Below are 144,179 nucleotides of genomic sequence, written 5' to 3' on the forward strand. Positions count from 1 at the left end.
GGTTTTTTTTAAGTATATATTTTTTGTTATTTTCCATATTAATGTTAGAAAAGGCTTTGGGTTCTTTGTTTATGGTTTTGGATTGAACAAATGGTTGTGAAGTTATATGAATGTTTGGTTTGTAGTTAAACTTCAATTACTTGGTGGAACTATGGGAGAATTTTATTTATTTCATTTTAATTTTACTGTTTCTGAACTAAATTGTTGGGAACCATGTAGTATTACTTGCATTTATTGTGAATTGGAGGAGGAATTTGAGTAGGAAGTGGGGAAACTCAAATGCTGATTGTTTTATGGGTCGGTGTTGTCTTTGGGATTTTGATGTTAGTTGTTAATGTAAAAGTATAGTTCAATTCCACAACTCATTGGAATGCCCGGTTGCTTTTCAAGTTTTCCTATATGTTTTGTGCTTCCTTTGTATACTTGGAATGCAGGAAGAAATTGATATACTGTCTGATTATTCTTTTGCTGCCTGTGATGTTGGAATTGATAACATTGCAGACCACAGGCTTATGCGGCCCAGGCTGATGTTGGGATTTCAGGTAATCCGACAATCCCTTTCAACCCAGTTCACTATAATCCCGAAAGAAAATCCAACGATAATAGAAAAGCCTGGAAACACGAGGCTTGGGCATTGAGAAAGGAAAAGGTGAAGGAAAATCCTTATGGAAGTAACATATCCTGTAGAGTAAATATTGAAACATATACGCCAGAAAGGAATGAGGGTTCCCTACATTTGGATGATAAGTTGGATGTAAAGTCTGAAGCCTCATTTTACAAAACATCGGCAATTGATGATCAAATCAGTGAAAGTTTTGCAAACATACATGAGGCTGAGGCTTCTCCTGAGGTACAATCGGGTAAAGCACATGGTGAAGGAAATAATGTTGACAAGGTGAGTGGTTATGGAGGGATTGACAAGATTAAAGTGGACAAGGTGAATGGTTACAGACGGGGCAGTCAGAATGTGTCGGCTTATGGAGCGATTGACAAGATTAAGGTGAACAAGGTGAATGGTCATGGACGGGACCATCAGAATGTGTCCGCTTATGGAGGAGTTGATAAGATAAAAGTGGACAAGGTGAATGGTTATGGACAGGACCGTCAGAATGTGTCAGCTTCTGGAGGGATTGACAATATTAAAGTGAAGAAGGTGAATGGTCATGCAGATGCTGCTCATGTGATTCAAAGGGACAAGTCAGCTAAAAAACCTTCTGAAACTAAAGCTGCTACAGCAATAAATGAGGGAGATCTTCTTGAGAAGCTTAGTACCATATATGACAAGGTTCTTGTTGTCAACAGTGTCCCTGATGCGAAAAAAGTTGTTAGGATGCTTACAGATCAATACAGGCATCTTGTCCATGCCTGTGACACAGAGGTATATATGCTTCAAGTTTATCTTAGCTTTGATTGATACAAGTTCTGTCTGCATGTAATTTTTCACTTGCCCTTTCTTTTAAAATAAATGCGTGATTGGGTATTGGGTGTTTAAGATTTCTTATTTACAAGCTACTGTCCAATTGCTAATGGTAGAATTTTTACAGGTGGCGAATATAGAGGTGAAGCTAGAAACACCTGTTGATCATGGAGAAATAATATGTTTTAGCATCTATTCTGGACCAGATGTGGATTTTGGAAATGGGAAGTCTTGTATTTGGGTGGATGTTCTTGATGGTGGTGGCAAGGAACTTTTAATGGAGTTTGCTCCTTTTTTCGAAGACCCCTCCATCAAAAAGGTTGCTTTTTCTTTCCTTTAAGATAGTCTTGACTCACAGCATCTTGCAAACAACTTAATCATCGTTAGATAGTGGCACTTTCGGGAAATGACTACTGTATTTTGTTTTTCGACAATGAAACCACAAGGATTTTGACAGATTTGATTCATATTGAGGGTCTGGAGCTTGGAACTCAAAATTTTACTGTATATGTTTACAGACAACTGGGCTGTGAGCCTGTGATTGAGGGTGGGAGTAGCTTTTTTTAAAAGGCCCACCTTTTTATTTCTGAAAAACTTAGTCACATTAATCAGATGTTTACCATTACCTGTTGCTTTGCACAATGCTATTGTTGGTAAATGATTTTCTATTTTTGCGAGCATTTTCTTTATGCATTTTGATCATTGCTGTTTTCAATTGATAGAACTATCAGTTTGTTCCAAACTCATCCACAGGACATGTTTCAATACCCTAGTGACTTCAGGCTAAATGAACTTTTTGTTTTTCAGAACTGCTTCTGTTTCTGACTGATAAAGGATCAATGCCTTGTGTCAAAATTTTTCCCAATAATCATATATATAAATACTACTCACCTCTATTTTCTTAATTCTCTGTTTTATTTTCCTCTTAATAAGACTGGTTTTATATCCTTTTTTCTTATTGACTACTGTTGGCTGTTTTAATTGGTATGTGCTTTTCTCTTTTAGCCTGGAAAATTACTTGGCTGGTGTTTCACCATACATGGAATATGCATTTTGAGAAATAAACTCAACAATGACAGTCCCCCATCTTTTGTAGGTTTGGCACAATTATAGCTTTGATAACCATGTAATAGAGAACTATGGGATTAAGCTTTCTGGTTTCCATGCCGACACGATGCACATGGCTCGCTTGTGGGATTCATCAAGGCGGTTAAAAGGTGGTTATTCTCTTGAAGCACTTTCACATGACCCAAAGGTCATGTCTGGGGCCCAACTGAGTGATGAGAAGGATTTGATTGGTAAAATATCTATGAAAACAATATTTGGCAGGAAGAAAGTGAAGAAAGATGGAAGTGACGGGAAAGTGACCATTATTGACCCTGTTGAAGTGCTACAAAGAGAAAAGAGAAAACCATGGATTTGTTATTCTGCCTTAGATTCAATAAGCACACTGAAGCTTTATGAGAGTATGAAAAACCAACTAAGCAAAAAGGAGTGGAAAATTGATGGAAAACCAGAACCTGGAACCATGTTTAATTTCTATGAAAAATATTGGAGACCATTTGGTGAGCTTTTAGTTAAGATGGAAACTGAGGGAATGTTGGTTAATCGGGATTATTTAGCTGAGATTGAGAAGTTGGCCAAAGCAGAACAAGAGATTGCTGCAAACAGATTTCGTAGGTGGGCGTCTAGGTACTGCCCTGATGCCAACTACATGAATGTGGGAAGTGATGTGCAACTACGCCAGCTCCTCTTTGGTGGGATCGCAAATAGGTACACATTTCAATTAATAAATTTATTCTGTTTAGTTATAATTATCTTGCTGTAGGTAATTATTTTGGTAGACTCCAAATTACAGGGTGCAAGATACTAAATGCATGCTATTTTGATGTTTTGGTTATATCAGCTTTAGTTGGTGACTGTGGAATGGAAGTCAACAAACTATGTTTACTTGCTTCTAAATACAGAAACTGTAATATCTACTTGACTTTTTGATTTCAACATCGTATTCGCTTTAGTAATTCTAGTGCTACAGTGATGTTGACATGGTGAGTTTATCATCCATTGCTATTTGTCTGGGCTTTTGAAAGTTTTACCTGTTACAGAAGCTTTCTGAGCTGAATACTTTCTTTTATCCTATGATATGGTTGTAGATATGCTTAGTTCTCATAAGTTGTGTCCTTTTGCTTTTCTATTCTTCTGGATAAAAGGAAGTATCAAGGGTTAAAAGTTTACAATCTTATGTCAGAACCGTTCACCATTATGCTTTGCTGGTCTTAATAGTTAAGGGCAGCATATGCTTAGCATGACTACATGTACAGGAAGCAGAAATAGTTACAAAATTTTATTAGACTTTGATTCATGTGAGAAGAAAATACTCTCAGTCTCCTTTATTTAATCATCAAGTTAAAATTTAAAACTTAGGCTAGAAAGGAAAGATTTTAGGTAAGTGGTTTTGTATGATTGAAAATGAACCTCAACTGTCCCGATGAGGAATACTAATACAATGAGGTCTCCTAGTAAAAACAAAGCTATCCATTGGAACTATTTGTATTGTAACCAAAAGAAAATTCAATCACTCACTCTAGAGACTTCTTTTGGAACCTGAATTATCCCCCATTTGAATAGAATCTTTAATTTTTACACTATTCAAATGCAGGGATAATAGCAAAAAAGAATCTTACTTCTATTCCCCCTAGCCTGATGGAGACAAGAAAGCTGTACAAATTTGACCTGATTGTTTCCTGTTACAGAAAGGACTCCAACCAGTTTCTTCCAACGGAGAAGACTTTCAGAGTTCCAAACATTGATGGAGTGATTGAAGAAGGGAAGAATACAGCCTCAAAATTTCGCAATATTACTCTGCATAATATTGTTTCCAATCTTCCAGCTGAGATTTACACAGCAAGTGGTTGGCCCTCAGTTGGTGGAGATGCTTTGAAAATTTTATCTGGGAAGGTCTCTTCAGAATTTCATTTTGTGGATGACGACCAGGAAGGTGTTGGAGATGCTTGTGAGACAGTGGATGCTGAATATTTGGGAGCACAAGAGGATAGGTCTGAGGTTGACACATCTGCTTATGGAACAGCTTTTAAAGCATTTGAGAAAGAGGAGAAGGGGAAAGGGAAGGAAGCTTGCCACGCCATTGCTGCTTTATGCCAAGTTTGCTCTATTGATTCCTTGATATCCAACTTCATCCTTCCTTTGCAGGTCATTTCGGCCATTATTTCATACTTTTTATGCTTATTAAACCTCCACTATTGGCAAGCTAACTCCTCATTCTTGAGTTTTTGAACTGAAAATTTATGTGGATGTTTACAATGATATTGGTTTATTTCTACTACAGAGCAGTAATATATCAGGCAAGAATAAGCGAATTCATTGTTCTCTAAATATCAACACAGAAACGGGGCGTCTGTCCGCGAGGAGGCCTAATTTACAGGTATTATTAGTTCTGTCAACTTTTTATTGTGATCTATTTAAATGAAGACATCAATGCTTTATCCAAGACATCCACCATTCAATAAGGATGAAATCTGGATGGCCAGCTTCCCTTGGTTTCCTGATCACTTAATAACACATCAATGATTTTCACTTAAATATCTTGCTTGTAACCAGTGTCTCCAACTGTAGTGGAAACTTGGGAGGTATGCATGTTCATCCTTTTTTTTTTTTGGTTCTCCTGACTCAGAACCAACCTGCTTTGGAGAAAGACCGGTATAAGATCCGCCAGGCTTTTGTAGCTGCACCCGGGAATTCTCTTATTGTTGCTGATTATGGACAGGTGTGTTGTCTGTATTATCTGCTTACTTATTTCATGATTTTAAATATTTAATTGATGTGTTCGTATGACAGCTCGAACTCAGGATTCTTGCTCATCTGTCCAACTGTACAAGTATGTTGGATGCCTTCAAAGCTGGTGGAGATTTTCATTCAAGGACTGCAATGAACATGTACCAGCATATTCGTGATGCCGTTGAGAGTGAAGAAGTGCTACTTGAGTGGGATCCTCAACCTGGTGAAGAGAAACCCCCAGTTCCATTATTGAAGGTAAAACAGTATAATCTTTTTTCCTAGTGTAGTAGTGAGGATTTATTTGAGATGATAGTTGGAAAATGAGTTTTGTGAGAAGAAAATTTCTTCGCCTTAGGAAGCAAAAAGAAAGATTTCTTTGCCAAAAGAAGCAAAAAATATGAGCATTGATCATTATAATTTAACCTTGGAGAAGAAAATGCTGTATAATTCTTTCTGTTGCTCCCTCTTTATTTCATGAAGTTGGCAATGTTTTGTTTGAGACAGTGAAAGTCTCAAAAGGATATAAACTTGTTTAAATGGTGAGGGCTTGGGGTGAGGTTGAGAGTGTTATACCATTGGAAAACAATGAAGCAAGTAAAAGGCACAATTCAGTAGTATTATTGCCCTTGCCTTAGTCTTAATCGGGAAGGGTTTTCTTCTCCTAAAATGAAACTGCTGTGCCATGAACGGACCTGGACAAACTAAAAGATGAAACTTTGTTTTAGAATGAATTAAATACTGCTTCCTACAATGATGGGGCTTGGGGTAGACATTGTATGAAAATACAACACATTTGTTTCTGTTCTTTTTTCATTAGCAACTACGAAGCTTATATATTTGAGTTTTCTAGTCTTTTTTGTTAAATTTTGTGCTCAGACCCCCTTGGTGAGAGCCTCATGCAGTGGGCACCCTTTAAAATTGATTCGTTATTTTATAGAAATTTATCTTGCCTAATTTCATGCTGCATATTTTCCAATTTGGACAGCTGATACATTGATTTTGTAATTTAATACAGATACCATCTATTAGCATGTAACATTTTGATATTTGGGGTTGGTTTTTTTGCCAGTCTAATGTGGTTTGTTGCATGCGGTTACTGTTATAGATTTTACTCTGACCACTATCTTCTGGTACAATAATATTCCATATTCAGGATAACTTTGCTTCTGAAAGAAGGAAAGCTAAAATGCTTAACTTTTCCATTGCATATGGGAAAACTCCAGTTGGGCTTTCCCGGGATTGGAAGGTAATCTTGCAACACTAATGGCATGTTTACTTGCTTCGTATAGGTATGGGAATGAATCCGTTCATTCCATTTCCATTCCTTGCAAGTAAACATGCCCTAAGCTTGAAGCGTAATAAGATATTTATATTGTTTCTTTATCAATTTGAATGATCTGCTATGGTATGGTGGTTCCAGGTATCGGTTCAGGAAGCAGAAAACACAGTTAAACTGTGGTACAAAGAAAGACAAGAAGTGCTTATTTGGCAAGAAGAACGTAAAAAAGAAGCTATAGAAAATAGATGTGTTCACACATTACTTGGACGGGCTCGCCAGTTCCCAGCAGTATCTCGTGATAAACGTGCTCTAAGAGGTCATATTGAAAGGGCTGCTATCAATACACCAGTGCAGGTTCTTCCAGAGCATTTCCTGTCTTTTCTCCCCACCACTCACCTCTTGTTCCCTCGCTTCCCCTCTTCCTTCCTCTCCTCCCTCTGTAGTCATGTGAGATTTTGGTTGTGTGACTGTAACAGGGCAGTGCTGCTGATGTTGCCATGTGTGCTATGTTAGAAATATCCAAGAATGCACGTTTGAATGAACTTGGGTGGAGGCTGCTTTTACAGGTGAACTCCTGATTCCCCTAGATATTAAACTAGATTTAAGACTGTCAACGCATGAGCAAAAATATTAAATTAGATTTGTATTTTTAGATTCTGTGTTTGCTTACTTTTCTCTCCCATAATGTCCTACGTTGATCTCGCATTATGTCCTTCGTTGAAATTAAGTGGAAGTACTATCTTCTTGTGCCCTTTCAAGCCACATTATCTGGCTCTGTCTTTGTTGATTTCTCAGTAAATTTTTATAATGTCTAGAAATGTGTGCAAAAACAATTTTCATCTTAGTTGACCATGTGAGCGCAGTTCCTTGTCCTTGAATGTATGTAATTTGGTTGTTTTAAAAGATTTAGATATTATGTTTTGATGGGTAGTTTTATTTGCACCGTGTATCCCTCTAAATATTATCCATTTTACTCTTATTTACCCTTTTCTTTATGGAATAAAAGAATTTTATTGGCTTCCTTCTCCCCTGCTTTCTCCTTCACCCCTTTCCCGGTTTTTCCTTGTCTTCCCTTGTTGAGAGGTTGGTCATGCCGGCCCATTAAATTGTTTTTCCAGGTTTTAAAAAGTTTCTATAATTTAAATTTAGATGCGAGAGTAATGGAAAAATTTAAGAAATTTGCAAGGAGGGAGGGTGTTATAAGCAGTATAGTGTGGAAATAAATGCATAATTTCTTAAGTTAATCAGACAGCAGAACATGTTGCCATTTCTTTTCCAGCTTTATTCTGAAAGCATCCTTCTAAATCATGTTTTCCTCGCTTAATTTCTTCTGTTACAAATCTTCATTCTTAATCTTGGACTCTCATTGAATAGTTTCAAGTTTCTTTTACTAGCGCAACATTTATACAATCCTTAAATTACTGTGAGAATTTGAATGAGTTTGCGTGCGTCCCGGTTGACTGTTGAATATTTAATCAAAGGGTTAAACAAAACAAATAGTAGCTTTGACAAGAATTGTGGAAATAACCTTTATCTGGAAAGCAGGTTCACGATGAAGTGATCCTGGAAGGGCCATCAGAGTCTGCTGAGGAAGCAAAGAAATTAGTTGTTGAGTGCATGTCGTTTCCCTTCAACGGAAAGAATAATCTTAAAGTAGACCTTGCCGTTGATGCCAAGTGTGCACAAAACTGGTATGCCGGCAAGTAGATGCGGTGGCTAATCACAAAATTGGGCTTTTGGTTTGAGACCCTCGACAGTCGGTGTGTTATGCATCCAGAGGGGCAGCTATTTGCAGTGTTTGCTTTAAGTGCTTTCACTCGTAAGAGGTTTTTTTTGCCCGAGGAATCGGTTGTTTTAGTCTGTTGATGTGAAATTTTCCGGTCATCAAAGAGTTGATGTGTCACATTTCGGCCAAGGATTACTAGAAGAGGGTTCGGTCTGCTGCCTTGATGTGCACTGTCAGGTTTAGACCTTTGGGGAAGAAGGCTCATGGAAGAGCAGGCCTTGTATATATAGAAATAGTCTACTACCTGTTGAATTTAACACTCTTCTGATGCCTTCGTACTTTCTTTGGTGAAACTGAATATGTATATTTTGAACAAGAGCATGAAGATGCAATACTTATTATCTCCTGTCTTCTACAGCCTCTCCCTTTTTATCATTTGGTATAATAATTTTCCTTTTCTGGATGGATCACGTCACCTGTATCCCTACGCATGACCAAACGGACCTCCTTGAATTGGATCCACCATGGGACTGATTTTTCATGAACCCCAACACAAGGGGTTTCCGTGGTTGTGTGTATGCGTAATGTGGTCCTCCCAGTGGGACACAAGAATTTCTTGTGGAAATGGCCACCAGAGGGAACTTTGGGAGTTGGGGCACTGTAAGAATCTCTGGACTTTGTTACCGTTGCAAGGATTTTCCTAGTTGCTTACTGCGTTAATGAAATATGACCATTGTTTTGTGAGCCCCACATGCATTAACGGTTAAAAATCACCCAAACTTTGTTGACAACTGACAGTAGCATACCTTATCTTAGGTTATGATCTCGGGTATCACGGAGTTTGTGTATTTCCAACTTGAATAAGAAACCAATCGGCTACAATTTCTACCTTAAGCTGCGCAGACACAGATGCTGGAAACTTATCTGTCAAATGGCAATTATATTCAACTCATGCGAACTGTAGGACTTCAAAATCATTCACTCCACTCAAAACGCAAGCTCGAATTCAATACAAGTTGGCAATACATACAACTAGAAACTATTTGTCATGCTGCTGAGGATTGATTCCCCAGGATGATGCCAACTGCACCAAAAGTTGATCCGGTGTTGCACCTTCCCAGTCCTCGGGCAGATTCAGTGTTACAGAAGCTTCATGCAGATTCAAAACGAGTTCTTTCTTTACGTCAGTGGGAAGACCGAAAACATCAGAACCATTTTCGAGCACTATTTCAACCAACTGCGAAACGGAAAAAAGGGGACCAAATGGTCAAACTGAGGCATCTCCATGACCAGACAGCAAAAGCAATAAAATTGAAAAGACGGGGACATTTTCAATACTATCGAATTCTATGAAGCAGAGAAACGCAGAGAACGCGTATGCTTCCCATTAGTATTTGGAAATTATCAGAGCAAATAGACTCAACCAAAAAACTTATTACGGACATGAAACACTTAATATGAAGTCTAACCATTAAGAAGGAAACTAATGAAACACATCCTTAAAAATAGTGAACTCACACATCCGTTACGAAGGAAAATACCTGCTGAATCCAAGCCAAACAGATGTCAAACAAGTTTGGCTCTGGTAAGAATTGCCCAACAGCATGCAAGACCTCGGTTGCTGTCTCATTTGAAAGTTGGTCAATCACAGGACCTGATCTGTCCATCAACTTTACAAGCAAGATATCATCTCCTGTAGACAACACTTCCAAAAAGGCCGTATCCAGATCACCCACTTGAAGAGCATCTATTGCATTAGTCCAAGAATTCCAGATTGGATTCCGCTCCTGGCCCACATTATCATCTTCCATAGCCTCTGCAGTCAATTCAGGTATAGCTACTCTTCCAGATCTAGATGTTCCATTGTCCTCTCCAGCCACACGAATTGCTTCCAAGGTAGCTTCATCTTTGGAAGCTTGCCAAACACTTCTTGCGGAAGGCCCCTCACCAAACCTAACAGGTCCAGCCCCTTTATCCCATGCTCGCCTGCTGTTACCTTGATCACTCCCATTCTCTGATTTGGGTGACCTACCATCCCCAGGACCACCTCCTACAGCCTTCCTCGAACCAATATGTCCACCTCTGGAACCACCATATGTTGGAAAATCCCACACCTCAGACATGTCAGATTTCCAAGTAGGGCCCCGTCCCCTCATGCCGGAAACATGTCCATCATTTTGGGCAAATCGTTCGCCATATGGAATTCGTCCATCTCCACCTCTTCCAAACTTGTTACCAGTGTAATCAGGAAAGCCGTTATACTTGCCTAAAGGCCTATTAGAAGACCCCTCATACCCCATCGAAAAATTACCGCCTCTTCTACCTGATGATATTGATAAATCTCGTGCCAAGTCTTCAACAACTCTCTCAAGACCCCTTACTCTGTTCTCCAAAGTTATCATGCTGTCATGAGACCCGCCCATGAAATCCTGCAACATGCTCATAAGATGACCTTGTTGTCTCTCCAGCTGCAACAATTGCCTTTGGATAGCCAACCAATTTCCTTTGTTATTGACAAAGGATCCTTCAGGTTGACCATCGGGTTTAGAGAAACCTGCACGACTACTGGACGACTCCCTTTGATTTATATCAATCCTGTCATCAATATCAACTGCTCTCGTTCTGGAGTCTTTTCCATTCGCCCTTTCTTCTGGCCATTTATCCCTCGCAAGGTCATCATGATCTCGTTGTTTAGTATACAGACCAGCTATTCCTCTCTCTGTGTTACGGTATTTACTACTGAAAGATCCATGAATATCATTAAATTGGCTGTTTGCAATCCGGTTTTGAGTTTCTTTGGAATTTGTATCATTTGCCTCTGGTTCTACCTCATTATTTGAGTTTGAAGAATTGACATGTCTACGAGGAACAACTACCTCAACGGGCAAATCATCAGAAACCCTCTTTTCAAGTTTCTGGAAGAATTCTGGGTTTAGCTCTTTGTCAGTTAAGATGGGCAGTTTCTTCTTCAAAGCTACACCCGCTTTATCTCCACTGGCTTTGGATTTAGAAACAGAATCTGAAGTAGGAGATGAACCATTAGATGAAACCTTTGCTCCTTGATCTGTTTTCTCACTAGGCTTTGAATTTTTTGGCTCATTCTTCTCTGACAACTCAGCTGATTCAGAATTTTCTTTATTAAAATGCGACAACAACAGAATGATCCGGTGAGAGCCAAAAGGAATTGAAGCATTTTAATAAAGGTCGTATTATTGATAAGCTTACCATGAGACGAGACTTTCTTGTCATTTGGAGCTTCATCTTCTCCTTTCCCAGCTATCTTTTTCCAGAACTGCAATGCCTCTGTCATGCTATCTCTGACAGGTTTAATCTGTAAACCAAACCGAACAATATTTTAGAGACTAGTCCAACAGAAATACATAGCCACCCTTCTATCTCATTACATATTTCATGTACGAACGTTGGCCAAATCCAAAATTCAATATTTCAAGCAGACTGCTTTTTCCTAGCCAGTAAAGTGAAAATTTGAGAAATTATATTAGGTGCCTATCCGATGTGTGAAACACATATTCAGTATCCAAGTGAGGAAATACTATAGCAAAGTAGTCCAACATTTTACTTGATTTTTCACCTACCCCCATCTCTTGCAGTAAACACCAAAAAAATTCCTAAACTAGAAGTTCCATGTAATAAATAACATTATACTGAAAAGAATTTTCTTGTGCAAAAATAATCCATTAACATACTGTTCCGTGTTAAATTGCCAATGTGTAATGGTGTGCCGGATATGAATACAAAGCCACGAGTTATTGAAAAAATGTAAATTGAACGATCAAACAAGAAAATGTTATACTTAAGTACTCGCCAAAACAGTTTTGCTGTAAGATGAAAAGTAACACACTTCAGGAATATGCAACAAAAGACTACCTTGTCAAAACGGCAAGACTCGAGGACAGTCAGGGTGGAAGCGGTTCTATCTGTAATCAAGTTGTTCGAATGCAATGCTAATGCAACCAGCACATCAGCTGCTGCTTTACGTGTTGCCCAATCTGTGCTCCCAAGGCATTCATGAATACTTTGCAGTAGATTATCCAAGCTTTGGGGCGCAATCGCTCCAACCTACAACAAGTAGGTACCTCTTCGATCAGTAAAAGTCCAATTAAATCATCCAAAGTATAGATCGAAGTGATTGTTCTATCCACCTGCATTCTATTGGCAATAAGACTATGTATAAGTTCACACTACACCAAACACAAGACATTTCAAGTCAACACTCCAAACCAAATTACCACTCTTTTCTATCTTCTGTGTCCTACATCTTTTTAGCAATCAAACAACCACATAAGTATCGACTTTACTACAAAATCTACAACAATGTACATGACTATATCGAGTCGAGACCACAATGTACATGCCCACAAAATCATTTGAGTGCGAAAAAGCAAATGTAGATATTCTACTGAGCAAACCTGAGACAGGCTCGAAACAACCGGCAAGAGCGATGCCTTAGCCAAGAAGTTAGGATTGTTAAGCAACTTGCAGATCCTTGGAAACAGCCTTTGAAAAGACGAAACAGGCGGGTCTAAAGCGCAGTCTACAATCTTAGCCATACACAGTGCCGCACCAGATTGCACCCCTTTGTTCTGCTCGGCCATAGCCTCAAACAAAGGCTTCGTAAACAAACCCACAACCGACCCATTGTCGCTCACACTCTCTGCCTTCAAGTACTGCGCCGACAGCGCGCCAATGGCGTCGCGGCACGCGTCCCGGACGCCGGAATCGGCATCCTTGAGCCTCTTGACGATGTGGGCAATGATTTTGGTCAAATGGGTGGAGGTGAAATCGGGGTGGGAAGCAGAGACCAATGCGAGCAGGCGCAAAGACTCTTTCTTGACGGCGGGTTTCGGATCGGCGGAGGCGTCGTAGAGGCAGTTGAGGAGCATAGGGAGGCCCTCCGGCGGGAGGGTTTGGATGATTTTCTCGAGATCTTCAACGGCAATTTGGTACGTGTCTCGGTCGGAGAGTTTGGAGAGGGAGGTGAGGATTCTCTGCTTGAGCTCCACCATGGCCAGGTGGGTCGAGAGGGAAGAAGAAGCGGAAGAAGCAGAGGACTTTGAAGAGGAGTTTGGTGGTTGCTGCGGCTGCGGCGGCGTTGTGGGTGATGGGTTTGGGGGCTTAGCCGGTTTGGAAATTCTGGGTCCGGCAAAACTCATGGTTTCGAGTTGATGTGGTATAGTTTCGGGGATGGATGTAAAATGGAAATGGGTTCTCTCTGATTCGGAGATTTAAGCTTTCAGACTTCGACAGTGAGAGAGGTACAGCCAATGTTGTTGCAGTTGCAGATGGGGGAGAGAGAGAGAGAGGGAGAGAGAGAGGGGTGAGGGGTGGAGTGAGAGAGAAGGCTTGTGAAGCAAAGCAAGCAAGATGGAAGCTGCAGATATTGAAAAGGAGAGATCTGGGTGGGAGGGGACTGTGACTATTAAAATGAACCAATGGGAATGTGAGTATTAGAGCTCACTAATCCATGTTTTTACTCTTTTCCCAGAAAATAAAATAAATTTATTAGACGTTTTACCAGTTTCCATATTACATTATTGAGATTATTATTTTTTAAATGTGTGTGAAAGTTATTTTCTAAAAGAAATTTCAAATTGCAATTTGAAATTTTTGCAATGTTTGTTATTTCTGAGCAAAATTTAGGACATGTTTAGAAATGGAAAAGGGGATCGTATCAACTAGCACCCGTAAACCCTAGTTCATCTGATTTCTGATTATTAATTTGATTCCAAATTTTGAAAAAGTAGCTAATACTTTTCCGATTTCTTACGAATTAGTACATATAAGAGATCGGGCTCTTCAACAGAAGGAGTCTTTGAAAATAAGGATTAGTTGTGAAATCTGTTACACATTGAACTTCAAATATCCGAACCGTCTATTTTGTAAGTCTCGATTCATAGATCCTCTATGAAAATTTCAATTCAAATCCGAAACCATTTGCCTATTTAATTGTTATAATGAAATTTTAATGTTTCTTAAAACATTGCGTTTGTCAATTTCTTTGAATTCAATTAGATGACTCAAATATTTCCGAATTAGCTAATATTATGCAAGAATGATATATGAGGTATAACTTGAAATAAACCGTTCGGAACTTCGGATCGTTAAAAAAAGTGTACAAGTTCTCATAACATTTCAAAAAAATTTCAATATTTTATGAGTTGTGGAAGAGCAGTAATCAAAAGAGGACCATCGGCAACGTGAGGGCCACCTATAAGACAATCATGGATATAATATAAAGACAGCAACATGGTGATTGCAATTTTCCACGCTTAAATTTGAAAAAAATAAGCATGTTGCGTATGTATATGTTACTTCTATACTTTTTTTTTTTTAATGTAATTTTTGGGTGGGATATATTTTTGTTAGGAGAGTTTCATCATGGGAATCATCCTCCTGGTAAATGGACAAGTAACGCCTCGCTTCCAGCCTTGGGTTGCCCTTCCAAATTGGTTGGTGCAGTGCACGAGTTACTCGTTTTGAAAGCAGGGAGCTTAAACAATTTGCTGCCCATTCAAGTTACCTGTGTTAGGACTGTCGCATTTGTTATCTTTGTAACAGTTTTATTTGGGACTTTTGTTTGTGGTGGTCTATTGTGGTAACTGTATAAGGATTTAAATTTTTTTGCATCTTGTGCAAATTGTTTGTTCTTAGCAATGAAAAACTTTATCGATTCTATCAAGAAAAAGTAAATAAATAAAATTTAAGTGCTGGTGAAGGTTGATGCCTCTTCTTGTATATCCCCTCCGTACATAATTGACATGTGACTCGTTAAATTCCCTTCATCATCCTTGAACTTGTTGAACATTTCTGCTTCACAAATTCGTACATTTCTCACTAGATCCTAAGTTACAAGAGCATCTCCAGTGATTGGCTATATATGAAGTTGGAAAAGTGGTGGATATAGCTTATTTTAGAGTTCTGATGAATCTTTGGGGCTTTATAAAAGAATCTTTAGAGCTTTATAAAAGAATCTTTCCCAATGAGAGGCTATTTCTTTCGGGCTCTATATGGGGCTATATATATATTTATGTAGTGATTTGATTATGTGATAATTTTTTTATGTTGACTTTTCTTAAGTTGATTTTTGGACATGCTATCTTAATTTTTTATGAACCTTTCAACCTAAAATGTTCAAATTGTGACAAAGTGAGATTTCATCACTTATAAATAGTTCGTTGAATTAGATTCTCTTATTTCAATCAGTGTTCTAAAAAACGCCCTAGGCAGCCGCCTAGGCGCTGGGCGCCTAGCAACCGAGGCGTTTTTTGGCAAATCGGGCGGAAAAATCGGGTTGGGGCTAGGCGGGCTGGGCGGCTAGGCGGGCTAGGCGGTCCTAGGAGGTTTTTTTTATTAATTGCGTGCTTTTTTCTTTTTTGGTTTCATGGTGGTATACTTATGGAAATGGTGTATCTAATTTGCAAATGATGGATTTACTACAAGTTCATCCAATACTTATGGAAATAGTGTACCTAATTTGCATTTTATCATTATTTTATTATCCATACAAGTATGGTTTTTTTAGATGTCAATATACACTTATTTACAAGATATACAATAAATTTACCTAAATCTTCCTAGGCCGCCTAAGCGCTAGCCCGCCGCCTGACTAGCGCCTAGAGTTTTTTAGAACCTTGATTTCAATCTCACCCGTTGAAAGAAACTGTTGATGCACAAAATCCGGAGGATCTTGGACCAACGTAAATCCGACCGTGAATCACTCAAATGCTCAAGAACACAAAGATGTATCGTGGTTCACCCCCAATGTTTGGGCTACGTCCACACTAATGTTGATTATGTATGTATGGATTACAATAGATTGACAATGAAGCTCTCTGTGGATGCAGCTCTTACCCTTTTGCTTTCTGTTTGACTTAGAGGGTATTGCCCTCTATATTGTTATGAGGGTTGAGTGTGAGACTCTCTTTTAATGAAGGTGAGACCTTCCTTCATGAGGGTGGGGGAGAGTCCCTTTTATAGAATAAGGGCTCCCTCCCCTTTTACATTTGTCATGGGTTTAAAGACGAGGCCCAATATATAGTACCAACAGGAGTCCCCCAAGTCTTTAGTCAAGAGAGTCTTTTGGTTGGAGACTTCAAATCTAATCCATGTACGAGCCGAAGTAGCTAGATGTCTTGAACCAGTACTCAACATAAGGCAATGCTCAACATAAAGCAATACTCAGCTAGATGTATCACACGTTATGAGACTGCTCGGCTGGAGGCGATGCTCGTTGCGAGGCTGCTCGACTAGAGGCCATGCTCGCGGTGAGGCGGTTGCTCGGCTGGAGGCGATGCTCGTTGCGAGGTTGCTCGGCCAGAGGCTATGCTTGCTGCGAGGCAGCTCGGCTCATGGTATTCCTCATTGCAAGTATCTACTTTATATCGACATGCACTCAGTATAAGTTGATTATAGACATGACTCGGGTCCGCTTGTCGAGTTAGACAAGAGATCATTGTTCAGACTAAATATTTGTCACCATAAGCATGTGGCTCAGTGATCCATGGGCTGATCAATAGTGTTGGTAGGCTTCTTTAATCAGCAATAATGTCGATCAATGAATCTAGTTGCTCAATAATTCCTGACAATAAATGACAGTATAAGTATGACCGTATAATGAATAAATCAAATTGACAAAGTTTGTCAAGGCAAAATATTGTACTATGTGCCTTCTATAAATAAATAATTTATTCAGGCGTGTGGTAAATCACATGTTGTATGAGGACATAGTTTAATGGCAGTCAAAATACTCTAGGCCAATAAATATTGTATGATAAAGTTTTACCCTACCACTTTAAATAATGAAGTCAGGAATGATTAAAGATGCAATAATAAAATATTAATTGATAAAATAATTGTAAGGAAGATTGCAGACAAGCGTTTGTAAGGCATATGCACATTGTAAAGCAAATCAAATCGGGAACACACTATATAGGTGTGATAGAAATGATGTGGTCTCCTTAAAGAATATGCATATTGTAAAGTATCCACCAACACAAAATAATAATAAACTATTAAATAAACAAATGATAATTTTAAACAAATTAGCCCAAAGATAAAGTGCTTATCTTTTTTCATGTTGGTGGTCGTTAGTTGCAGGTTGTTGATGCGCATTGCGCCTACTTGAGAGTTTTACTTTTTCTTTTCTCTTTTGGCAGATGGTAGACAGCACAAAGGGGAATAATAATGGAATTATTGTAAGAAAGCTTATATTCTTCCTGGTTTTCCACTGGTGGTCGTGGTATTCGCAGGAGGTGAGATCCCTGTATTTGGAACCCAAAAGCTCTTTTCCCCTCATCTCAAGTAGCTGGCCAACATTTGTTAGTCCTGCCGTCTCTGGGTCAGGCATCCAGGCCGGCGGGTCGGGTTTGAGTCCTTGTAGCAGCCGTAGTACAACATCCGGTGGAACGAGAAGGGAAGTTCGGGCTGAGGACGTGCGCAGTGATATTGTGCCACGTCTCCAGAGTAGCAGCTCCGTTATTAGCGATGATATTAGTCAAACTTCCATGGAGTCTTTTCGCAGAACCCAATTCAATCCCCAAATCTTCGATGTCGGAGATTGTAACGCCGTCTAGGCTCTTATCCACCATCATCTTCCGACCATTGTCAAACTGATCCCTGTTGTCATGAAAGAAACCCAGAAGAGTTGATGCACGGAAACGATGTCAATGATTGAAGGAGGTCACCGTCCCTGTTGTCATTGACCTTTTTCCCTTCCCGGTCTCTATGGCTATTGACTTCGGGCGAAGAGATGGAGAAGGAGGAGGAGATGAGAGAGTTGATAATGTGATTGTGCAGGTGTCGGTTAGAACGGGGACTGAAAACCCTAAGCTGAGTCAGCTAGCCAAGCGTGTTGGGCGGGACGGACTCGACGAGGCCAACACCCGGGAGGCGGAGGGAGTAGATGTAGGAATGGTTGTCGTCGCATTTGATTTCGACCTAGGTGCAGGCCGAAATCGACGAGTTCCATTGGACCCAGTTCGCATGTGGAGTCTGGGACAGAAACGCAAGGAAGGCTTGCTTGTCCTAAATCGGCTCCGAGTTGACTCGCTCGCCACTCAGTGACAGAAGCGTAATCAAAACCCGGAAGAAATGCAGGTGCGGCTGATATGCTTGAAAACTGTGTTTTTGGTTGAGTCAGAAGCTATGAAAAGTATGAAGATTGCCAAGAATGGTGACCAAAATGAAAGTTCACAAGAGTAGTATGGAGCTTCAATAAATGTGTGTTTTGGGGGATGAGAGAGAGAAAGAGAGAGAAAGGTCTGCGAAGGTTCTCTGGAAAAGCTTTGGGTTCTTGAGTTTCTGCAGATTCACGGTGGAGGTTGTGGTGAGGTTTCACGGTGGTGAGATGAAAAAATGAAAGAGAAACCGACATAGCTTTTCATGTCGTTTCTGACAGACGGCGCCAAATGTTGATGCACAAAATCCGGAGGATCTTGTGTTGGAAGTATGCCCACAAAGCCAATCATTTGATGTAATAGTTTTTGGAATACTTATTGTATTAAACTTTTATATGTTTAATGAAGGGCAAAACTTATTGTTAATCACTATTTATTGTATCATATGTTTAGGCAATAAAGGAATCCAAGGAATGTATTTGATCTAAGAGACAAGTGATTTAAGTAAGTTAGATTAACGAGACCTTTCTCTTATGTTCATTCCTAAAACGTTACTAGCCATAGGATTGCCAATTGGGCATTGACAATCCGCTAAGGTTGGTATGTGTTATGTCGACTCAAGCGTGAGTATGACTAGTCTCAAGTCATTTGGTGTTGGACACTAAGACAAACACATAAATGCTCGAAAGAGTAATCGAGTACACTGAACTACGATCAAAAGAAAGTTCGAACATACATGTCATGTAAGAACTCGATAGTTGCAATATGCAAAGTAGTCCTTTGACCTGAGGCATTATAGATGTCTAATGGTTAAGTCCTTGACCTTTGATCATGTCAAAGGCATTCCATTGGAGTGTCCACGGCATTGTTGGGGTCCAGCTATCTAGTTATGTAGGCATATGAATGCACAACAAGGGATCTCTAACCTTCCATGGTGGAAGGAGAATACTCTAAGATATGATTCGAGAGTCTTTGGCCAAAGCATATGAATATGACTTAGGAAGTTTGTTCCAAATCTTATTCAATAGAATCATATGGAGACGTATCACATTGGATAGTAGACATGAAACAAACTATCACTTAAACAATGTGATTAAGAGTATTGTATTAGAGAAGGACCGTATTGCATTGTAGTTGTAACTGGATAGGTTCTCCAACCAATTCTACTTAGCTTGGGTAACCATGACATGCTGCTAGGTGTCACTCATGGTTTGTGGAAGCCCTAATGATTAGCAAACACTAATTTTAAGGGAGAATTGAAATGTGGTTTCAATTCACAATCGATCGTTAAGAGTAACAATCGCCCACTACCTCGCTAAATGGAACCTAATGGATCGTACACCGAGTAAGGATGAAAGTGAAGAAATTAAATGAAATGGATATGCAATTAAATGGTTTAATTGAAGAATGGTCAAAGTTAATTAATTATACGAAATGTTCGTATTGGGCTTTTAAGTTGGTTTTGGGCTTCGGGGCCCAAAAGCGTTTTGGTCCACCATGCCCATTATGTTTAAGTTGTATGACAACTAAAACAAAATGGGCAATTAGCCCAATAACATCAACATGGCCGGCCATAGGGTGAGTGGATGCAAACTTGGATTAATTACAAGTTTGCCACTCACATGTGATGAAGTATAAATTCAACTTTATAGCTTTATTTTCATTTAGGGTTTTCTTGATGAAAAGAGGTGAAACATTTTCTCTCTTTTTCTCTATAGAGGCCGGCCACTTAGAGAAGTTTTAGCTAGCAATCTATTCTTCTCTAAGTCATCCATTTCTTCTTCACAATATATCCTTGGTGAAGAGACTTAGAGACATCAAGCTTTTGGTGTTTTGGAGAACATATCCTCAAATCCTCAAAGAAGCAAAGGAGCACTAAAAGGAAGAAAATCACAAGGAAGATCCAAGGAGCAAGGAGGTGACTTGAAGGCCCTCCACTTGGGTGAATCCCTTGTGTAATCAAGGATAAGCTTCAAGGGTAAAGAATCTCTAAATCCTTTATTCTCTTTAATGTTGTTAAAGAGTTTATTGGTTCACCATTCACTAGGCTTTGAAAGTCATGGGTTTTATGAATCGTTTTTGAATGCATGCCTACTTTAATGTGTTAATAGTTTGCATATGTATTCAAATATTCTCACATGTTCTTAGCTAGGACAAAATTTTTCCTTCATCTTGTACCAACGTAAATCCGGCCGTGAATCACACAAACGCTCAAAAACACAAATATGTATCATGGTTCACCCCAATGTTTGGGCTACGTCCACACTGATGTTGATTATGTATGTATGTATGGATTACAATAGATCGGCAAGGGAGCTCTCTGTGGATGCAGCCCTTGCCCTTTTGCTCTCTATATTGTTGTAAGGGTTGAGTGTGAGACTCTCTCTTAATGAAGGTGAAACCTTCCTTCATGAGGGTGAGGGAAAATCCATTTTATAGAATAAATGCTCTCTCCCCTTTTACATTTGTCATGGGCTTAGGGATGAGGCCCAAAGACGAGGCCCAATATATGGTACCAACAGAAACAAACCTCCATTTTGCCCTATGAAATAATTGATTTTCACGTACAACACAACAATTTACCTAGCACCAATTTGTAAATTAGTTCCATAAAATTTTGAAAAAAAATATTTGAAAATTTCACCCACCAATAACCAGGAACGTTAAATCAATTTGAAATTTTAATTCTTATGGAATTTAAAACAATCGTTAATTAGCCAAATTGTAAGAAAAATAAGTAGGAAAAATAATTAAAAAAAGAATAAAATGAGAGTGTAAGTGTATTCGCAAGCGGAAACAGAGTGAAAGAATTTTGCTCATTTTAGAATTCTTTTTGTAGGATCCACTGTTTTTTTGGGTTAGATGTAGCCCAATTTTATGCTACCCAATAAAGGAAATTATTAGCCCTAGTGGTGGATTTAGCCTCGTTTTTCAGCTCATCAGGGATGAAATTTCTCGCTATGACTTGAAATATAGTAGCTTCATTGAGGATAAAGCCCTCATTGGAGATGCTCTAAAGACATCATTATCCGAAGCCCTCACTCGCTTCTACATCTTTGCCGGTGAATTCATGTACATTTCCTGTATGTTGAAGCCAGGGGGCTTTATTTGTTGAAGCCGAAGTCGATTGTCCCATATCAGATCTTGGACCAGCCAGATATTGGGCTGCAAACTGCAAAATAAATTGCTTCCAAATGGAATATTCCACAATTGGTATCAGCAATTTCACGTAAGGACGCTGATGGATCCACACTCGGTAAATTCATTCGTCGCTGGGCTGCTATTGCCCTTGGCTCCATGGTCGTCACTGTCGACATAGGTGCTACAGCGTCACGTTTCCCACCTCTTGATTTCCTCAACTCACTGGTTGATCGAGCTCCAATAAATTTTGTCTTTGTTAATGTTGTAAAATGGAGATTAGTGTTTGATAGCCCCAAAGATTGCTTCTCTCAAGTTTCTAAGCTGCCAGTACCGCGGTGCTAAATCCTACTAGAGCTGAAGTTGTGTCAGCGCTTGTTTAGAAATGCGCAATGCAAGCATCGAGATCAAACAAGGGTTCCGAAAGGCCATCCGCGTGGAATCAAGCTATAAACCTGCGGAGAATATTGCTTCCGCCCATGGGAGACAACGTTTTGGGAAATCTTACTTCCTTCTTTATAGCAAGGAATGAAGAAGGTGAAGTTGTACATCTTGAAAGCTTGGTTGCTAAACTGAGAGAGGGCTTTGAAAAGTTCAAGTTAAGGTGAGCTAATGGAATTACAGCGGAGAAGTATTTCAACTATTTAGAGAGTATGGCGAGCAAGTTGGAAAGGATGACAAGGACAACTATTGTTCCTCCAGTACTGGAGAACAATTCAGAAAGAAAAAAAAAAAACAGAAATTCTAATATTTTATTTAATCAAAATATACTTGCTATGCAAAACGAAAATTACACAATAATACAGAAATAAATACAATGGTACTAACGTGAGTACAAGAAATGGTGGAAGGTCATGATAAGGTTTATAGGATAATTAGCGGATGAAAAACTTTATCGCTTCTATTGTGGTGGTCTATTTGTTGCTTCCGTCAAAACTTTATTAAACTTTCTATTAGTGTGAAGTGTGGCACAAGAATAGATTCTCCCAACCAACTCATATCACACCACGTGAATTAACCCTAAAAAGCAAATTTTTTTTTTCAAAAATTTAAAACTACTCGTAGAACTAATAATTAAAAAAATAAAAAATTATAAGAGCATCTTCAATGGAGATGACAAATGTTAATTTGATGGCTGATGTAGCAATGTCAAATTTTTGCTTTCTCCAACTCACATGTTTTTTTGTTATAAATGAAATTTGTATGACCCATTTTTAGTCTAAATGTTTTTTCAAGATTTATAATTGGTGCATTAATATGACTCACACAATAAAATATTTAAAGAATTGACATATCTGCTGGAATTTTAATATGTCAAATTTGACAGCAAATGGCTCGTATGTCAATCCATGTAAGATTGACATATATGTTGAAGTTTTTTTTTTATTTTCAAATTTGATTGCATGACATTCCACTTAAGATTTGACATATTATTTAGAGATGGTCTAACTCGTAAAAAAAGTTTTTGAGTAATCACTCAGATTAAGACAATGAAGTCTTTCCCTTTTCAATTAAGTGGTGTCACCGTCATTAGTACTTTAAAATTTTATTATGTACTCATCGTAAAATATGAAAATATAGAGTGCAGAATGGGTTTCGATGATAGCAACCTATTAGTTTTTGTTTTAATTTTGTGAGTTTTTGTTTTAGTTTAATTGTTTTTTTTTTTTTTGTTAGAAAAATAGTTTGTGGTGTAAATTCATAAATGATTTACGATAAAAAGAAAACCTAAGAAAAAAGAGAGTAAACATAACTATTCACCATTGAAAGAATTAAAAATTAAGGAAAAGGCCGTATTCATACCAATTATTTGTGTGGGATCTACTGGTTTGGATTTGCGTTGACTGTCTGGCTCGTTCAAATAAGAACGGAAAAATGCGTTGAAGTGGGATTCAGTACCTTTCTTAAAGATTGAGTTATGATCCATGTGTTCAACATAACTTCATAAAACTCTTTGATTTCTCGCTTTCAGAAGGTTCTTTCACATGGGTATAACCGATAACCTCAATTGATTGATTCTTCGCTGGGTCCGGATTCACTGTCAGCTCAATTTCCACTCGCTTAATTCTGGGTAAGTTTTTAACCTAATTGCTATTAATTTCTTATCTGGTAATTGTTTTCACTTTGGGTACTTGATTGTGGATCTTGATTTTTGATCATTACTCAATGCCTTTTTGATTAGTTTGTGAGATTTGACTGTTTATGCTTAATCTTTGCATTAAATTGAATTAATGGGGGTTTTGATGGATCTTAGTATCACGTTGTTGATGCTAATTAAGGACTTAATTGATCTTTTAGGATGTGTTGGATTTCTTGATTGCAATTGGAGCAAATAAATGAAAATGAGGGAAGTGAGATTTACTGCATAATCTGTAATTTGGGTTTTGTGACTTAAAAAATTGCAATTTCGAAGATCTTCAGATTTTGCCAAAACTTGGTTGATTTCCTTCTGTATGAGATCAACTAACGGCGAGATTTTAACTACTTTTCGGGTTGGAATTACTCGAAAATGCATAGGTAGTGATCTCACTCGTACCACTCAATACCCTGCCTTATCCACTCATGCTTCTGAAAATGAGGTTTATGTACCCTGCCTTATCCACTTATGCTACTGAAATTGAGGTTTATGTATTGTCATTTTGCAGTTGAATGAGTTTCTAAAATATCACAGATTTCGACTTCTAAAAATTGACCGTAAATTTGTTGGGAAACTCTACTTACAATCTGATTTAGAGCTACATTACTGTTCAAATACACCATTCATATCCAGAACCGCATTGGCTGATGCTGTTGCAGGAACGGCTCTTGAACTGAGTTGGTTGTAACATCTCCCTCTACAAGAATCTGTTCGCTGAGAAATTCCCTGTCACAAGGTGTCTGCTCAAACCTTTGATTAAGACGAGAAGAAACATGGTTCAGACGCTGGAAGCTATAAAGGGTGGTGGAGGCTCCATCAGAATCGGGACCACTGGGACAGTCAGTTCCCTAATGACAAGAGAATTAGAGTCCAGCAAAGTTGCATCTCCGACGCCTGCATCTTCCAGAAATAAACATCAAACAGCTTCTGTTTCTGTTCTCTGTGGTGCTACTACTCCAAAAAGGCTACAACCAAGAAAGTCATGCGATGAAGCTAGCAGCAGTGGAAGCAGCAATGACATTAATGTGAGACACCCTGAAGTTTCCCAGAAAACAAAAACTCATACTAAAAATACTAGTCAAATCCCGATGCTGAGCTCTGATCATCCTGGTCTGGATAAAACTCCTAGTAGGCAGAAAACTAGTAAAAAAGGAACTAACATTGTTGAAGTTGTGGACATAAAATGTGGGAGCTCGGATAGAGCATGGGCTGGCCCTATAACAAACCGACTGAAGAAGCTGGGTTTCTCAAAGCTATCTGAGAGCATTGTCTAACCTGGCAATTTCTTCCCATCGGATCTTAGATTCCTGTAACTATATGCAGAAATACCAGTTGGTCGATTGTTCTCCGAGACTTCCACCATAGAACATATGCTTGGTAGGAGCCCGTTGCATCTCTTTTTCTTCTTTTGTGTTTTTATAACTGATTCAAAAGTCCGGCCCAAATGACTAGTAGAGGAAGCCATGTCTTTGAGTTGGGGATGAGCCTTTTTCGAGCTACATCGGTTGCTTAGTTCGAGTTGGCTGAAGTGCTCGATTTCTCTCATTATGAGGGATCCAACGGTGCCTCTGGTGCCTATTTCTGCAGGAGCACATGCCGCCATCTTTGCAGCGTCTCTGGTGGCAACAGTGCCGGATTTAGACATGTTCGGTTCTGTTGGAGTTGAAGGGGTGGCTTGCAGATGACGAGAGGTGGTTTTGGATTCTGTACTGGTGAGGAAATTGCTTTGCTTTTGGAACATCTGGTGTTTTGCCTTTGGTATTTAACAAGGATTCTTTACCTTATGTCCTTTATCTAAAGTGAACAGCATTTGTTGGTTGGTTGGTGATATGGTCACCTCATTCATGTGCTTGCAGATAAAAAATTAGATTCATTTACTTGTGCCCTCTCCTTTCTAACCATTTGGATTATGTCATGGATTTATTATGACCGGATGATCCTGTGGACGATGTTGGTTACTCGATTTTCTCCTTAAGCAAGTTGTGAAATTCCCACATGACCGGTCTAGCAGCATGCAGTCTCCGCCTTGCAGGAGGCTCTGAGTTCAAATCTCACGGACAATAGTTGCCGATTGAAAAAAAGTAAGTTGTTGATTTCTTTTCATGTCTTGAATGGCAAGGGAAAATAAAAGGATGGTGTTAGTTTTGGTGAAGCAACTTGAGTGCTTGGTAGATGTGGCATATGGGGGATGCCGGTGAAGTCCCGCTTTTTCTTTTGTCTATTTACATCACATTTGAAGAGGTCATGGGAAAGGCGTGATAGAATTTCTCAACACACACCATGTGAATTTTCCCTTTCTCCTAATTTGAGAAGGGGGATTCATTCTCTCCATTTCTTTTTAAATCTGATTGGTCAGAATAAATGAAAATAAATTAGTATCAGAATATGGTTTGGTTTCTGGTATGTAGAGAACATATAATTAAGGGGGGCAGGTGGAGAAATTGAAGTTTTGAAATTGAAGAGAAAGGCTGGAAGGCAAGACTTTCAGCCATTTTTCTGCAGAAGAGTTAAGAATCTGTCATGAGCAGAGGGGTATGGGTCACTATGAGTTGGCTGCGACAATTTCTCTTTCTGTTTCTTTCTTTTTCTTCGTTTTCAGTTTTCGGTTTTGAGTCTTTTTCACACGAATTATTTTCACATTTCTTCTACCATCGTTGCTTCCCCCCCTTCTTTATTCATCTTCTCTCACATACTATTCCTCTATCTACAGCAAAAAAATGAAACTGAAAAAGAAATAGTTATTAGAACGATTCATCTTTTTATAACTTATAAATCTTATACATAAACTATAAACAAATTATATCACTTTATTGGTTATTAAAACGATTCAGATTATTTATTTGTTACACAAAAAAAAAACAAAAAACTTTTAGAACTCTTGGTAGAAAGAGATTTCGCTAACGAAAAAGCTTTCAATGCTATGCTACCCTATATCCCTTCCATTTCCAAATATTTTTACAAATACGTTTTTTTTTTAAATAGAGGTGCGTTTTTTTTTTTGGAACTGCCATTAAAAAGTTATAATAGGATTTTTGGTTGGATGTGAAAGACATCTGTTGTTCAAAATCAATTGTTCCTTACTATTCTCTATCTATTTTTTCTCTAAATTAGACTCCAAAAGAGAAGAGGAGGGAAGGGGGCGGGGGTGTTAAAAATCACATAAAATATTAATAAGAACAATAAGGTTCACTATGCCGAATAGATTGAAGTTGATAAAATAAAATAAAAAATCAGTCAATTAAATCTTTTTAATGATTTCTTATGAGTTCTTGGTACTCTAAGAAGTGTGAAATTGTTGTATTTATCCTATCACGTTACTTGAAGATAGAGATTCAAAATGACTTGTTTATTTGTGTTTATTTATTCATGTTATGTTAGTTATAATTTTTAAAAAAAATTTATAAACAATGGGGTTAAATTGATTGAATTCTTGTTGACACTTCGTCATACATTATCCATTCTTCATATAGAAGAAAAAAGTATAAATTATTATGTACCGACCGAACCGATGATTATTCACGATTCCATAATTGAATCAATTACATACTGCAATTCATGTTAGGAATCCCTTTGAATGTGGAGTGGTTGAGGAACTCGTCAAATAACCTTATTTGAGGGGCGGGAAATGAAAACACACTCATGTGAGGGCGACGTCAGCCACAATATAAAATTAATAAAAAATTTAAAAAATTAATAAACAATGTAAAAAATTAATAAAAAAAAAGTAAAAAAATGTAAAACCCAGTAGGCTTCGAACTCAACGACTCTCGTCGGAGTTCGTTGCCGAGGCTGATGATACACCCACATACATATGGGAGAGATCCAGTCCCTCCTCTGCCGCAGCTGCCGCCACACCCCACACCTCCTTCGCCCCCACGCACTCGCGATCCCCCTTATTCCACTCGCGCGCCCAGATCGCACGATTTGGGATTTGCTTTTGGGGGGAAAGAGGAGAGAGAAAAAGAGATAGAGAGTTTGGTTAGGGAGTGGGGAAGATCGAGACCGTTGATGGAGGCTGAGCTGGGTGGGAGAGTGAAGATGGAGGAAGAGAGGCGGCAATTGGGTGGTGAAGGAAGGTTTGGGTGTGTTGGGGCGGAGGGAGTGGACATGGGTTGATGGGAAGTTTCTGCCGGGGGGGGGAGGGATCTGGGTGTGGGTGGTTTTTTTTGGTTTTTTGTTTTTTTTTAATATTTAATTAATTAATTTTTTAATAGAAAGTGGTACAACCCGAAATGTCCATTAGGATTCCGAATCGAGCTGTGCTGGCCGACACCTGGAAGGTGATGATGCCATAAAGTATAGTGATGAGAAAAATATGAATAAATTTACACCTTAAGTACCTAAAGACAGGAGTGCACTATGAGCAGGAATGAACCAATTTCACACGCGACATCAGAGCATAAGTAAAGTACGGTAGTGTGGGTAAGAATCATAACCTTAGAGGTAGCCACATATACTGAGATTTGCCAAGAATCCTCGTTGATACGAACTTTCAGCAGCTAAAACCTAGAGGGGCACAAAAACAAGGGTGAGTGGGCCTGAAAATAAAGTTTTTAATAAACACTCGTATAATTTCTCAAAAAATAATAATACATACGTATATATAAATCATGCTCGAGAGTAGTGAAAACCGAGTATATACCATGTCATGTACCTCAGCAATAAAATAAGTAAGCCATGTGAAATAAATCAATGTAAAATGATATGCTAGCCAGAGTCACCTAACGTGACCTGTACAGCTGAACCTATAGCTCATTAACCAATTCCTGTACATGAGTCGAAGCCACCTAATGTGGTATGTACGACAAGCTGAGTGTAAAACGCGCTACGATCACGTGAAGGTTGTGCGAAGTATCGCAAGTCACCTACAAGTCGGAACCACCTAATGTGGTCTGTATGACAGGCTAGCATCTGCCTTGGAGTCAAGGTGAGTGTACAGTGTGGGAGGTGAACGATCACGTGAAGGCTGACCTTGGCCTCGGGCGGAGCACTAACACCGGGGTGCAGGATAATGAGCACTAAATGCATCTAAACATAACCATACTGAGTGTGATCACTATCATCAATATGTACTTACCTGAAGCTTACCTGGGTGTCGGCAGCATCATGAAATAATATGTATATCTATACTAATGCATATACTAAAATGTAATGCAATTGACATAGCATTTACAAACGCAAATCCATTTAAAACAATTTCTGGGAAAATAGAAAACATATATACATATATATAGAAAACCAAAAGCCCACTCATTGGAGTTTGCACTACAACTCCCTAGCACAAACATCAAGGCATGACGAACGATCAGTGCCTATAACAATTATCAAATCATGTTACATATCCTATCAGGAAGATCCGTGCGTCGGATTCCTGATCCGTAAGTTTCTAATATCCTTAAATATTATGTACTATAATGTATCAAAGTTTAGTGACGATCCAACGGTTGGATCATCGATTGCTACAATAATCAAGCGAACCTTAATGGAACTACATCAAACGATGGAAATTCGTCAATCGGATTTCACCAATAGAATCAGGGTATTCAATTTTAGCCTAGGTAGGTTAGGGGACGTCTCGGCCCACGCGCCCCTGCAGGCGTTGCCGCAGGTGGCGGTTGGCATCCCGGACTCGCCAGAAAAATCAACTATTTCTAAAAATTTACCAAATGCTACATAAAAGTAGATCTCAGTAAGGGGAACAATTTTCATACCTGTGGCCAAGTTTAATTTGGGCAAAAAACACCTGAAATCCACCTCGATCCGCCGGAAACCCTTGAAATGGGTGTTCTTGATTCAACTCCAAACAAACTCCGACGCCTCCAATGTTGATTGGGCTTTGTTTCTGGGTTCATGGAGAGTCTACTTTGTGGTGTTAATTGAATGAAAACGTTTCAGGTTTAGTGGATCTCGGCCAAGGGTCCTCACGGCACCCATGGTTCCCCTCGGGATGTTTTCCCCAAAATACAACCAAATTCATTATAATTTTAGGTGGAAAAAGGAAGAGGAGGGTAATGGAATGTTTTCCAGGTGATGGATGGCAGCGATTCGTTGGAAAAATCGCCTGAAAAAGTGTCAGAATGTGTGGAGGAGCCGAGTTGGGTATGGGTCAAGAGGAACCTGGCCAGTTCCTCTCCTTCTCCCCTTCTCTCCTTTCTCTCCTTTCTATCCTCACCCATTGGTCACCCTCTTCTCTCTCCTCTTCTGAATAGGCATCCCGCCCCTCATTTCTCTCCTTTATCTTTCATCTCTACCGTCCATCTTTTCTTCCTTTTAATCTGGGCCACCCACGTGGCTTTCCATATTTTGCTCCAAAAATCTGGAGCTTTCTTGATATTAATTAATTTACTAAAATGCTCCCAACTTTAAACATTAATAACTCATTCGTTATAACTCTAAATTGCGTTCCGTTTGCGCCCACGCGTCCGTAGCGTCGAGTACTACGAGGATACGCTAAGAAAACGAACCTTATGTGACATGGCAAGACGGTCCATGTCTTTGCCTCGAAGGGCATTTCCATAAATTCACATTTAAAAATTATTAAGACTGCAATTTTTGGGAACGGGTCGTTAGAAAGACTGATTAAAAATCATATCCGAAATTACAAATAAAATTATTTTGTATTATTTAAAAAAAATACTAATATTTTATTATCTATTGCTAGGGCTATTCAGTGTAGAGTGGAGATGCAAAAGGCAGTTACTGTTCACTGGATGGATTAAATAATGAATAGCCCGGGGGGGGGGGGAGGCTTAGCAACGGTGGAACTGCTCTTAGAGCATCTCCACTGGTGCTCCAAATGCCAGGGCAATTGGGTTAAATTGCTTTTGCCCCCAAAAAATATTGGTCCACATGCCCAAAATTTGGTAGGCAACTTGTGGGCTCTAGGAAGCCCCGTCAGATTGCCTGCCTAAGAATTTTCGGGCCTTGAGCTTGTTGATAGTGGCAACATTAACATGGTGGCAAAGTGAGGTCCCTCTATGTGCGCAACCCAGAGCCAAATGACTCATTTTTTCGCACGTTTCAGCCGTTAGATTTCCAACGATCCATTGATCTGGACTGTTAGATTTCCAACAGTTCGTTGATCTGGATGGATTTTCAAAAGTAAAAAAATTTGAAAAATCTCATATTGTGCCACGTGGCACAATCTGGCGAATTTTATTTCAAAAATTTTTGGAAATCAACAACCAAGATTTATTCAATAGTAAAAAATTCAATAAATTACTGAAAAAATTCTATAAATATCCAACCATCTTCTTCATTCCCCACACCACAACTAAATATTTAGGGAACTTTAACGAAAAACTCCTAGTACTATTCACTTTAACGAAAAACCACAATTTTACACTAAAAAGTCAATCATGGTACTATTCACTTTACCCTTTATTTTGTCATTTTCATTAAAACTCAAAGTTTTCAAGCCATTTTCATTAGTTTTCCTCAATATTTATTCTTACTACAATCTCCTATATTTGTTTTCTACTATCCAAATTCCTTTGTTACCACAAACAATGAGTGAGATCAAGCAAAGGTGAGAAAAGGAGTTAAATAGGCAAGAAAGGCATGAAAACAAGGATTAGGACATCATGTCTCGACGCCACGAAGATACAACTCTTAATTCAAAATGCTTTTTGAGAAATGAAAAAATCCGCATCATGAGACAAAGGGTTTTCGCCAAAGAAGAGGAAGTTCTAGACACTTTAAGGGTAGATGGACCAAGCCACACTGAATTTTATCGCCTAGGTTTAACTAATAATGCTTGTTGTAATGTTATGTTTTTGCATTGTATTTGAAATCATTTATTGGAATCAAACAATCGTTTTATTTTAAAAAGAAAACTTAGAAAGTTCACATTTAATTTTTTTTAAAATATAAAAATTGTGAATAGTGATCACTCTTGCTCTCGTCATTCCCATCTCAAACGGGTGAAGTTGCACAAATTCAACTACAGAGTGAACAGTAAGGACAATCCAAGTGTCTTTCTCTTGTTTTTACTCTTCTAAAATGAGTGGACTTGCTCTTAAAAGGTTTAGTACGAGGTTGCAATGTAATTTGGTTAGGGCCTCAAAAGTCAACAAATTTAGGACATATTGGCTATTAGTAATGCAAACGAACGGACCCGATCGTTTTTCCACGGTAACCGCGAAAGATGAAGGCGCATGTATAATTCCCCACTTGAAGACATGAGTGGATAGAAGGGAGTGAAGTGACCCAACTGAGAACATCCAGAGAAACACAGAAATGGCTTCAATTCCATTTACTAGCGCTGCTACCCACTTATGCTTCGCCGACAAGTCCTTCAATTCTCCAATCGAATTCAGTACCCGGTTTCTGGGCACCCGGAATAGGCTCGGGTGGGTCCGACCGGTTGGTATCGGAGCCTCCAACGGGTCGAGAGCCAAGTGCTGGTTCAAATTTGGTAAAAATGGTGTGGGTGCTGAAGATGCTGGCATTTATGGAAGCCAATCCCGTGATGATTATGATAAAGATGACGTTGAACAGGTTCTTTTACTTTCTCCCTCCTCTCTCTCTCTCTCTCTAGAAAAATCTAAATTTTCTGTTGAACAGATATGATGTTAATTAATCATATAAACTTAGTTTGGATATTTAATGTATGAGGTGGAAAGCTTTTATATCAGTATTAGTACTCTAAACTAGGCTAAGAGTAGAAGGGCAGGGTTCGAACTCGAGACGCAGTATTTTTAAGAGGCTATATCTGCCGGGACAATCCACGACTTGCAAACCTAAATTAAGATTGAAACAAGGTTTTATTTATAATATTCTTGGAGACATTATCTTATGGTGTAAAGAATATAGAGGAGAGAGCTAGAGCAATGAGGGTTAAAGGAAGAAATGAGATTGAGAAATTTATTCAACCAAAGCACATATCTTGGTAAGTTTCTTTTTTTTTTCTTTTCTTTTTTATGGTTTTTTTTTACATTTTACTATTATTAACGAAAGGGTGGAGGGTTCGAAAAGTTACATTAATTTAGGAGATATGGAGTTTTGAACCGGGATGCATAGATAGAAATCCAACACTTTGTCCACTAAGATATTGGACCATATGCACGTCTTAGTAAGTAAGAACGGTTTTGTTGAGCAAATTTTAGGCAAAGCATTGAATTTAAGGAAAACTAACGAAAAATTAAAAAAAAATTCTATTTTAACGAAAAGCCTTTGTAAAGGTATAGTGAACAGTGTCAGTTAAAGGTAAAAATTGGTTTTTCGTTAAAAGTGAACAGTACCGGGAATTTTTTTTATAGGTTTTTTATATTAGCACCCCACAAAATGTTGAATGCACCCCACATTTAAATTTAATATTAAATGACTTATTTACCCTACTATGCAATGACAATTTGACCTTATTAGGTTTAAAAAAAAATAAAAAATTTCTAAATACACCCCATATCACTTTTAACGTATTATTTATCTTCTTCAACTATCAAAACCTCTCGCACCCTCCATTGTTGAATAAAACCCTAACCAATGAAACTATAAACATGTTGATTGAGAAAAATTATTTTTGACGAATGGAACACAAAATTGATGTTTAGGAAGCTTCACATGAGGTAAGACTTCATATTTTTCATTGTTTTGGTGATTCGACAACATTGATAATTATTAATCCTGCTTTTGCTGCGTTATTTATGCTTCTATGTTCGTATTCATCTTTTAGGGATCACAAGGATTACATGAAGAATTAAACACCAAAAATTTCCACCAAATATTAAAAACACACGCACATGGTTTTAATGATGGAATTGAAAACAAACCCACATATGCTTTAAATCCCAACCAGCATCTTTTGTCAAAATTTCAGACGGCATCTTTTGTCAATCTCATAATTCAAGACTTAGCACTTTTGAATCTCATAATTCAAAAGCCATGGCCACCAAATTGATTGTAGAGTGAGTCAATGGTATTCATAAGATGCTTTCTTGCAGGTCGACTTGGTTCGACCAAAATATGCACAAGAAAATGGAAACAACAAGGTATCTTTGAAATTATTATTATTATTATTATTGAAAGACATTCAAATGAATCTAAACATTTTTCAAATCATTCAATTTGAAATCATTCGGCAAACTAAACGGTCAAATGTTTAGATTCAGTTCCTGAAAATTAGAAATGAGTGTTATAAGATTTGAGAAATGTGGGGTATGTAGAAAATGTGGGGTTTGAGGGTATTATAGGGAAGTATGTGGGAGTGTATTAAGATAATTTTTAATTGAAAAAGTAAATGTGGGGTGTATTAAGTATGTGGGGTTCATTAGATATTATATCTTACAGATTTAGGAATAAAAATTCGGATAATAAGCTAGACTTTATATTTTTAAAAGAATTGACTCGGAATGCAAGAAAAGAAACTACTTCATGGGGCAAAGTCCGTTATTGTCCCTTCACTTAGGACTGTGAATCAGGGCCTAGCTGTTAAGAGAGAGGTGTAGGGTGCTAATATAATAAGCCTTTTTAAAACTCCCTTGAATTTATTGGTCCGTGTTAGTTCCAATATTCAAGAGGGAAGGATGAACGTTAGACTAATATTTGTGCTCATTGGCAAATGCTCATCAAGTTATATTTCTTGCTGAGTTTTGAATTCTGGTTGTCCACCCAATGGGAATTTGAATAAGCGCAAGCAATTCTCAGTGCAGCAACGCTCTTTTGCCGGCATATACTGGAAACAAAAACTTGCTCAGGCCTCTTAAAACTTTGAGTTGATCTTATGAACTCAATAGCATTCGAGGCGATCTTTAAATTCGGTGGAGGCTCAGATATGTGCATCACACCCGTAACACAGTGGAGGCTCCGATATGTGCATCATGCCAAGTGTTGGCAACACGTTATAACGCTTTGCCTTGCGTATGTGCTCATGTTGCACTGCATTGTAGGGAGGAAAATTGCAGGACAGTGAGTTTTCACTGCGGTCATGTTTTCGTTGTTGTGTGTTTAATTGTACGTTCACAGGCGGACATTCCTTATTTCTTGGTCAGCACCACGTTAGTATTTTGGTTAGAGAGGGTCCGTTTTATTGTTTATACATTACTTGTGCAACCGAAACATGAGTTTTGTTGCATACAGCGAAACTTTTCAAACACGACCGCAATGGAGAACTCATGGTTATGCCTTTTGATGACAGTATTTCAACTACATGGGCATGCTTGCTGTGGAAGGTACATATGATAAGATGAACGCTCTTTTAAGCCAAAACATCCACCCAGTAGACATTTTGTTGTTGATGGCTGCCTCCGAAGGTGACCAGCCGAAAATCGAAGAACTTTTGAGAGCCGGGGCGAGTTACTCTGTCGAAGACTCCGATGGCCGAACAGCCCTTGAGAGGGCTGCGAGTGACGAAATCAAAGACCTTATTCTTGGTTTTTCAGTTCAAAAAGCATGATTTGGATAATATCATTAGCTCCTTTTTCCTTCTTTGGTTTGAGTTTCACAATGTGTAATATTTTCGGTTGGTGATTTACTGCATCAATGGCTAGAGGCTTTGTCAATTTATCCCTTGCTTTGATTTATTTGTTTTTGGCCATTGCGGATCCTGCGGCTCCAAGGTATCTATCTACTTTGAACAACGAAGGGTTTTTTTTATAATTTTTTTAAGGGATTATTAATTAAACTAAAATATTAGCATATGAGTAAAATTGGATTTTTGACTTACTATTGCGGTCTAATACTATTATATTTCACTTGAAAGTGAGGTTATAGATTACAATCTCGAAAATAGGAAGTTACAACCAATTTATCATCTATCCCTTAGTGCAAATTATACCCATGTACTAAAAAAAGGCTTTGTGACTATGGATTCAGTAATTTTGACACGAGGATAATCAGATAACATGGATGGAGTTATTAACTCAAAGGAGCCACTTGGTATTACAATATAATAGTATTCCTCTTCATTTGTAAATGAGAGATCTTAGATTCAATTTTCGCGAATTTGAATCACATTATTACTAGCTATTATAAGACTAAGCTTACCCCCTTTCTTTTAGTGTGAACAATATTTTTTCTTTTCATTGATATGTGAATCTCGTTTGTTAAAAAAATAAAAAAACTCAGGAGCTCAACAACGATATTATTAGAGAGCTTGATCTGATAGGCTACAATATGCATTTTACTGGCAACCTCACACGTGTTATTCATAGAGTCTCACTTTTGAGAGAGCCACTTACCATTCCTCTAAATTAAAAGAATGCAAGTTCAGGCCTTACAACGTAAGGTTATTGGGGAAAATTACACCTTGCAACAAGTTTGATGCTTCTTTTTAGGCTGGCTTGGTGTGAAATTAGAACTATCCCCGAACAAATTATAAGAGGAAGGGAGGGGTTTACCACACGAAGCCTGCATCGGCGGCATCGTGGTCGTGTGTGCGATGCTCCAACAATAAACAGAAGGTGGGGTTAACCACATAAACCAACTTCTTTCTGAACTAATTACGGGCTTCTTCACCGTATCAAATAAACCACCAAGCTTTCAATTCCAGATCAAGAAAATCATTTGTATAAAGCCTGTTGCATTCCGATCTACAACTTCCCTATGAATTCATTACCACGACTGGCCGTCCTCGAGTAAATCTGACAGATTAATAGCAAAGAAACGATTTAGTAATTGCAGTTATCCCAAACTGGAGAGACAAGTAATTGTCAACCGTCAAAGCATCCCGTAGCATTTAGATAATCAGAGCATAAACAAGTCCATATTGGGACAATGGGGAAGTAGTCAAACAACCAACACAGTATGTACACCAAAAGAAATCCAGCTGTGTGTTAACGAGCTGATATACTATGGTCTTAAATCACCGTGAAATACTTGCTGAAAAATGACATTTCAGATCAAAATAATCAATTTCTATTTCCAGCAAAATCGCGACCAACTGGTAAGGCAATGGGTTTTGGTTCTGCTATTCAAAATTTTGACCATCATACAACACAAGAATAGACTTCTTAACCCAGAGAGTACCAGACTACCAATAGCACCATTGTAATGGATACACAAAGGCTCATCATACAACTCTTACAGAGTTTGATATTGTACAATGAAGACTATGATGGTATAGGTGCAAGATGATATAATTAAACGAACTCTAACATAAGTGCATGGTAGTGGAATACCCATAAATAAGATTTTAACAGGCAACGCTTATTAAACTAAAGAAATATTCAGCTGAATGAAATAATAAAATTCACAACACTGGAAAGTTCAAACACGGAAATAATGATAAACTCCCAAGTTCATATAAGTACAAGCAGTATCGCATGGGAAACAAAGATATCAAATTTAGTTGACAGGAATTTCAGCTTACAAACACAGTATAAAGGGAATGAAATTATGAATCCAAGTACCTATGAATCAATATCCAAGATCGTTGGGATCACCAGTAAACTCGGCAATCTGCTCAAGACCCACATTGAGCAAGGCATGGGTATCGGAATCCTTGACAACACCAGTCTCTCTGTCGGAATCCTTCTCCACAAGACTACCATAGACCCCCTTATGCTTCCCAGATAACACAAGAACCGGTCCGCCACGCCTTGGCAGGGCAGTCTCAAGAAAATCCTGGGACACCCCCTGCACAAGCTCCCTATTCCCATCCATAGATATATCACAGGTGTAGGGTCCAACAACATCCATCACCTCTCCTTTTCTCAAATACAATTTCCCGCCTTTCAAGTCCTTGCTAATAACCCTGACCCGAATGTTCCTCGCAAGCCATGTCGAATAACCCCTCGGCTCCTCTCGTCTCGGCTTACTATCACTACCCACTTTCCTTTTTGTCTCATTCAATCTCCTCAAGCACTTCTCTTCTTCTTTCGAACCCAATTCCGCAACTTCACCCGCATTCACTTTTACTACCTCTTCATCTTGCCCCTTGCTCTTACTCAACAGCTTCAAAACCAGTTTCCCATTACTCAATTTCTCCAAAATCCTACCTCTCAAACCCACATAGTCTCGACCCGCAACGATCCTAACTTCCTTCCCCACATCCCCTTCTTTCCTCTTCTCCTTCTCTTTCGAATTCTTTCTATCCTTCTCTTTCGAATTCTCTTTCGAATTTGCAAGAAACCCTAACCCGTGCCTATCAGTACTCCGAGTATACTCCACAATTTTCACATCTTCCTTCGCATTCTTCCCAATTCCTCTACCCGGGTACCACCCGTACCCGGTAAGCAACGCCTCGCCGTAACCCTCCACCGGCATCTCTTCGTACTCCTCCAACCCCCTATGATCCGACAACCGCTCCAAATCGTCTTTAAACTTCTGCAGCAGCGTATCCTCCACGCCTCTCGATCTCGGCCGCTCATCGTTCCCCAACCTCTCCCGATTCTCGGATTCCGATTTCTCCCGAAGATTGAGACCGTACGAAATCTTGGCGTCGGGGTCGTCGTTGACCGAGAGCGTCTCGACCTCGAACTGGAGCTCGTGGCCGTTGGGCTCGGTGATGGGGAGCTCCATGTTCTTCATCTTCTTGTGGGGCCGCCATTCGTTGGGGATCGGGGCGATCACGCGGGCTTTAGGATCGGCGGATAGGGGTTTTGAAGCATCGAATTCGCTGACGAAGTGCTTGGAAGCGGCGTCGTTTGCGTTGTTTCCGGTGCCGTTGTCGAAGTTGGCGGTGGCGGAGGAGGGGTTGCGTTTAGGGTTTGACTTAGAGGAGGATTTGGGAGGGAGAGAGAAGGAGAGTTTCATGGTTTCTCTTGCTAGGCTTGCTAGCTCCTACTGGCTATGTTTATGTTTGCGTGTGTTTTCAGTGTGGCCTTTTATTGGGCTTTATTTTGACCCGAGTCCCATAACTTAACCCACTCAAATTACGATTGGGCCAAATCAGACACCTTTGTTTAATCTTAGTTGTATTCAAGGTTGTAAAATACGCTAAGTGATAGTCGGACGGTAGATTAGGGCCTATCGAGGAGATTTAAATAAATTTATTATATATCGCATAAATAAGTGTCTGCTTACAACAACAACAACAACAACAAAGCCTTTTCCCACTAAGTGGGGTCGGCTATATGAATCCTAGAACGCCATTGCGCTCGGTTTTGTGTCATGTCCTCCGTTAGATCCAAGTACTCTAAGTCTTTTCTTAGAGTCTCTTCCAAAGTTGTCCTAGGTCTTCCTCTACCCCTTCGGCCCTGAACCTTTGTCCCGTAGTCACATCTTCGAACCAGAGCGTCAGTCGGCCTTCTTTGCACATGTTCAAAATCACCAGAGCCGATTTTCTCTCATATTTCCTACAATTTCGGCTACTCCTACTTTACCTCGGATATCCTCATTCCCAATCTTATCCTTTCTCGTGTGCCCACACATCCCACGAAGCACCCTCATCTCCGCTACACCCATTTTGTGTACGTGTTGATGCTTCACCACCCAACATTCTGTGCCATACAACATCGCTAGCCTTATTGCAGTCCTATAAAATTTTCCCTTGAGCTTCAGTGGCCTACGACGGTCACACAACACGCCGGATGCACTCTTTCCATCCAGCTCGTATTCTATGGTTGAGATCTCCATCTAATTCTCCGTTCTCTTGCAAGATAGATCCTAGGTAACGAAAACGATCGCTTTTTGTGATCTTCGCTAGATTGCTCCGGTCATTAGTGTGGATAAGTATATAAATGGATAGAGATAGGAAAGCAAACACAAGATGTACGTGGTTCACCCAGATTGGCTACGTCCACGGAATAGAAGAGTTCTCATTAATTGTGAAGGGTTTACACAAGTACATAGGTTCAAGCTCTCATTTAGTGAGTACAAGTGAATGATTTAGTACAAATGACATTAGAAAATATTGTGGGAGAATGATCTCGTAATCATGAAACTTCTAAGTATCGGAGTGTGGTGTCGTCTTGACTTGCCTTATCTGTCTCATAGGTAGATGTGGCATCTTCTCTGGAAGTACTCTTCCTCCATCCAGGGGTGGTATCTTTAACTGGTGGAGATGCACAAGGTAATGTATCAATTTCACTTGAAGCTTACTTGTAGTTTCAGGCTTGGTCAAGCGCGATACAAACCATGTAGTAGGAGTCCCCCAAGTCGCCGAGCTAGGGGGTCTGCTGAAAGAGGTGACAGACAAGGTAAGCAATCAGAGCTCCGACTGATTGTTCACCTTCTCCCCATCTTGCAGCAGCATGAAAGATAAAAAGAAGAAAAATGAGAAGAGATGATATGAGATACTTTTGCTTTTGAAGAAGTAACTTTCCACAGGCTTATTCTTGAACTGAGCTGGAGGGTTTTCTGGTTTCCTCCAGAGTATAAGGCCGACTGAAGAATTTGAGGGTCAAAACAAGTCCATCAAATCTAGAGTACGTTCTACCCTGCTGATATGGGATACTTTTGCTTTTGACAGAGTAATGAATGTATCGGCACGTGTGCTGTTACGCTTGTCTCCACATGCTTCCTTGTATCCTTCGCACTTGCCCTATCTGTTCCTCAAGTAGATGCGGAATCTTCCCTGGAAACATAAGATGTTGAAGATGAGTACTCGAGAGCAATGCCAGGTAAGTAATCAGGTAAGGGGTTCCAGGCAGTCAGTTCCTGGCTGGAAGCTTGATTCCAAGTGCTGACTGATTGCTCTCTTTCTCCTTGTCTTGCAGGTAAAAACAAGGCCAAAAGAAAAGACAGGGAAAAAGCATGATATGGGATACTCTTGCTTTTAACCCTGATGATATGAGATATTCTTGCTCTAGTATAGCTTGTTTGCAGAGGTATTATCGGGGGGGAAAGAAAGCTGAATATTTCGAAAGGCTTCGTTGGGAGTGCCCTCTCAGATATGATGAAGGGTTGAGCATTTTTGCAGGTCTGCCTGTCCGTTGGGGATGGAGGTCGACATATATAGGAGTCTCCCTAACAACAAGTAGTAATGTTATTCCTTTACCCTGCTTGGTCATAGCACGGTAGTGGGAGCTGCCAGTTTCACATGTTTTAACTCTGTCAGAGCACTTTGAAAAAGTGGTCTGTGGTATCTGGCTCTCGAGATTCGGAGAACGATGCCTCTTCGATTTTTGAGAAAGCAATCATGCTGGGGGTATGACTCTCGAGATTCGGAGAGCAGTGTCTCTTCGATTTTTGAGGAAGTAATCATGTTGGGAGTCTGGCTCTCGAGATTCGGAGGGCGGTGCCTCTTCGATTTTGGAGCAAGCAATCTTGTTGGGAGTGTTGTCTCGAATGTGAGTAAAGGTTGGGCATGTTTGCTAGTCTACCTTGCCACGAAGCACAAAGGTTGACACATAGGGACTTTCCAATTATCCAGCAATGGTACTGTTCCTTTACCCTCTCTTCGATTTTGAGAAAGTAGTCATGTTGGGAGTCTGGCTCTCGAGATTCGGAGGACGGTGCCTCTTCGATTTTGGAGCAAGCAATCTTATTGGGAGTGTTTTCTCGAATGTGAGTAAAGGTTGGGCATGTTTGCTAGTCTACCTTGCCACGAAGCACAGAGGTTGACACACAGGGACTTTCCAATTATCCAGCAGTGGTACTGTTCCTTTACAGTTGTGGGTAATAATATGGTAGCTAGACCTTCAAAATTTATGTGTCTAAACTTTTGTTAGTGCTGTTTCTTTGCTATTCTTTTACCTTTCTTGGTCAGAGCGATGTAGTGGGAGCTGCAAGCTTCACGTGCTCAACTTTGGCAGAGAACTTTGGCAAAGTTATTTGTGGTACCCATGAGCTATTGTTGCGTGTGGGAAGTGGGTGATTGAACAGTAAGATTCATGTGCTTTCTACTTCACCAGAAATCTTCGACATAATGCCCATAATTTCTGCAAAGCTGAGTGTGCGTGTGACAGGTGCTGACAAGGCTAGAAAAGTAGGTGCCTCTTCGATTTCTGAGATCGGCCCTCGTGGTCTCTGAGCAGCCCAGCTTTTGAGAAAGCGAGCGCCTCTTCGATTGATTCGGAGAACGATGCCTCATCGATTTTTGAGAAAGCAATCATGCTGGGGGTCTGGCTCTCGAGATTCGGGGAGCAGTGTCTCTTCGATTTTTGAGAAAGTAATCATGTTGGGAGTCTGGCTCTCGAGATTCGGAGGGCGGTGCCTCTTCGATTTTGGAGCAAGCAATCTTGTTGGGAGTGTTTTCTCGAATGTGAGTAAAGGTTGGGCATGTTTGCTAGTCTACCTTGCCACGAAGCACAGAGGTTGACACACAGGGACTTTCCAATTATCCAGCAATGGTACTGTTCCTTTACCCTCTCTTCGATTTTTAAGAAAGTAGTCATGTTGGGAGTCTGGCTCTCGAGATTCGGAGGACGGTGCCTCTTCGATTTTGGAGCAAGCAATCTTATTGGGAGTGTTTTCTCGAATGTGAGTAAAGGTTGGGCATGTTTGCTAGTTTACCTTGCCACGAAGCACAGAGGTTGACACACAGGGACTTTCCAATTATCCAGCAGTGGTACTGTTCCTTTACCCTTGTGGGTAATAATATGGTAGCTAGACCTTCAAAATTTATGGGTCTAAACTTTGTTAGTGCTGTTTCTTTGCTATTCTTTTACCCTTCTTGGTCAGAGCGATGTAGTGGGAGCTGCAAGCTTCACGTGCTCAACTTTGGCAGAGAACTTTGGCAAAGTTATCTGTGGTACCCATGAGCTATTGTTGCGTGTGGGAAGTGGGTGATTGAACAGTAAGATTCATGTGTTTTCTACTTCCCCAGAAGTCTTTGACAGAATGCCCATAATTTCCGCAAAACTGAGTGTGCGTGTGACAGGTGCTGACAAGGCTGGAAAAGGCTGGAAAAGTAGGTGCCTCTTCGATTTCTGAGATCGGCCCTCGTGGTCTCTGGGGAGCCCAGCTTTTGAGAAAGCGAGCGCCTCTTCGATTTTTGAGATCGGCCTTCGTGGTCTTTAAGCAGCCCAACTTTTGAGAAAGCAAACGCCTCTTCGATTTCTGAGATCAACCCTCATGATCTCTAAGCAGCCCAGCTTTTGAGAAAGCAAACGCCTCTTCGATTTCTGAGCAGGCGCCTCTTCGATTTCTGAAGCTTCGTCGAGTGCAGATTTTTATAGGGGCTGGCATTAAGTTCCAAAGCACACTTGAATCTCCACCAGTAGAAGCTTCATTCTTGCACTTCTAAGATCTTGATTTGTCCGACCTCTTCTCTCTTCAACACCTTTGAAAATGTCTGGCCCCTCCGACCGTCGTTTTGACTTGAACCTTGTTGAAGAGGCAGCCCCGCCTTCTCCAGACAACATATGGCGCCCATCTTTCGTCTCCCCTACTGGTCCTCTTACCGTTGGGGATTCCGTGATGAAGAATGATATGACCGCTGCGGTGGTGGCCAGGAACCTTCTCACTCCCAAAGATAACAGACTACTTTCCAAACGGTCTGATGAGTTAGCTATTAAGGATTCGCTGGCTCTCAGTGTTCAGTGTGCAGGTTCTGTGTCTAATATGGCCCAACGCCTATTTGCTCGAACCCGCCAAGTTGAATCATTGGCGGCTGAAGTGATGAGTCTCAAACAGGAGATTAGAGGGCTCAAGCATGAGAATAAACAGTTGCACCGGCTCGCACATGACTATGCTACGAACATGAAGAGGAAGCTTGACCAGATGAAGGAAACTGATGGTCAGGTTTTACTTGATCATCAGAGATTTGTGGGTTTGTTCCAAAGGCATTTATTGCCTTCGTCTTCTGGGGCTGTACCGCGTAATGAAGCTCCAAATGATCAACCTCTGATGCCTCCTCCTTCTAGGGTTCTGTCCAGTACTGAGGCTCCAAATGATCCCCCTCCGGTGCCTTCTCTTTCTGGGGCTCTACCGACTGCTGAGACTTCTCCTAAGCAACCTTTGTGAAGGCTCCCTCTTGTGTGCTTATTTTGACTCATGTATATGTACATATTTGTAGCTTATCGGGGATATCAATAAATAAGCTTTCCTTCATTTCAACGTATTGTGTTAAATACACCAAAGCCTTATTCGCTAAGTTCTTTGAATTTTCTTTTGTTAAAGCTTGTATGTTGAAGCTTTCTGAGTGGAGCATGTAGGTTGGGGTAGTGTTCCCTTAATTTCCCGAGTGAGGAAAACTTCTCGGTTGGAGACTTGGAAAATCCAAGTCACTGAGTGGGATCGGCTATATGAATCTTAGAACGCCATTGTGCTCGATCCTGTGTCATGTCCTTCGTTAGATCCAAGTACTCTAAGTCTTTTCTTAGAGTCTCTTCCAAAGTTTTCCTAGGTCTTCCTCTACCCCTTCGGCCCTGAATCTCTGTCCCATAGTCGCATCTTCTAATCGGAACGTCAGTAGGCCTTCTTTGCACATGTCCAAACCACCGTAACCGATTTTCTCTCATCTTTCCTTCAATTTCGGCTACTCCTACTTTACCCCGGATATCCTCATTCCTAATCTTATCCTTTCTCGTGTGCCCACACATCCAACGAAGCATCCTCATCTCCGCTACACCCATTTTGTGTACGTGTTGATGTTTCACCGCCCAACATTCTGTGCCATACAGCATCGCCGGCCTTATTGCCGTCCTATAAAATTTTCCCTTGAGCTTCAGTGGCATACGGCGGTCACATAACACGCCGGATGCACTCTTCCACTTCATCCATCCAGCTTGTATTCTATGGTTGAGATCTCCATCTAATTCTCCGTTCTTTTGCAAGATAGATCCTAGGTAACGAAAACGGTCGCTCTTTGGTATTTCTTGATCTCCGATCCTCACCCCTAACTCGTTTTGGCCTCCATTTGCACTGAACTTGCACTCTATATATTCTGTCTTTGATCGGCTTAGGCGAAGACCTTTAGATTCCAACACTTCTCTCCAAAGGTTAAGCTTTGCATTTACCCCTTCCTGAGTTTCATCTATCAACACTATATCGTCTGCGAAAAGCATACACCAAGGAATATCATCTTGAATATGTCGTGTTAACTCATCCATTACCAACGCAAAAAGGTAAGGACTTAAGGATGAGCCTTGATGTAATCCTACAGTTATGGGAAAGCTTTCGGTTTGTCCTTCATGAGTTCTTACGGCAGCCTTTGCTCCTTCATACATATCCTTTATAGCTTGGATATATGCTACTCGTACTCATTTCTTCTCTAAAATCCTCCAAAGAATGTCTCTTGGGACCCTATCATACGCTTTTTCCAAATCTATAAAGACCATGTGTAAATCCTTTTTCCCATCTCTATATCTTTCCATCAATCTTCGTAAGAGATAGATTGCCTCCATGGTTGAGATATATAAATTGAAAATAGAATGACATATATATCATAAAGTATTAGAACATAATACAAAATGAAAGTTTTTTTTTAGGAAAACTAATAAAAGGGTTTGAAAACTTTGAGTTTTAATGATAAGGACAAAATAAAGGGTAAATTGAATAGTATCAGAATTGACTTTTTAATGTAAAAATGTGGTTTTTCGTTAAAGTGAACAGTACCGGTGCTTTTCGTTAAAGTTCCCTTATTTTTTGTCTAAGTGAGAGTCGCGACCTGGGTGGTGCTTATGTGGGCCCCTAAGCAGATATGTGTCATTTCTTAATTTTTAAACGTTTAGGGATTAATCAAGACTATAGCCAACAACCTAGCACCTAGGTAGGGCCTAGACGGTGATAGGCGAAGATTTTAGAACAATGGTTGTACAGATAAATCCAACAGTCATAAATAAAGGGTGGTGTGCAAGAAACTTAAAAGTTTTTTTTTTTTTTTTTTTTTGTCAAACGATAGATTTTGTTAGATAAAATAAGTTTAACATAAAAATTATGGGAACTGTTATTAGCACGTCAAAAATCTCATTCTACACTCTTCACAAGTGTATTTTTCTTTCTAATTATAGAAAGTTTGGAGTAACAAATGAGATTTCTGGAGTGCTAATAACAATTCTCAAAATTATTTATAAAATATCATTTAAATTTCTCATTGCACCAGTATGAAAATTACAAAGAAGAAACCATGAATGGTACGAACAACGACTTAACCTCTCTTCTAGTTTGACTTGTAAGAACAGAACAGATAACAAACAAGAGCAAAGACTAAGCAGCTCAGGGCTATTTAAAATAAAGCTGAACAAGCTTCTTTAGGGTGTCGAATACGCTCGTAAAGGGATCAAATTGAACAGGTTTCTTCAGTTCTAGATCAGGAAATTGATTTGTTAATGCCTGTTGCATCCCGGGCATCGACATCATTGCAGATAACCGCGTGTCTGTCATTTGCTCACAGTCTTGTGGTGTGTCCTTGATTTTGCTCGGGTCATATCCGAAGTTGGCCAAGTAAGATTTGTACTTCTCTATGAACTCAGGACCAGGATTAGGTGTTCTCGAGTAAATCTGTAATGTTAATGCCACAAAACGACTCACAAGTAGATGAAAACAGAATACGAAGATATGATTGATACATCCCTGAATGGTAAAGAAGCGAGTAAAACTTGCGCAACAAGCTTCTGCATCTTAACAGTGCAGTTGTGAGCGTATATAATATGTGCAGTGTAAAAGCACAAACAAGAGCCAACCAATGAGCAGAAAAAAGAACAGCTTTACATCTTAACAATCCATTTGTGTGTGTACATATATATGTGTCTCCTTTTAAGAAAGATGGGGCAGTTGTGGCCTGCCCAGCAATGCGCCGGTGATCCAATGATCTGATCATCCATATTTCACGATTTACTTTCAAAGATCATCCCTACAAGTTATATTTAATTATGATCGTGGAGTGTTTACTATTTTCTGTAATGATCATCCGTGAAAAATAACCCGACAATGGATTGTTCTGGATTGCCTTTTTTTAAATCCAAAAAATCGAAGTATTTGTACCAAAAATGTCATTTCGGGTGAGACCAAAGTGGTTCTCTTGATTGAAGGGAAGGTACAAACAAGTGTCAAACAAGTGACATGAGTATATAATGTTCAAACAAGTAAACACGAGTCATTTTATTTAACATTCGGATAACTTGAAAGTCAGTTCATGAGTAAGTACCTGTATAAAACCCTTGTCTTTCGCTCCCGAAACAAGAGCATAATTGTCATAATCAGTGTCAATCACATCATATGGCAGCTTAGGGATAAATGGCAACGTTGGAAAACGAAGGTAACACTTCTCTGTGATCATCTCCTGCTTTTCTAGATCCGTTTCTTTTTTCTCCAAATCTTCGTCCGAAAGGCATTGAACATTTCCCCGTATGCCAGTAATATATCCATCAGGGCTCCCATGAACACAGAAGGTATCAACCTGGATGGCCCGTTTCGTCAAGTCAAATGTATATACACCCTGCAATAAAAGTTGATACGGTTTTGCAGTCAGGAAATAGGTAGTGAACATGTGACAGAAAGAACCTGTCATCTATAAACAATGAGAAGCAAATCATCACAAGAAAGCTGATATCGCTTTAAGGATGATTTCGATCACTTGAAACTTGGAAGGGCTATCGGTAAACAACTAGATAGCTCAACGATGATTAATGAATAGGCTCAACAGTTCGGATCTGCAATCTTGTCTAATTCAAAAGAAAGGGGATTATATATTTTCCTCTCAATTCTACACTATTTCCAGAAGCAAGAATTCAAACTAAATTTTGCAGTTCATAACTACACATACCCTTTGTGTTTACCTGGGTGCAGTGGCAGTCTTCCTGACCTTGCCCAGCAAATCCGCGTTTAAGCGAAGCAACTTCAAACCACCTTCCAGAATATCTAATAGGGTCAAAGTTCTTTGCTGTCATGCCTCTCATCATCATTAGCCTCTCATCTCCTTCATCGGATCCCTTATCGAGCGGAAGAGTAAGTGCCTTCTCCGAAGCATTTGCAAACTCATATATATTTCGTTGATGGGAAACATCTAATGCAACAGCCTGCCCAAAAGCAGTAAAAGGCATCATGTATCCTCTAACTCCTGCAATGACACAAGAATACCTATATCTTTTTTGTTACTATATAACCATAAGGCAACCTAGTTTTGGAATAAATTCCCCATTAAACTTTCAAGCACATTCAAAGTCCGGCTAATTCTGTTGGAAATCCTAATCTTATTTAAATCGGTTATACAGAGTGAAACCTTAAAGGAAGTGAAAACTCAGTGTTCTACGAGGTTTCAAATAAAAAATCAAGAACACCACTCTCAAACATCTCAGCCAGAAATGATGTGACATTCCCGACAAGGGAAAGAACTCGAACAAATGTTAATCCAAGGGGGTAGCTTAGACAACGTCCAGAAAGGAAATGATTGGTCCAAGACCTATGTTCGTTTATGTAATCTGATGAGCCAAATTTAGCAACTAGCAATACAAATATTGTGCTAGTATTGAATTCCAGCATCCTATAACGCTACGTAAAATTGAAATCTGCTAACCTGGTTCGTTTGAGAGATGAACACTAACGTTGCAGCAAGCCCGGATAAAACCTGCCTGGTCAGAGGCTTGCTGCTGATACATTGCTCCAAACAGCAACTCATCATTATCTTACCAGGCACTCTCCTGTAAAGAAGAAGAACAAAATGTCACTCTTTGCACTCAAAAAAGACCAAACGAAAAACATCAACTTGGAAAATGTTGTTAAAATTTAAAACCAAACCGTATATAATTCATGTAATCACTTATGAATCCGAGAACACAGAGGCATCCATGCATATGTAATTACATAAATTAGACAGGATCATACGGGAATTGCACTCTACATCAACCTATCGGCTATAGTTGTAGATCAGAACCCACAAGACTACTTCACAGTTACCATCATTTTTATCTTACTACAAGCGATATTTCTACTCTAAGTTACACTAATGGGAGGGGAGAGTTTGAACAGGGCGGGCGCGGTAGGTTGAAGAGGAAGGCCCTAACCACCAGGGCAATCCTCCACTTGCGAAACCAAATCATTTACGAGCAATTACAGCAAGATTTTGATAAATTAAAAAAAAAATTAAATAAATAAATAAATAATTAAAAAACAGAGAAAATGAAAAAATAAATAGCATTAACAAAAAAATTTAGAAAATATAGCAAAAATTGCCTCATAACAATATAAGGTCACAGAGTGGGAAATGGAAATGAGTGAGATTTATGTACCTGCTGGTGGAGACATTTGGAGGAGGAGGAAGAGAGCATTGGAGCACAAGAACCATTTTCTATGCTTTTCCCTTCAAAAGCTCCAGAGTTTTTCCACAATTTTCGCTGGCAAGATCTCTCTCCTCCCTCCTATAATGTAATCCCATCAAAACGTCACCGTCTTGATCTCTGCAATATCCTTTTCAACCACCTGTCTTTAGTGAGTCAGTTAGGCCCCAAATAATCCAAACCCAAAAAGTCCCAAACAAACCTCAACCAATCCCATATTATGCAATTCTCTTCCTTTTACACATAATGTACCCAATATATACTGCATTTGTATCTCGAAGAAATTCATAAAATATTATATAGGAAAATTGGCTTCAAGTTTTGAACTAACTATTTTTTTTATTTTTTTATTTTTTTATTTTTTAAATGATGGGTCTACAAGGATGAAATGTCTAGTTTATAAGAGCGACGTGATGAGTCTATAAAAAAGTCGGATCAACTTGGCAAATAAAAGTTAAGATATGAGTGGTGCCCAACAGTCCAAAATTATATAATGGAATTTTGGTCGTATACTTTGACGGGTAACACCAAATTTACAGTGTACATGGAAGTAAAATGTAGAAAGTACTGACCGTTGGATTCAAAGTTTATCACATTTGTGTCTTGACTTCGACCAAAAACAAAGTAGATATGGTTGGATTTTATTTGTTAAATAAAGCGGAGACGTTAAAAGAGTTTGGGCATATAAATGTGTGGATGAGAAAGCCGACCAAACTCCTTTATATTTTTTGTTCAGTTTTGTTGCCTAAAATAACAGGGGCAGTAATCATATCTAATACAACCTTCTACTCGACTTAAAAGGACACCACCCTTTTGAGTGATGTTGGAAAATTTAATTGGGACAAGGAGAGAGAAAAAAAAAATGATCGTATTGCATTGGAAAATTTAATTGGGACACGGAGAGAGAATTTAATAGGTTCTGGTGCCGCTCACGATCCATGAGATTACTCAGAAGAGACTCTACTCATTACATTTCCACCAGAAAGCAAACTGAATAATGGGTCTTCCTTGGTACTGCTACTGATGTCATTTTCTTTAGAATGGATTTCAGTTGTATTCGCCGTCAAGTATAAGGGATGTTTCACTTGTATAAACGCCACTTTAACAGGTCCAGACTGCAGTTTTGATGCATCGGAACTTTGAGACAAGCTTGTGCCTGTTAGCAAGCTGCCTTCTTCGGAAAAGTTCTCGCTCGGATTCTCTCCAATGTCTGGACCATCTTCGCAATGCTCAACCAGTTGACTGTTATCACCGTCGTTGGACAGGCCTGACATCAAATCGATCTTATCCTCCTTGACCTCGATTGGAACTTTTTCAGCACTGTGGTTTGCATCTGCCGTTTCGGGAATAGTTTCATCATCTGGCACAAACCAAAAGTTTAACAGGAATCAAGTAAATTATAATTCCATTACATTAAACTACATGAAACCAAAGTTTAAACAAAGAACAAAGTTTTTCACGATGAAAAAACAAAACTTAGACAAAGCTACTATGCACTATTTTTATCTTTGGTTATAAACCAAGTAGATAACCGTAAACCTCTGTTTAACCAAGTTCTTTAGGACTTCATGTAGACTTTTCAAACACTTAAACGAAACCTGAATGAACCTTTAGGAGAAAATTAGTCACTCGTACGACTAAAATTACATCATACTGGAAGATGTGTTTGGAAACATATGATGTATTCCTATTGCTCAAAGATGGATGCATAAGCACAATTAATTATGTTTTTGTGCAGAAACATAGAAGTCCAAAAGGTATTTTTCATATTTTATGAGAACACAGATTTTATTGATACGATACAACTAAAGATACAAGCATGTTGGACAAACCATCCTTTCAAATGTGCAGAACCTCTAACCTACCAGTGGCTAAAGACATCGTAAAAGCCTAAGAATAACTCAAAAACAACATATACACATGAAAGATAGAAATGGAAAAAACTTGATAATCTTTGCTTCCCATCAGTATGTATAAGGAAGAATAGTATATCCTGAAAATGAGAGAAAGTCGAAGCCCCCAATGCCTTCACTGTATAAAAATGCTCATGTCGATGACAGAAAATAATTAGCCAAGCTACTGAGTGTCTTTATCCATGTGGCATAGACAGTATCATACAGCAACAAGCATATAAAGCAGCAAAATCAATCATGTCACATTAGAACAACTAACATTGCAAATGGAGGAAATTAAGATAAGCAAATGGAGGCACAACGTACAGTATGCTGCTCTCCATTGCTGGAATTAATCCAGCGACAGCTGACCAGGAAACTCTCTGGTCCCCAGGGACCAGGTGAACAGAACTGTTCAAGAGAGATAAAGAAATAAAATATCCATGAGTATCCTCACCTCCAAGGATAGACTCGGTGCTTTTATACAGCACAGATGATTCCCCTAAACAAAGATCTCCATCATGAGTTGCAATCTCAGTCTTATGTGTCCTCTCAATCAATTCAAACTTATCTGATTTCCACACACACTCAAGAATGATAATTTCCTCATTTGAAGGGTAAAACTCCCTAAACACCTGCATCAATCTTGCATAAAGAGAACGGTAAAAAAAACATAGATCTAAAAATAATTTGATACCAGAATAATTTTCCAAATAAAAGAAGGGGTCACCTCAAGTCCTCCTTGAATTATCTTGACGGATTGCTGTGTTTGGGAGAGAGAAGAAACCATGTTGAATACTGAAACAGCATCGAGTAGAATCTGTAGAAAATAGAGGAAAAGAAAAGTTCAGCAAATCAGTCCAACTCCAAGAGATGAACTTAAAGCATGACATGTCCTTTTTTCTTTTTTTGTCGGAAAAAAACTTGAATCTTGAAATGTCCAAACTTAGTGATACCACATTCTATCATAAACATTATTACTTCTTTGGATACCTCAATCCCATGTTTAATCACTACCAAATGCTGCTGCAGCATGTACATTTTCCCTTCATCATGATACCACAAACTACCCACTTGGCTATATGACATGTTTAACTAAAGGATAATGTTTTGTTGGATAACTCAGTTCCATGTTCCTACACCTCCAGGTTTGTGGGAATTTATGAATGGGTTCAGAACGTGAACCATCTATACGATAAGAACATGAGCATATTTGCCATAAACTACAGACAGTTAATAAATAATCTGTACAATTCAAATGAAAGAATTATGGGAAAAAAGCTTGGAGTTACTTCTTACTTGTTGAACCAAAACTCGAAGTCGTGCAAGCAGAGCTAACACAGTCAGAGAAAATCCCATGAAGAACGATCGAGCAAGCAACGTAGATATCTCACTGTACAATAGTCAAGATCAACAAATTCACAAGATGCATATGCAATTTATGTTTGGTGATCCAAGGACTGGACTACTGGATACAGAATGGCAATCAGTTTGCAAAATAATAGTTTAAAAACTTAAAATAATCATGCTGCAATAACAAAGAAAAAAATTGGTCTATGTGAAAAGATAAATCGCAATCTAATACCATGCAAAAATGCTTACAGCTTACTTGGGAAACTAGTTATTAAGATAATTTGACCAAGACAGCAGTTCTCAGACACTTCTATGAGACTCGGATGCATTAGACATATGGTAATGTGATAGTCAATTGGACAGCAGTTTTCACATTGGTTCTGATCTTATAAAAGTTACAAGAAAATTCCTATACGTATAACTAGTAGCAAAGGATACATAGCCGCCTTCAACATTGGCTCAACCATCTGCAACAGAAACAAAACACAGTTAACATGTTAGAATAGAGCACGTATTTCATGCTGGACTATCTAACATGGTCCTCATCACAAGCATAGAATCGGTTACAGGATCTAAGTATGCACAACCACACACAGAAAGAAATATGAATAGATAGATCACTTTTCTTTCATAAGCACCTAAGGATATGACACCTGGCATTCAATTGTATCAGACACTCATGTAACATGATTCACAAGTAAAAATATCTTGAAACATGATTCGGGTATCTTCATAAATCAAAAGTAAACAATGTAATGATGTAACCTCACGTTTGGACTCTTCTAAGTTAACATGTTGTATACCTCACATCCTTAAATGAAAGTGAAAGGTTTCTCCGCTTATAGCAAACCCTAGCAGTTAATTGATTTTGCAAAAATTATACAGAATAAAGCATTATTAACCACTATTATGACGCTTATGGGAGGGAAAATTAACAAATCATTTGATGAAAGCAAGAAAGCACCTGTGATAAAAGGCGTGCAGCTCCAAGAAGTCGCTCCATAAAATTATGCTTTCCACTTTCACATTTCCTTCTCTTCAAGCTGTGACACAACGATTTGGCATGTGATTATAATATAAACTATGTAGTCAGGGTAATGAAAGCTTTATGCCTGTTAAACACAGCTGAGATTTCCAATTTAGAAGAGAGAGAAAACTCATTTACCTATGATCCTGATTCATAACAAAAGATAAAGTTAATAAACCAAATAAAAACAATATGTTATACATTTTCCTTCCTTTTAACAAAATAATTACAAATTTCATAATAAACTTTCTTGGAACTCTAATTAAAGTTCAATTATAAGCTGATGAAACGTCTACTCCGCTCTACCTCCCTCCAAAAAAAAAAAAATGCAACATACGCTGATGAAACGTCTACTCCGCTCTACCTCCCTCCAAAAAAAAAATGCAGCATCGGATGATAATTGAAATTCATGTTTTACCTTTCTAGTAAATGCAACTTTTGCTTAGGTCTCTTCCCAGTAATACTTTGGAAACAGCAACCCAAAAGTTCCTCCAGTTTAGCTGATTGTAAAAGCCTCAAATCCCTCCTTACCTGATATAAACAAAAGTGAGGCAAACTATGTAATCGCATACAAAACAGTAAAGTAAAACACATAATATATGATTAAATTTTAAAACTTCACCCCCATTAAGCTAGGCAGATTAAAACTTCACCCCCATTAATGCATACCGAAACTTTTCTTGTTCTTCCATAAATTTTCCAGGCAATCAAACAAAAAAGTAAGAAGCTTACAACACAAAAACAGCTAATTTCAAAATTTAAAACCGACTTTAAGACGTTGTGCAACAAAAACCCACCATTCAATTCATCAAATCATGCTTGACACAAGTTTTTTTTATTTTTTTATTTTTTTATTTTTTATTTTTTATTTTTTATTTTTTATTTTTTTAACCTAATTTTCCTTCTCTTTCATGAATTTTCTGAGGAACCAAACAAATGGGTAAAAGCATTATGATCATAAAAAGGTGGGGAATTCGAAAACCTTCATAAGGTACTGGAAATAGGAGCCGCGCCTGTGCTGGTTCTTGTTCTTGTACACCATTCTTTCTAGGATGGCCGTCTCTGCTTGAAGCTGACCAAGCAAAGATACTAACTTCTCCTCCAGAGCTTCTGCTTCCGCATCCATTGAGTCACTGCAGATTATCATTGTTGAAGAAATTATGATTGAAAATATGTATCATACAGGCATTTAAGCAAACAGTTTGTGTGCAATGGGATCTGAATTTTTGTAGAGTGATTCTACACGGATTTGACCTAAATCTATGGAGACCCAATTTCTCTGAATACCTTTAAAGGGAGCTCAGGCCGCCGTACACGGTGAAGGAGATAGAGAGAGGGGTGGGGGAGGAGTCGGCGGGAGAAGATGGTTGCAGCGGCAACTTCTTCTTCTTCTTATTGTTATTTTATTTTTTTGAAAACTTTTTGAGTTTTTGTTTTGTGATTTTTATTTAAATTTCTCTTAAATAGCCCATTGTTTAGTGGGCTTAAATATGTCTCGGATGGGATATTGGGCTCAGACCTATGTCCAACTCTTTGGCCCAACATCAAACATGGGTTCGAAGACGAGCTTCTTCATTCTCTGGCCTTTTGCATAATACGCTTCACATCTTCAAAACACTTTGTAGCTGATTCATGAAACATTACTTTTATTATGGAAATCGTGCATATTATAAATTATTATGTAGAATATCAATAAAATATGAGATCGATTAGTCATCAAACTGTATTTAAATTGATAGTTGGATTGATAAAAATATTATGAACTATCTCTCTATTTGTTCTTTATTTGTTATAATTGATTAACTAAACAATCTTAATTTTAATTATTTTTGCATAAATAAAATTTACAAAATTAAATTATAATATAAAAAGTCCGACCATACACGCGAAATTATGTGAATCAGTCATTTTGAGGAAAAATTCATTCATAATTCGTGTAGCCAAGCATTGTTGATTTTTGACGTGGTTTCTCCATTTTGGCAAGCTCATTTTTCTTCTTTGTTGAGGAGTATGAGGCAATATTGGCTACCCATATTGGTGACCCCACATTCCGCGATAGGTTAATTTGGCCCCCTTGATAAGCGGGGCAAATATTTTGTTAAATCGGGCGACCATTGGATGCATTCTAGAATGTTACCTCGGATAAATTACAGATCATCTTCGTCTTATACCACTACGGTGGAACTCTGGAAATTGGTGTGGCAACTTCAAACCCTTCCGAAGCTCAGGAATTTTATGTGGAAAATGTTGCACAATGCTATAGCTATCATGGCGGCCCTTTATCAGAGGCATTCGCCTTCCTCACCTCTTTGCCCTCTTTGTCATTCCCAGGAGGAAACGGTTGAGCACCTTTTTCTCCTTTGTTCGTGGGCGGAAACTATTTGGTTTGGTGGTATATTAAACTATAAAGTTAATCGAGCTGAGATTACTACTTGGGCAAATTGGTTCTTGGCAATCACCAGGGTGGGTGCACATTTGAAAAATGATAGAGATCGAATACTAACTTGGGTTGTGTTTTCTTGTTGACATATTTAGAAGGAGAGGTGTGGCTTTGTCTTCCAACAAATGCAAATCATTCATTCGCAGGTGATGGCTGCAATTTCAGCAAATGTTCAAGCTTTTCGCGAGGCTTTGAGCAAGTCCTCGGATATCTTGGTACATGGCAGTGTGGTGCAGAGCCGGCCTCCCCAGCATAGGCAGGCACGGTGGTAGCAACCATGTTCTCCATATGTTAAAATTAATGTTGATGCCAATTGGGTTGATACTTTGCATGAGGGGTTCATTGGGGTGGTGGTGAGGAACTCTATGTGTACTTTTATTACTTCTCAGAGGTTCCATTTTCAGGCCCCTTGTGTTCAGGCTACTTCGTGGTTATGAGTTGGGTCACTCTTTGGGTCTCACTAGTGTGGTTATTGAATTTGATTCCTTGCAGTCTATTTCGTGTTTACAGGGTAGCATAAAAAATGGCATGTGGGAGGCGTTTCCAATCTTATCCAAGTGCAGGCAAGTTGGTAATTCCTTACATGACTGTCACTGGTCTTGGATTCCAAGATCAGCCAATATGGCGGCCGATAGGTTGGCGTCCCAAAGCTATGTGGAGATGTGTGACTTTATTTGGGTTGACCAACCCCCATCTTCACTTGTTCATGTACTTAATAAAGATGGACTACCTTGCCCACATTAGTTTTATTCGGTTGTGCAAGGGGTGACGCTCCTACTTCCTAGTAGTGTCGAGTTTTCTTCCCCTTGCACTTCCGGCTTTGTTTTTTGGTTGTTTGCCTCGTTGTGGGCTTTTGGTATATGCTTTGGCATCTTTACCCTGGTTATGAATTCCAGTTTACCAAAAAAAAAAAAAAAAAACCACTTCCTCTTCTACCATTACAAGTGAATGATATGAATTTTTTTTATCATTTTTTCTCTATTCTCGTAGTTTCCAAAATCACAAGTAAAAGAGAAGCTATTAAATGAAGGAAGTTGAGGTTTTACCATAAATCTAATATGTAATATAAACAGAAGTTCAATTACTTATAACATGTAAGGTCCCTCACTTTTTCACTATGAGATTTATACTCTCAACAATACCCCTTCAAGTGCGGCAAATTTTCAAGCATAATATATTAATGTGAGCATGTGGTTGTTGAACTTCAAACATAAGACAACCTGTTCTAATATTGAGAAAGAAATTGAAGTTTCACAATAAAGATTAGGGAACTTTAATGAAAAACTCATGGTACTGTTCATTTTAACGAAAAACCACATTTTTACACTAAAAAGTCAATCATGGTACTATTCACTACCCTTTATTTTGTCCTTATCTTTAAAACTCAAAGTTTTCAAGCTCTTTTCATTAATTTTTCTTAAAAATTAATTAACAATATAATTAAGGGAAATGTTATTAGCACTCCAAAAAACTCATTCTACACTCCTCACAAGTGTATTTTTCTTTCCTAATATAGAAAATTTGAAGTATAAAATAAGAATTTTGGAATGCTAATAATAATTCCTTATAATTAATACCTTATTTACTTATGAACATATAAATTTATTTTCATTTTCTCGATATGAAATTCATACGCTCAAAATAAAATTGTTCCTGGACTTCTAGATGAGTTTCTCTCATTTTGATCAGTAAGAACTTCCAAATGTTTTATTCTTTCTAGAACAAGTGTTGATGTGCAGTATAAACCACTGTTATTTGGGTCCCGTGATTGAATAACTCAATTTGAAAATTCAATATAAAGAATAAGCACCCTCCTTCAAGCTCATCTTCTCGTTCTTTTGTAATGTGTGTCACCACTTGTCTTGACTCGAGCATGGCACTGAAATTCGAGTATATCTAATCTAGGACAAAGATTGTCTGCCCTCCTTATTCTTGTGCCCTTCCGTGCCTTTTTGTTTTGTGTGGTCACGATTAAGCCACATCAACATTTTATATTACTATTTATTTTTGTCTTATTATCTCTATAAAAAAACAATATAAAATGTTGACATGGCTTAACCATGACCACACAAAACAGGAGGGCACGAGAATAAGGAGGGCAGACAATCCTTGTCCATCTAATCGACATTCCTTTCTAGTTTTGCTTTTTCCCCTTTTGACTGTTTGGTGTTAGATCTTATCTTATCATAGATTTTGTTCTTTTGTTAAATCTAACTCATATCCAGTTAGTTGTTTTGAATCTGATGTTGTATTGTTAACCACCATTTTGCAAAATGATTTTATTGTAGAAACTCATATCTTTTCTTCGAGGATCATTTTAGTCTAATCAATATTATTATGATTTATATAGCAACTGAAATATCACGATTTATAATTTCACAACATAATATATTACATAATAACTTGCTCATCATTTATAATTCGAAGTTTTATTGACATTTCACAATTTGTTATTACACCTCTTTAAAATTTGGGAGTATTAAATAATTTATATGACCTAATATGAATAACAATTGAAGACATAAAGTTTTTAAAACAATTTTGTTTTCTTTGTACACCCCCTTGCCCAACATAAGATAAACTTGCATCCAAACCATTTTCTTCAAGCTCTCAGGTTTATTGTCACCATCTTAGTAGAACAAAGTAAACTTAACCGTAAAGACACAAATTATGAAATATGTTGTTTAAAAAAGTTTATAGTTAGTAAATGGAACATAAAATCAGTTGTTCAGAGTCTCTACACGAGGTATGGTTTCATTTTTTTTTCGTTGTGCATTAGTTTTAACGATGTTCATACTATTGGTCGTAGAGTATGACTGTGATGATGTTTTAATTCTATTCCATGAGTAGTTCAAAATTATCACTTTTAGAAGAAAAAAGATTTATCTATTAATAATCAGTATTCTCTATATTTTTTAATTGTAGTTTGGTAGGACCAATTATATACACTCCACCCTAACTCCAAGAGCCATGACCATGACTTGGCACGATCGAAGACAAACATCAAATATATTGGTTTGGTGAGAAATTAGAATAATAAAATTGGTAAGTGGTTATAGTCGTATTAGCTGCACAATTAGAATATTAGCTGCATTATATAGACGTACGAAACCATTTGACCTAATTTATAACCCAACCCTATAGGCTATAGGTACTTCCCAACCAAATGAATATTGCTGATTAAACTATACAATTTAATTAACAAATCAAATGACGGTAAGATGGTCATTAACATATACATGCTTGGATTATTGGACTAATTAACCCTAAAAAATGTAAAATAGTTATACTTTTTCTCAACCATATTCATAGGTGAACTAAACTACAGAAACTGCTACTAATATTGCATAAAATTAGCTGCAGAAAAACTTGAAAGTTGTACCAGATCTCTACTTTTGAGAGGCAAAGCATGGAAAGTATCAAATGTTGCACTTTCAGATAGTCCAAGCTGTTATCGATCATCAAAACCTAGCTAGCTTCGAACAATTTGCATGAGCATTGGGGTATTTTCTTTTGACAAATGCTAAGGGACTATTAATAGTGGGACTCTTCATGTACTATCATCTCACTGTTTAGTGTCAATTATCGTACCAACATTGTATAACATTGTGAAAAAAAAAAGGATGACGTCAGAGAGTGGGACTCTTTATAAAAAGTTCCACTTTTGAGAGCGTCCCCTAAGCATTTATCTTTTCTTTTATATCTAATTATTTTATTCTTGTTGGTTAGTGATGAGAAGTTTGTGTTTGGTATCAAATTACTAATATATATTATATGTTGTAATTGCCAACACCCCAAACCCTAAACGATGAAGCACATAGAATTCCATAATATTGTTTCCGATGGAGAAATGTCTAATATCATAAAATAAAATAAATTCTATTCAGCAACCATGCATTATATAGAATTATAGACATGTGTATAACGTACTTATAATTTGTAGCAATTCCACTAATGCATTTCAAATTTAAGAATAATTTGATTACTTAACTCATGTTTTTAATTTATTGTTATTTTTTTTTCTACCATAGGCTCATGAGTTTAATGTTATTTGTTCTTTTTTTCCGGTCAACAGCTCTTATATCCTCATATACCCAACCTTTTACTTGATTGTACAAAAATATATTTACACAGGTAAAACTGTGTAGGGCTTGCGTTAAGTCACACAACCAGTCAACACATTTAAATTGATATCAAAGTCGTAATTTATTGAAGTTGAACCTAACTGACTTATAACTCCAAATAAGGATAAAACTGTGATGAACTTTTCTTAATTTACAATCAAGTTTTGAAGTTTAATAATAATTTGATGAATATACCAAGTGGTTGATTGCCTTGGTAGTGATAAAAAGGGCACTAATACCTTATATTGTAATAGAATTATAGTGGATTTCATGCAATTTTCCATCAATATATTTACTTTTAGGATCCATACCTTCATGTTTGTAACCTGACATTAACATTATTAATATAGTGTGTGAATTACTAAAAAGTGGAAGGTTACACAATAATTATCAACTTTTACAGTCCAATAATAATAAAGGAAAACTAATGAAAAAGGCTTGAAAACTTTGAGTTTTAATGATAAGGACAAAATAAAGGGTAAAGTGAATAGTACCAGGATTGACTTTTTAGTGTAAAAATATGGTTTTTCATTAAAGTGAACAGTACCATGTGTTTTTTGTTAAAGTTCTCTAATAATAATAAGGTTATAATTAATAACACATTATGATATTGTTATTACTAGAATAAAATTGGTGTTTACATTGTGGATGTCCTATTACACTATCAATGTAGAATATTATATGTGAACCTGATTACATTACAAAAGTATCGTTCAAAGTAAAAAATATCGAGGTATCTTTTTTTGTTAAAAATACTGTAGACTAAACCCATAAAAAATAGTACATTCGCCGAAAGGGTAAAGAAGAATTCATTGAGACAAAAAAAAAAAAAAAACGAAGAAAGAGTAAAGAAGAAGCAAGGGTACCATTATACCAACCATTAAAATGAAGAAAGTATCAATGACCAAAAAAAAAAATGAAGAAAGTATTTCTTTTTAATTACTTTCTCTAAATTCTGAAATTAATGGTGAAAAAACATGAAGAAGCAAAGGGTTGGGGGCTGAGGTGGGGTTTTGAGTCATTGTGATGGGGTTCAAAGTTTTCTCCTTTATTCGGAAAAGTCTGAAATTCCCTTGATCTAGATCCACCAACCAAACCAACACAGATGTCTATTTCTTTTTGTTTATATCAGGAAGGAATCATGCCATCTAAGCTATGATCTATCATTTAGCTAATTAATTAGTTTTAAGGAGGAAAGTGTTACTGTACAATACCATTTATCAATGTGGCTAAAACTATGTGCTAACTGTGATCATAATATAATCGAACTGATAAGCTCATGCGTAGGATGAATGCTCTTAATTAATTAAATTATACGTTCTTTTAATAAAAAAAATTAGTTGGTAAGGATGACTTACAGTTTGAAATCGAGTTTAAGATGATTAAAAGGGATCAAATTATGATTTCAAGTACATATACACGTAAATGATTATCAATCGTTGATGTACGTACATGTATTACTAATTAAGTTTCACAAACATTGATTAGCAATTTGTAGTGGCACGTCGGGCTGAAAACAAACACATGCAATACTTTTAAATAAAATAGGGGTGTGATATCCACATACTTTTTTATTTCTTACACACCCTTCTAATTTTAGGCCATCGGATTAGATGAATTAAAGAAAATCAAATGATAGAAATTAACAAGAGGTGCGTGAGAAGTAAAAAAGAATATATGGATAGCACACCCCATAAAATATGGAAACAGCTTGCCAAATGTTTGCACGCCATTTTCAATTTCTCATTTTGGTTTTTCTTTTATGGAAGAAAGGGAAATTTTGGACTTCCCAACCAGCACGCGAAATTGCATCAAATACTTATTTAGGAAAACAGTTTGACCCCTCTTTACATATAAAGAGTCATTCTTTTTTATGTAAAAGCGTGTAACAGTTTATTGTATAAACGTTATAATTAAAATTCGTTACTCTTTATTATTATTTAAAAGTTAGTTTTAGAACTTATATTTGATTTGAAAGTAATTTAGTCATTTATATAAATCAAATAAATTGATTGTTTATCATAAAAATGTTATTTGTAACCATAAATGTCAATTTATTCCTACACATATGAATGATTAGACAATTTTCAAATCGAATAAGGGTTTCAATTACAACGTTTTAACAATGAAATAGTATAATGTCACCGGAGCCAAGTATTGTCGATAAATATTAAAAGGTCGCATTCTTCTTTTTCTTATCCAAACCACCTTACATATAAGCTTACTTGTGCTCTGTGCATGTCCACAAAATTTTATTCCTTTTATAAAAAGTTTAATTTAATTTATCATCCCCCACACACACCACTTTGTCCTTTCCCACTGAAATGACCATAACACCCATCGCAACCACACACAATATTTTACACCCTAGACGCATGTTTTTACCAAAACACCCTTACGTGCGAAGTATTCAAGAAGCCGGCATTTTGGACTGTATTGGCAAATCCACAATAAAATACCGGTCAACCGTCCATCACCCCCCTCCGCAGGCTGCTACTCAGTCTCCTTCCGACCTTCCTACCATTTACAGTTGTTTGTTAAAAAGATCATCACGTTTTATGCTTCCTACCAAATTACCAAACACAGAAAATCATGACAAATTCCAAATTCAATGTTCACAACTACTCGTGAAGATTACTACAAAAGATGAAACTGCAGCTTAGTCGAAAAATTGTTCACGTTAATTTTAGGTGGTGCATACTCGACCGGGTTTCGATTATCCGGGGGTTTTTCAGATTCATCTGGGACAGGCTTCTTGCTTGTTCGATAGGGAAGCCGGCGGCCAGGTACCGGAGATTGCCCAGCGGAGCTTTCTCGCCGCCACCGGAAGTTTTGGAGGGAGTTATGGTGGTGGACAATCCCACAAGTACTAGTTGTAACGTGTATGAGACGGATGCGGATTTGGTGAGCTTGAAGATCAGTTTGCTGGGTGATTGCCAGATTGGAAAGACAAGTTTTATGGTAATTATATAAGTAATTTATGGCTTAATTATGATTTGTTAATTTGGTTGTTGGCTAGCTATAGTCTTATGTTAATAATGATGATTTTTATTAATTTTTTCTTCTTTTTCCTTTTCGTTCTTGAAGAGCAAATATGTTGGGGATGAGCAAGAAGATAGATATTTGCAGATGGCAGGAGTAAATTTGATGGATAAAACGTTGATTGTTCAAGGCGCTCGGATTTCGTTTAGCATTTGGGATGTCGGAGGTATGCACAGATATGCGTGAAAAATGTTCTATTATCAGACAATCAGACGGTATGATGTATTTAATTTGTTGTTCTGCGTTCTTTGTAGGTGACCAGAGTTCGATAGATCATGTTCCAATAGCCTGTAAAGACGCAGTAGCAATTTTGTTCATGTTTGATCTTACTAGTAGGTGCACACTAAACAGGTCAGCTCATAATTTTCTGATATGTGACATTTTAACTCAAATTGTTCAGCAGTTAATAATACTAATAGAAATTGGTGTTTTTTGTTGTTGTTCTTGCAGTGTTATTGGATGGTACTGTCAAGCAAGAAAATGGAACCAGGTACTGTTTACAGTTTATCTTTTACAGGATTATAATTGGGTAATTAAATTTAGAGGCATCCTTAGTTAATTAGCCAATGATCACTGTTAGCAATGTCAAAAATTATGGCCACCTTTAAAAGTTAGTGCAAAATTTGTACTTGGCTAGAAAAAGGACTCTGAACCATCATGGATAGTTCAGTAGTTGAGGATGAAATTTAAATTCATGTTTCACATGGCACATTTTAGGTTTGATTTCCGACATTCGTGAATTGCACGTTAGTAGTCAGTGGAGGTTCAAATGTCTTTATGAGTCTTCTCGATCTCTAAAAATATGGACTGTCGTGGTAAAGTCACTAGCTGGTCTTATTTTTTATAGAAAAATAAAAGGACTCCTGAAATGTTGTTATTATTAATGACACTGAAATTATTTCTATGTAGTTATCTAATTAAGTTCGTACTTTCTGTTTGTTAACTTGCAGACAGCAATTCCCATACTAATTGGGACCAAATTTGATGATTTTGTGAGACTTCCTCCAGATCTGCAATGGACAATTATAACCCAGGTACTCAAATTTCCTGCAAATTTTGATTAAAACTGATACTACCTAGAGGGAAAAACAAAATTGATATCGTGAATGGGTTAGTCTTAATAACTACTAATCTGATAATTTAGTTTTCATAGTGTGACATGTGGAGCAGAAGAATGTTTTGGATAATAAATATTTTTGAAGACTTGGGGGTCTTCTCCTGTCAATTCATAGGATTGACACATGCCTAACTCATGCTTCTCTTTTCGCGTCAAGATTTTGCATAAAAGCCCCACTCGTTGACTAAATTTAGCATAAAGCCCCACTTGTTGGCTAGATTTTGCACAATGGATCATAGATTTATATATAAATATATATTGCAGGCCAGGGCTTATGCAAAGGCTATGAAGGCGACCCTTTTCTTCTCGAGTGCAACCCACAACATCAATGTGAACAAGATCTTCAAATTTATCTTGGCCAAGCTTTTTAATTTGCCATGGAAAGTAGAGAGAAATTTGAATATTGGAGAGCCAATCATCGATTATTAAAATTTAAAAGTGTATTTTCTTTAGCCACTCATTCCGTGTACATATTTTCAGGATAAAAAAGAGAAATGATAACCACATGCATACTTTGTTCATTGTTTTCGATTGATTTATTCAATCTGATGAACTGAAATAAGGAAGAGTGTGTTAGAGTACAAAAATATTATGTGGTTATTAATATCATTTCTCGAAATATAGAGAAAGGATTTATGTTGTTTTGTGTGTAGAGCTCACCCCTATCTATCATGTTATATGGTGATTAATCACATAGTGATAGAAGAGAGAGAGGTGGTAGTTTGGTTTCTTTTTGCAGTGAGTTTGTTATGGTTGTTGCAGTGAGTTTGTTCACGCAAAGTTACAAAAACAATAATAATAATATTATGATTGTGTCTGAAGAAAAATGCTTAGGCCATCTCTAACCGAGGGCTGGTCAGAGGGCTCGTTTTAGTCCTCTGGCCCTCCAAGATTTTCCAAGATATTAATATTTTAATGAACAGTACAGGGCCATATTTGCCTTCGTCTCCAACCAAGGGACAGAGGGCCAGAGGGCCAGAGGGCTCATTTTAGCCCTGTCATAAAAAATCGTCTCCAACCGAAGGTCAAAGGGCCATAGGGCCAAACATAATTTATTATTTAAATTTAAAAACTACAACAACTTAAATTTAAAAACAACAACTTATATTTAAAAACTACAAATTGAATTTAAAAACTACAAATTAAATTTAAAAACAACATTAACTTAAATTTAAAAATTACAATGACTTAAATTTAATATCCATAATCAACATCATCTTCATCATCAGCCATTGTAGGAATATAGTCAGAGGTAAACAATTGCCGCCGAGACATAATTTCCTTTTTTTGCCTATCAAAGTAGGCCTTACTCATTGGAGTGTAATTCGAAGTGTTCCTTTCCATATTCTTATCATCCATCTCTTCTTGTATTTGTTTGGCCCATTCTTCATGTCTACACTTCCTTTCTTCCGCCTCAAGGGCATTTTGCTCCGCCAGTAATCGCAATGAGGCCGCCACTTCATGTTGAGCGACGTAATCAGCATTTGCCTTACCCTTTTCCCTCAATCTTCGGGCCTTGTTTCGTCCCATAGCCCTAGGTAAAGAACTTTCGGACGGAGTCGGGTTTTCTACCCTTGTTTGTTGAATGGTAGGAGATCCATCTTCATTCATATCTACAGATGAGGAAGCAGCTCCCAAAGGATCCACTCTATGTTGACATCTTCAAATAACACCCACCCTTTACAAATTTCCCAACAACCGTGAAACTGAAAGGGTTTTAAGCTGCCCTCTATATACAATTCCTCCGCTTGGCGTACCTAGAAAATATAATTACAAAAATTTTAGGAAATTAATTCACGAAATTAAATGTAATATAATGACATATAATTACAAAAATTAAATGTAATATAATTAAACATTTTAAATAAACTGTGAAAACACTAACTTCGTCATAGTAATTGGCGTCGCTTTCATGTCTACTTGCTGCTACTAATAGTGCTTGATGCCATTTATTCAAACTTGGATGAAGATGTTTCTTCCATCTTGAAGAACAACTTTCGTGGTTTTGGGTATTCGGTGGAATGGTGCATTCGTAGAACTCTAAGTATTTTTTGGACACACGAGTCCAAACACCTTCACTTGTTTGAGAAATCCCCTTCACACTATCTTCTGAGACCCATCTATAAGCCTTGCAAAGAGCTTCATCTTCTTTTCGGGTCTAAGCCCTACCTTTCATTGCAGATGAGGTCATTTTTTTTGAAAAAAATGAAGGAAATATTGAAGGAAATTATTGAAAAATTGAAACAAATATTATAGATGAAGGAAATATTGGAAAATATATTGAAGGAAATATTGAAGGAAATTATTGAAAAAATATTGAAGGAAATTATTGAAAAATTGAAACAAATATTATAGATGAAGGAAATATTGGAAAATATATTGAAGGAAATATTGAAAGAAATATTGAGAAATATATTTGTAACATCCCACATCGCCCAGGGGAGCGATCCTTAAATGTGTATTCCCATCCCTACCTAGCACGAGGCCTTTTGGGAGCTCACTGGCTTCGGGTTCCGTAGGAACTCCGAAGTTAAGCGAGAAGGAGGCCAGAGCACTCCCAGGATGGGTGACCCACTGGGAAGTTGCTCGTGAGTTCCCAAAAACAAAACCGTGAGGGAATGGTAAGCCCAAAGCGGACAATATCGTGCTATGGTGGTGGAGCGGGCCCGGGAAGTGGTCCGCCCCGGGCCGGGATGTGACAATTGGTATCAGAGCCTGACCCTGGCCGCGAGTGTGCCGACGAGGACGTCGGGCCCCTAAGGGGGGTGGATTGTAACATCCCACATCGCCCAGGGGAGCGATCCTTAAATGTGTATTCCCATCCCTACCTAGCACGAGGCCTTTTGGGAGCTCACTGGCTTCGGGTTCCGTAGGAACTCCGAAGTTAAGCGAGAAGGAGGCCAGAGCACTCCCAGGATGGGTGACCCACTGGGAAGTTGCTCGTGAGTTCCCAAAAACAAAACCGTGAGGGAATGGTAAGCCCAAAGCGGACAATATCGTGCTATGGTGGTGGAGCGGGCCCGGGAAGTGGTCCGCCCCGGGCCGGGATGTGACAATATTGAAGGAAATATTGAAAAATATTAAAGAAGGAAATATTGCAAATGAAGTGAAGAATTGAAAGAACTTCACCATATTTATAGAAGAAAAGAAATGTTTAAAATTAAAAAAAAAAAAAAAACAAAAAAACCCAACGGCTAGCTGACTCAGCTAGCCTTTGTATTAAAAAAAATTTCAAACTATTAACCGACACTAATAGTAAAACTATAAAAAAATAAGAATTTCTCTTTAATGCTGTCGGTTATAACCGACAGCAATAGGAAAACTATATAAAAAAAAAAAAGCCAGCCAGCCAGCCTTTTGGCCCTTTGAAATTCCGTGGGGCCCTCCCAGATTCCCGAGGCCTCTGGCCTAGCCCTCGGTTGGAGACGGTTTTAGGGCTATTTTCGACCCTCTGGCCCTCTGGACCCTTCGGTTGAAGATGGCCTTAGTTCCTTCCTACAGGCCAAATTAATTCGGCAGTAAATATTCATATGCCGTAAATTATAGGGGAAATTTGGAAAAATAACCAAATTTTAGACCCCATATAGAATTATAGCCACCATATTAATTTTATGATAATTATAACCAAAACTTGATGTAAAAGTACTAATATACACTTAATATTAGGGTTTCTCACAACAACCAAAACAAACCTTTAAACTATCCTAAAATGAGAAATTAATCTTCATCACTTTTTTGTTTTCACTATTCACTTTGCATATGCAATTTCGTATTCTTTCTTCATCCACTGGAAAAATATATTGGAATGTATGCAATTTAGTCAGTGAAACACTAAATCGAAGTATCTAATTACAAAAATAATAATTAGCTATGGAATTAGTACCTTCTGAAGAACATTCTCGTAGGTTGTCTTGCTAATTAAAGAGAAAGTTAATTCAGTGGCCTCAATCTGCAGTAATCCTCAACATTTTAAGGTAGTTTAAAGGTTGTGTTGTGGTTGTTATGAGAAACCCTAGTATTAATACTTTTACATCAAGTTTTGGTTATAATTATCATAAAATTAAAATGGTGGTTATAATTCTATATGAGATCTAAAATTTGGTTAATTTCCAAATTCCAGGGAAGATACCGCATCTGCCTGAGGAACAGATAGGGCAAGTGAGAAGGATACAAGGAAGCATGTGGAGACAAGCGTAACAGCACACGTGCCGATACATCCACTACTCTGTCAAAAACAAAAGTATCCCATATCAGCAGGGTCGAACGTACACTAGATTTGATGGACTTGTTTTGACCCTTAAATTCTTCAGTCGGCCTTATACTCTGGAGGAAACCAGAAAACCCTCTAGCCCAGTTCAAGAATAAGCCTGTGGAAAGTTACTTCTTCAAAAGCAAAAGTATCCCATATCATCTCTTCTCATTTTTCTTCTCTTTATCCTTCATGCTGCTTGCAAGATAGGAAGAATGTGAACAATCAGCCGGAGCTCTGATTGCTTACCTTGTCTGTCACCTTTTTCAGCAGATCCCCTAGCTCGGCGACTTGGGGGACTCCTACTACATGGTTTGTATCGCGCTTGACCAAGCCTGAAACTACAAGTAAGCTTCAAGGGAAATTGATACATTACCTTGTGCATCTCCACCAGTTACAGATACCACCCCTGGATGGAGGAAGAGTACTTCCAGAGAAGATGCCACATCTACTTATGAGACAGATAAGGCAAGTCAAGACGATACCACACTCCGGTACTTAGAAGTTTCGTGGTTACGAGATCATTCTCCCACAATATTTCCTAATGTCATTTGTACTAAATCATTCACTTGTACTCACTAAAGGAGAGCTTGAACCTATGTACTTGTGTAAACCCTTCACAATTAATGAAAACTCCTCTATTCCGTGGACGTAGCCAATCTGGGTGAACCACGTACATCTTGTGTTTGCTTTCCTATCTCTATCCATTTATATACTTATCCACACTAATGACCGGAGCAATCTAGCGAAGATCACAAAAAGTGACCGTTTTCGCTACCTAGGATCTATCTTGCAAGAGAACGGAGAATTAGATGGAGATCTCAACCATAGAATACAAGCTGGATGGATGAAGTGTAAGAGTGCATCCGGCGTGTTGTGTGACCGTCGTAGGCCACTGAAGCTCAAGGGAAAATTTTATAGGACGGCAATAAGGCCAGCGATGTTGTATGGCACAGAATGTTGGGCGGTGAAGCATCAACACGTACACAAAATGGGTGTAGCGGAGATGAGGATGCTTCGTGGGATGTATGGGCACACGAGAAAGGATAAGATTGGGAATGAGGATATCCGAGGTAAAGTAGGAGTAGCCAAAATTGAAGGAAATATGAGAGAAAATCGGTTCCGGTGGTTTGGACATGTGCAAAGAAGGCCTACTGACGCTCCGGTTCGAAAATGTGACTACGGGACAGAGGTTCAGGGCCGAAGGGGTAGAGGAAGACCTAGGAAAACTTTGGAAGAGACCCTAAGAAAAGACTTGAGTACTTGGATCTAACGGAGGACATGACACAAAACCGAGCACAATGGCGTTCTAGGATTCATATAGCCGACCCCACTTAGTGGGAAAAGGCTTTGTTGTTGTTGTTGTTGTATAGTTGATTCGAGTATAAGCACGACTGTTTACTTGGAAGTCAACCAGTGTTTGATGGTTTGTTCAGGCAAATTAGAAACAGAAAGCAGATGTTTAAATAATCAATTTTCCACTTAATTCAAGCGCATCCTTCCTTAATTTAGATACCTAAATTAAGGAATGTGTCTCCATTTAGGCTAGAACTGATGTACAATAAAATTGGGATAGACCAGAAGGTGAACATTAATGAAGATGTAAGTAAAATAAACTATTCGTTGTTGTAGGCCTATTTAACCGAAGAATTATAGAGAGCGAGAAAAAGGTGTGGCGGCAAGGAGACAGAAATTTGGTGAATTCTGAGGTGTTTGTTATGCCTTTATTTATAGTACCAGGAAAGGTAATTTCTTGACCCTTTAGGTATACAACTGGAATACGACAATATCTAAAAGATTTTACATAATCACAATTGATTTACGCAATCACATTCATAACTAAATAAGGTCTGCAAACTCCCACTTGAGTGTGAAAGTACTTAAACAAAACATTGCATCGATGTTATATAGTTTCTAGAAACTTTAAAAACTCCGAGCAATATTTTCACTAACGGTAAAATTCTGAATGTAATATCAACGACCTGAACTGTTCATCTTCCTGCATCTTCTAAAAGATCGTGTTTTCAAAATTAAAAAAAAACTGAAAAACAAAATTTGGTGAGAAGAATTGACTGTAAATGTAAACGACAATTAACGGTTAAATTTCGATCTGTAGTTTATGTGATTGTAGTAGCGAATTTCGAAGTTGACCATTCACGAAAGTTGTAAAGCTTGTCATTATGAGGGTTTATATATATATTTTTATATTATTCACACTTTTGCATTAACTAATATTTATTTGATACTTGAAAGACAAATGTGTTTTTATGTTTTGAAGTAATATTTATGTACCAATGTTGCAAGTATATACAAATTTAGTATTATGTTTTCATTTGATTATTTATTGGTTTTAAATATATTTTCTTTAATAGGTAACGGGTTTGGTCATATTATATGTTAATAGGTTGGATTCGGGTCAAGTTCGGACCGGGTCATATTACCCTCTTTTAATGGTTGTTACATGACACGACCCGTTAAGATATTGCGTATGACATGAAAACGGCATGAACACGAAAAACACGACATGAATGCCAGGTTTAGCATTGAGTGATCACCACCTATGGGTATTCGTAAGAGTGACTTTGTTTGGTCAATCTGCATTGGGGACCACTTCTTGCTTGGTTACTTATTGTAGGTTTCGATCGAGTTGTGTCGCTCTAGCTCTAGTTTTCAACATATTTATGAACTATAGATTTAAGAACCTTTGTGGATTGATTTAGAAAAGTTGTTGGCTATCTGGTTGAGTTCTTTGGGATTTCCAACGAGTTTGATTATGATTTTATAAGCTATGGTTTTATAATTGATATTTAATCACTAAGATCAATAGATTTATTCTACGATTATTATATACGTTGAATTATTGTCAATCACATGAGTTTAGCAGCTTATCCGGGTTGTTGCTTAGTGGGGTAGTAGTTCAGAGACCATCGAGTTTGGGCATCTAGGTTCCTTGTATTATTTTGGGATTTATATTTTAGAATCTACGGACATGGCTTGGTCCTAGTGAGGGTTTGTATATTATGGGTGTATAGACTTTCGTATATTTTTGTGGGAGAGAACCTGTGGATGCAAATTTCTTCTTCCTTGATCTTGGACAAAATTGCACCTACAAAATAAATAACACCTTTGGTTATGGCCACAAGCCTCACGCGCCCACGATGAATGGGAGGGGCTTTGGCCGAAGAACCTCCGATGCCAAAATTAGAATTTAGAGAGAAATAGTGTTTAGAGAATTTTGGGATTTTTGCAAGAGTATTGGAATTGTTTTTTTGGTGAAAATGGGAGCCTATTTATAGGGATAGGCCAATCCCTTTTGGAGAGGGAGTGGCCGGCCACTAGCTAGGGTTTTCTAGGTTAAATTTTGGTTTAATTAGCCAATTAATTGGCTAATTAAACATAAAGGGAATGTTTTAGTGGTTATGAACTTAATTGGCTAGTCAATTGGTGTAATAAAAAGGGAGAAATGATGAAAAAGGGTAGAAAAAGTGGTGAAACTCCTTTTTGAATGGGGATGGCCGGCCTTTGAGTGGTTTTGGGTTTGAATGAGTGATATAATTGACAATTAAGGGATTGATTACGCAATTAATCCCTTAATTAGTCAATTATTATGTTTTTAAAGGAAGATTTTAGGTAATATGAAATGAATGTATTATTTAGCTAATTGATTAGCTAAGTAATGAAATAGAAAATATATTGAATAAATTAGGTTTTGGGAATTAACTTATAGAAAGGATTTGATGCAATAGGCTTTAAATTGTTACCTATTTTGGGCACTTTTGACTTGGTTGAAAGATGATTGCCCACTGCTCGCATGTAGGAATCCCGGTATGCCTCAAGGGTATTTTTGTCCTCTTTTGTCCAAAAAACCACGTGGCACCTAGTGAATATTTTTGGCTCCACAAATGCCCCCACACCTATTGGGCCGCTCGTAAAAAAGGGCAGCAGGTGTAGAGATCTTCTTGCTTTAGGAAACTTAGGACTGCTTCCTATTTTGATGTAGATTCTCTCTTTAATAGGAAATTAGATCCTTCTAGGAAAGGGAAATAAATTTCTCTTAAAGCTTATTTAAGTCCACCTTAAGTGGGTTATTAAATCAACTTTGGAGAGCGATTTATTCTACCCTACAAGAGAGAGATAGCTTAGAAGATATTTGTTCCCCCTCCTTTAGCAATCTTCTACATCTTGCCCATGCAAAGGACCGTCTTTCGTTGATTTCTTCGTCTTCTTTGTGCCGCACCGAGGTAAGAAAAAATTAATTTTCCTTGTCTTCTTCTTGGATGGTGCTACCGTGGGGCAGCCGTCGGGGTGGTGCGGCACGTCGGCTGACATGGGCTAGGAGTCGGCTCGGCATGGGCCGATGAGGTATTGTGGCAGGGACCACTGCTTTAAGCTGCTCGACTTGGCTAGAACCAAGGGCAACTTGTGTGGCTGGGGCCGCGGATTGTAGTTTTGGGGCGCAGTGCTAGGCGAGTCACATGGCTCATGTCTTTTTAGGTTTTTGAACATGATGCGAGCTAGGCCGGTGATTGAGAGAAATGAAGAGGTTGCGGACCTCATGAGTTGCTGGAATGTTGGGTTGAACTCCCCTGCTAGATACCACGAATGGTGTTGGCTACTTTAATTCTTTTCGTCAGGAGAAATGTGGGTTGCTCCTAAAAGAGGAGGCAAATAAGATCAAGGCGGATGCATTGGCTCGTTCAATCACTGTTGTGGATCCTGTTGCAAGTGAAGGTGGGAAAAAAGATCTTCCTCGCCTGCTCAAGAAATGCCGGCTGAGAAAAAATGAAAGACTTCTTTCGCTGCTCACGCGAGTTCGCCGACTACCTCCAGGCTTGTGATTGACTTAACTTTTTCCAGGGCAGAAAAATGAGGCTGCTAGATCTGAGCATGTGGTGCATTTGGAGATGCTTGCTATTATGAAAAGCGATAAGGTGGACTCTGCTGGTAAAGTGGCGCCAAGGCCCATTCCTTATGCTGCTGAGATTGATTCGCCTGCTGGGAATAAGGAGACTGTTCGCGTAGACAGCTGTGAGAAATCCATTAAGCGTGCTTTTGGGAAGGCTGCTGAGATCTATGTGCTTTTGAAAACAGATCTTTTGAAAACATGGAAGCTTGTGCCAAGTTTGTTGATGGCGTCAGAAAGGTTGTTTGCTCAAGCTCGTTTGTAAAGCATACGACCCAATTATAGAAGGACTACTCTGCTTGCTATGATGCAGATATAGCAAGGCTGCTAAGGAGACGGCAAATACTATGGCAGATTCTGAGCTCATTGCTTTTAAGGGGTCTCATATGTCTGCCCCCACTCCTCTGCAACTTGAGACCACTCGCCAAAAGATCGTTGACTTGAAGACTAGGCTTGACGCGATCCAAGTTAAGCATGAAAGTGCAGAGAAGGAGATTGGATGTTACATACCTCAGATTCAAGATCTTGAGCTTGCAGCTTCTGAGCTCTATTTCGCTGCTTATGCAAAGGATGAAAAGTTGATTGCTGCTTATAATCAAGTGATCCACTTCAAGAGAATCGTCGATAGGCTTGAACCCCAAGTGTTGGAACTTTAAGGTGTACTGAAGATCAACGAAAGTCTGAAGAAGGAAGTGGATGAGCTGTAGAGCATCCATGTTGGTCTGCTCGAGGAAGATGAGCAGCTGAAAGGTGAAAAAGTTGGGCTCGGGGTTTCGAGACATTCTCTATTTCTCTAGAAGACTTGCTTGATTTTACTTTTGAGGTTTCCATTGGTGAAGTAGTTGGAGAAGTTAGTGCCCAGGCTGGGGCAGCCGAGAGTGAAGTACCGGATGATACCGTTGTTAAGAACGTCGCGGCTGCTGAAGGTGTGGCGACCGAGTAATTGTGGGATGTCCAAGCTGCTCTAGTCTTCTAGGTAGCCTTTAGGATTTTATTTGTTTTTCCTTGTAACTCTTGTTTTGCTTGAACTCATTCGGCCTTTGCTAGTTGTTTATAAACATGTTTTCCTTCGCTTTTCTTCATCTTCGCTTCTTTTGTTCATGCCCTAACCTTTAGACTTGATAGACCAGTGGCAGGCATGTTACTTTTTTATAAGCAGACAAGCCCACGTAACCTATGCAGCCGTAGGTGTTGGTGTAGAACTTTGCAAAGTTGTTAGCCATAGGGTTGGCAGCCGGATGCCTTACTTACAGAAGCAGACAAGTCCGCGTAACCACTAGGCTGTTAACCTTGGCTTTCTCGAATTCCGTAGGTTGCGTAGCAAGCATCACAACACTTTAGGACTTGGTGTAGGTTGTTTTGCGCTTGGCAGAAGTGAAGCTTATCGACTACGTAACGTGTCGGCAATGGATAAAACTTCGTATATGCGAGCTAGCTTGTTTAACCTTTCACAAGAATGTGCAGTTGTATAAGTCTAGTGCGGCTTTACTGCTCGAAGGGCAAGCTGTAGGCAGTCTTCCAGAATCCGTAGGCTACCTTAGTGCACTCGGTAGCAACTTTAGGATTCCAGGGCAGCCGTCCATCAGATGTACTGCGTAATGTGTCCCCTCCGTCTCTAGGGCCCGGTTCCCCACGGATTAGGCCAAGAGACCCAAAGTCTTTTAGTTAGCTAAGCCTTGAAAAAGACCATTGTGGCTAATTCTAGGAATCCCGACGCAAGCCATCATGCATCTAGTTATACTAGGGCAGCCAGGCTCATCCACGTCTGGATATTCGGAGTGTAAAGTTTATCCTATCGTCTTGGAGAGTTGACCGATATGGGTGTCGGGGAATTAGTTTACCTTCTCACACTAGAGAGCAATTAGTTTACCCTCTCGTACTGGAGAGCATGGTTGGTCCCTCGGGCGGCGCAATTCCTGCTATGGGTCCCTAAGAATGGCGCATTCTTCTTTTGAAGTGCCGGAGTGATCAGTTGTTGTAAGCATGCAGCCGAGCCAAGTTGTGATTACTTCTGAATTCCTCATTGAAAAACGAGTGAAACGAACGAGAACTTAGCTGTAAGGTAGGAACTGCATAACAACTGGATAGTCCTCGACTTGTGAGGTGGTGCCTGTCGAGCTTTTTGAGTCTTCGGGTTTTGCTGTAGCGGGAGGTCACACATGGTACTTCTTCATATTGTAGGCCATCCACTGCTTTTCAATCTTTTTGTCGTTTCATGGTGGCGAGGGTGTAATTACTCTTGCCACCTACTCTGCTGATCTTGTACGGACCTTCTCAGATGGGATCCATCTTTTTGAAGCCTTCTCTGTGGGCAGTGATAAAGGCTTTTCTTAAGATTAGATCTTTGGGTTGAAGCTGCTGGATCTTGGCCCTTTTGTTGTAGCTGGGGAGGAGTTGCTGCTGGTAAGCTGTGATGCGGGTGATAGTTTGCTCGCACTTCTTCTCTGCCATATTTAAGCTTGTGGCCATCTCCTTTCGGTTGCTTGTCTTTTGGTGGTGCGATATGCCTATAGACATCTAGGGAGTTCGTCTGGCCATTTTCTTTTCTTACTAGTGAGGGATTTCTTGTGGCAGTCGAGGATCATCTTGGTGGATACTTTGGCCCTCCTATTGCCTTGAGAATATCTTGGCGTAGACATGTGCTGCTTGATGCCATATTTTTGGAAGAACTTCGCCAAATCTTTGCCCACGAATTGCGGGCAGTTGTCGGTGACGATGGATTAAGGGATGCCAAATCGGTAAATGATATGCCTCCATATGAAGTGCTCTATGTTGGTCTGAATCGTGGTCGTCATGGGCTCTGCTTCTACCTATTTGGTGAAGTAGTCGGTTGCCATGATCATCATGCCTTTGCCCCTAGTAGTCTGACTGGTGATTAGTTGGGAATCGAAATGAATTGAAAGCTTTTTCACTGCCAAGTCTTTTGTCATTCGAAGGCCTGCTAGTGGGGCTTCGTACTCTGCTTCGTTGTTAGATGCTTTGAAACCTAAAATGATCGCCTGCTCGGGCATCGAACCGCCTGGGGTGATAAGGACCACGTCTGCTCCTGAACCTTTGTAGTTGGATGCGCTGTCAACATGTAAATGCCAGAAGTCTCCATCGGGTGGAGCAAGCGAGACTGAAGTGTGCTCAACTACCTTCGGGGCGTTATTGGGCCGCTCTGTTATGTTGTCAAGGCTAGGCGTAAAGGCGTGGTAGGGAGCCGTGGAACTGGGGCCATGTTACATGTGGCAGGAGATGCTCAACTGCCGGTATTGGGCCGCTCTAAAGCTAAATAATGGAGCAAGGGTCGGCTATGGTCGTGTGATGCGCGGCAGGAGGTAGTGCTCAACTACCGGTACATGTTGCTCTTATGTTGAATCTTCTGGGTCGACGAGGACAAAACTTGCTTCTGAGTGTTTCTTCCAATGTTCGTCTGCCCTTGGTGTGTCTTTTGGGCTGAGTTGTTGTATTCATCAGAAAACTTTACATTCGCTAAGGTCTACTCATTTATCGTCGCGCGTCTAGATTCAACAGAATGGTGCATCATAATGATGATTGCGTGCGTTTGAAGGTAAAACTTGAGCTTTTAGGTTACAACAACTATCACCAAAGTTAGCTTTTGAATTTTTGATAACATCAATAAGAGCTTTTAAACTGTGGAATACAACTGATAGCATCGAGAAGAGCTTTTAAACTGTGGAATACAGGTAGTTGGGCCCCCAGTTCTTTTCGTATGATGGTAGAGCTTATTTCTGCTTCAGATGTGATTACTAGTCCAGTCAGACTTTGAATCTCCTTCAAAGTAGTAGGGAACGTCATATTCAAGATTGCTTGGATTTTCCTTAAATGGGCATTGGCGAACTTCATCCCAAAGTGCATGCTTCTCTGTTAGAGTTAGATCTTTTTTCATTATCAGTTTTTCGAACAGTGGGTGGTCTGCTGGAAGTCATTTTTTGAAGGCTGCTCTAGCTATCGAGTCGTTGCATCCGACTATTTTTGCCTTCTCTACTTTGAACCTCCTCACATAGTCATGAAGCGACTCCTTTGGGTTCTTCTTGACGTCGAACAAATGGTCAAACTTCTTTTTGATCAAGCGATAGGATGAATATTCTTTGATGAAAACCAAAGAAAGTTCGTAGAAATTCCGGATGGATTATGGCAGCAGGGTGTAAAACCAATCTTGCGCCTCGCCTTGTAGAGTGGTGGCGAATATCTTGCACATGAGACTATCATTGTTTCGATAAAGGATCATTGCACTTCGGTAGCGCTTTAAGTGTCTCTCCGGGTCTTCATCCTCTTTGAAAGATGTGAAATGTGGCATGCTGAACTCGCGTGGAGGCTTTGCCTGCTCAATCTCGTCTGTGAAGGGTGACCTGCTTATGTTGGTCATGTTCCGTCGTAGTGCCTCGTCGATGACCTCGTTGCGTTGGAAATCGTGCAATCGCTTGGTCAAGAGTCTCTCTACTTCTTATTGAATTTTCCTTTGTTGGGATAACGTTGGGACTCGGCTGGTCCTCTGCTGCTGCTGCTGCTCTTCATGTGTTGGGCTCGTTGTGGGATGCTCTTCCATGTGTTTGGCTCGTTTATACTGTGGATGCGAGTCCATGTGGTGCGTTCCTAGCAGGCGAGCGAGTTCTTTGCAGGCTGCTGGTTGAACTTGAGCTGGATTGAGTGATTGCTTCTCTCCGTTCGTCGTGCTACCTACTCCGATGTGAGGTGGAGGATGCTCATTGTGGGCTTAGCCATGAATGAACACTTTGCCCGAAGGTTGCTCATGTTGACTATTAGAGTGTGACCCTAACCGTGAATGTATGCTCATCTGTGGGCCTAGTCGAGAGCGCACGCTCCTCTGCGCGCTAAGACGGGAGTATACGCTATCTCGGGAGCCTAATTGGGGATGTACACTGCCTGAACCCTCGACTCGTGGCTGGTCGAGTGGCTGCTTACCGGGACGCTGCTGGAAAGGTTCGTTTGCCCTTGTCCTACTTCGGGATACCTCGTCCAGGGCACGTTAGATCCCGATGCTTGCAAAAGTTGATTCACCAAGGTTGTCTGCTGTGCAAGGGCGCTCGTCAACTCTATGACTTGTCGAGACAAGTGTTGTTCACCATTTGGATTGGAAGAGCTTGGAAGGAATGCGCCTTCTTGGGCAGTGGAAAGGTGGTAGACTCCGGGCGAGAGATTTGAGTTGGGAAATGTCAAATCCGCCAAAAAATGTGGTGAAAATGCCCCCGGCTCGATGGTAGGTCTGGATAGTTGAGATAGCCTTGGGCCAACTTGGGTTGCTTGGAAATCCACGGAAGTAGACTGGGCCGTGGGAGCAGGCTGGGCTGCGAGAGTGGGCTGCTCGGCGGGAACATGCTGGACCACGAGAGTGGGCTGCTCGTCGGGAGCAGGCTGGGCCACGAGGGCAGGTTAGGCCGCGAGAGTGGATTGCTCAGCGGGAACAGGCTGCTCGGAGTGTGATGCACATAAGTGTGAGGCTTGGGCTTGGCTTGGCAACGCGTTGAGTTTGCGTTGGGCTTGGAATGACATGGCTTGGGTCGTGGCCTTAGTGCCGTGAGCCTTGGATGGCATGGCTCGGGCCGTGGTGAAAACACCATGGACCTCGCCACCGTGGTGGTTCCCGTGGTGGAAACTCGTGGTGGTGATGCCGCTCCACTTATTGTCGCATTTAGCCTCACGGATCTCCGCAATCCCATTTCTTGAATATTAGAATTTTCACTTGTGGAATTTTCTAAATTTCTAGCCATTATATTTTGTTTATACGTTTTATCAAAGAACATTTGCAAGTAAAAAATTCTAATAATAAGAACGTATGAAAAATATTCAAATGGACTAGAAAATAAAGAAAAAAACCTTTTTGTGCAAGAGTCTTCTACGAGTATGGATTTAAAGCTCTCAATGAAAGCACCAATTTGTGGATGCAAATTTCTTCCTCCTTGATCTTGGACAAAATTGCACCTACAAAATAAATAACACCTTTGGTTATGGCCACAAGCCTCATGCGCCCACGATGAATGGGGAGGCTTTGGCCGAAGAAACTCTGATGCCAAAGTTAGAATTTAGAGAGAAATAGTGTTTAGAGAATTTTAGGATTTTTGCAAGAGTATTGGAATTGTTTTTTGGTGAAAATGGGAGCCTATTTATAGGGATAGGCCAATCCCTTTTGGAGAGGGAGTGGCCGGCCACTAGCTAGGGTTTTCTAGGTTAAATTTTGGTTTAATTAGCCAAGTAATTGGCTAATTAAACATAAAGGGAATGTTTTGGTGGTTATGAACTTAATTGGCTAGTCAATTGGTGTAATAAAAAGGGAGAAATGATGGAAAATGGTAGAAAAAGTGGTGAAACTCCTTTTTGAATGGGGATGGCCGGCCTTTGAGTGGTTTTGGGTTTGAATGAGTGATATAATTGACAATTAAGGGATTGATTACGCAATTAATCCCTTAATTAGTCAATTATTATGTTATGTTTTTAAAGGAAGATTTTAGGTAATATGAAATGAATGTATTATTTAGCTAATTGATTAGCTAAGTAATGAAATAGAAAATATATTGAATAAATTAGGTTATGGGAATTACCTTATAGAAAGGATTTGATGAAATAGGCTTTAAATTGTTACCTATTTTGGGCACTTTTGACTTGGTTGAAAGATGATTGCCCACTGCTCGCGTGTAGGAATCCCGGTATGCCTCAAGGGTATTTTTGTCCTCTTTTGTCCAAAAAACCACGTGGCGCCTAGTGAATATTTTTGGCTCCACATAACCCAGTAACATGCTTATTTTGAGTTATTAGTTCTATTATGTATCTTGTATGTATTTTTCCTACACCCCTTACATAACTGTGTCACGTGTTGATCATGGACGCATCTCAGGATTGGGGAGTAAGCATTGGTGGTGAAACTCACAAAACCTTACTATGGTAAAACCAAATATGGAAGAAAGACTCATAGTCTAAGTACAAAAGTGAGTAGTTGCATTAAGTCAAAACTATACGTCTTCATGATGCAAGTAGTATGCTCACATGGGTATGAACAACCCAGAATAAGTGCCTTATCAAATCCTTGTTAGGCAGCAAAATCCCAAAGGGAAAATGCTCTAATTGTAAGGGAAAAAGGAGTTGAAAATAAAGGCCGGTTTAGGATAACTTAGAATTCTTACAATCTTCTAATTCTCAAATACAACTTCAATTCTTTATTCTTCTCCATAAGGAGGTATTTATAAGATTACAAAGGTGCAATACTAGGAAATAAATCAAAACAATATTTTGTCTACAAGACAAGGATATCTAGACCAAATCAAATCATATCAAAATCCTAATTAAATCATATAAAATCACTAATTAAATCATATATGTAAAATACTTTTCTTTTTATTTTCCAACACCCCCTTCGAACTCATGATGGAATCATGAGTTTGCCAAGAAGGAAATAGATCTAATTTGAAACTTTGTAAATTCAACATTTCCCCTTACATAGGACCACGCATTAAATGAGCCACACGACGTAATCCTAGGAACTAACGCTATTTATAAAGCCCACTGGAACTAATGCTAATCTTTTCGAAAGCCCAATTGGAAATAACATATTTTTTCAAAAGCCCGATAAATAAATATCTTGATATGTTAGAACTAATGCTAATCTTTTAGAAAGGCCAACTAAAACTAACACCTCTTTTTAGAAACCCCAACCACCAAACCTCCTTTTTTTTTTTTTTTTTTATATCTTTTTTCTTATCTTTTTTTTTCGTCCTCCTTTTTTTTCTTTTCCTCAAACTCAAAAACAAACTAAACTTACAAGAAAAACTAAAATAAAACACAAAAAGACACAGGTGATAGGAAACGGATCCTACCATGACAACTTTTTATCTTTTTCTTAATCTCTTTTCAAGTCAACGAAACCATAGTTTGTGTTCCCCTTTTTTCTTGATGGAACCAGAAATTTATCTTGTTTTAACAACCGTAGACAATCTTCAACCTCAAGTTCATGGCATGTGGGTGTACGAGGAAAATTAACTTCGTGTACCCATGGGGAAGCACTCACAGCAAAGTTCAACCAAGAATCATACACTGCTCTGATACCAAGCTGAAAATAAAGGGATTTAGGATAAATGTATAATTCTCTACAATCACACAATTCTTAAATATAACTTCAATTCTTTATTCTTTTCCATAAGGAGGTATTTATAAGATTACAAAGGAGCAATACTAGGAAATAAATTATAACAATCATTTGTCTACAAGACAAGAAAACCTAGACCAAATCAAATCATATCAAAATCATAATTAAAGCATATAAAATCACTAATTAATCGTATCCCTAAAATTATTTTCTTTTTATTTTTCAACAAAAGGTACATTAAGATCAAGTGAGTGCACTTTTGGATGCTCCCCCTAAGTTTGACAAAAATTTCCAAATGAGAACCATAAACAACTCAAATAAGATAACTTACACATATCGATTCCTTAGACAAGCTTCTGAAAAGTAGATTTTGGCAATGACTTCGTGAAGAAATCGGTCAGTTTATCATGAAACAGATTTGCTTAACTTCAATATTCTGATGCTATTGTTGCTGACACACCCCGACCCGAAAATGTCCACCTAGACTCCGAATCGAGTTGTGCTAGCCGACACCAAAAGGGTGACGAAGCCATAAAGTATAGTGATGTGGAAAATGTGAATTAATTTAAACCAAAAGTGCCTAAATATAAGAGTGCGTTTGTGAGTGGGAATGAACCCATTTCACATGTGATGTCAGATCATAAGTAAAGTACAGTAGGCTAGGATAAGAATTATCCATCAAAGGTAGCCACCTATACCGAGATTTACCAAGAATTCTCGTCGACACAAAAGCTCAGCCACTAAAACCTGGAGGGGCAAAAAATAAGGGTGAGTGGGCCTAAAAATAAAGCTTTGTAAAAAGCTTTTCGAAAACGTAATAACCCCTCGCCGTAAAACAAGTATAGTTTCCAAAATATCATACTACGTATAGTAAGAAAATACTTACCATAGCCTGCAACATCTCAAGGATTCAATATGTCACAATATTTTGTAAATAAACACATGACGTCCGTAATCACATAATCTCACACAAGCCAACATATCACATCGAGTGCTCATCGACACATGCTGACACACGAGTTCATGCAGAGATATTCTGACATGAATAAGACTGGGTGTAACAATGATATACGTTATAGTACTACAATCACGTGAAGACTGGTGCTATGCGCAACACATATGAGTCCTAATTGCCTATACCAATCTAGGACAAGATTGGCACCTACAATGGAACCAATGCGAGCGTACGGTGCGATATGTATATACACATGAAAGACTGGCCTTGACCCGGGCAAGTACTAACATCGGTGCAGCAAACGATGAGCAGATAAAATAAATATGATCATGCCACAATGATTTGATAATTTTAGTCAACATAACATTATTCCATAGCAGGAAATTTAATTAAGGTATCCCGCAAGATTTATAGTGATTTCCTAATTCTCATCGGTACGTCATTTCCTATAAATAATAATTTAATTACGGCATTCATATAGAAAATTCATTATTAGAAGTATGTATGGAAACTAAACAAATATACATATATATCAAAGAAAATACCCACACACAAATCATGTCGTCAGGTTGAACCCACCTCCCGGGCATCGAAGATCCTTGCGATGCGTTTCACCTAGAAACGAAACTATTTACGTAAATATAACGTACTAACGTTATTACGCGTTTTCGTACAAAATACGACTAATAAAGGAACTATTTTAAAACGGTTGAATTTCGAAAAACGCGGATTCGCGTCTGGCATGTCAAGAAACCTAAGGAGGGACCTCTGGTTCCTCCACGTGCCACCACAACTTGATGGCCCGGGAAGCCATGTGCTGAGTTGAGCTGCCGGAAAGTTAGCTGGAAAAGTCCTCAGAGCTGTCATGTATGGCGGCGAAGCACAGTATTTCTGGGGAGGCGTGTGTACTCTACGCGCCGATCACTGCTGCACCACACGCTTGCAAGTACAGGCCTACTCGCCTTCCTCGCAAGGCCAGAAATTTGCAGATTTTCTTCCTAACTTCCAGAGCTAATTTCTAGCTCGATACTTAACCAAATTCAATGATTCCAAAGTAGGGCTGAGTTATCATTGGCTTTGGCTGAAAAGATGATCTGAAGGTGGCCAAATGGTCACGGGTTCCTAGCTTTCCAGAAATCTGGAAAATATTTCCCAGGTTGTTTCCTGCATTAAATCATCATCCAAACACCATTTTAAGATTAATAACACTATAAAAGCTTTGAAGCAAGAAGGATTTTTGGTTCTCAAGGTCCACCATGGTCGGAGAAAAGAGTGAACAGTGCTAAAAATCACTGTGCATATCCATTTTCCCACTTGGGTGCTCTAAGCAAACTGGGTACAAAGGTGGTGGTCTTCCGCAAGGTTGATGGTGATGATATGGTGGTTGTTTAGTCATAAGGTTTGCTGGAATATGACGAGGTAGTAGTGGTGCAGTGCACGGTTTCATAGACGGTGAGAGGGTTTGAGATGGGGGAGAGGGGAGCAGTGATAGAGGAGGAAGACATGGTGAAGGTGTCGGTTCGCCGTCGTGGCGAGTGATGGCTCGCCTCACGGCTTGTCCATGCTGTAGGCAGATGGGAGAGATAAGGGAGAAATAAGAGTTGGGAAATGAGAGAGAGCTGAGAGAGATGAATGAAGAGAGAGAGAGAGCTGAGTAGTGAAGTGAGGTGTCAGCAAGAGAGTGGGTGAGTTAAAGAAAGAGAGTGACAATTGCTTGAAGAGTCGAGAAAATGGGAAACACGGAAGAGAGGGAGGAATAGGGTGTGGGCCCCACGTGGCTCACAAAACAAGTCACAAAATATCTCTCAATTGAAATTACCAAATCGCCCTTCACGTTTATAAGTCCTTAAAATTTTTATCATAACTCCAAATTCGATTCTGCTTGCGCCTACGCATTCATAATGACAAGTACTATGAGGATACGCTAAAAGAATGTTTCATACGTCTCATAATACGTTGATCAACGAAAGTCAACGTGCTTGCCTCTAAGGGCATTTTCCTCAAATCACTCTTTTAAAATTTATAAAATCGTAAAATTAGGGACGGGTTGTCACAATCTACCCACCTTAAAAAAAAAAAATTTCGTCCCCGAAATTTGAAATAAATTGCTATACATAAAATACTCAAAGATAGATAGAAAATACATAAAGAAGAAATCAAACTAGAGCGGTTGCATAAAAGAGAATGCCATTTCGTCGCGATCAGATTGCAATGATTCCTCTTTCATGCCTCCAAACTCATACTTTCCTTCTCCTTCAATACAATACTAAAAATATAAAATCCTTTCTTAAAACATAAGGTCAAAAAATAGATATATAGTAAAATATCGTCAAAATATATATATTTTTAAATGAAGTTAAAATAATTGTATTGAAATCAAAATTGAAAATAGAAAAAAAAATTTCACCTACGTATTACGTATTCGTAGCATCACGTACTTCGACGATATGCGTGTAATATCTTTGGGTTAAGGCCCAAACAATAAATAAATAAATAAAAATGCTACTGTAAACGGGCCTACTTACCCACTTGCTTAACGAACCCAACGAATAAGTTATCGATATTACAGTCTGCAGCCCACGATATCGACAACTCACTGTTGTCTCGATAAGCAAGGAATAATTTCCTGAGGGTGCAATATTACTATCTTGCCCCTAATTGGGAAATACATATAAATCGTCTGATTAGCACCTCGACCGCACTCACGTATTACCTTCTCGAGGGACAATGCAAATAGCACACAATTTCCTAAATTGTAGTCTCGATTATTCAAATACATGTTTGTAATACACCTCTGTCAATCATATACAGTGCATAAAGTCTCCATACAACGTCTCCAACAGTGATATACCCAAAATTGAAAATTGTAACTGTGGTTACACGCAACTCTAACAGGGATTGGTGTCAGTCATAATCTTGCTAAAATGTAGAACGAATAAACGCAACATGTCCACTAAGGTTTGGATAGTTCGTTCAGACTAGCCATTAGTCTGATGGTGAAATGTGGTATTTGACAAAAACTTAGTACCCATGGTTTTCAAGGAGACTTCCCAAGACTTGGAAGCGAAATGAGCATCACAGTGAGAAACAGTAGTGTCATGCACACTATGCAACCGAACATTGTAATTTATATATGCCTCAGCAAGTAGATTCGTTATGAATTTTTCTCGAATTTAGTAAAAAACTGTGTCGAGAAGGCCAAAAGAACAATAAAGAAGTTGAGAGTCAAAATAAGTCCATCAATCTAGAATACAAAGTAACTAGATTAATGTATAACATCTCACTACAACGGTAGCTTTTGGAATATTCAATCACCAACGATAAAGATTCGTTTAGCAAAGTATTTGTCGGGTGATTGAAGCGTTAATGGTCAAAACTAGTAATTAGATATCCGACCAATTTTCCTAAATAGTCTGTCTGCCCCAGAAATAATACAAAGTGCAGTAGGGTAGACATGCACCCAAGGCTGACTGGAATGCCTTCTGGCACAAAGAGGTGAATGTGGAATCATAATCAGAGTAGATGCTGGTCGAAACGTCAAAAAATCTGATAATTTCAAGATTGAGGAATTTTACCAAGCGGTCTAAACGTAGTCCCTCTAGACCAATGAAAAGTGAGTTAGCTTATCAAGCTGGTCGATAGTCACTGAAAGATCACCATAATCTCCACATGGGCAAGATATCTCGTACAAGGAGCTTATGGTGATATTTTCCCATTTCCATTTGGATACAGAAAATGATTATAACCACTCGAATGATTTCTTGATGGTTTGTAGGTAACGTCATATCTACTCTCATGAATTCCAATTGTAATGAGGTAGGACAAGTTGAAAGTGTTCCAAGGGTAGGTATGTCTTTTGATGTGGTAATCGGTAATTACGTTTGCATAATCAGGATAACAAATGATGGTGCAATCGTAGACATTGATTTGGTTTTTCCATCACCACAGTCAGAAATCTAGTTCCTTTCAAATGAAGATGTATTTGAGAAGTTTGTGAGGTTGGTAAAGATTTTGGACACATTTCTCCACAGAGAAGTGTCATTCGGTTTTTCAAGTAAGAATGATAATTGTTGACTCAAGGTCATGAGTAAGATGGTTCATTTCATATTGTTCTAGCCATTTAAAACATAAGTGATACTATGTCATAATGCAATAGTATGCAACCAAAATATACAGAAAAACGTCATCGTGGATTTCGAAACATTTGATGTTATTGAAAGGTGTACGAACAAGGGTAGGAAATAGAAAACACCTCAGTTATTACAACTTAAATCATATTCCACGTCTCATCTAAACTGATTTTTCCCCGGCCAACATGAAAGAAAAAACACCACCGCTGAAAAGTCACTAACAAACTACTGATAAAATCAACAAGGCCAAGGATATCACATATTTCACAACGATTGGTGGAATATGAAATTTTCTACATTTGGAACCTTTTTGGAAATTGACAAGAATGTCATCTGCTGAGATCACGTCTCCCACGAAAAGTACTTATCTAAACAAAGGTAAAATTTGAGGAATTTAGTATAAAGCTAGATGTTGGTGTTCTGAAAATCTAATCTCGTTGCTAAGGTAGGTGAGAAAGTCATATGTAAGACTATTACGAATTCGTCAGGCTATGGAAGAAAACTCGGCTCAAAAGGTTGGTCGGGTAGACCATCAATTCGAAGTTAGGGTTAACAGTTTTAATCGTCACCCGATGGAGTTGCTAAAATCTAGATACGATCATAAGGTTCGGCCTTTGACCTTCGCGGGTAGGTTTGAGGTTCCCTAGGTAAGGTGTTTGGTTGGGTAATTTCCTAATCGGTAAGCTTTCGCATCAGTAAGCTTGTGCAACTAAGTGTCCTCAATGTCAAAGGAGTCGTTAAAAAAGGCGTAAGGAAAATTGGTGTAGTACAAGAAATTGGATCTATGGTGTACTTTACTTCACCATTTGGTGATATCCGAAGTAAAATTTTGAGAAATGACGCCAAAGGTATACATCCTCGAAACGTATCATACTACTTTCTTTCACTACGCCACGTGCTAATAGGTATTCACAACTTCCTCGATATTCAATTCGCTCTTACAGCGGGAAAATAATTCGTACTTCAAACTAATATTTGTTTGTGGAGGTGATTGGAAGGATGGCTAGTCGAAGTGGTTTTGGTTACATAAGTGGAAAATATGGTTAAAACAACTACAAGTTTACTGTTCTCCAACAAAGTTTACTCCTAAGTTTCCAAGATTTGGTTTCTTCGGCCCAAGTAGTCACTGTTAATCTACCTATCAGTCGCACTGCTAATTAATGCATATATGATACTTTTGATACTTTTGATATTGTTCGTTACCCTGAAACTGTGAACCGGCGTTTTGGCATAAGGGTATCACTGCTAGATACTAACACGTGTCTAGTATCAGAAATCATATTGCCTAAATACTGGTTGACAGTTTCAAGATATCGGATAATATTGTCAATTAGTAGCGCCACAGTAGGCTGTTTACATGTTAGAGCTCGCTTATGTGGATGGTTTCAGATGATTGGTTAGGAATTGGTCCTATGAGGTGGTTTTATAATTCTAGAGAAAAAAACTTACTACTTCGGGGTTTTCTACTAACCGTAGGTATAACAACTTGTACACCTATGTGTATGCTCATCAAAATGATGAGTACATCACCAAAAGAAATTCTGGAAGCTAGTATTGGTTGGAATGTCCTAAGGTCGGAAAAAGGAATTTGCTAATAATCTACTTTAGAACGGACTTAAATGGAAGTCGATCTTCCTCTTGAAGATCCATAATGATCACTAGTGCATTTGAAAAGATTAGCGCTATCAGGGTCCAAAAGTGATTGTCCCCTAAATGTTCTTCCGTCAAGTGCTTCCATTGTAGCACCACATTGTCGCTCAAGACATTTCTGGAATCTCAACAAAAGTAAACTTCGTAGGAATTCTGATAGATGATATACTAACGGATACTGCAAAGGAATCAAAGCTATACTTGGTTCCTAACTTGGAAGGGTTGGTATAAATGACTAAATGGTAGTGGAATTGATCGATAAATCTCTGGTGGCACACAATTATCGATACGTTAGCCCTTCAGGGCCATCAACTTGTCACAATTCGTGATTTTTCCTTGGCAGTGAGATTCTTTGTTTAAAGTCTAGAGATGGTCGCCTAAATGTTCATCTAGAAAGTCGATAAGTCGCCTAAGTTACTCAAAACTTTAAAAAAGTTAACATATTTTTTGTGCTCGACGAGGTGGCAAGATTTGAAAATTAGGCTCAAGAAGTAAGAATGCTTACATCACGTATGTGATGAACACAATACTGCCCAAAATTATGCTCTGATACCAAACTGACACACCCAGACCCATAATGTCCACCTGGACTCCGAATCGAGCTGTGCTGGTCGACACCAGAAGGGTGATGAAGCCATAAAGTAAAGTGATGTGGAAAATGTGAATAAATTTAAACCTAAAAGTGCCTAAATATAAGAGTACGCTTATGAGAAAGAATGAACCCATTTCACACGTGATGTCAGAACATAAGTAAGTACAGTAGGGTAGGATAGGAATTATACCATAAAAGGTAGCCACCTAAACCAAAATTTGTCAAGAATTCTCGTCGACACAAAAGCTCAGCCACTAAAACCTAGAGGGGCGAAAAACAAGGGTGAGAGAGCCTAAAAATAAAGCTTTGTAAAAACCCTTTCGAAAAAGTAATAACCTCTTGTCGTAAAACAAGTATAGTTTCTAAAATATACATACTACGTATGGTAAGAAATACTTACCGCAACCTGCAACGTCTCAAGAATTCAATATGTCACAATATTTCATAAATAAAAACATGACAAGGGATAACAACGGCTCGGTTTGGGGACAGAAATGCTATATCTATCCCCATAATCACAAAAATTAACCATATCCATAACCACAAATTAACCATGGGGTATTATCCATAACCATACCCACCGGATAACGGTGGTTAACGATTATATCCATCTTTGTCAATACAAAAAATATATTCATTCAATTAACGCATGATAATTTAATAAATATTAATTTCGTCATTAAATATGTGATGTATAAAATGATTTAATGAATGAATCTTGTGGAGCATAAAAATTAAAGTTAAACATTGATAATGTTGGCTGATATTTGATATCTCCCATAAGTACCATTGAATTCTCATAGATTTTGATTCATATCAAAACTTATGAACTTTCCCACAAAATGCAACTCACATAATGCAATTTTTGTATTTACACTCAAAGTAAGGGATTTGGCGAATAATGAATATACATATGTGTGTATGTATATATACTTTTTAGTACTTTAATATTATGAATAATTATATTATATATATTATTCGGTTCGGATTCGAGGACGGCGGATTGGGGACTCCTATAACCATATCCAAAATCATAATTGAATAATATTCACGGTTTTTCCCCATACCCAAAATATACTAGAATTTTCATATCCGAATCCAATCCATTAAGGCGGTTATCCATGGTTATCGAGTTTAACGGAATTGCCATCCCTACACATGACGTCTGTAATCACATAATCTTGCATAAGCCAACATATCACATTGAGTGCTCATCGACACATGCTACACATGAGTTCATGCAGAGATATTCTGACATGAACCGAATTGGGTGTAACAATGATATACGCTCTAGTACTACAATCACGTAAAGTCTGGCGATATGTGTAGCACGTACGAGTCCTAATTTCCTATACCAATCTAGGACAGCACTGTCACCTACAATGGATCCAATGTGAGCGTACGGTGTGATGTGCACATACACGTGAAAAACAAGCCCTGGCTCGAGTGAGTACTAACACCGGTGTAACAAACGATGAACAGATAATATAAATATAGTCATGCCACAGTGATTCGATAATTTTAGTCAACATAACATTATTCATAGCTGTAAATTTAATTAAGGCATCCCTTAAGATTTATAGTGATTTCCTAATTCTCATCATCACGTCATTTCCTATAAATAATAATTTAATTATGACATTCATATAGAAAATTCATTATTAGAAGTATGTATGGAAACTAAACAAATATATGTATATATCAAAGAAAAGACCCACTCACAAATCATGTTGTCGAGTCGAACCAGGCTCGCGGGCATCGAAGATCCTTGCAATGCGTTTCACCTAGAAACGAAACCATTTACGTAAATATAACGTATTAGCGTAATTACGCGTTTCTGTATAAAGTACGACTAATAAAGTAACTATTTTAAATTGGTCGAATTTTGAAAAATGGAGGGCTAATTCGGGTCCGGCATGTCGAGAAACCTAAGGAGAAACTTCAGGTTCCTCTACGCGCCGCCGTAGTTAAGTCGCTGGAAAAGTCGTCGGCGCCGCCGTACAACACTGTACCTCCTGGGAGGTGCGTATGCTCCACGCACCAATCACTGCTGCACCACATGCCTGTGAGAACAGGCCTACTCGCCTTCTTTGCGAGGCCAGAAATTTGCAGATTTTCTTCCTAACTTCCAGAGCTAATTTCTAACTTGATACTTAACCAAATTCGATGATTCAAGAGCCATTTTGAAGCTAGAAATGTGAGGAACAAGTCCATACCAAAGTGGGGAAGAGTTATTGTTGGCGTTGGTCGGAAATATGATATGAAGGTGGCCAAATGGTCATGGGTTCCTAGCTTTCCAGAAATTTGGAAAATATTTCCGAGGTTGTTTCTTGGATTAAATCATCATCCAAACACCATTTTAAGATTAACAACACTATAAAGGCTTTGAAACAAGAAGCATTTATGGTTCTCGAGATTTACCATGGTCGGAGAAACAAGTGACCAATGATAAAAATCACTGTGCAGATCCATTTTTCCCACTTGGGTGCTCTAAGCAAACTGGGTATAAAGGTGGTGGTCATTCGCAAGGTTAATGTTGATGATATGGTGGTTGTTTGGTTATGAGGTTCGTTAGAGTACTGTGAGGTGGTGGTGGTGCAGTGCACAGCTGCATTGGTTTTCACAGAGGGCGAGAGGGTTTGAGATGTGGGAGAGTGGAGGAGTGGCAGAGGAGGAAGACATGGTGAAAGTGTCGGCTCGCCGTCATGGTAAGTGGTGGCTTACTTCACAACCTGTTGATGCTGCAGGTGGAGGGGAGAACTAAGGGAGAAAGAGTAGTCGGGAGAGGAAAGAGAGTTGAGAGACATGAATGAAGAGAGAGAGAGTTGAGTAGTGAAGTGAGGTGTCAGCAAGAGAGTTGGTGAGTTAAAGAGGGAGAGTGACAATTGAGTGAAGAGATGGGAAAATGGGAGACACGGAAGAGAAGGAGGAATGGGGTGTGGGTCCCACGTGGCTTACAAAACAAGTCATAAAATATCTCACAATTGAAATTACCAAATCGCCCTTCACGTTTGTAAGTTTGTAAGATCTCTATCGTAGCTCCTAATTGGATTCTGCTTACGCCTACGCATTCGTAATGATGAGTACTACAAGGATATGCTAAAAGAATGTTTCATACGTCTCACAATACGCTGGCCAACGAAAGTCAACATCCTTGCCTATAAGGGCATTTTCGTCAAATCACTCTTTCAAAATTTATAAAATCGTAAAATTAGGGACGGGTTGTGAAATCCCATTCTCGGATTTCACTATTTAAAATTACGTATTACGTATTTCGTATTCTTAGTTTCAACGCTTTTATATTTACGGCATATTTGACCCCTACATGTTGTTGCAATTATCTTTATATTTGAATAGTACTTGTCGATATGAACGCGTGGGCGCCAACATAATGTGATTCGGAATTATAACAAAGATTTTATAAGGTTTTGAACGTTGAGGATATTTTGGTAAATTGATAATTAATTGGACATGTGATATTTTTGTCTAACCATTGGTTGACCAAAAATTCTGAAACTCTCTCTCTTCCCTCTTTTATCCCGTATCTCTTCACTCTCTCTCTAGAACTCTCTATCTCTCTCTCGGCTCTCCCTTTTCTCCCCGTGAAACAAACTACCATCACCACCAAAATTTTGGCTTGTTGAACACCAAAACCACCATTATCTGCTTGTCTTCACCACCATAAACCCAGTTTTGAGTTTTGTTTCATTGAAAATGAATCTTAACCTCGAGTTCGAAGAACAAGGTTTTGGGCTGAGACTTCTAGGGGTGATTCAGACAATTTTCAGCCATCTTCTAGACTTAACACATGTATAAATCGATTCTTCTCGTCGATTAGATAAATTTTCATGTTTGGATCGTGTGATTTGGTTGAAAAATGAGAAAGTTATAACAATTTAAAGTTTGCCAAGTTTTTGGCGAACCCGTGACCTTCCAGACCATTTTCCCGCCAAACCACGGCTATTTGGCCATCATGTAATGTACCAATCTTTTCGTCTCGTCGAGAAATATGATTTTCATTTTTGAATGACTTGATTTCGTTGAGTATTGACAAAGTTATGGACGTTTAAAGTTAGCCCAGAAATTCCGGCGAGTTACCAGTTTTCCCGCGGACAGCCGTATTTTAGGCCATTTTCCGGCCACCTCCGGTCACCATTTGGATTCCAAGCAGGTATAATCTTGTTCTACACTTCTCTACCTTCGTTTTGGTTTATATGGGTCGAATTTGGTTGAGAAACGAGTAAGATATAGAGTTCTAAAGATTGCCCAGAAAATATGCAAAATCTGCAGAATCTAGCGAAATTTCGTTCCACTTGAACATTATAGCAATCAATGATCCGACCATTGGATCATCACCAAAATTTGATACATTATCGTACGTAATATTTAAGGACCTTAGGAACTTACGAATCGAAAATCTTGTGATTGGATCTTATGGAGCAAGTGGCGTAGGATCATGGACCCTACTTATGAATGACGGTTCGATTTCTCTTTAAATGCTGTTGTAGGGGACATATGGGAGTTTTTGAGTATGTGAATTATCGAAGGAAATCTAAATGTGGACTTGTACTTTGTTTTAGGAGACAATAGTGTGTGGTGTCTCAATTCTTGTGCTAGGGTGTGTTAACGTGGACTTCAGGTGAGTGACTTGAATATATGTGATATTGGTGATTACCCTGTTTTCTTAATTGTTATCCTGTGTGGTATGACTTGGTTTTATAAATATGTTTTCTACTGAATTGTTATTTTTAATACTTAGCCATCGATTTATGTTTATGAAATAAGATTTGACGTGCATATTTGAAATATGGTTTGATTTGTATGATTGGCATCTTGTGATGAAATGTGAGGGCTAGTAGTGGACTGTTAACCCATTGTGATGGGGATTTGTTACTTCAATATTGTTTCATTTCCCCCTTCGTTGATTCACTCTAAATTTAGTATTTGTGCCTTGTTTGACTTCGTTGAGCTTTTGTAAATTGAGTACCTTGCGCCTTATTTCGTTTCTTTGAGCTGTTGTACATTATGGTTGTTGGCCTTCTGCTCGATTCTGTTGAGTGATCCGGAATTGGGTTTCCACTGGGGTTCCGTTGAGTGGTCCGGTTCCCTGCTCCATTTGGATTCCGTTGAGTGGTCTGGAATCCCTCGTGATCCACAATTCTGTTGAGTGGTTCGGAGTTGTATCTAGCTTGGATATCATTGAGTGGTTCGATATGCATTTTACTCCGTGATTCCGTTGAGAGGCCCAGAATCATATCCACTCGGATTTCATTGAGAGGTCCGAAATCATATCCACTCGGATTCCGTTGAGAGGTCCGGAATTCCTTCTACTCTGCAATTCCGTTGAGTAGTCCGAAATCGTATCTTGGTTGGATTCTGTTGAGTAGTCCGGAATCTCGTTTGGTATTATGGTTCCGTTGAGAGGTCTGGAACCCGATTAACTGCTTTATTGATTATTCGGATTGAGTTTGGATTGAGATAGCTTCAGAGATGTAGGCTTCAGCCGAACTATGTCGCTCTAGCCCTACTTTTCATTATGTTGTATGAGTTTATGGTTGTGAGCTTTTATGACTTGTTTTAGACGAGCCGTTGGATGTCTGGGTGACTCCTTCGTGATTTTCAGTGACTTGATTATGATTTCATAAAATATGATTTTATATTTGACGTTTATAAACCGTGATCAATGGATGATTTTTAATATTATCACATACATCGAATTATGGTCACTCACACGAGCTCTGCGGCTTATCCGGGTTGTTGTTTGCCCGGTGCACCATTCCCATGGTGTAGGGGTGATTGTGCAGGTTTTAGTAGATACGAGGAGCTTTGGGGTAGCAGACAGAGTTCTGAGAGCTTGGAGTGTAAGTTACCCCTATACTTTCCTTAAAAAGATGTGATTATTGTTATTTTCAGTTCAGTATTTCAGTTTGTATTTCCTGGCATCCCCTTACAGTCTTCCGTTATGTGTTGATCTTGGGCGTATGTCAGGATCGGGGCGTGACACAGTTTGTCACAGTTGCTAATTCAATGCAAAGATCTCTTAATTAAGAAATAATATATAAAGCCCAAATCAATGGAAAAAAAGAAATAAGAAAATTAAGCTCTAAATGAGCCTAGATTGATGAAGAAATAAAATAAAACTCTGAAAGGAAGAAAAATCAAAATGCCCATTAAACCATGCAGCAATTGACCCTAGAATGATATATGGGGCAAACTAAGCTAAACTGAAAAAGGAAGAAAAAGATCATGGACAAAAAGTTACGTGCTTAAAAATTGCAGACCCCCGAGGGATAAGAAAGAGTCGGTGGGTTTAAAAAAATGGAAGGAATTCTAATGATTTTTTGCTCTTATCACTTAGTATTATAGTTTAGTGGTATTCCTTTTCACTTGTAATTGAGAGGTCTTATGTTCGATTCTCGCCAAAGGTGAATTTGAACTATATTATTGCTAGCATATTGCGAGGCTAAACCCACCTCCTTCCTTTAGTGTAGATAATATCGTTTGTTTCAAAAAAAAAAAAAAGATGGAAGGTATTTTTTATTAGGGGTAAAACAAGAAAAATATTTATGAGTTTTTTAAGGCATTACAAATTTATTTTGAGTGTAAGTGAAATCTATGTGGTACTTGATGAGTGAAAATGACAAATTGAAAGAAGGTAAATGAGAAAAATAGCCAGTATCTTCCTCTTGAAGAGAAATCTCCTAATGTTAGTATGACTGTTAATTGTATCCGCTGGTAGACTCTAAAATTTCGAAATCTCATAAAATATTGATTAGCAAAAAAAGGGAAAAAAATGGTGCAAAACATTAAATGGAAACCACCAAATTTTTCTGCTTTGATATCCAAGTTTGGGATTATTACGTGTTACACGTCATTAGAGGATTAGCTAAATGATTGTGCAAGTCGGCAATACAGTTAATAAGTGGTTAGCGTTGTTAGGCTCTCTATTATTAACTGAGTTGTGTATTCATTTGCAATAGGGATTTGACTATAATTTTTACATGTGTTTAATACAATTACTATCTCAACGGTTATGTGGTGATTGTACTAAATACTTATATTCAAAAAAATTATATCTGATTGTTGGATAACGTTTGTTTTAAATACATGTATTGCAGTCAATCTCCTAAGTTTGATGAATCCATATGCCTTTTTGAGGAATAATAGTTTATGTTAGATTTATTATTCGCGATCACAACGGTTATAAAAGTTGTTGGTGCTATCCTACTGGTTATGTTTCAGTTCTCGAAGCTAAAGTGAATGGTTCAAATTATGAAAAGATATATGCACCGTTAAGCAAGATTGTTGGTTGTTGCAAAGAATAAGTCAAGATAGGTGAGAAATTCATTTTCATCTTTCATTGAGGTCAAGTTAAGCACGTATTAAACCCTCAAATTAAAATGGCTTGCCCCATCCATAACTCAAGGGTAGCAAATCATCTTGTGAAATAACACAAATTCCTGTGTTTTCTCAAACAACAGTTAAACACGTTTGCCCCAAATGGAAACTGGTGAATGCTGAGGCAGGATGTGATGCGATAAGAATGACCCACCAAACCCTAATAGCGGACAGAACGAGGTATTGTAGCCATTAGTTTTACGAAACCGCCGTCCAATTGCATTCTATAAAACCGAGCTAAACACTTACCAGTTGCTATGTGCCCGAGTCTGCCAACCCCTCTCTCTCTCTCATATTATTTCTCACTAGGTTATGGGTTAAATAGATCAGGAATGGTTTTGTTTTCCGAGGGTTTGTCTGAAGGTCAAGGTGAAGAGGAAGATGATGCTAAAGACTGGAGAATGATCCGACATTATTATCGAATCGCTGATTTACCAGAGGTATATATAATCAATCAATTATCCTTGATTTGATCTTCAATTTTCCCACACCAACGATTATAGATCTTGGATTTAGGGCTTCGTTTCATTTTCCTTGTTATTTGCTATATTTTTGTTCTATATATATATATATATATATCTTCACTAACAAGTAGATTTGAGTTTGTTTTGTAGAGTTTTCTCGGCAGTCGGGAGCCTGCCAGACGAACTCACGTCACAAGTCTCGCAGAAAGACTGGAAAGAGAGGCCAGGCTGCTCAAGTAATCCTTCATATGCATTAAACCTATATAATTTTTTATTTGTTTGGTACATAAGGACTCATCAATTATTTGTATTCACCGCCTCAATATCGTATAGGGTTCGAAGGAGTTGGAGGACAATAAGGAGGAAGAATAAAGAAGCAGTCAAAACTACGAGTTGGGTTACTCTTGACCCTAATGTTGGGCAGCTGGGGGAGCAAAGAGCATTAGGCTGAGTGAGTGCAGCTCAAATTGGCCCACATTTTGGTGATTCTTCTTTACAAGGCCAGAGGAGAGCTATTACTCAAAGATAGGATGGCCTTTATTCACCTTATCAATACCAACACCTATCCACGTGCAGAGACAGGTGATGAACCAAGGTCAAAATCACCATAACTTTCAACAATGCACGATGAACAATTGCCAGAGTTAAGACGATTTTCAAAGTAAAGATCATACGATAATCCCGTTGAATCTTTGAAGGTTCAATTCCGTTTGTATCTGCTATCGTACATGTGAGGCCGTCATTTCCTGTTTGTTATCGAATCGATGATTTACCAGGCTTATGTATTTTTTGGCTTACAAGTTTTACGGTTTTATGTGGCTTCTTGCACACTATGAAGTTTACAGGTATAATGTAATTGATAGAGCCAGATCAATGAATAAAGAGATTACTTCATCTCCAACCTAGTCTATTCAATTTTTTGAGCGAGTCGATTGTCTTTTCCTTTTGATTTGATTATTAACGGTGGTGACTTGAACAACATTATGAAAGCAGATTGATGAGCCCAAAATCCTGCCAGCTGGGAACTTATTCTTTTCATTTGCTAGAGCAAAGGCCATTGCAGCTGTAACCTTCCAATGTTAACGGTGAGAGGTCTAAAATACAGCAAACTAAAAAAATACAAGTATATATATGCTGAAAATAAGACTTTAGCCAATTTTTTCCACATAAAACCCGACATAAGTTTTTTACTCGAATAAAATTTATTGACCAAATTCCATATAAGCAAATTCATTGATTATAGACATTACGCATTTTATATTTTTTGGATGCCCAAACACTCCACATTTAAATGTTTGATGTACAGAAATTATAAGAAAGAATTAATGGTTTTACAAATTAGGAAAAGAAAAAAAAACATTAATGTTATAAATTCATTGCTTAATATATAATAACAATAAAAATGTCTAATTTATGCAATAATACATGCTTAATTAACAATGATCTATGAAGACTATATATGCAGCTTATATCGACTTGACAATCCAAGAAGTCAACACCAAGGGTATTCTGCCGCCGAAGTTTTTCTTCACTGATCAGCGAAGATCAGAAGATTGAAGTTAAGCATATCTGATCCCAAGACAACCTTGTCGACCTCTTCATAAAGTCACCACCTAAGTCAACCTTCAAGAAGCTTAGGAATTGGTACACATAACTATCTTATTAACAACGCTTGTAGTTCTTAGGGGGAATTTTGTCGAAATCAGGGGGGACATCCTGAAGTATACTCATTTGTCCTTAATATTTTTTTTTCTCTCTACGATTACGAGCATATTTTCCAATGAGTTTTTGCTAACTTGACAAATTTTGATGAGACACCACATGGGGCTAGTCATGTCTTTGTGTTTGTTTTCTACTACTTGATGCATCTTGGAGATGTCAAGTATTGACATTGCATGAACTCACATGTTTCTTCTTAGACTACGGGTTGTCTCACTGAGCTTACTGTAGCCAATTTTTAGTGAGACTATCTCCTTATATGCAGCCCTTCTCTTGTGGCAAAGGAGAACTGACGATAACAACCATGATCTCCTAATCATGAAAACCTGATTCGACTACTTTTTAAGTTCTACACAGTCAAGGGGAGTGTTGTAAATAGTGTTTCAAAACTAGTGTGATTGTGTAAATTAGAAGTAGAATCCTATAGGAACTAGAAGATCAATTTCTTGTACAACATGTACTACTTGGTAGAGTAAGTAAAACACATCATGTTTAATATAAATAAAAGAACTAGTCTACATGGGAATTTACATATAGAATTCCTCAAGTCTTTCTCTCTTTTCTCTTTTCTCCTGCCGGCCCTCCCTTTACCTTGGATAAAATAAGTATAAATGTAAATCCATTGTATGCTAAATTGGCCATAAATTTGGAATTAGACTTGGTTGTTGAAGGTTTCAGCAGGAGCTCCTGCTTATATTCAATCCCGAATGGACACGTGTCCAAGTAAATAATCAAAATTTAAACACGTGTCCACCTATGATTGGATGTAAGCATGAGCTCCTACTGAAACCTTCAGCAGCGAAGCAGCGTCCATAAATTTGAAGGAAATATATCAAGTTTAGGATAAGCCACATATTCTATTGTGAGTGGGCCTATTACTAAATAAAAGATGTGGAAGCTTATCATATTTTATCTATTTTCGAATTTAATAAGCTTTATTAAAGCTTCAAATTGACTTTGAGGGTTTAGATTCTAGAACACATCGATGAAAATTTATGGCTTTGAAGGGCAGAGTTGTGCTAACCAAATCTCGGTCTGATGTCTCTTTCCAATGTTTGAACATCCGAAATCTACATTTCCAATCTATTTCTAAGAAAGAAAAAAAAACTTTATTTCACCACCAAAAAAAAAAAAAAAAAGAATTGCCTTTCTGCCAAAGAAAGAAACCAAAAACTAAGACATTGCCGTGACCGCACGGTAGCTGATAATTTGGTTTTCAAAAGGTGACAAGAACGTTTTGGACAAAGGGTGTGCTATCCACACACCCCAAATTACTTCTTACACACCCTTATTAATTTCTATCCGTTGATCTTCTTCAATTCATCCGATCCGACGGCCGAAAATTAGAAGGGTGTGTGAGAAGTAAAATGGGGTGTGTGGATATCACACCCCTTTGGACAATAACTAATAACGAAGGACATGGACCCTCTCCGGATTTATTGGTCCTAATCCATCAAGTCATATCATTCAGACCATTGAAATTAAATCTAACGGTTAAAGTTATTATAACTTTTAAAATGAATCTCTATTTGTAATCATTAAATTAAATTTTAATGATCCGGATAATGTGACTTGATGAATTAGAACCAATAGATACAGAGTATCCATACTTGGGGGTCTTGTCAATTCCGTGACAGATGCCCAACTCATGATTCTCTCTCTGCGTCAATATTTTGCATTAAAGCCCCACTTGTTGTCTCAAACTAGCATAAAGCCCCACTGGCTAAATAAACTTTGCTTAATGGATTATATAAGATTAAAAATTGATTTTAGTCCTTAGACTCTATTAAATGTCGGTATATGTATTCACTCTCTTTTTTATTTATAATTTTATGGTGTTCATAAATTAAATTTTATGAAAATATTATAAAATTTAATTCTCATTATTCTAAGTATCTTATATAAGAAAACTTTTTGTAGAGATTTTTTAGTACATTTATGTTTTTGCATGTTTTCTTATGTGCCACTAATTCATTACAATATATTTAGGTACAAATATTTCGGTACACTGGGTTAGTATAATATGTTTAGGTGTGGATATTTAGGTACACTAGTTTAGTATAATATATTTAGGTATTGACATTTCGGTACACTAGTTTTGGTACACTTATATTTTTGCATATTTTATTATGTGCCACTAATTTACTAAAATATATTAGGTACGGACATTTCGGTATACTAATTAGAGGAAGTTAAATAAAATTGACGAATTAAAATGGGTACAATAATAAATTTAAAATTTAATGTAATGACATTAAATAAGATATCTATTCAATATTAAAATAAAAATATAATATAAATTTGAATTAAGTACACATTAAGGGACTAAAATCGATATCCAATCTAACACCAAGTTTTTATTAAATTTTAATTTTCTTGAAGCATTAAAGTTCAAAAACCCCTTATAATTATATATTTTTGTAGTCCAGGGCTTATATAATTGCAAAGGCTATAAAGGTGAACAAAGTTTTTTTCAAGCAACTTTTTGACCTATTTTAAGCAAGATCTAGTTATTGTAATAATTAAAGTTTTTTCAACTAAAGTTTTTCTTTAACAAGAGAATATTTTGAATTGTTCTTACATATTGAAACGAGCATGCAAACTTTAGGTTACAACCATACAAGTGAGCGATACTCTGTATAAGCAACTTGGGTGCAAGAGTAAAAAAATGGAAGTTCATTCTAACAAGCCAATCATAGTTTTGATGCATGAAACATTGGATTGAATCGAGCTTTTGACCTACTTTAAGCACATCCGTCCGCTAAACCAAATTTGACCAAGGTACTACATAGTCATCTACTTCTAGGACTTCATTGTTGAAGGTAGGCTTTGCAGGGTTGGGTTAAGTTCTCAATCACCAAAGCTAGGTTTGGTAATTACTTTCTGAATTGAGTTGTTTTAAGGTATATAAATGTCGACTGATCAAATTATGCTTCAAATTCAATATATGAAATCAAACTTTGAACTCGGACTCAATGAATGTATCATTCCTTCTGAATCAAAAGAGCAACTGCACATCTTATAGACTTATACTCGTCTCTGAATTAGACAACTTCCATGATTCTAATTTTGAACTGCACATGAAACTATAAGTATATCATCGGATGCTTAAAGTCTTTCAGCTAGACTCGACTCAGAATGAACATTCCATCTTCAACTGTATGCACATGAAAACCAATTGTTTTGCCGGAAGCAAACACATGCAGCAGATTTAATCGGTTACTTACTTACAGAACTGTTATTTCCAGATTTTGTGAGGCTGCTTCGACTTGATGCAAGAACTCTCGAGCCTTGAGTCTGAATTCTTCCGGGTTTCCACCATTAACTTCCTCATCACTTAATGTAACGACAGTAAGCTGTTCCATGATCCGGCCATGTCTGAGAAGATAACGGAGCAGGTCAAGTTCATGTTGTGACCCCATATAATCTTTTACTTCAACCATTCTCAGTGTTCGGGTTATGCACTCATAAACTTCTACATTTCCCTTCCACATCTCTCGAGGCTTCAGTACAGATGGAGTAACGTAATACTGACCAAGATATATCACAAAAATAGTATTAAACATTAATTAATTAGATATCTTATGCCATAACGTACCAAGAGAGATCACAAAAACAGTATTAACATTAATTAATCAAATATCAAATCCCATAAATATGCTACAGCATAGTTAACTATGAGTACCTCATAAATTTCCTCAGGGCATCGTTTGATTGTAACAGTCTCCAGATGAGGACAACAATTCAAGAAAAACTTGATGCCGAGTTGTTCATGGTGATGCATTGTCGTTTTCAGTGTCAAATCTGTCACTGTCAAACGAGGACTCGGAATAATTGGTTCCCGTTCTGTATGATTGATTATAACCTGCAAACAAATAACACATAAATATTAAATAACAAGGTTTAAAAGAGGTACAACGCATCAACTAACGTGACTGTTCATATAAACAAGGAATGGGGTTATCCTTGAGACATTCTTACTTCGCAGATCGCCTCATTTGTCAACTATAAAAAGGTTGTTTTGCTCAACTGTATCATGAAAATTCTCGAACACAAATCCAACTATATTCCTTAATCCTGCGATCATGCATGTAGCCCTATAATCTTATGAATCCATAAGTTTTGTCAGTGCCTCTCAAGTTCAACAATATCTAATCCAGCCACATTACTAGTGCAAACAATGAAACGTTGAAGAGAGAAATGTGTACCCGAAGCGTGTAAGAACAGACTGTCAACTTCCTTGTAGGGGGAAGTATATCGAGAATGGAATTAGGACTAGCAAAGCTATGAAAATCTATCACAAGACTACGAGGAAGTATATCGAGAATAGAATTGGGACTAGCAGAGTCATGAAAATCTATCACAGGGCTCAAGTCGAGGTTCAACTCTTCGAAGAAATTGAATTCGCTACCCTCGCCTGTAGTCAATGCCGGCACATCCCCACCAACAAACTTCAAATAATTCAACTTTGGTGCTTCAAGATAAAAGGAATGAGGGTAACGAATACTGCACCTATCAACCATCAAAGTTTTTACCTTTAAGTCATTCCCACGAACGTCAAGGGAGTTCATCCCCCAACATTTCTTCAGACTCAGACTCTCAAGCAACCTACATTGTGCTAACAGAGTTTCTTGAACTGAAACCAGCAGAGCAATCCTACCCAATGAAATGTGTGTTTGGGTTAAAACTTAAACTTAGGGCTTAGAAGGGAGTTGGCCCAAAAAGAGGAGAAAAGCCCGAAGCACAGCCCAAGCCCAGAAGGCAGAAAAGGGCTTTCCCGACTAGGTGCAGATCATTTGCACCATTTGCTCACCTACCCAGGGCCAAGTGGTATAGACCAGCCAGCTAATCAGCCCAAAAGTACTTTATAGTGGCAGTACAAGTAAATAGCTGATGAGTCACTATCCTTCAAAACTGCATTCGGGCAAGATTATTGCTACAGGAGGCCAGACCAAAGTGTCTATAAAAGGAGAAAGAGAAATCAGAGTCAACGACACTCAAACAAATCAACAAATACAAGCACAAACTCTGCTCAAAGCCAGATTTGCCTTCAAAACGAAGCTGTAGTCAGCCCAAGCCTTCATCCCTTTCGGGATAAACCCTTTGTAATAGCTCTGCTACCCTGTTCAATTCTTGTTGTAGTATCGATTTCTTTCTTAAACTCACCTCCTAACCCCTTTTCTAAGCTTTCAAACCTTCTAATAAACCACAAAGATAGGAAGTTGCAAGACGATCAACCTTGCCTGACAAGGTTAAACCTTGCCCGACCCTCTTTGTTTTTGTCTTTTCATTCATTAGCCTAGCAATATGTTGTATACTACAAGTTGTATCCAAGTTATTTCTAGTAATATGGCTATTAAAAGACTCTCTCAGCGCTTGAATCCAATTTGAATATGTCTTCACAGTTCAAGCCAGATCTAAGTTCTAAGCCCTCGGGGATATAAGATTTGATCACTCTAAAAGTCCTTGGCCTCAAGGCATAAAAAAGAACCTGATGTGGACTTAACCCATCCACGACAAGCTTTGATAACAAGAAGTCCGAAGTTACTTGAGGCACAAGTAATCGACCTGTCACTTAGTTTTATTTCTGTTATATTATGATTACCATAGAACATTCGAGTACGGAATGAATTTTGATGGGAAGCCTCAAGGCCTATTTAAAGCCCTACAAAGGCACCTATTTGGATTCATCCTATTTCTCGGGCTAGAACATTGAGTATGGAAGGAGTTCTTATGGGAAGCCTTAAGGCCTATCTAAGGCCCTACAAAGGCACCCTTTTGGATTCATTCTGCTCTTTGGGCTCAGGTAATCAGAAGTATGATGGTTATAAGACTTATATAACCAAGAAAATGAACCTTATGTGTTCGAGTACTAAGTTAGTTATTTATGGGAAGCCTCAAGGCCTACACCTAAGGCCCCACAAAGGCACCTGTCAATAACTAACATAGTCTCTCGAATATATATAATTAAAACTCAAACATCCGTTCTACATCTGCCATGCTGAAGATGGCAGTGGCACGCCTGAGCACTTAAAAGTTAATCTTGATTGTGAGCCTTAAGGCCTACACCTAAGGCCTCACAAAGGCACCTTTCAAAGTTAACTCTGTTATTCTCTTTCAGCCTTGCCCGACAGGATTTGCCCGACAAGCCCGCCAGTAAAGCAGAAGCCCGACAAAAAGCATCAACCGGCGCCAACCTCTCGGGGAGCTGTGTGCTTGTCGGCCAGGAAGCATCCCCCACGGAAATTCCTGCCACGAACAATGTGCTTCAGCAGATGAAAATTCCCAACCAAATCCTCATCAAAATTGCAAGAAAACAGAGCTAGGGACTTAAGAACTCGGTGATTATACACATCCAAAGGCAAATCAAAATAGGACACGTGGTAATCATACCCGAGTTCATCCCATGCGGGGTCAGAAAAATCGAGCGCCAACTGTTTGACATCATGCTTCACACAAAATTGGATGCAATCCAGCACGAATTGTTGGAAATTTTCAGGTTCAGAAAATGTGAGAGCAACCTTACCCACAGGCGATTTTGGGCTGTTGTCAATCCAATGGCGCACAAAATCAATGAAAGTTAGTCTCTGAATCGCTCTGTCCGACGGTGCTGCGTCAGTATTCACAAAGAAACGCTCGTTGAACTCGACAATTTGGGTCGAACGCCCAAGGCGACGCCATAGCTTGGAGAGAATGGAGTTTCTTGAGGCTTCTTTGAAAGGCAAGTTGGCGATGATGATCAGATGGAGAGGTTCGGGTAACTGTGAGAACTTGTCCATGTTGTTAAGTACTAAGTTAGCGGAGTTTCTTGCATTATATGAGAGAAGTTGCAGGGGTGATCGACGAAGAAGAAGGTGCATGCGAAGAGAAGAAGAGATTTCTTGTGGCACAATTTTGGTGGTTGGCGAAATGTTAAGGGCATCTCTTCGGTTTTAATTTTTTTTAATTTTTTTAATTTATTTTTGCGTAAACGAGGGTATTCACTTGTTGTGGCCATGTGGATGTAAAAATGTAATTAACAATATCGTTTTTTGTTTTTAGTTGTCACCCATAACTACTTTTCAAAAACATGAAAACTAAAAGTTAAATTTAAAAAAAAGAAATGGTTATCAGATAACCCTTACAATTTACACCGTCCAAACTTATAATATGATTCAAAATGAGCTGCGAAGTTTTAATTTTCTCAATTTGTACATTTTTTAAATCATCTCAATTTATGTTTTTAGTCTGTTGACCATCTTATTCTTCCCTAATTTGAAGATGGTGACTCTAGGACCCATTTATAGGCTAACATACAAGGCACACATACTCATCACGGAGATTCGGCTTCGCATACATCAATGCTTTGTGTCCCTAAACAGCAATCAATTCACAGTTTTTGGTCCAAAATTTGCTAGTATGGCTTGTACATCATAGTATAACGAATTGCCATATCATATGGCACGTCATCCATTGAACAAAAGATTATACGTAAATAGACGAAAAACTTATGGTCAAAATTAGCACAACTGAAACTAAAACGACTAAAGTGAAACTTGAATTAAACTACATAGACCAGAAATGACTAAATTTGACCTTATTGTGTGTGTACAACTATTTAGTAGAACAACAAAAAGATAGACGAAATATAAGGAAGAGAGAGATAGCAAACGCAAAATATAAGATTAACTTGTATGCTTTTCGACTTTAAATATTAAAGATATATAAGGCTTGTTCGACATTGAATATTTTGTTCTATCCTCAACGGGGGATTGCTCCTTAGTTGGATCAGATGACTCCAATGGTTTTGTGAGGGACAGTGTTGAGTGGCATACTGCATGCTCACCAATTTGATAGTCAACTTATGATTGTTTCCTATTCCCAAGTTCTTCAAAAGATAGTATATTTGCTACTCCCAATATGAAGTATTTTTGACGTGCGAGCTAGCCTGGTTACTTCTCCACCATGCCTTATGGCTGAAAAGTATCTGTTTTAAAACTTTTCTATGTTTTTGGAGGTCAGTTGAGATATGGCTCTGTGACTGATCATGTCAAAGGTGCAAGAATAGGGTTCAAGGCATGGGAAGAGATTGAGGGAGGGTGTTCTTCCTTATGAACTCGTTCTGCTATCTCTGAGGTGTCCGTTAAGTGACTCAGTAAATGTTTTTGTGATTTGCCTTTTTTCTGGTTTCATCTCACTCCGTCACGTTTGTCGAATTAATTTTCAAGCTTAACACATGAACAACATAACAAGGTGATGTAAAGCAAATGCGACCATTTGACTTCATCACACGAGGACAGCCTGCTTTGATATCATAAAGAAGTTAGAATTTCACTATAACTTCAATTGACTATACGAGGAGTAGCCCAACCTCAAAAACTTTCACAATTCTCAACACTCTCATCAATGTGAGATTTTTCTCATGTTAGAACCCTCATTTGTCCCACGTCGGACAGAGGGAGAAGAGAAGAGCAGTTTAAAGAGAAATACCCCTCTCTAATTAGCACCAAGGCCGGTGGTTAAGTGGGGATAGTATCGGTGTTGTTGGTGTGGGCCCTCGGCCCGTTGACCTGAAAAATTCCACATCTCAACATGTTTTCCTATGTTTTCTGTTTCTTTTACACTTTTTTAAATAGTGAAACTTCTGTAATAGCTACATCTAAAACAGAGAAGGCTGTTGAGAAAGTTAAGAAGTATGAAAGCAAAACCTTGAGAACTCAATCTGCAAAGTTGCTGATCAAGATTCTGGTCAGCCATATTTATACTAGATTTAAGAGTCAACTCTTTTTTGTAATCCCTGTATCAGTTTCCTCATTGCAAATTGCAATTTTGGTAATGAACGTAACTGGTTGGATGTTATCGAGTCTTAATTGTTGAAGTTTTGCCTTGATCTATACATAAATGCTAGTAGACTTGTAAACTGATCGTTTTAAATTGGATGAGGCTTAATCCAAATTCAAATTAATTTATAATCAGATTCCGAAAGAATCAGAAAATATAATTTGACATTAAGTTATTAAAATAGTATTGGTAACTTCATTTTTATTATATTATATCTGTTTCCTAAATAGAAATTACACAATAAGGGGTGGAGAAATAAATTAGTTGCGGACTCGTTATTTTCGAGATTCGAACTTAAGACCTCTCACTTACAAATAAAGACAAATACACCGTAATATTAAATGGCAAATGAAGTACTCGATCGAAAAGAGAAGGTATTTCCTGTTCTTTCTTAAGACTTGTTTCTTATCCAGCGCAGATTGTTCCTATTAGAAGAAAAGATATCACATGTTGCTAGTTAGCCAATAAATCTGGAATAAATTATGGATGATAAAGCTTGATTTATGGTATGGTGGAGAATATTAACTCTTAATCATATAATATAATTCCAGGAATTTTTTGTGCCTTATATAGTCCAGCATGAATCTTTTCCTGGATTCTTTTGGCTTCCAGGAATTCGGTATGAATTTATAAAAGAGCAAGCAGTAAAACATTTTAATTAGTTCTAATATCCTTCATAGGCTACAAAGCTAATCCCAGATCTTAAGCTATAAATACTATGTATTCATCGTACAAGAATTTGTGTAACAAGTAGGGCAACGAAAAATGTTGCTTTCAGGATCCAGTTTTGTGTTCCACAATTCAAATATTTATTCAATCGAAAGTCATATCGCAGCATCAGTACCTTAAACTAGAGCTGGTAGATCAGATGAAGCCTTTATTGTTCCGATTGAAGCTTTCCTTCTGAAACAATTCGATGAAATGTCACTGAAACAATAAAAGATATACACTAGTCTAGCTCAATGAAACTGACAAGAAACAGAAAAGCGAGAGAGAGAGAGAGAGAGAGAGAGAGAGAGAGAGAGAGAGAGATTTGCAGGCATGAATTACCTTTATCACTAGCCCGCCACTGATTTAAAAGCATGTAACCCCTGAGTCTCTAACAAATACATGTTGGTCCTGCCATTTCTCCAGCAGCAGTAGGTGAATCTCCACTCTAGTCCTGTGGTATCCCACATCGCAATGGGGAGCCTTTGTATTTCAGCTATTGCTGGAAAAAGGGCCTGTATCATTCACACAGACATATATTAATCTTGATTTAACGACCTAGCTAATTTAATTAGCAAAAGATAGATGGTCAAGGACTGGTACTAGAAATCAAATACCGCACAAAATTAGAGCATTTTGACTCGCCTGTGCCGCTTTCATTGGTATGATAAGACATGCGTTATTACGATGATATCACTCTGGGTTATTGTCTTCTCAAACAAAAGAATAACCCCTGAGCTTGATATTGGATTAGGTCAAGAATTCACAGATTCAAAGATATAAAGATCATTATAAATATAAAATATAGCTAGGGTGCTGCCCTGCTATTATGGACACACTGACACGCTCTCTCTAAGAGATGTGTGGCCTACGTACAATGGTAGGGTCCACCTATTCAAGAGAACAAACATGTTAGTTTTTTTTGTATCTGAATAATTTATTGTAAAAATAATGACTTATTGCATGAACTGATCACAAATTCATGCATTCATTCAACATCTACGACATATATATGATACAAAATTGTTAGATTACAGTGACGATTATGAATTTTTGGAAGAAAATGAGATTTTCTGATAGAGGATTCACAGAGAAGAGTGAACTGATTTCATTTCTTCTTCATTACTCCATCGGAATGTAACCGATTGCAAATTAATACAAAGCACTATCACACACTCTCTCTCATAACAGAAAGTATACATCACAACCATTCATTTCATCTATCCTATGAGATAGCTACAGCTGTCACTCTACATTGTTAACTCTCATTCAATCTAGAGCATTCATTTTGGAATGTAATCCAATGGCTCTAATTAAAACAAGTAAAATGAATTGATTTATTTCAACTAAAACACTTAAACACTAACATTCCCTTCTAAGTTTTTAGCTGAAATCACTCCCAAAGCCTTCCTCAAGTACTCAAATCTATCCCTTGCCAATGCTTTTGTAAAAATATCAACAATTGTTCTTCAGTTTTGCAATAAATCAGATCAACTTCACCATTCTGCAGTGCATCTTTGATAAAATGGAACCTTCTGTTTATGTGTCTTGTCTTATGATGTGCCACTGGATTCTTAGATATTGCAATAGCAGAGGTATTATCACATAGAATCTGAGTAGGCTCCACTTGTTCCTCTCCAAAATCTGATAAGACAAACCTTAACCAGATGGCTTCAGCAGTTGCTTCTGCAGCACTAATATACTCAGCCTCTACAGTGGACAAGGCTACATTGCTTTGTTGATTGAGGCCCAAGAGAATGCTCCAGAACCAAAACTAAAAGCATATCCGGAGGTTCTTTTCATGTCATCTTCACTCCTTACCCAGTCACTATCACAGTATCCAATAAGCACAACATCTTTTCATTTTTCATATTCAATTCCATAGTCCAGTGTGCCTTGGATATACCTTAGCACTCTCTTTGCAGTTCCCATATGTTTCTTGGTTGGATTATGCATGAACCGAGCAATTAGACTTGCAGCAAACATGATATCAGGTCTTGTAGCTGCTAGGTATAACAAGCTACCAATAATCTGCCTGTAGAGACTCTCATCAGCTATTTCACTTCCATCTTCTTTGCTTAATCTTTCATTTGTTGCAAGTGGAGTTGTAACAGGTTTGCACTCCTTCAATCCAAATTTTTCCAAAAAGGTCCTTGCATATTTCTTTTGATGCAGAAAGATAAAACCTTCTGTTTGAATGACTCCAAGTCCCAAGAAATGATGCAATAGTCCCAAGTCAGACATTTCATACTTTCCCATCATTTCTGCTTTAAACTCATCCATTAATGCACTGGAACTCCCTGTGTATATAATGTCATCAACATACAAAGAAACAATGAGTATTCCTGCCTCAGTTGCTTTGATGTAGAGAGTTGCCACACTTGGACTTTTGTGAAAACCAGAACTGCAGAAGTGAGAGTCAATCTCCTTGTACCAAGCCCTTGGTGCCTGTTTCAACCCATACAAGGCCTTCTTGAGCTTGTAAACCTTGTCCTCCTTGCCTTTAATCACCAAACCAAGTGGTTGATCAACATATACTTCCTTATTTAGAACTCCATTTAGAAATGCAGACTTTACATCAAGTTGGAACAACTTCCATCCTTTATGTGTAGCAAGCCTAATTAAAGTCCTAATAGTGTCAAGCCTTGCCATAGGGGCAAATGTCTCATTGAAATCGATCCCAGGCTTTTGAGAGTATCCCTTAGCCACTAACCTTGCCTTATTCTAATGTATAGATCCACCTAGGTTCAATTTTGTTTTGTAGATCCACTTGACACCAACAACTGGCTTATCAAATGGTCTATCAACAAGTTCCCAGGTGCAATTTTTCTCTATCATGCCAATTTCTGCTTCCATTGCCTTTTGCCATGACTCATCTTTTGCTGCTTCCTCAAAGTTCTCAGGCTCAATAATGCACAGATTGCATTTTGCATATATTTCTGTCAAACTCTTGAACTTCAAAGGAGTATGATCATAGTCTTGAGGACCTGTGTTATTTTGCATTTACACCAGCCTTGAGCCATTTTCAATTGACTCATTGGTTTCAGATGATGATGCTAAGGATTCATCATTTACATCACTTTTATCACATGAGTTCCCTTCCACACTTTGCTCACACATTTTCTTTCCAGGTATAGATACACTGATGGTTTTCTCAGATTGAGACTTCTAATCCCAGCAAGTATTTTCATCAATTATTACATCCATTGACACAATTATTTTCTTTGAGATAGGATCATAGAGTCTATAACCTTTCTCACATGTGCCATATCCCAAGAAAATACATTTGGTACTTGTTTCATCTAACTTCTGTCTAATTTGTCTTGGAATGTAAGCATAACACACATAACCAAAAATCTTTAAGTGTTTGATCCCTGGTTTTCTCCCACTATATGCCTCGAAATGAGTCTTCTTATCAAGAGACTTGGTAGGACATCTGTTCAAAATATATATTGCTGTATTAACAGCTTTTGCCTATAAATCAAATGGAACAGCCTTTTCAATCATCATACACTTTGCCATTTCAACTATGGTTCTATTCTTCCTCTCAGTTACACCATTTTCCTGAAGTGTGTATGCCACTGTCAGTTGTCTTTCCATGCCCATTTCTTCACAAAATTCCTTGCACTCAACAGATGCATATTCTCCTCCTCTGTCACTTCTGAATTCTTCAATTTGTAGCTACTTTGCAATTCAACTGTGAGCTTAAATTTCTTTAATATACTAAACACCTCTGACTTGTTCCTTAAGAAGTAAACCCAACACATTCGAGTGTAGTCACCTATAAAGGTAAGAAAATACCTATTTTCAGCCTTTGTAGAAATCTGCATAGGTCCACATATATCAGAGTGAATGAGTTCAAGAGGTAGTGAAGCCCTCCATGATGCTTCTTTTGGAAATGCATCTCTGCAATGCTTCCCAAGAGCACATCCTTCACATATCTCATTGGTCATTTCAAGGTCAGGCAAACCCAAAACCATATCATGTTCTTTGAGTTTCTTCAAACTGCCTAAATTCAAATAGCCTAATCTCCTATGCCAGATTGTAGAAGACTAATACACACTAGCCTTTAGAGTAACCTGCATCTCAAGTTTAAGTCTCAAGGGAAAACTTCTGTTGCCCTTCATTGGTACTCTAGCTATCAGATTTGACATGGAACCATCATCATATATTTCTGCAGTTGTACCTCCAAACACAAGAAAGTAACCGTGTTCCATCATTTGCCCTACACTGAGCAAATTTTCTTTTAAACCTGGAATTAACATCACCTCCTTGATATACCTCATTCCCATTTTGGTATCAACTACTAAACTTCCTTTACCTGTAACTTCAATGAGCTGTCCAATACCTATTTCTACCTTAGCAGTTATAGTTCCATCAATGTCAACCAGCAAATCCTCATTTCCAGTCATATGGTTACTGCAACCACTATCTACATACCATATATCTTCACTTTTATTCACAGTGACATTATTGTTGACATAGAACATGGTAGGAGTGTCATTGATTTGATTAACAAAGTTCACATGTTGATTAGACTTCTCCTTCTTGCCTCGGCAATCTCTTGCAATATGCCCCAACTTATGACAATTATGACACCTTTGCTTATCTTTGAACCAACATTCACCAAAATGCAGTTTATCACAATGTATACAAGGATTCTTAGCTCCTTCAGAAGTACCTGCAACTTTTCCAGTTTGATTTGCAGGTCTATTATCCCCATTTTTCAATTTAGACTTCCAATTCTTCTGTGGTTTGAACCCTTGATTCCCATTGTACTTATTTTGTTTTGGAGCAATACTGAGACTAACAAATGCTTTCTCAGTGTGAGTTTCATCATGCCTATCAATTCGTTGCTCATATCCCTTGAGAATAGCTACAACATCTTAAACATCAACAGTATCTAGATCCTTAGTATTTTCAATCACAGAAGCAATACTATCATAGGACCTAGGTAAACTTATCAACAACTTTTGAACAATTCTCTTATTACTAATATCCTCACCATAGCTTCTCATTTGACTAATCAAATCAAATAATCTAACTAGATATGCAGAGAAAGCTTCAATTTCACCCATTCTAGTATACTCAAAATCACGGCGTAAGCCTTGGAGTTTCACAGCCCGTACCTGTTTATCTCCCACAAATTCTTGTTTTAGCACATTCCAAGCAACATTTGTAGTCTCTTGGATGGCGATTCTCGGAAAGATCTGATAAGAAACCGCCCCTTGAATGATTCCAAGTGCCTTTGCATCTCTGACTATATTCTCCTTCAATAGCTTGCTCTCAGCTACAGTGAGTTCTTCATCCTTCTTCGTCGGAGTATCGAAACCCTTCTCGACGATATCCCAGAGCTCGATCGGAATATTGTCTTCATCCGAATCTGCCAGAAGTCAAAGTTACAACCATTGAATATCGGCGCACGAAGATCGGCACCACCCGATCCAACCATATGAGACTAGATCCAAGATCACTGTAATTTCTTCTCCTAGTTTTCTTCAGTGAGGAAGCTCGACGGTTAGTTTGAGTTCTTCACTGTGAGTTTCACAGATTCACACCCAGTTGCAGATGATGCAACCTGGCTCTAAGGCCATGTTAGATTACAGTGATGATTATGAATTTCTGGAAGAAAATGAGAATTTCAGATAGAGGATTCACATAGAAGAGAGAACTGATTTCATTTCTTCTTCATTACTCCATCAGAATGTAACCGATTGCAAATTAATATAGAGCACTATCACACTCTCTCTCTCATAACAGAAAGTATACGTCACAGCCATTCATTTCATCTATCCTATGTGATAGTTACAGCTGTCACTCTACATTGTTAACTCTCATTCAATCTAGAGCATTCATTTTAGAATGTAATCCAATGGCTCTAATTAAAACAAGTAAAATGAATTGATTTATTTCAGCTAAAACACTTAAACACTAACAAAAATATGAGTGGATACTTTCCCAGTATGTTCGGGAGCTGCTGCTGGTCATAGCTCGTAGTCTTAGAAGAATCCGCTCGAGGCATTTCACTGCTTACTTTCTCACCACCAGCTGCAGGTGCTGCACTAGATAATTCAGCAACTGCCTCATCAGGTATCGCAGATTGTGAAGGCGCTACAGGATCTATTCGATTGCTCGCACTGGCAGCTAAAAAAATAGAGGACTTAACTTTTCCACTACTCATTCAATTGTTTGGTTTATTGGTTATTAGTATGCAGCAAACCATAAACGCTTAACTCCACACCACTTATCACTTCACCTGACTGAATGATAACTCTTTAATATCCTATTAAGCATTCCGAGCACCCTACGCCTTCGAAATGAAGTTCTGCATACAAGTGGCGCGATATAATGCACTCACAATGGAGTGGCTGCAAAGGAAAACAAATTAATGAGATAAATTGAGGAGAAAAAAGAAAAGTACCTGGAGTTGAAGTCCTTAAAAAGTACCTGGAGTTGAAGTCCTTAATTACTGAGATAAATTGTATTAATTTGCACTTTCAATCCTAAGAGCGGGCCTATTTGGTAACCATTTCGAAAAATAATTTTTTTCTTTCTATTTCAGATACAAAAAGCAAGTAGGTAAAACGCATAGTACATATATAGATACATGCATACATAATCATACTTATCAAAAGATATAACCAATATTATATGAACAATTTAGTTTTTACGTCAAGATAGGGTTTAGGTATCTACACTTTTGGTATCTGGACACATAAAATCTTTGCACGTAAAACTAATTATTTGCATAACAGCAACTGCAGAACAGTGCTAAGTCACGAGAGATGTAATATTACTATTTCAAATTAAAAGTAATTACAAAGTTAAATATAGAATATAAAGCTATACAAGATACCAGAATCTTTACCAAGGTTTTGCCAGGGCCGGCCCAGGCCCAGTGCAGGCAGGGTGACCGTCTGGGGTCTAAAAAAATTGGGGACACCAAAATTATTCGGGTGGTATATTTATATATATTTTTATAAGAGTATAAATTTAAAAAAGTTGGTTTAATGACAAAGGAATTTAACTAGAAGTGGTGGTTTTGTAAATTGAAATTAATGAGAAGGTCTTGGGTTCAAGACACCACGTGTGCTTATTTACTTTCCAATTTTTACAATTTTCTTTTTCATAAGAGTATAAATTTATATAATTTGGTTAAATCCTCAAGAAGGTTAATTAAAAGCAATGATTTTTGTTGTTTAAAATTAACGAGAGGTCCTAAGTTTGAAATGCTATGTGCGTGTTTATTCTTTTCAATTTTAACAAATTTTTTTTGGTTGTTAATTTATTTTTAGTTACTAGCTAGCTATATGGGTTGCTATTTTTAAATATTTGTTCCAATTCAAGTCTAATATTTAACAAATAGTAATGCGTAGACCAAATTTTTAGAGCAAATTTACAAATTATATGACGTGTCATCATAAGGTTTAATTTAGTGCCCATTCATTACTTATGCATATCAATTAAAGACAGAAAACATTATTATTTTTTTGGTCCCATATTGACAAGGTTAGTAAATAAGAAAAAAGATCTCATGATTTATACAAAAACACTTTAAAAGTTTAGATGAAAAACAAACGCATTTATCTACTTGTAAGCCAGGAGTTTTTTGGTTTCCTTCTCTTGATACAAAATAAATTAGTCTTTTTGTGTTTCAAAATTATTGAGTTTGAAATGTTTTTTTAAGTATAATTTTATCGATGTCTTTTATGTGAAAATAAATAATTTTCTTATGTGAAGTTAAGACATATTTTTTAGCATCGCTCCGGGCCTAAAAAATCTCTCCAACACATCTACTATCAAACCGTGATCCCTCCATTCTCTCCATATTGGTTTATGTAAATAATCAAGAGTTATTAGTTACCTTTTGGGATGTGCTATCCACACACCCCATTTTACTTCTCACACACCCTTTGTTAATTTCTGTTCGTTGATCTTCTTCAATTCATCTGATTCAACGGCTGAAAATTAGAGGGGTGTGTGACAAGTAAAAAAGGGTGTGTGGATATCACACCCCTTACCTTTTATGCTTTACAAAGTCAACTATAGGCTTGTATATATCTTGTATCAATATGATAAACAGATTATCAAGGAAATTATTCATAATACAGAACTGCTTATCCCTACTCTTCTCTTTCTGCCACTATGTATTTCTCTATATGGTATCATCCTTTCTCACAAGCTAATGCTTCACAACGTTCGATCCTCTATACGCCCCCACCACCCCAACCTCCACTGCCTCTTCTGATTCCTCTACCTTTTCAACCATGGCCGCATCTATTGCTTCCCTCCCCACCACCTTCAACATTTGCCACACCATCAATACTCCCATGGACAGAAATAATTATCTCAGTTGGCGATCCCAATTTTCAGACACTCTTGAAATTCATGGTTTGGAAGATGTCGTGACCACCAATACCAAACCTCCAAAGAAGCTTTATGATGGATCTATTAATTCGAATTATTCTCGGGACAAACTTGTCCTCAGTTGGATCAAGTCTACTTGCTCACCCTCTATCCGCTGAATACTGATTCCTTGCACCTAGGCTTTCGATGCTTGGTCTCTTCTAGAAAAACGTTTGTCTCATCTCTCCAAGACTCACATCCGCACCCTTCGTGATCAACTCCGCACTCTAAAAAAGGATTCAGAGAAGTCCATGTCTGACTATTTGATGCATACCAGAAGCCTTGCGGATTCACTTACCGCTGCTGGCTCCGTTATTCCTGACAAGGAACTCATTGAAAGCCTCTTGGACGGTCTTGTTAAAGTTAATCCTTTGCTTTAAAGTTAATCCTTTTATGTAATATGAAATGCTTTGGGTCTCTAATCTTTTGCCACATGTATGGCTGAGATCTTTTGTAAAAGGGCTGACTAATTGCCTTCTTAGCTGTCCTGTTTCTTGAAATCAACATGAAAAAAATATCTCTTTGACAAAGCTTCCCTGTTCTCTGTTTTTCCAATTGCTCTCTGCGCTCCCATGCCCTGCTGCTGACTCTTGGAAAAATCTCCATCTTTTTCTCTCATTGTTATTCTAAGTTTTATTAATGATGAAGATGGTTTGAATACCAACATGGTATTAGAGCCAATCTGATCAAAGAGTGGAGCATTTTTTTATTCTCAAAAGGGGGAAAATTCTAAGTGAAACCCTAGAATCAAAATTTTCAAATCCATGGCTGGTTCAAGTAGCAGTGGAGAAATTCGAACTCTTATCTTTAGTGGCATGAATTATGACTTTTGGAGGGCAAAGTTGAGAACAATTTTGTATCTCATGATTTGTGGAGCTTGATTGAAGATGTCTATGTGGTACCCTTAAGTACTGTGGCTTTGACAGAGGCTCAGACAAAGGAACTGAAGGAAAATATCAAGAAAGATGCAAAAGCTCTTGGGGTCATCCAAAATGATATCTCAGAAGAAAATTTTCAAAGAATTTCGAATGAGACAGATGCCAAATTAGCTTGGGATGTATTGGAGAAAGTCTACAGAGGCTTTACTAAGGTAAGGGCAGTCAAACTCCAATCTTTGAGAAGAGATTTTGAGTACATAAGAATGAAAGATGATGAATTGCTAGATGATTACCTGAGTAGATTGTCTGAGATTATTAATCAAATGAAAAGTTATGGTGAAACCTTGTCTGATGAGAGAATAGTTCAAAAGTATCTAATTAGATTGCTAAGAAAGTATGACAACATAGTTTCAATCATAGAGGAGACTAAGGATTTGTCAACTTTGAGTGTTGAAGAATTGAGGTTCACTCAAAGGTTTTGCTCAGAGACTATCCAGGCATGACAACAATGATGTAGAAAATGCTTTCCAAACATTTACAGTGAATCAAAAAACTGAAGCTAGTTCAAGTCAAAGCAAAGCCAAGTCCAACAAGAATTGGAAAGGCAAAAATAAAGTGTGGGAAGGAAAGGATAATTTTGAAGAGAAGAAAAAGGTAGAGAAGAGTTCCTATGTTTCGAAGTGCAAAATTTGTGACAAAGCTCATTCCGGTGAATGTTGGTTCAAGGGAATAGTGAAATGCCACAACACCAAAGCAGAAAGTGAAGAGACCAATATGTTTTATGTTGGTCATGATACAACTGTCCAAGAAGAAGCTAAAGTTTGGTTTGTGGACAGTGGTTGTAGTAATCATATGATAGCGAATAAGAACATTCTCCAGAATATTGACACTACAAACCCAACCTGAGTGAAGATGGGAAATGGGCAGTTAGTCGATATATTGGGAAGAGGTACTATTGCTATGCATACGAAGAATGGAAAGATGTTCATCAAGGATGTCATGTTAGTTCCTGATTTGAAGCAAAATTTGCTAAGTCTTGGACAACTCATTGAGCATGGCTACTACTTGTATTTTGGAGACAATACTTGCAAGATATATGGTGGGAGGAATTGTGAACAACTCTCGACTAAGATTAAGATGAGGAAGAGTAGAAGCTTTCCTCTTACAATTGAGTATGCAACTCAATCTGCACTCAAGATGGAAGTGCAAAAAGATTCAAAGCTATGGCATAAAAGGCTTGGCCACTTGAATTTTCAAAGTCTCAAGAAGCTACAAGAAAAATAAATGGTGCATGAGTTACCGAGTATCCAAGAAAATGAAGAAATCTGTGAAGGTTGTGCACTTGGGAAGCATCATAGAGATTCATTTCCATATGGTAAAGCTTGGAGAGCAAAAGCTCCATTGGAATTGATTCACACAGATGTTTGCGGACCCATGAAGACCTCTACTTATGTAGGAAACAAGTTTTTCCTAATCTTCATGGATGATTATTCCAAAATGACTTGGGTATACCTTCTAAGACAGAAATCAGAAGTGTTCTCAATCTTCAAGAAGTTTCAAGCTATGGTTGAGCAACAATCTGGTTATCTAATCAAAGTTCTTAGAAGTGATAGAGGATAAGAGTACACATCCATAGAATTTGATAAGTTTTTTCAAGATATTGGCTTGGAAAGGCAACTTACTATCAGCTACACTCCACAACAAAATGGAGTAGCTGAGCGAAAAAACAAAACCATAGTCGAAATGGCTAAGGCAATGTTGCATGACAAGGGAATGCCTCAATATTTGTGGGGTGAGGCAATTAATACAGCGGTTTACTTGATGAATAGGCATCTGATAGTGGCAGTTGAAGGCAAGATACCATTTGGGGCATGGAGTGGAAAAAAGCCTTCTGTGAATCACTTGAGAGTGTTTGGGTCAATCTGCTTTGCTTATGTTCTGAAAGAACTAAGACAAAAACTTGATGAGTCAAGTGAAAGATGCATTTTCCTAGGCTATGCTTCACACACAAAATGGTACAGACTCTACAACTTAAAAAAAAAAAAAGTTGTGGTTTGTAGAGATGTTCTCTTAAATCTTTGTGGGATTGGAATCAAGCAACCATCCGAAAGGAATCTGCACTAATCAGAATTGAAGAAGAAAATCAACCAAATGAAGAGGAAATTGAGCCGGAAATTCCACAATTGTCACCAGAAAACAGTCCTCAAGTTCACTCTCCCACACCTTTGAGTATAAGTTCAACACCAGTTCGGTTAAAGAGCTTATTGCATAACAGGAAAACTTTGATGATGCAGTGAAAGAAGATACATGGAAGGCTACAATGCAAGAGGAGGTTAATGTCATTGTGAAAAACAAGACATGGGAACTTGTGGACAGACCTTGTGACAACTTCGTCATTCGAGTGAAATGGATTTATAAGACTAAGCTTAATCAAGATGGTTCCATTCAAAGGAACAAAGCTAGATTGCTAGCAAAGGGTTATTCTGAGAAACCCAGGATTGACTTCCAAGAAACCTTTGCACCGGTTGCTAGGCATGAAACAATCAGAGGCCTTATTTTTGTAGTTGCTCAGAATGGGTGGTTTCTACACCAACTTGACGTCAAGTCCGCTTTCTTAAATGGAGTCCTAAAAGAAGAGGTGTTCGTTGATCAACCTCAAGGATTTGTTCTTAAAGGACAAGAGCAAAAGGTGTACAAGCTTAAGAAGGCACTTTATGGCCTGAAACAAGCTTCGAGAGCATGGTATGGAGAGATCAACTCATATTTCAATTAAAGGGGATTTCAAAGAAGTGAGAATGAACCTTCCCTCTATGTCGAAACCTAAGATATTTTAGATATCCTTATCGTTTCCTTATATGTTGATGATTTGGTTTATATTCGAAGTAGTGATAAAATGATCTTGAATTTTAAGAATGACATGATGAGGAAATATGAGGTAAGTGATCTAGGCATGTTGCATTATTTTTTGGGAATTAGTATCATTCAATCAAATGATGGTATCTTTATTACTCAAAAGAAATATGCAAAAACACTTCTAGAAAAATTAAAATGGTTGGTTGTAAGCCTGTTGCAACACCTCTAGTTATGATTGAAAAGTTTCAAAGAGAAGATGGTAGTGGTGATGTTGATGAATCTATGTATAAAAGCCTAGTTGGGAGTTTGTCGTATTTGACAGCAACTAGACCCGATATTATGTATGTTGCAAGCTTGTTGTCCAGATTTATGCACAAGCCTACTTGCATTTATTATGGAGCTGGAAAGAGGATCCTAAGATACATACAAGGTACACTTGACTTTGGTATTATGTATGAAAGGAATGTTGAGCCAAAATTGTATGGGTTCTGTGATAGTGATTGGGGAGGTAATGTGGATGACTTAAAGAGCACATCTGGCTATACTTTTACACTAAGGACTGGTGTATTCTCTTGGGCATCTAAGAAGCAGAAATCAGTTGCACTATCAATGGCAGAGGTTGAGTATGTGTCGACTTCAATTGCAACTTCTCAAGTAGTGTGGCTGAGAAGAATTATGCAAGACTTTGGTGAGAAACAAGAATCAGCAACTCCTATCTTTTGTGATAACAAGTCAGCTATTGCCATAAGCAAGAATCTTGTTTGTCATGGCAAATCAAAACATATTGCTTTGAAGCATCACTACATCAGAGGTGTTGTGGAAGACAAAGAAGTGGATGTGGTCTACTGCAGAACAGAAGATCAAGTTGCTGATATCTTCACCAAGGCATTACCAAAGGACAAATTCATCTACCTAAGAGAACTTTTGGGAGTGAAGCAGCAAAGCATTAAGAGGGAGTGTTAAAGTTAATCCCTTGCTTTAAAGGTAATCCTTTTATGTAATATGAAATGTTTTGGGTCTCTAAACTTTTGCTACATGTATGACTGAGATCTTTTGTAAAATGGCTAACTAATTGCCTTCTTAGCTATCCCGTTTCCTGAAATCAACATGAAAAAAAATATCTTTTTGACAAAGCTTCTCTGTCCTCTATTTTTCCAATTGCTCTTTGCCTTCCCGTGCCTTGTTGCTGACTCTTAGAAAATTCTCCATCTTTTTCCCTCATTTTTATTCTAACTTTTATTAATGATGAAGATGGTTTGAATAGCAAAAGGTCTTGGTCCCGAATATAAAGAATTTACAACAGTCGTTCATCTTCGGTCTTCTTTGTAGTACGATGACTGTTACGACCAACTCCTTCAAGAAGAACATCTTGTAAAAAAGATGTCCACTCTCTCCTCGTTTAGTAGTGCTGCTTTTGCTACTTTTCGTCGCCGTGCTGATTCGTCAAATTCTGCCCACAATGGTCACTGCTCATTTTCCTTACATCACTCTTTTAGACAAGGTAACAGTTGTGGTCGAGATTGGCGTTCTTCTAATCAAAACCGTCAAGCCAACTAGAATCCTCCTTGGCCTAACCCCAATCCATCAAACGAAAATTGACCACCTCTTTTTCCTACACCGTCGTTGCCACTTAAGCCACCGACACTTGAATATGAGGGCTACTGTCAACTTTGCGAAAAATATGGTCACAAAGCCCTCTAGTGTTCCATTAGAGGAAACTTTGCCTATCTAGCGATTGCGGACTCTCCCTCACCAACACCTTGGGTGGTCGATTTCGGTGCCACAAATCATATGACCAGTGATCATTCTGCTCTCACACAAATTCAACCATACATAAGTACCGATACTATTGTTATGGGCAACGGAAATCACTTGCCTATATCTTATGTCAGTAAATCCTCCGTCTCTGGTTTACATGGACCTATGTTGCTAAAAGATGTGTTATATGTCCCTACCATTAAGAAGAACTTATTATCACTTCGTTGATTTTGCTATGACAATCACTATTTTTTTGAGATAGATGATTGTTCTTTTCGTGTGAAGGACAAGCAAATGAGACAAGCAAATGAGACAACTCTTTCTGATTTGACATAACTATGGTGACCTTTACTATATTAGGGCTGCTCCTCACATTTCTTAGGCAAGGCATGTCGCCTTCCATTTTCCTCTTGGATGTCCATGGCTCAATATCCTTTAGACCTTTTACATCTTGATGTCTGGGGGCCTGCTCTTATTGTGTCTAATTTTGGCTATAAGTACTATTTATCTATGATGGATGATTATTCAAGATTTATGTGGTTGTTCCCTCTTGTTCATAAGTTCGATGTAATGACTACCTTTGTTACTTTCAAACGCATGATTGAAAATTGTTTGAATCACACTATTAAAGTATTACAAACAGATGGTGGTGGTGAATTCACTAGCCTTGCATTTCGGCATTTTGCTTCGTGATCATGGCATAACACATCAACTCTCTTGCCCACATACGCCACAACAAAAAGGTAAAGTTGAGTGAAAACATCACCATGTTGTCGAAATGGGTCTATGCCTCCTTGCTTAATCTCATTTGTCGTAAAATTTTTGGGTGGAGGCCTTCACAATTGCCGTATTTCTTATAAATCGGTTGCCTCTCCATAACCTTGGGAATGTTTCTCCTTATGAAAAACTATTTTCCAAAGTTCCCGATTACCGATTTCTTAAGGCATTTGGGTGCACATGTTTTCCACACTTGGTTCTTTACAATAAACATAAGTTGATGCCCAAGTCCATCAAATGTGTCTTCATTGGTTACGACAACAACTATAAAGGCTACCGTTGTCTCGATGTTGCTTCTGGTCAGGTGTATATTTCTTGCAATGTATAATTTGTGAACTCACCTTTTCGTATACAGACCTCAAGATAGATTCTCTTCCTCACGAGCAGTCTCTACAACCATTAATTTTGGAGTCACTGACGCATGTAGCAGCACCTATTCTTTCTTGGACTGTATCTTAGCCCACCGCACCATTTAAACAAGCAACAACAACATGCCAGCGACAAGTCGTTTAGCCACTTACCAACACCTGTGTCTCCCAGCAACATTCCACCACCTTTGGAATCGCCATATAGCCCAACATCTGCTTCTGATTCTCGTACACCCCATTCTCCATCCAAGGCTATTGCAGCATCTACTTCAACATCATCTGCAACCACCATTGCTTCATCACTACAACCTGTCACTTCTCCAGACTCTGCTTCTCCACGCAAGTTTGAGAGCATAAATGCCCTCACTTATGATTTGCCCAAACATCTACTTTATCACGGTTTAACCGCTGCCCTTGAGGATCCTATGTCCATTGAACCCACTAGCTACACTCAAGCCTCTAAGTTCTCGTATTGGCAGCAAGCGGTGAAAGAGGAACATGATGCACTTCTTTATAATCAAACATGGTCTCTTGTTCCTACTACTCCTCATATGAATATTGTGGGATGCAAATGGGTATTTCGTGTTAAATGAAAGGTCGATGGTTCTATTCATCTCGTTGCCAAGGGGTTTAACCAACAAACTGGGCTTGACTACGATGAGACCTTTAGTCCCGTTGTTAAACCAGGTATTATCCGTACCATTCTTACCTTAGCGGTCTCACAAAATTGGTCATTGCAGCAACTTGATGCTCAAAATGTTTTCCTGAACGGTATTCTTCACGAGGAAGTTTATATGAAACAACCACCTGGCTTTGTTGATTCCAAACACTCCAATTATGTTTGCTGCCTTCACAAGGCTCTTTATGGCCTCAAACAAGCGCTTTGCACTTGGTTCTAGCGTTTAGCCTCATTCCTTCGCAATCAAGGCTTTTCCTATGGAAAATCGGATGCATCTCTATTTATTTACCATTCTTCTACATACTTATTCTATGTTTTGGTATACGTTGATGATCTCATTGTCACAGGTTCAAACAATAATGCTATTAACAGATTCAATGATAAACTATGTACCACCTTTGCTAGCTGTAAGATAGGTGACCTCATTTTTTTTCTTGGAATGGAAGTTACTCGACGAGGCAGCCAACTTTCTCTCACTCAAAGCCACTATGCCTTTGATTTATTAAAGAAATTTAAGATAGACCAGTGCAAGCCTAGCCCTACACCATTCCTCTCCTCATTGCGTTTGTCTGCTCATGATTGTGATTCTATCTTAGATCTTGAAGTCTATCGAAGCATGGTTGGTGTACTTCAGTACCTGACTTTAACCTACGCCGACATTTTCTTTTCCATTAGTCAAGTTTGTCAGTCATGAACAACCCCAAATCAACTTATCTTTAGGCCGTTAAACATATTTGCCGTTACATCAAAGGGACTGTTGAACTAGGTCTTTTATTTTGTTCCTCTCCAGACTTCTCTATGCAGGGCTTTTTTGATGCTGACTAGGCTAGTTCCATTGATGATCGTTGTTTAACAAGTGATGCTTGCATTTTCCTTGGTCCCAACCTCCTTACATGGATCGCCAAAAAGCAATCCACCGCGTTTCGCTTTAGTTCCGAAGCAGAATATCATGCTCTTGCCACCACAACTGCTGGAATTCGTTGGTTTTGCTATCTCTTCTGTGAGCTAGGCATTCCGATTCGTACTCAATGTCTTTGCCTTTCACATGGCAGCCAATCCTGTTTTTCATGCACGTACTCATCACATAAAGATTGACTACCACTTTGTTCGAGAGATTCTCGCCAACGTTGTCCTTCAAACTTGACACATCTCATCTCATCACCAAATCGCTGATATCTTCACCAAAGGACTTTCACGCGATCGGTTCTCTTTCCTTGCTTCCAAGCTTAATCTACACTTTGTTCCGTTTCTCTTGAGGGAGGATTACAAAAGTATTGAATTCACCACAAATCTATCCAACACATCTACTGTAAAACCGTGATCCTAAAATTCTCTCCATATTGGTTTATGTAAATAATCAAGAGTTATTAGTTCCCTTTTATTTTACAAAGTCAACTATAGGCTTGTATATATCTTGTATCAAAATGATAAATAGATTATCAAGGAATTTATTCATAATACAGAACTGCTTCTCCCTACTTTTCTCTTTCTGCCACTATCTATTTCTCTATATTATTTTCATCTTCTTCTTAATTTTGTTATCCTTCCATCATTCCATGCTTTTCTTACAACGTACCCATTTCCCTCTTTCTCTAGCTCATTCTTTCCTTTTTTTTCTTTCTATAACTGTCAATAAGAGCTGCTAAAGCTGCTATTGTCAACAAAAGAAGCTGCTGTCTGTTACACCCACCCCCACATTTTATTTATATCTCTATATTTCTCCCTTAAACATGTTTAAGTTAATTAATTTAGTCCCTTATCTCAATTAATCCTAGGCTTTGATCTAGATTCCTCATTTCTCCTAAACTACCAAGTGGCAGATCCCTAGCTCTTTTCTCTTTTCTTCTCTTCTCGAGTCCTCTCTTTCAGACATCCATCTCTCTCTCTCTCTCTCTCTCACTCAACCCTTTCATCTCTCCTTGTCTCTCTTTGCACCATGACCAACCAAACAAACCTGCATGTAACTCCTGCTGTAGACCATTATCATCATCATCTTCCTTGTGCCATATCTCTCTCCGTTGCAGCGAGATCGGGGAATCCAAAGAAAACACCTCCGGTGGATTTCTTCATTTAATTTTTTTTTCCGGCTAGGTAAGTTTGAATTCCTTTTGAAATCACCATTGATGTTGTTGGGCGTTGTGTGTTGAAATTTACATTGTTCTTCCAAGGTTTTGAGGATGTGAACAACGCAGGGGAGACTCACCCAAACTTTCCAGCGAACCAGTGACCTTCGAGGGTTTTTCTGAACACTCATAACCATTCACTGCAAAGCAAGGGTATGAAAATACTCCACTCTCTTCCCTCTTCATTTTGGTACATGGTTTGGATGTTGGTTTACTTGAACGTCATCGGCCGGAGCTGTAACAGCTCCGGCATTTTTCCCAGATCACCATGCAGTCTATTAGGCCAGTTCAGACCACCCACGGGCCTTAGCCCGTATTTGGACTAGCCCAAAACCCTAAAACCCAATCCTTTTGATTATTTGGCCTGCGAGCCGTGCCTTGCATGTACCGTGTATGGGTGTGTGCGTGTGATGTGTGTGTATGGTGTGGTTGTGTGTGTGTGTTGTATGTGTATGGTGTGTGTGTGTGTCCGTGTAAGCGTGTGCGCGTGTGTGTGTGTGTAAGCGTGTGTGAGTGTGTGTGGTGTACGTGTGTGGTGTACGTGTGTGTGTGTGTGTGGGGGGGGGGGGGGGGGGTGGGTTTGAGCTTAAGCCTAAACCACCCATTTTCACCCTAATCCTTTTTAGCCAGAATCCTTAGGACCCAAAACCCAAAATCTCTCCTAGGCCAATTTCGATGTTCTAAATCCGTTTTTTACGTCCATTTCTTGGAATTCTATCGTTTGGGCATAGTTTGATAAATTGTACATTTTTATGCTTAGGTGAAGTTGCTAGTGGGGATTTCCTTAATCCTTTTCCGCACAACTTTGCTACTACGAAGTATCTGTGAGTGGACCCCTTCTAAAATTTGCATTATTTTATAGTTTATTTGCATAAATGAAATGCATGCCTTACGAGTTTATGAACTGATTTTATGTTAATCATGTTTATTGAAATGTTGATTATCATCTCGTTATTTTGTAAGGAATTAATTATTAGTCTATATTGAGCTATATTTTAATATATCGTATTTTCTATAAAAACCATGAACTGGTAGACTATCTGATGAATGATGATAGGATGCTAGAACATGTTTTTAAAACCCCTCTTTATAGTATAAACGATGGATGACTTTATACTATGAAGTGATTATATTTGAGAGGTGTAACTATTTGTGCGTACCTAGTGGACACTATGCCGCCTGGGGTGACGAATGGTTGTTGGTAGTTAGGATGGGAGAAATAATCCCTAGCTACGGGCTGAGGGACATGAAGTAGGCATTGGGCCAGAAGTTGGTAATCTCTGGCTACGGGCGCAGAGACCACGGTGCTGGCATAGGGCCGGGAGTTATATTTATTCAGTGACCTTACTGGCAGCACACCATGCTTATGAGATGATCTGTGAGATGATTGATATTTTGATTTCCGCGATATGTCTTTTGAGATGTTTTCAGCATTCTAGGGTTTTCAGTAAACCTATCACTTATTATGCTAGTAGTTTTCTTTATATAAACTGTGGGGGTTAGTATCTTGATAACTATTTTATTATTATTGTATATATGAACTTGGTCCACTCAACTTTGTTTTGCGCCCCCATTCAGGTCTTAGAAACGAGGACTACGACACAACGTACGAGGCATTCCCCTACCAGTAGCAGTCTATCATTCACTTGTGTGATATCTTGTAATGATCTTTCGTTTTGTGATCTTGAATTAAAACGTATTCTGTGCACTCTAGACATTTCCTTAAACTTTGTTTATTACCTTTAGATTCTAATTATTATTCATGTATGTTTCCTCATAATCATTACTCTTGTATTCAAATGGCTTTCGTCACCCTCGGGTGTTAGCCATCACATGCATACCCGGGTATTCAGGGAATATCGAGGTCGGCCAGCAGTTTACCTTTGCATTAATGAATGCTTTTCCGGGTCATAGGCTGAATCGGGCGTATATAGAGATCGCTAGAAGTCATAGAGTTATTGAGTTGAAATATGTGGGAAATTGTGGGGAGGCTGAGCAGTGGTTAGAGAAAATGGAGGATACTTTGGAGGCTATGAAGTGTCCACTAAATGAGTGGCAAATACTGCAGGTTATTTCATTCAAGGTGATGCTAGGAGTTGGTGGAAATCAACGAAGGAATCCCGTCCACCTGGTTCTTGGATGACATGGGTTGCCTTCAGGAAACGTTTTATTACTTATTTTCTAAGCCCCAGTTACAGATTGAGAAAGAGGAAGGAGTATTTAGAGTTTCGATAGGGTGACCTCAGCATCATAGAATTTGACAGTACCTTCAGGCGCTTAGCTAGGCATCATGATGGGACTCATGATAATCCGCAAACACAGATAGATCAGGCGATGCTTGCACTGAACCAAAAGTACCGTACACTGGTAACTGCTTAAAGACCCATAACTTATGAAGAAATAATTGAGATAAGTCTGAGTATTAAACAGTCTAAGTGGAATACAGAGATACAAGATCAACCTCAGATTTGGAGCTAGCCCTAGATACAGAATAGACAGCGGAATCAGAATCAGAGGAGTCAAAATTTCTGGTCACGGAGTACCAGAGAATCAGTGGGCCCTTCCAGTTCTGTAGGTCTTAAACATTCTTTTTCCTTTAAAGGACCAGGTTGGGGTTCAGGGTTGTTCAGTAAAAGCTCAGGCAACGAGTCGGCGAGACGATCTTTTGGTCATTTCACTCCGGGTTATCCGACTTATAATTGATGTGGTTTACAGCATCGAGGAAACTACGGGGTAACTACTGTAGTGTGTCACAGGTGCGGTGACACTGGCCATTTTGTTCGTGATTGACCTTCGGCGCCACCACCTGATGATTTTGCCTCTGGCTCAAGCTACAGTGGATATCAGATAGTTCAGAATTTTGGCGCCCAACAGAGCTATGATGGCAGTGGCAGTAGTAGTCGGAGTTATGGTAGCAGTAATAATCAGAACTACGGGGGTAATAGAGGTTTGCAGTTTAGTGGCAGAGGTAGCCAGAGTTTTAGAGGAAATAATATCCGGAGTGCTCAGTTTTCGGCTTAACAGCAGTCTGGAACGTCTTATGGTAACAGTAATCAGGGGAACAGAACAGGACGTGGTTCCAGAAGTCGTGGTGGTCGAAATAATAATGCGGGGTATTAGGTTCATGGGCGTATAAATGCCATGACTCAGCAGGAGACTGATCAGGATTCTCGAGTTATCACCCGTACGTTACTTGTCTGTAATACTTGGGCTAGAGTTTTAATTGATCCGGGTGCTACACAGTCTTTTGTTTCTTCATCTTTTGCTCGGGTTATACCTTCTCAACCTCAACCATTAGGTTTTGATATGCTGATTAAAATGCCAAGTGGTGAATTATTTTGTGCACAATGGCAATATCAGAATTGTCCAGTTATTGTGGAAGAGGAAAACTTAGAGATTGATTTAATTCTTTTCAAACTGGCAGAGTTTGATGTCATTATAGGAATGGATTGGCTATCTAAGCACCAAGCGAATGTTGCATGTTGGGAGAAAATTGTGAAGTTCAATCGACCAGGACTTCCGTCAATTACATTTATGGGTGAGCGACGTACCCTCCCCAATAGTATTATTTCTGCCATTCGAGCAACTAGGTTGTTGAATAAGGGTTGTGTGGGGTATTTAGCCCACGTAGTTATGAAAGATGAAACTTCTTTATGTCCAGAAGAGGTGCCAGTTGTAAGAAACTTCATTGATGTGTTTCCGGATGATTTACCAGGGTTGCCACCTGCTAGGGAAACTGAGTTTACTATCGATTTACTCCTAGGTACAAATCCTATTTCCTTGCCACCTTATCGAATGACACCAGCGAAGTTGAGAGAATTTAAATCTAACTCTAGGAACTGGTAGACAAAGGTTACATCCAGCCAAGTACCTCTCTGTGGGGAGCTCTTGTTCTTTTTGTTAGAAAGAAGGATGGATCAATGAGACTCTGTATCGATTATAGATAACTGAATCAGGTGACGGTAAAGAATCGTTACCCTCTGCCTCGGATCGATGATTTATTCAATCAATTAAAAAGTGCTCAGGTATTTTCCAAAATTGATCTTCGATTGGGTTACCATCAATTAAGGATTCACGAAGATGATGTCCCGAAAACTACTTTCTGTACGAGGTATGGGCATTATGAATTTCGTGTCATGCTTTTCGGATTGACAAATGCACCTGCAGCATTCATGGATTATATGAACATAGTTTTTAGACCGTATCTAGATCGGTTTGTGATTGTGTTCTTTGATGACATTGTAGTTTATTCTAGAAGTGTGAATGAGCACAAGAAGCATTTGAGACTAGTGCTAGAACGGTTGAGGAACAACCAGCTTTATACCAAGTTCAGTAAGTGCCAATTTTGGTTAACTTAGGTTGGTTTTCTTGGGCACATAGTTTTTGCTAAAGGAATTAGCGTGGATCCCCAAAAGGTGTCAGTAGTATCTAACTGGGAACAACTGAAGAATGTCACTGAAGTAAGAAGTTTTCTGGGTTTAGCCAGGTATTATCGGAGATTTATTCAGATTTTTTTTGCAATTGCTCTGCCTCTTACTAAATTGACTTGTAAAGGTGTCCAGTTTGTGTGGGATGAAAATTGTGAGCAAAGTTTTCAGGAGCTTAAGCGACGTCTCACTCAAGCCTCTGTTCTCGCTCTTCCAGATGACAGTGGTGAATTTGAAGTGTATACTGATGCTTCTTTATCAGGATTTGGGTGTGTACTGATGCAGCATGGAAAAGTTATCGCCTACGCTTCCAGACAACTCAAAACCCATGAAAGAAATTATCCCACTCATGATTTGGAGTTAGGAGTAGTGATTTTCGCTTTGAAGATTTGGAGGCACTACTTATATGGAGAGAAATGTAGTATTTTTACCTATCATAAGAGTTTTAAGTATGTGTTCACTAAGAAAGAGTTGAATTTGAGATAGAGAAGGTGGATGGAGCTTATCATTGATTATGACTATTCGATTGAGTACTATCTTGGGCATGCTAATGCCATGGTTGATGCTCTTAGTCAGAAACAACACAAGCAGCTTGCATCACTTCAAGTTGTACACGTTCCATTAGTATTTTCTCTTCAGGAAATTGGTGTTAATTTGGAACCAGGTGAGCATGGAGCTTGGCTAGCACATTTTCAGGTTAGACCTATCTTTGTAGACATGGTCAGAAAAGCTTAGGAACTTGATCCGGAATGTGCCGAATTAAAGGAACAAGTGTTGAAAGGGGGAGAATGAGAAATTCATCATCCGTAGGGATAGAGCATTATTGAAAGGGAACCGTTTGTTCGTGCCTAAAGATAATGAAGTTGTTAAAATGGAAATTTTGTAAGGCTCATACTTCAGCTTATGCTATGCATCTAGGAAGTACAAAATTGTATTGCACCATTTATCCTTTTTATTATTGGGAAGGGATGAAACGAGACGTAGCAGAGTATGTGAGTAGATGTTTAATTTGCCAACAGGTTAAAGCAGACAGACAAAGACCTGGGGGATTGATGCAGAATCTTCCGATACCAGTATAGAAGTGGGAGGATATCACTATGAACTTTGTGTACGGACTGCCTAGAACACCGTCAAGGTATGATGGTATTTGGGTAATTGTTGATCGACTTACCAAGACCGCTCATTTCTTACCAGTTTGACAGACTTATTCGTTGGAGAAATTGGCAAAATTATTCGTCGATAATATTATTCGTCTTCATGGGGTACCCGTCTCTATTGTGTCCGACAGAGATCCCATATTTACTTCCAGGTTTTGGAAAGCCTTTAATGCCGCTATAGGCACTCAATTACTATTCAGCACTGGTTAGTCCGAGCGGACGATTGAGACTTTAGAGGACATGTTGAAAGTGTCGGAGTTACAGTGGAAAGGTAGATGGGATAACTACTTGCCGTTGGTGGACTTTGCTTACAATAATAGTTATCAGTCGAGTATTGGTATGATGCCTTTTGAAGCACTTTACGGGAAGGCGTATAGAACGCCAATATGTTGGACAGAGGCAAGAGAAAGGTCGTTGGTGGGACCAGAGATTATGGATACCACCAACACTAATATCCAACTAATTAAGGCGAATTTGAAAGTAGGACAAGACCGATAGAAAAGCATTGCGGACAAACACTCCAAGGATCATGAGTTTACAGTTGGCGACTTTGTGTTCTTGAAGTTATCTCCCTGGAAGGGTGTTGTTTGTTTTAGTAAGCGAGGAAAGCTGAGTCCTCGATACGTCGGTCCCTATTGGATTATTGAGAGAATTGGTGCAATTGCTTATAGGTTGGAGCTACCATCGGAGTTGTCTCGGAAATATGTACCAGATCCTTCTCATATCATCCAATTGAGCCATTGGAAGTAAATTTGGATGCTAGCTATGTAGAAGAACTAGTGGCTATCCTTGACAGGCAGGATAAGGTGTTACGAAACAAAGTTATTCCTTTGGTGAAGGTACTGTGGAAAAACCATGCAATAAAAAAAACTACTTAAAAAACAGAGGAATCAATGCGGAACCAATATCCCTTTTTTTTCGTGTAAATTCTAAATTTTGAGGATGAAATTTCTGTAAGGGGGTAAATTGTTACACCCACCCCCACATTTTTTTTATATCTCTATATTTCTCCCTGAAACATGTTTAAGTCTATTAATTTAGTCCCTTATCTCAATTAATTCTAGCCTTTGATCTAGATTCCTCATTTCTCCTAAACTGCCAAGTGGCAGATCCCTAGCTCTCTTTTCTTTTCTTTTCTTTTCTTCTTGAGTCCTTCCTTTCAGACATCTCTCTCTCTCTCGTTCAACCCTCTCATCTCTCCCTTTCCTTCTTTACATAGTGACCAACCAAACAAACCTGCATATAGCTCCTGCTGTAGAGCATGATCATCATCATCATCTTTCTTGCGCCATCTCTCTCTCCGTTGCAGCAAGATCGGGGAATCCAGAGAGAAACCTTCGGTGGATTTTTTTCATTTTTTTTCAGCTAGGTAAGTTTGAATTCCTTTTGAAATCGCCATTGATGTTGTTGGGCGTTGTGTGTTGAAATCTATATTGTTCTTCCAAGGTTTTGAGGACGGGAACGGCACGGGGAAGGCTCACCCAAACTTTCCAGCGAACCTGTGACTTTCAAGGATTTTTCCGAACACTCACGGCCGTTCATAGCGAAGCAAAGGAATGAAAATACTCCACTGTCTTCCCTCTTCATTTTGGTACATGGTTTGGGTGTTGGTTTACTCAAACGTCGTCGGTCGAAGCTATAGCAGCTCCGGCGTTTTTCCCCGATCATTATGTAGGCCATCAGGCCAGTTCAGACCACCCACAGGCCTTAGCCCGTATTTGGACAAGCCCAAAACCCTAAAACCCAGTCCTTTTGATTATTTGACCTGTAGGCCGTGCCTTGCATGTACCGTGTATGGGTGTGTGCATGTGCTGTGTGTGTATGGTGTGGTTGTGTGTACTGTGTGTGGGTGTGTGCGTGTGTGCGTGTGTATGGTGTGTGTGTGTCCATGTGAACATGTGTGTGAATATGTGTGTGTAAGCGTGTGTGAGTTTGTGTGGTGCACATATGTGTGTGTTGTGCTGCGCGTGTGTGTGTGTGTGTGTGGGTTTGTGCTTAAGCCCAAACCACCCATTTTCACCCTAATCCTTTTTAGCCAAAATCCTTAGGACCCAAAACCCAAAATCTCTCCTAGGCCAATTTCGATGTTCTGAATCAATTTTTGGTGTCCATTTCTTGGAATTTTATCGTTTGGGCATAGTTTGATAAATTGTATAGTTTTGTTCTTAGGTGAAGTTGCTAGTGGGGATTTCCTTAATCATTTTCTGCACAACTCTGCTGCTACGGAGTATCTGTGAGTGGACCACTTCTAAAATTTGCATAATTTTATAGTTTATTTGCATAAATGAAATGCATGCCTTACGAGTTTATGAACTGATTTTATGTTAAGCATGTTTATTGAAACGTTGATTATCATCTTGTTATTTTGTAAGGAATTAATTGTTGGCTTATATTGAGCTATATCTTAATATATCATATTTTCTATAAAAACCCTGAACTGGTAGACTATCTGATGGATGCCGATACGATGCTAGAACATGTTTTCAAAACCCCTATTTATAGTATAGACGATGGATGACTTTATACTATGAAGTGGTTATATTTGAGAGGCGTAACTATTTGTGCGTACCTAGTGGACACTATGCCGCCTGGGGCGAGGATCTGGTGTTGGCAGTTAGGCTGGGAGAAATAATCCCTAGCTACGGGCTGAGGGACACGGAGCAGGCATTGGGCCGGGAGTTGGTAATCTCTGGCTACGGGCGCAGAGACCACGGTGTGGGCATAGGGCCGAGAGTTATATTTATTCAGTGATCTTACTGGTAGCACATCGCACTTACGAGATGATCTGTGAGACGATTGATATTTTAATTTCCACGATGTTTTTCCGCGATATGTCTTTTGGGGTGCTTTTGGCATGCTAGGGTTTTCAGTAAACCTATCACTTATTATGCTAGTAGTTTTCTTTATATAAACTGTGGGGGTTAGTATCTTGATAACTGTTTTATTATTATTGTATATATGAACTTGGTCCACTCACTTTTGTTTTGCGCCCCAACTTAGGTTTTAGAAACGAGGACTACGACACAACGTATGAGGCATTCCCCTACCAGTAGCAGTCTATCATTCACTTGTGTGATATCTTGTAATGATTTTTCCTTTTGTGATTTTGAATTAGAATATATTCTGTGCACTTTAGCCATTTCCTTAAACTTTGTTTACTACCTTTAGATTCTAATTATTATTTATGTATGTTTCCTCCTAATCATTACTCCTGTATTAAAAAAATAGCTTTAGTCACCCTTGGGTGTCGGCCAACACGTGCCTACCTGGGTATTTAGGGAATATCGAGGTCGGGATGTGTCATGTCTGTTAACATGGACATGGCAATTGTCAATGTTGTTCTGTAACATATCTTATAAATCGGACATCATCCAGCATTCTCAAATATCAAACACTACTCTAAACACTTAGCCACATTCTCACCATTCCATCCATCCCAAACATAGAACCACGTGGCTTCAGGTGTAAGGCTTATGTTCAGGTTTATCCATATGAACGAGGGAAGTTTGATCCATGTGCCCTTCGTTGTGTATTCTTGGGCTATTTGATACAAAAAAAGGGATACAAATGTTTTCATCCTCCTACCCAAACTTTGTATATCACTGCGGATGCCCAGTTTCGAGAGGGAGAAACATATTTTTTAATGGGAGACACTGAGTATTCCCTTGAGGAAGAGAATAGTATGTTTGAAGAGGAAACCCAAGACATTAGCAACATTAAAACTGTTGCAGAAATTTCAGAAACTGAGAAAAATGTTGATAAGTCGGCAGACGACTATAATCAAATGATACATGTAGAAACATAATCATTAACTCCAACAACAGACATAGAAGTACATCCAGCAACGTTAAGTCCAAAATGCTTGCAATTGCCTTCTTCGATAGTACCTCATGATCAATCAGCCCCTGAACACAATCAACAGGTAACTGATCAATCTAATTCTATTTCTCATGAGATCATACCTAAGTCAACTTAAATTGAGTCCACTAAATATTAACTTCCCATTCGAAAATCTCGAGGGATTCCTAAATAGTTATATGATCTTGATCCTAGAGCCAAGGTTAAATACCCAATTGCTAACCATGTGTCCTTCCATAGGCTATCTACATCATGTGAGGCATTTGTAAATCAATTATCCACTGTTTCTATTCCTTGTAGTTTAGAGGATGTTATGAATGATCCCAGGTGGACTCGTGCAATGAATGAAGAAATGGAAGCACTCCAGAAAAATTCCACTTGGGAGTTAACTAACCTACCCAAGGGAAAGATAACAGTTTGTTGCAGGTGAATATACACAATAAAATTCAATGCAGATGACATTATTGAGTGATACAAAGCAAGATTAGTAGCAAAAGGCTACACTCAGACATAAACATTGACTACGAAGAGACTTTTGCCCTTATAGCTAATATCAGCACTATTCGTGTACTCTTATCCCTAGCAGCAAACCTTCACTGGCCTTTGCAACAGTTCAATGTAAAAAATGCTTTCATACATGGAGATTTAGAAGAAGAAGTTTATATGGAGCTTCCCCCAGGATGCAAGCTGGATCCTAATCAAACCAATAACGTTTGTAAACTAAAAAAGTCGTCGTATGGTTTAAAGCAATCACTGAGAGCTTGGTTTGAGAAATTTTTGGATACAAGCAAAGCAACTCAGATCATAATCTTTTCTTAAAGCAGAAGAAAGGTAAAATCATCGCTTTTATTGTATATGTGGATGGCATGGTGGTTACAGGAAATGATACATAAGAGAAGGTAGCACTGTAAAAGTATCTAGCAAGTGAATTTGAGATGAAAGATCTCGGTGCCTTAAAGTATTTCTTGAGCATTGAGGTGGCCCACTCACAATAAGGAATATTTCTATCATAACGGAAATATGTTCTTGATGTTTTGATGGAAACTAGGATGCTATCATGCAAACCAACAGATACCCCAATTGAGTTGAATCACAAACTTGGTGAATATCCATCCGATACTTACCAACAAAGAGAGATATGAGCGACTTGTTGGTAAACTAATATATCTTGCACATACTAAACCAAATATATCATATGTAGTTAGCATGGTGAGCCAGTTTATGCATGCACCAAGTGAAACACACATGGATGCTGTAAACCATATCTTGAGGTATTTAAAGTCAGCTCCTGGGAAAGGATTAATGTTTTCAAAACATAATCATTTAGATGTTAAAGGCTACACTGATGTTGACTGGGCTGGTGATGTAACTAATAGACGAACAACATCAGGATACTTTGTTATTGTTTGAGGAAATCTAGTTTCTTGGCGTGGTAAGAAACAAAAGGTCGTTGCTAGATCAAGAGCTGAAGCAGAATACCGAAACATGGCACATGGAGTATGTGAATTGCTTTGGGTAAGAAACTTATTGAGAGATTTGGGATTTAGGCCTAAGCATGTTATGTGTTTATATTGTAACAACAAGGTTGCGATTGACATTGCTCACAATTTGGTTCAACATGATCGAACCAAACATGTGGAGGTGGATAGACATTTTATTAAAAAAAAACTTGAGGCCAGACTCATTGAAGTTCCATTCGTAAAATCTGAAGATTAATTAGTAGACATGCTCACCAAAGCAATCATAAGTACAATATTTCACAGCTCACTAAGCAAGTTGGGCATTCACGACATCTATGCACCAACTTAAGGGGGAGTGTCAACAAGAGCTGCTAGAGCCGCTATTGTTAACAAAAGAAGCTGATGTCTGTCAACATGGACATGGCAATTGTCAATGTTAATTACTTATCACAATAAATGTTGTCAAGTGAGGTGGGAACATGTAGTTAATGGTATGAGATATTAGTTGTATAGTTTGTAATATAAAGAGCTCCTTATGAAGCCAATGTAATACAATGAAATAGAAAATTAACCCACAAACCTATTATTTATGAGAATAACTTGCTGAAAGAGTGCTATATATATAACGCCATAGAGTCGGCAACTAAATGGCCACCTCCTGCTTTCCATCTTAGTTTGATACTCTAGGAAAATCTTTCTTTTAAATAAATAATAAAATTACTCTCTTGTTGTGGCCTATATTTAATTGACAAGGGAAGGGGGCCGGCGGCATAGAGAGAAAAGAAATAGATGTATTTGTAGAATTGTGTAGAGGAATGTGTGTGTTATTCCCCCCATGCCTTTATTTATCGTAATAAGGGAGAGAAGAAATCCTTCATCCCTAAGGAATACAAGTCCATATAGGAAAGAATAACTAGAATAAAGTCTAATCTCAGATTTACACAATCACACTTAAACTAGAAAGTTTATAACACTTCCCCTTGAGTGTGTAAATACTCAAGTAGATTCAGCATCATGTAGAGGTTGAGGAAGTCAACTCGTCGGCACTGATTCTGGGAACAAGCTATTCTTAATAAGGTAGGAACTTGGATAAAGAAGTCTCACAAAAAACTTATGGCTATGGCAAAAAACCCAAATAGGGACAAAATCCATAGTCTAAGAAAATATGCGTGAGTAATGCAAAGTTAAATGAAACGTCTATTGGACGTCATCAGGGATATGATTAACCCAAGGTGGGTGACTCGTTAAAACCTAGTAGGTAGCAAAAACCAAGTGGGAAAAATGCTCCTAATCATAGGGAAAAAGAGTACATTAAGATCAAGCAAGTATACTTCAGGATACTCCCCCTGAGTTTGACATAATTTCAAAGAGAACTAGCATTGTTACAACTCAGAAAATTTACCTATACCAATTCCTTGAACAAGCTTCTGAAATGTTGCCTTTGGTAGTGATTTGGTGAAGAGGTCAACCAGATTATCTTGTGAACGAATTTGTGTAACTTCATCTTCTGATGCTCTTGTTATTGATGTGAGAAGAACTTCAGTGCAATATGCTTGGTGTTGTCTCCTTTGATATAACCCTTTCTGAGCTGTTCGATGCATACTGTGTTGTTTTCATAGATTGTCTTTAGGACATCACCAAAGGGTAAAGATCGTAAGTGATTTGAATATGGCCCACAATTGCTCTAAATTGAAAACATTCCCGAGTTGCTTCGTGTAAGGCGAGCATTTCAACATTGTTAGATGAAGTGGCAACTAAGGTCTATTTAGTTAACCTCCAAAACATTGCGATGCCTCCAACGGTAAAGACATAACTCGTTTGAGAATGCGCATTGTGTGGATCAGATAAGTATCCTGCGTCGACATAACCAACAAGGCGAGAATCGACTCGAGATAAAGGGGTACAACATCACTCGAGGATCCATAGAGATAGAAAAAGCCCAAATCTATAGTACCCTTAAGGTAACGGAAGATGTCTTTAACACCAGTCCAGTGTCTGCATGTTGGTGCATTACTGTATCTTGCCAAAAGATAAATAGTGAAGGAAATGTCGGGTCTAGTACATTGAGCTAAATGCAATAAAGCACATATTGCACTTAGATAAGGAACTTTAAACTCCAAAATCTCTTCATTGTCCTCATTCAGATGGAAGGGATCTCGTTTTGCATCTAGTGATCTAACGACCATAATAGTACTCGAAGGCTTCGCTTTATCCTCGTTAAAGCGGCACAACACCTTCTGGGTGTTGATCGATTAATGTACTAAGATTCCATCCGAATGGTGCCTTATCTCAAGACCGAGATTGTATTAAGTTTTTCCTAGATCTTTCATCTCAAATTCCAACTTCAGGTGCGTGGCAATTCTCGCGAGCTTTTCAAGAGTTCCAATAAGGTTCATGTCATCGACATATAATGCAACTATCGCAAAACTGGAATATGACTTCTTAATGAATACACAAGAGCATAGTTCGTTGTTCAAATATCCATGACTAGTCAAATACTCACTCAGACAGTTATATCACATTCTTCCAGATTGATTTAAACCGTAAAGTGAACGCCTCAGCCGAATTAAGAATGTGTTCTGGGGTTTGAACAATGTAACTCATTCAGGAACTTTCATATAAATTTCTGTATTAAGATCCTCATAGAGATACGCAGTTACTACGTTCATCAGTTGTATACTTAGTTTCGTCATAGTTAACCCCGGAGGCGTTATGAGAAGCCTTGTGGAACAAAACTAGCTTTGTAAGGCAAAATTTCGTTCTTCTCATTACGTTTTCGAACGAAAACCCACTTGTAGCCAACATGCTTCACATGTGGAGGAGTATGAGCTACATGTTGAAACACCTTACGTTTCGCAAGCGAATCGAGTTATACTTAGATTACTTGTTTCCAGTATTACCAATCACTTCTACGTTGACATTCATCAACGGAACAGAGTTCAATGTCATTGCTTAACATAATCTCAGTAGCTACTGCATATGCTAATGCATCGTCGACAATTATCTTATTTCTACACCACACATCACCTAAGCTAGCCTAATAGACCAAAATCTCACGATTCTTGGTAGGTGGATTCATCTCTTCAAGGATGTTTCCGTAATCTAGAATTTCCTCATGAGTTGGATAGAATGAGTAGGAAACAATCAGATTCACAGTAGGCTCTTCAGGTGCCTGTGCCATGGGTTTCCTCTTCCGGCGGTATGAATCCTTAGAACCTAGAGGTATGCCACACTTATGTGTAGGGGCAGATGATTGGCTAGCTGCTAATGTACGTGGATCACTAAAGTTGGCATCCCGGGCCTCTTGGAGGGAAGTTCATCATACATTTGGTATATCCATCTTTGCAGGCACATTCGTAGTTGGAATATATGATCTTGTCACTCGCGCTAGATCAGTGAAAGAATTTGGCATGCTCTGGGCTATACTCTGGAGATCTAATATACGCTGCACTTCAGTTTTAAACTGAGCAGTGCTGGGATCTAAATGAGACAAAGTGGGAGTCATCCACGATAATTTGCATCGTTCTTTAGGAACGTTGAAGTTCTTATCTCTCCCTAATGGCGAGATGACTGTCTCATAGAAGTGACAATCCACGAAATGAGCGGTAAACAGATCGCCTGTCATAGGTTCTAAGTAACGAATGATCCAAGGAGAATCATATTCGACATATATTCCCATCCTTCGCTAAGGCCCCATTTTTGTACGTAAGGGCGGCGAAATTGGCACATAGACTGCACAACAAAAAATATGCAAATGCGATAGACCTCAGGCGGACCAACATGGCTGCGTGTAATATTGCATGGCCCAACCAATGATTGAGAGATTGGTACGTATGACCAACGATCAAGAAATCATTTGTAAGCGCTTAATGTATGCCTTCGCCAGGTCGTTCTGGGTGTGAACATGAAGTACTGGATGTTCAACTTCAACCCCAACCGTGCAATAGTAAGTTTTAGATGTGAATTCTTCAGCATTATCTAATTAAATAGATTTAATTAGATAATCAGGGTGGTGAGCCCTGAGCTTAAGAACCTGAACCAATAATTTGGAGAATGTAGTGTTCCTTATGGACAATAAGCACACGTGTGATCAATGTCTAGATGTGTCAACCAAGACCATAAAATATCTAAATGATCCGTATGGAGGGTGAATTGGTCCACAAATGCCCCCCTGAATCCTTTGTAGAAAAATAGGAGGATTCGAGCGAATCTTGTCACAAGAAGACTTAATAATAAGCTTTCTCATATAACATGTTTGACATGTGATTCCTTGAATCGAACTTAAACTTCGGGTTAGTGGATGCTCGTGTGATGATTTGAGGATACGGTGCATCGCTGTTTGTCTAATTTGTCTCAAACGATCATGCCAAAGTGTAATTTCTTGCGCGGTCCCAGAGGTAGGGTCGGCCACATAGTGGCTCTCTATAGGGCTTATGGTTATAGTATATAGACCACTTGGGATATGCTCCATCTTGTCTAGAATATGCTCTGGCTATATTCCTAGGAAGTTATGCACAGAAATTCAACTCCATTTTCTACATAGGTTTCAACGTGGTAATTTTAATGCCCTTAAAATTCAACAACGTTCTTCTGGACCGTGGAGAATAAAGTGCCTCATCAATGGTCAAAATTGTACCATTGGACAACATTATACGTGTCTTACCGTATCATTCGATTAGATTGGATGGGCCTGAGAGGGTTGTCAAAGGTGCATTCTTAAGTATGAAGTTAGTGAAATATATGCATTCACATAAAACGGTGTGCACGGTTGCACTATTTGCCAGACAATTAACTTCCCCACTAGTCATACCTAGAATGAAAATTAATTTGAATCGGTCACATGCATAAAAGTTCTCAAAACAAATATCCATTCAAAATAAAATATTCAAGGATGGTAATTAATTAAAAACTTAATATCTAAAAACAAATCACCAACAACTAATCCAAACATAAATGAAAATTGTTTAAAATTTAACCAAAAACTCAAGGGGGTTCGGCCACTAGGTGGAATTCGGCCCCAATGTCTAAATTTCAACTAGAAAAATAGTTTATGTCTAAGATTATAATCTTCTATAGGGGTAACAGCCTCTTGAAAGTCAGAAACCTCTATCTTGGTACTCTCCAGTTTGTCCACTTGCATAAAGTTTGATTTAAACTTCTTACGACAAGAATGATATTTAGCTACAACTTTATGGGTAGCTCAGCAAACACGGGACCAGTGGTTATTTGAACCACAGCGATAACACATGTCTGCATACATGGTTTCAGGTGCTTTGCCCTTATTCTTGAAGTTTGGGCCTTGGGGAGCGAGGTTAGGGCTCTTCTAGGCTTTGGTTTCCTCCCTTAGATGGGGCTTGACTCTGTTGACCTTGACAGGATGGCTTTTGGCCGCCCTTACCACACCGTTTTTAGCATTGTGGGCGTTGGTTCATGATATAGTGTGCTTCCGGTACAACAGCCACCCCAGTAGGTCGAGCTGGATGATTTTCATCAACACCTGATTTTGCTTTTCAGTGAGGTAGAGCTTCACATCTTGGACCTACTTAAGGTAGTTCATTCCAGAGACCTCCAAATCGGTGAAGCTGAGTTTGTTGAAATTCTACATGGTCCTATCACAAAATAGATGGACACGATGTGGTTAGTGCAATGGGGGAAAATATCAATCCATTCACATAGGAATAACACATTCAGGTTCTAATAGACATGTATTGGTTAAAATTTGGATGAAAAAATTGCAGGTTTTCATGGGTGATTTTTTAAGGAAAACTTTAGGTTTTCAAACAAGGCGGCATGTTTTTAGAAACTTTAGGTTTTGAAATAATTATGAACTTCAAGTTCTTATGTTCCTACAAACAAACGCAAGTATACACAAAAATATGCAAATAGAACTTCAGGTCTAGAATTATAATTGAATTAATTATTTGGACTTCGGACCAAACTTAAAGTGTGGGTGAAAATATATAAAACCCATCAGGCTTAAAACAATAGGCAATTAAAACTCAGGGCCTAAAAATTTGGACCAAAGCCCACATGTGGACTGAGTAAAGTGTGCCTCGAGGTCTAGGCTTAGGAACTGGGCTAGGTTAAGCACGGGCCTAGTATCATAGAAAACAAGCTGCATGTGCAAGCCCAAAGACAGAGGCCAAACGAACTTTGATCTGGTGCAGCGATGAGCAGGTTAAGACTGTATGTCATATGCGGATGAGTGCTTCGCAACGTCTGTGTTCCCGGGGGACGCAATCATATGCGTCAAGGTACATGTCCACCGATTCACCAGTTACGGGCTAGGATCAGGTGCAGTGACATTCACGGGGACACCATAGCTCTATGGGCTAGTGTTGAATTGGGCCGAGCTAAAGGTTTGGGCCACTTCAAACGAACCTAAGAAGAAAAAAAATTTCTTTTAGGTCAAGAAAACCAATGCCCAATTGGGCTCTAGCTGGGATAAAAAAACACCCCAGCCGTAGCTCGATGTGCTCGTAGGGGAAGAAGACCGGCACCATCGCTTCAAGTGGGCGTGTTTTGGGACAAAAACTCTCGAGGTGAGTTCGTGAGGCAATGGGAATCCTGAATATAAATGGAGATAGAGGAATCTCAACGTTTCAACCAAAATCCTAGAAATTTGAATTAGAATTTCAAAGAAAATCTGACGAGATTCGAAGGAATCTCAATCAATCTACGTCGGTGGATGAGCTTCAAGTCGTCAGAACGGTGACCCAAGGTCATGGTTAGGTTGCAGGCCTACCTGTAATGGTGAAGATGCCATGGAAGACGTCGGGGTTTCTGGGTTTTCAACTTGAAGCCCTTGGCTTTGGCTTGTGATCTCGCGGCTCAGCATAGCTCAGCCATACAGGCTACATTCCTGGGCTAGTGGCTCTGGTTGGCGGCTCAGATTATGGGTTCGAAGAACCCTAACAGTTGTCAATTTATTTATTTATTGTTTTCAACTTCAGATAATAAAATTCAATTTCATGCTTATTTAATTCAATAATTTAATGTGTGGACACATATTTGATGCAATTCATGACAATACCAAATTCACATAATTCAACAATTATGGATATAATGCATACACAATTTATGTAGAATCTAAAATTCAAAAAACGTAAAGTTGGGTCATGCATTATGGTGAATGTTCATGCTATTAGGGTTGCAAAAATATTGAGATAAAAACCGTTGTTTTGGAAGAATCTGATTGCGTGATGATATGGATGAACTGGTTTGATGCAGAAAGCTTTAACATCAAATTCCTAAGCGCAGTGGTAGGAGCATACTGATAACATATTGTGGCCTATGTTTAACTAACAAGGGAAATGAGCTAGTGACACAGAAAGAAAAGAGAGAGATGTGTTTGTAGAATTATGTAGAGGAATGTGTGTTATTCCTCCCTAGGTAGTGCCGTTATTTATAGTAATAAGGGAGAGAAGAAATCTTTCATCCCTAAGGACTACAAGTCCATATAGGAAAGAATAACTAGCATCAAATCCAATTTAGGATTTACACAATCACACTTAAACTAGAAAGTTTATTGTCACAGCCCGTCCCGAAGATATGTATTATTTTATTCTCGAAGACGTGAAAAGACAGTTTTATCCTTAGATGTTGAAATTGTAGTGTATGTGTTTGACATATTTTGGTTTTTGGATGTCATGTTCTTGGTTGGTTGGTGACCATGTGGGACACATACACACACAAACCTCATTCTCTCTCTTCTCTCCCGTGCTCTCTCTCTCAGACTCACTCTCTCTCATCTTTCTTTGTATATATGAGCACCAAACTCACCCATTCACACATGGATCGAGATCGTGCTTGGTTGTATTGTCTTCATCTCCTCACCACAAGCTCATCCATACCAGTTTCAGGTATGAAAACCTTCGAAAACCTCGTCAACCAAGAATCTTTGATTTGAACATTGTTCATGCTAACGTAAAAACATGTGTTTTTGGAAATTCTAAGCTCACAAGGAGCTTTGGGAGGCCCTCAAGAGGCTCAGAGAAGTTCGTTGGTAGTTTTGGATGTCGAAATCGATAGGTCGAAGCTTGGCTAGTTTTCCTCGAATTTTCATGGCGAGATCCCGTGGTTTTTT

General features: G+C 38.6%; 10 protein-coding genes and 2 long non-coding RNA genes across 14 annotated transcripts; 5 read left to right on the forward strand and 7 right to left on the reverse strand.

The window, feature by feature from the left end:
* The first annotated feature begins 1,094 nt into the window (after positions 1-1,094).
* LOC126588946 (DNA polymerase I A, chloroplastic/mitochondrial-like) lies at positions 1,095-8,618 on the forward strand. Its single transcript, XM_050254108.1, is given in 12 exon segments — positions 1,095-1,274; positions 1,277-1,378; positions 1,545-1,736; positions 2,514-3,190; positions 4,171-4,627; positions 4,764-4,859; positions 5,109-5,201; positions 5,273-5,467; positions 6,366-6,458; positions 6,633-6,845; positions 6,968-7,057; positions 8,037-8,618. Coding segments are annotated over 12 exon segments (2,403 nt in total). The 5' UTR covers positions 1,095-1,241; the 3' UTR covers positions 8,199-8,618.
* On the reverse strand, positions 6,561-8,121 carry LOC126588947 (uncharacterized). The gene is made up of 2 exons (XR_007611680.1): positions 8,020-8,121; positions 6,561-7,086 (listed from the first exon to the last, which is right to left on the reverse strand). It is a non-coding gene; the product is annotated as an uncharacterized LOC126588947 (long non-coding RNA).
* A 519-nt stretch (positions 8,619-9,137) lies between the features above and the next one.
* On the reverse strand, positions 9,138-13,653 carry LOC126588945 (microtubule-associated protein TORTIFOLIA1-like). Of its 2 annotated transcripts, none has more exons than XM_050254107.1 (5): positions 12,648-13,653; positions 12,106-12,297; positions 11,443-11,548; positions 9,759-11,335; positions 9,138-9,454 (listed from the first exon to the last, which is right to left on the reverse strand). In XM_050254107.1, the coding sequence occupies exons 1-5, from the start codon at positions 13,389-13,391 to the stop codon at positions 9,257-9,259; spliced, it is 2,817 nt and encodes a 938-aa protein (XP_050110064.1). In that variant the 5' UTR covers positions 13,392-13,653; the 3' UTR covers positions 9,138-9,256. The 2 variants fall into 2 exon arrangements, with proteins under 2 accessions (XP_050110064.1, XP_050110063.1); XM_050254106.1 differs by having other exon boundaries at positions 9,759-11,350.
* Positions 13,654-23,277: 9,624 nt separating this feature from the next.
* On the forward strand, positions 23,278-25,505 carry LOC126591382 (uncharacterized). Of its 2 annotated transcripts, none has more exons than XM_050257054.1 (2): positions 23,278-23,562; positions 24,262-25,505. In XM_050257054.1, exon 2 carries the CDS (start codon positions 24,402-24,404, stop codon positions 24,900-24,902), a length of 501 nt encoding a protein of 166 aa, XP_050113011.1. In that variant the 5' UTR covers positions 23,278-23,562; positions 24,262-24,401; the 3' UTR covers positions 24,903-25,505. The 2 variants fall into 2 exon arrangements, with proteins under 2 accessions (XP_050113011.1, XP_050113010.1); XM_050257053.1 differs by having other exon boundaries at positions 23,279-23,562; positions 24,288-25,505.
* Positions 25,506-31,808: 6,303 nt separating this feature from the next.
* On the forward strand, positions 31,809-35,130 carry LOC126589208 (protein LHCP TRANSLOCATION DEFECT-like). The gene is made up of 2 exons (XM_050254414.1): positions 31,809-32,127; positions 34,763-35,130. Exons 1-2 carry the CDS (start codon positions 31,867-31,869, stop codon positions 35,018-35,020), a joined length of 519 nt encoding a protein of 172 aa, XP_050110371.1. The 5' UTR covers positions 31,809-31,866; the 3' UTR covers positions 35,021-35,130.
* Positions 35,131-36,771: 1,641 nt separating this feature from the next.
* Positions 36,772-38,365, reverse strand: LOC126589206 (protein MOS2-like). The gene has a single exon (XM_050254412.1). It carries the CDS (start codon positions 38,317-38,319, stop codon positions 36,982-36,984), a length of 1,338 nt encoding a protein of 445 aa, XP_050110369.1. The 5' UTR covers positions 38,320-38,365; the 3' UTR covers positions 36,772-36,981.
* Positions 38,366-45,454: 7,089 nt separating this feature from the next.
* Positions 45,455-48,782, reverse strand: LOC126589207 (chloroplastic lipocalin-like). Its single transcript, XM_050254413.1, has 5 exons — positions 48,618-48,782; positions 47,906-48,029; positions 47,169-47,408; positions 46,538-46,828; positions 45,455-45,891 (listed from the first exon to the last, which is right to left on the reverse strand). Exons 1-5 carry the CDS (start codon positions 48,671-48,673, stop codon positions 45,613-45,615), a joined length of 990 nt encoding a protein of 329 aa, XP_050110370.1. The 5' UTR covers positions 48,674-48,782; the 3' UTR covers positions 45,455-45,612.
* A 731-nt stretch (positions 48,783-49,513) lies between these two features.
* On the reverse strand, positions 49,514-54,383 carry LOC126591501 (uncharacterized). The gene is made up of 9 exons (XM_050257201.1): positions 54,225-54,383; positions 53,920-54,070; positions 53,356-53,468; positions 52,875-52,953; positions 52,349-52,377; positions 51,857-51,950; positions 51,288-51,377; positions 51,015-51,192; positions 49,514-50,025 (listed from the first exon to the last, which is right to left on the reverse strand). Exons 2-9 carry the CDS (start codon positions 54,061-54,063, stop codon positions 49,610-49,612), a joined length of 1,143 nt encoding a protein of 380 aa, XP_050113158.1. The 5' UTR covers positions 54,064-54,070; positions 54,225-54,383; the 3' UTR covers positions 49,514-49,609.
* Positions 54,384-61,933: 7,550 nt separating this feature from the next.
* LOC126588187 (septum-promoting GTP-binding protein 1-like) lies at positions 61,934-64,300 on the forward strand. Its single transcript, XM_050253254.1, has 6 exons — positions 61,934-62,462; positions 62,589-62,709; positions 62,798-62,894; positions 62,994-63,033; positions 63,494-63,577; positions 63,925-64,300. The coding sequence occupies exons 1-6, from the start codon at positions 62,148-62,150 to the stop codon at positions 64,087-64,089; spliced, it is 822 nt and encodes a 273-aa protein (XP_050109211.1). The 5' UTR covers positions 61,934-62,147; the 3' UTR covers positions 64,090-64,300.
* A 31,515-nt stretch (positions 64,301-95,815) lies between these two features.
* LOC126590647 (uncharacterized) lies at positions 95,816-97,003 on the forward strand. The gene is made up of 3 exons (XR_007612123.1): positions 95,816-96,078; positions 96,253-96,338; positions 96,436-97,003. It is a non-coding gene; the product is annotated as an uncharacterized LOC126590647 (long non-coding RNA).
* A 3,796-nt stretch (positions 97,004-100,799) lies between these two features.
* On the reverse strand, positions 100,800-102,488 carry LOC126590760 (F-box protein At3g62230-like). Its single transcript, XM_050256262.1, has 3 exons — positions 102,030-102,488; positions 101,507-101,686; positions 100,800-101,351 (listed from the first exon to the last, which is right to left on the reverse strand). The coding sequence occupies exons 1-3, from the start codon at positions 102,390-102,392 to the stop codon at positions 101,049-101,051; spliced, it is 846 nt and encodes a 281-aa protein (XP_050112219.1). The 5' UTR covers positions 102,393-102,488; the 3' UTR covers positions 100,800-101,048.
* A 522-nt stretch (positions 102,489-103,010) lies between these two features.
* On the reverse strand, positions 103,011-104,600 carry LOC126590387 (putative F-box/LRR-repeat protein At1g56400). Its single transcript, XM_050255855.1, has 2 exons — positions 104,019-104,600; positions 103,011-103,019 (listed from the first exon to the last, which is right to left on the reverse strand). Exons 1-2 carry the CDS (start codon positions 104,598-104,600, stop codon positions 103,011-103,013), a joined length of 591 nt encoding a protein of 196 aa, XP_050111812.1.
* Positions 104,601-144,179: the final 39,579 nt, after the last annotated feature.

The sequence above is a fragment of the Malus sylvestris genome, chromosome 11, assembly GCF_916048215.2.
Source record: "Malus sylvestris chromosome 11, drMalSylv7.2, whole genome shotgun sequence".
NCBI classification, from domain to species: domain Eukaryota; kingdom Viridiplantae; phylum Streptophyta; class Magnoliopsida; order Rosales; family Rosaceae; genus Malus; species Malus sylvestris.

Bases quoted from the DNA above. Each gene is read 5' to 3' on its own strand.
- LOC126589206 (XM_050254412.1), bottom strand. From the start codon at position 38,319: ATGAAACTCTCCTTCTCTCTCCCTCCCAAATCCTCCTCTAAGTCAAAC.
- LOC126589208 (XM_050254414.1), top strand. From the start codon at position 31,867: ATGGCTTCAATTCCATTTACTAGCGCTGCTACCCACTTATGCTTCGCC. The intron at 32,128-34,762 runs GTTCTTTTACTT...TTTTGATGACAG, and splicing joins ATAAAGATGACGTTGAACAG to TATTTCAACTACATGGGCAT.
- LOC126589207 (XM_050254413.1), bottom strand. From the start codon at position 48,673: ATGGTTCTTGTGCTCCAATGCTCTCTTCCTCCTCCTCCAAATGTCTCC. The intron at 46,829-47,168 runs GTAAACACAAAG...CTTTTATTGCAG, and splicing joins AAGACTGCCACTGCACCCAG to GGTGTATATACATTTGACTT. The intron at 45,892-46,537 runs GTACTTACTCAT...TTAACATTACAG, and splicing joins AAGACAAGGGTTTTATACAG to ATTTACTCGAGAACACCTAA.
- LOC126588187 (XM_050253254.1), top strand. From the start codon at position 62,148: ATGAAACTGCAGCTTAGTCGAAAAATTGTTCACGTTAATTTTAGGTGG. The intron at 63,034-63,493 runs GTACTGTTTACA...GTTAACTTGCAG, and splicing joins AAGCAAGAAAATGGAACCAG to ACAGCAATTCCCATACTAAT. The intron at 63,578-63,924 runs GTACTCAAATTT...TATATATTGCAG, and splicing joins AATGGACAATTATAACCCAG to GCCAGGGCTTATGCAAAGGC.
- LOC126590387 (XM_050255855.1), bottom strand. From the start codon at position 104,600: ATGGACAAGTTCTCACAGTTACCCGAACCTCTCCATCTGATCATCATC.
- LOC126591501 (XM_050257201.1), bottom strand. From the start codon at position 54,063: ATGGATGCGGAAGCAGAAGCTCTGGAGGAGAAGTTAGTATCTTTGCTT. The intron at 53,469-53,919 runs GTTTTCGAATTC...TGTTTATATCAG, and splicing joins ATTTCCAGTACCTTATGAAG to GTAAGGAGGGATTTGAGGCT. The intron at 51,378-51,856 runs GTAAGAAGTAAC...TATTTTCTACAG, and splicing joins TTCGAGTTTTGGTTCAACAA to ATTCTACTCGATGCTGTTTC.
- LOC126591382 (XM_050257054.1), top strand. From the start codon at position 24,402: ATGGTTCAGACGCTGGAAGCTATAAAGGGTGGTGGAGGCTCCATCAGA.
- LOC126588945 (XM_050254106.1), bottom strand. From the start codon at position 13,391: ATGAGTTTTGCCGGACCCAGAATTTCCAAACCGGCTAAGCCCCCAAAC. The intron at 11,549-12,105 runs GTAGTCTTTTGT...TTTGGTTTACAG, and splicing joins AGTCTTGCCGTTTTGACAAG to ATTAAACCTGTCAGAGATAG. The intron at 11,351-11,442 runs GTAAGCTTATCA...ATTTTAATAAAG, and splicing joins CAAGAAAGTCTCGTCTCATG to AAAATTCTGAATCAGCTGAG.
- LOC126590760 (XM_050256262.1), bottom strand. From the start codon at position 102,392: ATGAACTCCCTTGACGTTCGTGGGAATGACTTAAAGGTAAAAACTTTG. The intron at 101,687-102,029 runs GTACACATTTCT...ATTTGTTTGCAG, and splicing joins TCTGTTCTTACACGCTTCGG to GTTATAATCAATCATACAGA. The intron at 101,352-101,506 runs GTACTCATAGTT...TATCTTGGTCAG, and splicing joins GCCCTGAGGAAATTTATGAG to TATTACGTTACTCCATCTGT.